The following is a 144179-nucleotide window of genomic DNA, read 5'->3' on the forward strand; positions in this document are numbered from 1 at the left end:
TCTAATCTAAGCTCTCCCTCCTTCCCGCTCTCCCTCAACTTGTTTCCTCTGTAGCTTGGAGCCTAAATGGGCCCAGGGCTGGCCGGCCGGCTGGCTGGCTGGATGTACTGACAGCAGGGTCGTCCGCTTGCTACTGCCACCACAGATTCCCATTAAATCAACATCATCCCCTTTAGAAAGGCTAGGTGATTGGATTTAGGACGGGTTTTTACAGAGGGGTAAAAAAGAGAACTGATGACTAAAGCGTGTTCAAAAGGTCTGTGCTGTGAAAAGGCGCACGGACAAGTGGCAACCATATGGAGTGGATCACCGTGCTAGTCATAGTGAACATCTGCCCTAAATCAGAACCAGGACACCACCAGTCCATGTCACGCGCTGCCATTAGTTAAAGTCTAATTGACCTTCATATTGTTGGAGACTGAGAGGGCCACAGCTCTCAGAACATCTGGCCCCTCAAGGCCCCAAGGCAGACTTTGGGCCCCTAAAGGTTTAAGCAGACAGGTGCCCAATAATCCGGTCATGGGTCACCCTGTGTTGTTCATGGTGGAATCTTTGTTGTTACACATCTCAATCACATCCAGGAGGTTAGACCAAGAAAGTTAGACGAAGGAAGTTAGACCAAGAGCAGTTGTTTTCAAAAGTAACATCTTGGAAATGTTATTATTTGCTGTGTTTTCTATAAAATAGTTGTATTCAAATTGTTTCCCCATGGACATATGTCAACTTCACGCCTGTACAGACACATCCTACCTGCTTTATATATTAGGATTTGTGTCTTCATTACTGTGATAGATGTACTTTCAAAATCATTTTCCAAATTGCTCCATACTGTATTGTGAGCAAATTTATTACATGATTGATACATATTATTTACCCTCCACTTTGTGTCTTTTCAGTAATGGAAAAGTGATTATTGAATATGTTCTCAGCTTCTGTCTGGAATTTTACAACACACAGACATGGCATATGTCAGCGGATCATCATTCTTTATCCTCATAGTAAAAGTTAGGGTGTTTTTAAAAAATGGCAACGCATAAGGTCTCATTTTGTTGTATGAACTGCAAGATTACTAGGGCCTACTCCACACTGTAATTGTATCAGCTCATAAGAAGCTTATTGTCATCTCAACATTGTATTTTTTAGGATGATAAAACATATGAAATTTAAATCACAAGCATATTTCTTAATTAAATGGAAACTCATCTAAAGAGTATCTAGCTACAAGTGGAAAACGAGAGAGAGCAAGTGAGATTACCGAGGTAAATCGAACACATTTAATTTTCAGAACGCATTGACACAATTAATCTGACATTGTGGTGTAGGATAATACCTTAACTGACACTAGGCATCAACTATAATGGGGCTCAGTCTGAGCACCATGGTCCCTCTTGCTGTGGCATATGGTTACACACCGGATAGCTGCTTTCACCTATGTGAACCCAACTAGTCCTACTGCATGAGTTGTATGATTCTAATGGTGACTTTTGTCATGAAATTCTAAGGAAAATGTTTTAATCTAAACCTAATAAAAAAGTTTGAAAAAATCATAAATATTTGAAGGGAAATGTTTTATTCTAAATCAAGTCATATCATAGATGAAGCATCTCTCTAAAAGGCAGTAGAATTACATAGGCCCCTAGGTCCTAAACTTTGTGGAAGATGCTGACTCAAAGGCTATAAAATAACTATACGATAGACTAGGCTAATAATGCATTGAGAAAGGATGGGTTGCTCAGTGCTATGCCAAAGACTTTGACATTGTAAGAGAAGCTCAGGCCTTGTTTGAACAAATCTATATGCCACTGTAATAAAGTTGCAACATGCTGTCAAAAACCCTTGCTGTCTCCCTCTCAGCTTTGTTTCAGTCCTGAAAGAGTTAACCGGAGGAGGCGCAGTGAGTGGTTGGGTTTGGGTGGAGTAAAGTTGGATGTACTATACCATTTTTTTTCTCTCAAATTAGCCAGGATACGCTACAATGTCATAGCAGCAAGATCATAAGAATTCTAAAAGAAACCTGATTTTATCATAGAACACGAGCATTGATATATCGATAATGGGCGATGTAAGTGAAGAATCGTTGTTGGATTATTTCTACTCAGCCGGAGGGAAAGTAAAAAATTCAGATTTAATGAAAACATACAAGCCTTTTATTGGTCACAAGGACATGGAGCTGCGTGGTAAGTAGCGGTACATTGTATCTGAAATGTAGAATTGAGAAAGGATTTAACCTCAACAGCAACAGTTTCATGTGTTCAGTGATGGATGGCTTTTAGCGATGTCACTGACCGTACCATGTCTCGCCTCGCCTCATGCGACATCTGTCATGTAGCTTTCATGATATGATCATATTCAACGGTTTCCAATTTCATATATAGTTTTCCCGTAAACCCATTTGTTTCTCATTGTTCCCAATCCCCAGTCGGTTAGCTTAAACGTAACATCTGCTTTAAATTAAAGGTCCTTTAAAAATATACAATTGCACCAGGAATTCTGTCATTTCCTTTGAGACCAGTTATAGCTGCATGAATTCTCCAGTGCCCGCTACCCAAGCCTCAGATCCAGACTACTCCAACGAATCATTTTCACCATTGGACTGTGGTATTCTGTTGTGACATTACAACAAAGCTTCACCCCGATAAACAGTGTGATTATGGTGCTGCCTTTCTGTAATTGATACCAGCCCCTGAATCATGAACCCAAGTTAGCATTATCCTTAAACCTGAGACTGTGATAGAAAAAAATATGTTCTTATGCTTTACCAATCATTTCCCATGCACTACACCACAGCATCATCACTGCTTGGTACTGGATAAAATAACTAGGCCTTAACATGTTTGACCGGCTCTAGATAAATGATTATCCAATGTGACCTTGTATTACAGTTGTACCGCTTGTACTGTCCAGATGCTATCTCAGTGGTACAGTTGTTGACAGAGGTTTCCAACGAAAGCTGCTTTACTGTGCCATCTGACATGGCTGGAGTGTCCAATTATGGAAATGAGTTTCAGTACATACAGTACTTAAAGTCTGTTATGACAACATGTGTTCCCTTCTTTAATGGCCACTATTGCACCATAATAGTGTTTTAATCATAATGCAATAAATTAGGCAACATGTACCAGCACAGCTAGATCTCTAATGGAGTGCTCTTTTATTATGATGGAACAAAATGGGGACATTGTGGGAAAGTGATAGCTAACTTGGCTGTGTCTGTCCAGTTGCTATGGTTATCTGTCTACCTCAAGATAATGAATAACTGCACGTGTAAACTGTGTCACCCCTATATTACTAAGTCAGGAATTATTTTGTTGATGTGATGTAAGTGGCCACTTCCTCTGGATTTCCTGTTTTTGTGGATGTGAAGTTGTGAACTACTGTCTCATTCTGAAATGTTATTTCCTTACCCTGTTGTCAGGAAAAAGGAAAGAGGTCAATTGTCCAGCTCGATATATTCTTTCATAACTAAGCATTCTTTCAAACACAGGGCTTCTGCCATTAGTATTTTGTATGTTGAACTAGGATGGTCTATGTTAATTAGGTGGTCTGGCCGCTGGAGTAATGGATCAATTCTCAGAAACAGTACCCTATATAAACCAACGTCTGTCAGCATCAAGTCTGAATATAATTTCACAAACTCAGTTGTATTTGTGAGAGGAGTTAAATAGTTAACTATTGTAATAGCCATCCATCTGCAGTTGGTTTGGGTTCCCATAGGAAAGATTTAATACTGCGGAAATAGACATAGGTTGGGGTTGGGATTTTTGGAGATGATGCGTGAGTAGAGTTTTTTAAAATTATTTTTATCTGCCCGCCTCTCATGTTGGCAGCGAGAGGTCTGGTTTCCTCTCTGTCCCTTTACCCAGTCCGTGACTTTGTTCTGAGATGATTGTTTTGCAACTGGAGCAGTGCTTGGCCTGCAGAGGAATGAAGAATGAAAGCCGCTCACTCCTGGAACCCCTGGGGTTCACCCCAAATTGCACTATTCCTTATATAGTGCAATATTTTTGCCCAGAGCTCTATGGGCCCTGGTCATAAGTAGTGCACTAAATTGGCAATAGGGTGTCATTTGGAACAGAAGCCTGGTCTCTGCAGGCAGGGGGAATATGGTGAAATAACAGGGAGGGGAGATCAACCACCAGCCTTCACAGGCCACACAATAATCTCAAATAGCCATCACGCATTCTTCTGGTTCAAAAGGTCTACATCTTGGAATGCCAGAGTGATGCAACAGCCTTATTTAGAGTAAATAGAACATTCCGTTTCAGATAAATCTAATCAATCATAAGATAACACTTGATCCGATTAGTGGTTATTATTCCATAAGAAATCTATTACTACACTTGTTATAAAGTATTTGTTAGACCAAATTATATTTGTTTTCCTCGTCATCCTTTGACATGTTTTTTCCAAATCCCTCAGAGAATGAAAGTCTGAGGTTTTGGGAGAGAACTAAAAGCGATATCATGTTTTTGAAAGTGGATATGCCAACATTGTTTATTTTCCCCAGCCAAATACAGAGAGGAGTTCAAACAGATCATCGACAGGATTGCTGTTGTGAAATCAGAGAATGTAAGTGAAGTAGAGCTTTTGACCATTTGTGGATTGTGTGCCGTGAAAAGCTGTGATAAAATCAGTGTGCATAATTCTTTAATGCTCCACACTCAAATCAAGTTCCCTTTCCACAATATTGAGTCAGCCATGGTAGTTAAATTGTATGAAACTAAAAAAGGATATGGTATTTCTTTGCTGGGTCTGTTTACTATGTAGTTTGTTGTGTTATTGGTTATATACAGTGTTGTTATTACCATTCAGTTACATAGTAATTAGAAAGGGCAACTTACAATAATTAATTTTAGGTCAAAGTTGACCTCTAATATACAGTAGGCCTTTACCCTCCTCATCTCCTGCCGGCCTGCCGTCTGTCCCTATCAGGATGAGAAGTACCTAGTTCTGAAGAAGAGATACCGGCAGCAGAAGCAGGACAGCGAGACAGAGCCTGGGACAGACAGACAGGCCAGCCCTGCCAGGCCATCGGCCTCAGCCCAGTGGGATGGGTCAGGGGTCTCGTCTCTCTCCAGTGCCCAGATGGAACCAGACCTCCAGCCTGAACTGGCCAAGCGGGCAGAGGAGAGGAAGCCTTCCCGGTTGACGTGGTGTGGAAGAGGCCCCAGCATTACTGTCACAGAGGCACCCGAGCAGGAGCACATGCAAGAGGTCAGTCTCTATGTTGGCTCACTTAGACTCTGTCCTTGATGCTTGTGTGTGCCCTTTAGTCTGCACATTTGATAAAATATAAATGCCATGACAGCATTAGAGAGGAATAAATCTGTATGAAAAGAAGACTTGCCACTACTATCATTCTCATCCATTTCCTATGGAATTGAGTTAAGTATGACTGCTCTCTCATTCTGGCATCAGACCTCATTCTGGGCATAAGAGTTGAAGCACAGACGAGTTTAATGATGAGAAAGTCAAACAACTTGTTCCAGTGGCTGTATCTTTTACTCAAAGGGCATAGCTGTTCAGAAACAAATTTTCATTGTCATTCCCATTATGTTTGAGCTGCAAAATTGTAATTATATTTCCTGATAAATCAGGGTTGGACTGGGACCAGAAATGGCAACTGGCATTTCTAACACACCAGCCCATTCTTTCCCTTGAGGCCCCCACACATTTTCTTCCCTCATGCCCCCCCCCCCCCCCCTTATTAGTCAGATAATTATCATTTAATGCTAAAAACCCAGGTTAGATAATCCCACTGGGCTAAAAATGGACCAGCCCAGTCCGCCCCTATGATAAATGTAAGGGTAATTTGTACATTGATATTTGACCTCAATAAAACCCATATTCAGCTCTTCAATTTACACGATAATGTGGCTGAAGTGATTTTACATATTGTTCATGGAAAACAATCTTAGTAGTAGTGCGTCTACAATCCTAGCATTTAAAGAGATTATTCAGTACCAGTAAAAAGGTTTGGACACACAGGGTTTTTCTTTATTTTGACTGTTTTCTATGTTGTATAATAATAGTGAAGACATCAAAACTATGAAATAACACATGTGGAATCATGTAGTAACCAAAAAAGTGTTAAACATATCAAAATATATTTCATATTTTAAATTCTTCAAAGTAGCCACCATTTGCCTTGATGACAGCTTTGCACACTCATGGCATTCTCTCATCCAGCTTCATGAGGTAGTCACTTGGAATGCATTTCAATTAACAGGTGTACCTTATTAAAAGTTCATTTGTGGAATTTCTTTCCTCTTTACTGTGTTTGAGCCAATCAGTTGTGTTGTGACAAGGTAGGGTTGGTATACAGAAGATAGCCATATTTGGTAAAAGACCAAGTCCATATTTTGGCAAGAACAGCTCAAATAAGCAAAGAGAAATGACAGTCCATCATTACTTTAAGGCATGAAAGTGCAGTCGCAAAAACCATAAATCGCTATGATGAAATTGGCGCTCATGAGGACCGCCACAAGAAAGGAAGACCCAGAGTTACCTCTGCTGCAGAGGATAAGTTCAGTGAAGTTACAGTGGCTTGCGGAAGTCTTCACCCCACTTAGCATTTTTCCTATTTTGTTGCCTTACAACCTGGAATTAAAACATAAAATTATTCCATGTGTTATTTCATAGTTTTGATGTATTCACTATTATTCTACAATATAGAAAATAGTAAAAATAAGAAAAACCCTTGAATGAGTAGGTGTGTCCCAACTTGGTTGGTACTGTATGTTAAGCCGATAGTGTCAATGTCCACAGTAGTATGTCTAAAGCGTTCAAGCTCAAGCGGTATCTACTCACACTGTTGTTGAAGGCAGGAAAAGGTCAACAGCACAACACAAGTAGTTTCCGCATAAAGTGTGAATTGTAGCTGATCACCTCAACAAGCCGTTAACAGAACACATTTTACACCCTGTGCACTGCACATGCAGTCTAATGTGGCTAGAATTTTGGCAGAGCTACAGTAACCAGGGGTAAATTGAGAATGTTCGTATTAAATGGAGAAGGGAGAAATGGCATCATTCTGTATGTTATGTCGCTGTGCCTCCAGGATCTGCACACTGAGAGAAAACCCTCACCGTCTGTTTCGGAGGAACCCCTTGTGCACAGCAAAGGGGAGAATGAGCTAGACAGAGACTCAGGGTCAAAGGTGAGAGGCTAGTGACACCAGGAGTCAATCTCAAAAGTATTTTCCTCAATTCCTTGCATCCCATCTTGCCTCGTCTCCTCATAAGGTTGGAGAGAAGCGGAGAGAGCGTTAGAGAAGTTCTGAGGAGAAGATGTCTTCCAATGCTCTCCTCACATCCCTCTCAAAATGTCAGTGGGAGGTGAGGAGAGCAGCTCCAGGAATTAGGAAAATACTTTTGAGATTTAATTTTCCCCTGATGTTACTTCATCATATTTCACTGTGTTGGATTTTAACACGTCTGTGGAAAGAACCAGTTGTCAGCAAATATTCCCCTGTGTAAAAATACTGTTAAACTGTGGCAGGTTAAACTTCCTCTTTGCACTCTGCTTATACTACTCTCCTTTGCTCTTGAAGAGCTTGGTGTTCTAATCTCTGGCTCTGAACGTTGTTCTAATCCTTGGTTCTAAACGGTGTTCCAATCCCTGGTTCTAAACTGTGTTCTAATCCCTTGTTCTTAACTTTATTCTAATCCCTGGTTCTGAACAGTGTTCTAATCCCTTGTTCTGAACCTAGACAAAGAGAATGGAATTACATGACAGAGAGAAGAAAAATGCTCAGAGCTCTTATTATTGTAATTATTCAGAACTCAACAATAAAAAAAACTGTCCAACAAATAGACTACATGACCAAATGTATGTGGACACCTGTCCGTCGAACATCTTATTCCAAAATCGTGGGCATTAATATGGAGTTGGTCCCCCCTTTTGCTGCTATAACAGTCTCCACTCTTCCTAGAAGGCTTTCCAATAGATGTTGAAACATTGCTGCGGGGACTTGCTCCATTCAGCCACAAGCGCTTTAGTGAGGTTGGGCACTGATGTTGGGCTATTAGGCCTGGCTCGCAGTAGGAATTCCAATTCACCCCAAAGGTGTTTGTTGGGGTTGAGGTCAGGGCTCTCTGCAGGCAAGTCAAGTTCTTCCACACCGATCTCGTCTAACAATTTCTGTATGCACCTCGCTTTGTACACGGGGGTATTGTCATGCTGAAACAGGAAAGGGCCTTCCCCAAACTGTTGCCACAAAGTTGGAAGCCTATCCGAACCATAAAAAAGAGCCCCAGACCATTATTTCTCCTCCACCAAACTTTACAGTTGGCACTATGCATCGGGGCAGGTAGCGTCGGAATGACAAATGGTGAAGCGTGATTCATCACTCCAGAAAACGCGTTTCCAATGAGTCCAATGGCGGTGAGCTTTTTATTTTTTAATTTTAATTTTCATTTTATTTAACTAGGCAAGTCAGTTAAGAAGTTAAGAACAAATTCTTATTTTCAATGACGGCCTAGGAACAGTGGTTTAACTGCCTTGTTCAGGGGCAGAACGACCAATTTTTACCTTGTCAGCTCAGGGATTTGATCTTGCAACCTTTCAGTTGCAATTTGGAAAGGTGGCGTCCTATGACTGTGCCACATTGAAAGTCACTGAGCTTTTCAGTAAGGCCATTCTACTGCCAATGTATGTCTATGGAGATTGCATGGCTGTGTGCTCAATTTTATACACCTGCCACCAACGGGTGTTGCTGAAATAGCCAAATCCACTAATTTGAAGAGGTGTCCACATACTTTGGTATATATAGTGTATTTCTTTCCCTCATAATGTTTCTTTCCAGCAGAGAAAAAAGTGGACATGTGCCATTGTGGAATTGGTTGAATAAATAGGCCTCCACTTTTCTTGTTACACAAGGCATGTATGACAGCGACATGAAAGAGTTGTGTGTTTTACACCATCACTCTGTATGATCTGAGAACAATTAGCAATCAAGAGCTTGACAAAACAAAACATAAAGAACATTTTCTCCCCACATTAATCATCCAGAATGACTCTTTTGTGCATTCCTAGAATTCTGTGCTTTATTTTCTGAGCATTTTTGACCCTCTGTAAAACGGTGGGTGTTCACAGTTATTATTACATTGTACCCTTGGTGTGAAAAACTGTGTTTGCTCTGTGGCTCCATTTGCCATCCTGTCTGTTTGTATGTCTGTCTCACTCTTTTTGCATCACTTCATCCCTTTTGATCTCTGAAGTTTAAGGTGATAAATACAAACAGTGTGATTGTAATAATTATGTGTGTGTGTGTGTGTGTGTGTGCGCACGCATGAGTGTGAGTTAGCCTCTTAGCACATACTCATCATATTCCATGATAATTTACTTGAAGTAAGCGCTACCAAAATAGCGCAGTACCCTTCATAATAAGTCTGCTCAACCATTGATCTATGGACTGCCACTTTTGTCTAAATGTGACCTAAATGTATGACCCTTAACCAGGCACTGATGTTTTTTCAGAAAATATGTATTTTAAAGTCGTGGATTTTATTGTATTGATTGTTTTATTGTGTATTTATGACTATTGTGAATTGTGTCCTAAAAAAAATCAGCATTAGCTGCCATTGATACTTTCTTTATTAAATTGAAATAAACCATTCTCTGATTCGTGTATGTCTCTCAGTCAGAGTCCGAAGAGCAGGAAGAGGAGTGTACGGGCAGTATGGGCTCCACCCCAGTGGCTGTGAGTTTCCTCATTCATTTACAGGTAGCATTAATATACAGAGGCGGCAGGTAGCCCAGCGGTTAAGAGCATCACTGCTTCGAATTCCCAAGCCGACTAGTTGAAAAATCTGCCGATGTGTCCTTAAGCAAGGCATTAACCCTAATTGCTCCTGTAAATCGCTTTGGATATGTCCGTCTGCTAAATTACTCAAATGTAAATGTATACAATCATATATTCATACTACACGTTAATGTATACAGTACTGTGATGTCTGTGCTGGCCATTTACTTAGCTCATCCACTCCCTGTCCTACAGCTGGACCCTGTGGAGAAGGAATGGATCTACTCTGCTGCATGTGGTTGTCTCTCTGACCTCGCCCAGCTGCTACAACAGGAGCCCTCCCTGGCCAACAAGAAGGTAACCCCCCCACATGGCTCACCCCAACGTTGGCTTTAAAAATGTGTTATAAGTCACCCTCATTATTCTGTATACCATTGCAATATAAATGTTCTGGATGAATAAGTAGCCATGTTTTAATGGGAGTCAGGTAAAAGTATTCTGAGATGTTTAACTCAGAGCACCACACTGATATTGAGTTTTTTCTTCTTTCCTTCATTTGGCTTTTAAAGGACTTCACCTCGGTGAGTATACTTTCTCCAAACTTTTGAATATAATAAATATGTATACTTCATGTGCATGAGCGGTCTACATAGAAGAGTGTATGTTATGACCTGCATGAACTATGTAGTTAGTTTGACTAATATTGTTTCTTTTCTGGTTGGAATCTGCTATGTTGTGCCTGCCTGTGACCATGACTGTCTCTCTCAGGGGGTAAGTAGTCTGACTGTTGATATCCCACTGTATGGGCAGTCTTTATATGTTCTGTCTCTAAATTCTTGACCACTTAAACTTCTTATGGCTGCAGGGGCAGTATTGAGTAGCTTGGATGAAAGGTGCTCAGAGTAAAGTCCCAGTCCCAGTTGCTAATACAGTGGGGCAAAAAAGTATTTAGTCTGCCACCAATTGTGCAAATTCTCCCACTTAAAAACGATACATGGCCCCACTCATTCTTTCCTTTACACGGATCAGTCGTCCTGATCCCTTTGCAGAAAAACAGCCCCAAAGCATGATGTTTCCACCCCCATGCTTCACAGTAGGTATGGTGTTCTTTGGATGCAACTCAGCATTCTTTGTCCTCCAAACACGACGAGTTGAGTTTTTACCAAAAAGTTATATTTTGGTTTCATCTGACCATATGACATTCTCCCAATCTTCTTCTGGATCATCCAAATGCTCTCTAGCAAACTTCAGACGGGCCTGGACATGCACCTGCTTAAGCAGGGGGACACGTCTGGCACTGCAGGATTTGAGTCCCTGGCGGCGTAGTGTGTTACTGATGGTATACTTTGTTAATTTGGTCCCAGCTCTCTGCAGGTCATTCACTAGGTCCCCCCGTGTGGTTCTGGGATTTTTGCTCACCGTTCTTGTGATCATTTTGACCCCACGGGGTGAGATCTTGCGTGGAGCCCCAGATCGAGGGAGATTATCAGTGGTCTTGTATGTCTTCCATTTCCTAATAATTGCTCCCACAGTTGATTTCTTCAAATCCATCTGCTTACCAATTGCAGATTCAGTCTTCCCAGCCTGGTGCAGGTCTACAATTTTGTTTCTGGTGTCCTTTGACAGCTCTTTGGTCTTGGCCATAGTGGAGTTTGGAGTGTGACTGTTTGAGGTTGTGGACCGGTGTCTTTTATACTGATAACAATTTCAAACAGGTGCCATTAATACAGGTAACATGTGGAGGACAGAGGAGCCTCTTAAAGAAGAAGTTACAGGTCTGTGAGAGCCGGAAATCTTGCTTGTTTGTAGGTGACCAAATACTTATTTTCCACCATAGTTTGCAAATAAATTCATTAAAAATCCTACAATGTGATTTTCTGGGTATTTTTTTCTTCTCATGTTGTCTGTCATAGTTGAAGTGTACCTATGATAAAAATTACAGGCCTCTCTCATCTTTTTAAGTGGGAGAACTTGCACAATTGGTGGCTGACTAAATACTTTTTTTGCCCCACTGTATATGCATTTTATTAGTATTAGATAGAAAACACTCCGAAGTTTCTAAAACTGTTTGAATGATGTCTGTGAGTATAACAGAACTAATTTGGCAGGCAAAAACCTGAGAAGAAATCCAAACAGGAAGTGAGAAATCTGAGGTTGGTCGATTTTCAACCCAGCCCCTATTGAATACACAGTTGGATATGGATAAAGTTGCACTTCCTAGGGCTTCCACTAGATGCCAACCATCTTTAGAAACTTGAAAGAGGCTTCTACTGTGTTGTGGAGCCGGATGGGAGCTCTTTGAGTCAGTGGTCTGGCAGAGAGCCAGGTCCTGGTCACGCGCATTTCACATGATAGCGACCTGCGTTCCATGGCTTCTCTACAGACATAGGAATTCTCCAGTTGGAACTTTATTGAAGATTTATGATAACAACATCCTAAAGATTGATTCTATACTTAGTTTGACAAGTTTCTTCGACCTGTAATAACTTTTTGAAGTTTTCGTCCGACTTTCGAATGGACCTGGATGAGCGTTTGGATTTGTGTACTGAACGCGCTAACAAAAGTAGCTACTTGGACATAAATAATGGACATTATCGAACAAATAAAGCATTTATTGTGGAACTAGGATTCCTGGGAGTGCATTCTGATGAAGATCGTCAAAGGTAAGGGAATATTTCTGTTGACTCCAACATGGCGGATAATTGTATTTATTTTCTGAGTTTTGTCTCAGATTATTGCATGGTTTGCTTTTTCCGTAAAGTTTTTTTTTTAAATCTGACACAGCGGTTGCATTAAGGAGAGGTATATCTATATTTCCATGTCTAGCAATTGTATTTATCGGCATTTATAATTAGTATTTCTGATGATGTGGCTCTCTGAGGGGGCAGGGTAGCCTAGTGGTTAGAGAGTTGGAGTTAGTTCTTAACTGACTTGCCTAGTTAAATAAAGGTAAAAAAATAAATACAAAATATCACCGGATGTTTTTGGAACTAGTGAACATAACGCGCCAATGTATACTGAGATTTTTTGATATAAATATGAACTTTATCAAACAAAACATACATGTATTATGTAACATGAAGTGCTATGAGTGTCATCTGATGAAGATCATAATTTTCTCTATTTGTGCTTTTTGTGACTCCTCTCTTTGGCTGGAAAAATGGCTGTATTTTTCTGTGATTTGGTGGTCACCTAACATAATCGTTTGTGGAGCTTTTGTTGTAAAGCATTTTGGAAATCAGACACTATGGTGGGATTAACAACAAGATTACCTTTAAAACGGTATAAAATACATGTATGTTTGAGGAATTTTAATTATGAGATTTCTGTTGTTTTGAATTTGGAGCCCTGCATTTTGTCATATCGATCCCGTTAAAACCTCTTGTGACTAGGGGGCAGTATTTTCATTTTTGGAAAAATAACGTTCCCAAAGTAAACAGGATATTTTGTCAGGACAAAATGCGAGAATATGCATATAATTGACAGCTTAGGATAGAAAACACTCTAAAGTTTCCAAAACTGTAAAATTATTGTCTGTGAGTATAACAGAACTGATATTGCAGGCGAAAGCCTGAGAAAAATCCAATCCGGAAGTGCATCATGTTTTGAAAGCTCTGCGTTCCAATGCGTCCCTATTGAGCAGTGAATGGGCTATCAACCAGATTACTTTTTCTACGTATTCCCCAAGGTGTCTACAGCATTGTGACGTAGTTTTACGCCTTTATGTTGAAGAATACCCGTAAGCGGCTACATTGTGTAAGTGGTCACCTGATGGCTCTCAGAGTGATTCTCGCGTAAAATACAGAAGTAGCCATTTTTCCAATCGGTCCTACTGAAAAACCAATTGTCCCGGTGGATATATTATTGAATAGATATTTGAAAAACACCTTGAGGATTGATTATAAACAACGTTTGCCATGTTTCTGTCGATATTATGGAGCTAATTTGGAATATTTTTCGGCGTTGTCGTGACCGAAATTTCCGGTCGATTTCTCAGCCAAACGTGAAGAACAAACGGAGCTATTATATTGGAGCTATTAAAGGAACATTGGCTATCTAACTGGGAGTCTCGTGAGTGAAAACATCCGAAGCTCATCAAAGGTAAACAATTTAATTTGATTGCTTTTCTGATTTTTGTGACCAAGTTACCTGCTGCTAGCTGGACATAATGCTATGTTAGGCAATCGATAAATTTACACAAATGCTTGTCTTGCTTTGGCTGTAAAGCATATTTTGAAAATCTGAGATGACAGGGTGATTAACAAAAGGCTAAGCTGTGTCTCAATATATTTCACTTGTGATTTTCATGAATAGGAATATTTTCTAGTAGTATTTATGTCTGTTGCGTTATGCTAATTAGTGTCAGTCGATGATTGCGCTCCTGGATCTGGGATGGGTTGTCACTAGAGGTTAACAGGATTGCAGCCCTAAGAAGTTTTAAAAGTGCCTAACAACAATAGCCTATATTACGTGTATTTTCGTTGCTCATCATTATCAACAGGTAAAAAGCAGTGTCAAACCTGCTCCTAACTCCCAATTGCATATGTACTAATTGCAAATAGTCAACATTCCATAGTTTTTGTTTTACTTAATTGTATTTTAAAAACCCTGTGATGTAAAAACATCAGATCATGCATTTCCTGCGGTGCCACTATCAAAAGGATTATGAAAGATAGCTTTTTAACTCCTGAACCCCCCGCCCGACAACCCAAATCCCTTTATTGGTGTCCCTGTGCGCTCAAGAGATTTGGGTTTATGTTTGTTGTCCCTCCCCTCTGTTGGGGTTCTCACACTGTCCTGTTTCAGACCACCTTCTAAGACCTAACCTTAAGCCCCTGCCATCACCACACCCACCCGGAAAATATTCAAGGGTCGCCATTGAAGTGCAGGGAGATGGGAGGGGGGGATTAGAGAGAGACTCTTAATGCTCCACAAAGGCTTCAACCACTTAAAGATAATCTAAAAGTTATAGAGCAGGCTGGGATTAATTGAAGAACAATTTTGGTTGTGTCCTCGGGAAGATGCCTAATCTCCCTCGGACGGCTTTGATGCCCACCGAACCACCACCCTTTGGCGGTGAAGTCACCCGTACCTAGGGCCTGAGTTTGAGGAGGTCTGGGTGCCATTTGTTCCTTGGTCTGAGGTTGTAACTGACTCTGTGACCTACAAAGATAAGACCATTCATAAACTTTGACTTTCACAATAGCAGATTCATTGTGTAGCCTTACTCTCCCCCTCAACCGTCATTAACTAAGACTTGCTTATTCAAAGACCAACAAATTTTAACCACATTTAACATATAGATGTAGGATCTTCATTTGATCACTCTTTTGTTGGTGAGAATTTTCTAGCACCACAGGAAATGCAGATGAGATTTGTGATTTCCATAAATTCACTGAAAACCCACACTAACACATGGTAATATTAACAGAAACATAAGCGTTTTGCTGCAGCTGCAATAACATCAGAAAAATATGTGTACAAATATGGACCAATAAAATTAGATTTTGATTTGACCATATTGCACTTTTCATGTTACCTACTTTTAGCTAGCTAATAGCCTCCGAAGTATTGGGACACTGGCAATGACAAAATACATTATTTACCATTCATTTCTATTGGGCACAACATCATCTGAAACACAACCAAGACAAACAGCAAATGCATCCAACATTCAACTTGATGTAATCATTGTGTGTTCTGAATATAGGACCAAATATTTTACTTTTTAAGTGCATTTTGTCCAATACCTTTGGTACCCTAAAATGGGGGGACTATGTACAAAAAGTAATTTCTAAACGGTTAACCCACAAATGATGAAAATACCATCAAATTAAATCTGACAGTCTGCACTTTAACCTAATAATCATTGTATCATTTCAAACCAATGTGCTGGAGTACAGAGCCAAAACAAAAATTGTCACTGTCCCAATTATTTTGGGGCTCACTGTATGTCAAATTAAGATCCTACACCTGTATCATATTCCTTCGTCATCTCCATCTCTCTCTTTTTCTTCATCAACATGTGACATGGGCTCCCCCCTCCTGCCATGTTGGACTGGGATGTACTTCCTTTTACCCTGTCCTGTAGTTTGTAAGTATATCATTCTCCAATCCCTCCTCAGTGGTCTTACTATGAACAGCAAGGTGTCACACAGGCCATAGGTCATTTTGTCAGATGTGTCTCCAGTTGACCAACCCTCTTTGGCCACTACTTACTTACCTCCACAATGGGTGTATGACACACACACACACACACACACACACACACACACACACACACACACACACACACACACACACACACAAAAAGTTGGTCATCAGTCAAGCAGGCAGGCATGCGGGGGTTGGCCCCACCGAGCTAGGACAGGAACGAGAGGCACGTGGAGGGGTTGAGGCCACATCCTGTCTGACCTCATCCGTCACTCCTGCCCACTAGGGGACCCGCCGAGCAGCCACTCAAACGACCCATCCGACCAATCCGTCTTCAGCGTGTGACAGGACAGACAACAGAGATAGAGATACTCAGAGCCAGACTTCATCTATCACAATCTGTCTCCCAGACTGGTTTTTGACATCTAGAGGTATATCTTCCCCCATGCTTCTATGATATCTGATATTGAGGTTTTGGTATAGTTCACTGAGGTTGTGGTATATAGTGCACAATGCAGGAGACAAAGAATAACCATCGTGGGCATAAACAAGCATGAATAATAATCACAGATTGTAAGCTCATACTTTCTAACAAACTAAAGGAGATGATTGATTGACATATTTTGATTGACATAGGAACCCTGTTCCATGTCTGGAGTCAGACTCAGACACACAGGTTGTAGTTAACAGGCTGACATCTGTAGCAGCCCATGTTTTCACCTGCCGAATAGCTTGTTATTACACAGCCTGAAGTGCTCAGTGCTCAGAGACCCATTGACAAGAGTAACACAGTTGATCACAACAGCAGCACTGTCAGACAGGTGGATGTGGTGTGCATGGGAGTTTTCATGTGTGTGCATGTGTTGTTTTGTGTGTGTGTGCATGTCTGTCTGTGTATGTTGTATGTGAGAGTTTGTGTGTGTGTCTTTGAGTATGTATGTGTGTGCGTGTTGTCTCTGAGCGTGTGTGGTAGGCCCACAGCACGGAGGGGCCCCAGTGCTGTTCTTCTGACTGCGTGCTGACAGTGGTGCGTTGCTTGGGTGGGTCTCCCCTCTCTCCCCTCTGTGGGTCACACCAACACCATCAATCTCCCCCCCCCCCGTGACAGGCGGCTGGGCACCCCTGTTGTGCGCACAGTGCAGTGTTGTTTTGTAATTAGGCTCAGTCAGATGGCAGGAAACCATCCCACCACCTCCCTCCATCTCTCTACTCCTCCTGTGCACAGCTGGGCCAATGCCTCAGCCAGCCTATCAGAGCTCTCAACCTGATCTGATTCACTCTGTTTAAACTCCTTGTTAGAGGAGTAATGACACTATGCTAATTATTATCTACTAAATAACCACCACTGGGAATGTACATGTATCTACAAGTATTTGTGTATATACCAATACAAGTATCTTTGTGTACTTAGACATAAAATGGCAACTCCTGTGTTGTAGTAAAGTGCTTTTGTTATGTACAGTATAGGGAATTCGTCTGTATTTTGTAAATGGCTTACATTTCCCTCCTTGTTTTGGCCACAGACAGCTCTACACTGGGCAGCCAAACATGGCAAAGAGGACATGGCTGCCATGATGGCCAATGCAGGGGCTGACGTCAACACTAAATCTGTGAGTATTAGCCTAGTGTTTAGAGCATTGGACTAGTAACCGAAAGGTTACAAGATCGAATCCTGAGCTGACAAGGTAAAAATCTGTCGTTCTGCCCCTGAACAAGGCAGTTAACCCGTTGTTCCTAGGCCGTCATTGCAAATAAGAATTTGTTCTTAACTGACTTGCCTAGTTAAATAAAGATTTTAAAAAAGGTACACCGTGGGTCGTTCCACGAAGTGAGTTCCTTTTGCGTCCCTTTGATATTTTAAGTAGACATTTTGCACAAATATTTATTTTTAAAAGCCTGTTATATTAAATGAAGTGCCCATTAATACAGACCACATGGAGAATTCAATAAATCTGATTTTCTATATGAATAAAGGCTTGCTAAAGTGCCAAAATGTGCATTTTGAAATGTCCTTCTGTGCCCCTCTGTGACTTCTAGGAAGATTTTAACCCACTTGATCCCAACATTTCTGAAAGTTTTCAATATAATTGTAAATTTTGTTGCTGTGACAGTCATTTCTGAAGATTGTTATTTAGTTCATGTTAATATTAATAAAAAATAAATAAATGGCCCTCATTTTAAGGTCAATCCTGTTATGTGAACCGAACTCTATTTTTAAGAGAGATTTTATTTTCAAAAGAAACATTGAACATCTAATAGTCAAATAACAGTGTAAAATCAGGTGAGCTGATTCTATTCTTTTGTGTTTTGTGGTGGAAAACTGAGTGGGTCGAGCATAACATGTCAACCATGTTACCCATATATAGACAGGCTAGAAATCAACAATTTCAATATTTTTTGTGAAGCATGCATTTAATTCCTGTTGTGTTGCACACAACAAGCTTCCATTCCGCCTGTCACAAGACATGGCTGATTTAAGATGAACTTGTCAACCCTGTTATTTTATTCAGTAATTAATAGGTATGGGAAAATATGTTTTTTATTAAGTTGAACATGTGTTCTTCATGACAAAATCTTAAAACTAAGTTAAATAAAAAGTTGTTGCACTACTCAAAAGGGACTTTGAGTTTGAGTTTAAGTGCTAATTAAGCACATTAATCAACATTTCAGTAAAATAGCAAGCCGGCTCATTTTCAATTGCAGCCCCGGGACAGGTTATTGTTTTGTGGATTGACTCCTGTTTGGCACACCTGCATTTGGGGAGTTTCTCCCATTCTTCTGTATAAGAAATTAGAATGGTCTGTTACAAAATATTGTCTTACTGTACAGGTAATAACATTACTCCTGCTTTTATTTTCTTTCAGCATGTGAGTATCTCCTCTTTCATCTAAGTGTATCATGCACAGGAAGTGATCTGGTAAAATAGGTACTGTATGTTGTTGTCTGTATACACTATTTGGAGGCTGGCCAGGCAGCCTCTGGGTTGCAGCCGGGTTAGATGTAATTTTGCATCATAATGGTTCCTGTGAAGATACCGCTTTGCGAATGCATTACAGTAGTCACACACACACACACACACACACACACACACACACACACACACACACACACACACACAGTGTCTACTAGTAAATCAAGCCACATAATGTTCTTTCCCCTAAACACTGTCGGAATGTATTACCGTGCCAAACTCACAACTATGGCAATTTTCAGGGAATTACTAGCTAATTATGTATTTGGTCATTAGGTTTTGTTGCCATAACCTCTGGTAATTTGTATATTCTCTCCTTTCATGTATTCATTGGCTGTGTTGGGGCCATGGGAAACTGTAGGGGGTAGGTATTAAAACGCCTTGTACATTTTGCCATGGTTGAACCTTGAACCCTGCACACAGTAGACATCAGAGGTTATGTTCAAATAGCTATGTTATCCCATTTGCATTTTCCCCCAATGTTTTTGGTGGGGGACATACAGTATAGACACATTTGCATGATTTTGCCCTTTTTGTTTTGCAGGGCTATACACCCCTGCATATTGCAGCATTGCATGGCCATCGAAACATTTTGGAGCTGCTCATTGGAACATATGGTAAATGACAGGGAAAGTTAACTCACTTGCTTTTTGTCTTTGGGGTGTGTAATGAAAGGTATCAGTCATTGTCTCGCGTCAGATACCGCGATAGCTGTCTGCACTGTTCTGTCTGATAACTCGCAAACATTCATGGAATAGCTAAAAAGAAATTTGGCTACAATATGTTGTCCTCACATTCAAAAAATTTACCAAGGTGACTTCGTCCACTGAGCCCCCTTTCATCCTCAAAAGAGTCAGTTAATCTGACCCAAAATTATACACCTGTAGCTAATATTGATGGGGCCGACAGAGATGGCCGGCTTGCTTCGCGTTCCTAGGAAACTATGCATTTTTTTGTTTTTTTACGCGTTATTTCTTACATTGGTACCCCAGGTAATCTTAGGTTTCATTACATACAGTCGGGAGGAACTACTGAATATAAGAGCAACATCAACTCACCATCAGTACGACCAGGAATATGACTTTCCCGAAGCAGATCCTGTGTTCTGCCTTTCACCCAGGACAACGGAATGGGTCCCAGCCTGCGACCCAAAACAAAGACGCCGTAAAAGAGGGAAACGAAGCGGTCTTCTGGTCAGACTCCGGAGACGGGCACAAAGCACACCACTCCCTAGCATACTTCTCGCCAATGTCCAGTCTCTTGACAACAAGGTTGATGAAATCCGAGCAAGGGTAGCATTCCAGAGGGACATCGGAGACTGTAACGTTCTTTGCTTCACAGAAACATGGCTCACTCGAGAGACGCTAACGGAATAGGTGCAGCCGGCTGGTTTCTTCAAGCATCGCGCCGACAGAAACAAACATCTTTCTGGTAAGAAGAGGGGCGGGGGCGTATGCCTTATGGTTAACGAGACGTGGTGTGGTCACAACAACATACAGGAACTCCCCTGATTTAGAATTCCTCACAATAAAATGTCGACCGCATTATCTACCAAGGGAATTCTCTTTGATTATAATCACAGCCGTATATATTCACCCCCAAGCAGACACATCCATGGCTCTGAACAAACTTTATTTGACTCTTTGCAAACTGGAAACCACATATCCTGAGGCTGCATTCATTGTAGCTGGGGATTTTAACTAGGCTAATCTGAAAACAAGACTCCCTAAATTTTATCAGCATATCAATTGCGCAACCAGGGCTGGAAAAACCTTGGATCACTGCTATTCTAACTTCCGCAACGCATATAAGGCCCTGCCCCGCCCTCCTTTCGGAAAAGCTGACCACGACTCCATTTTGTTGATCCCTGCCTACAGACAGAAGCTAAAACAAGAAGCTCATGCACTCAGGTCTGTTCAACGCTGGTCCGACCAATCTGATTCCACGCTCCAAGACTTCCATCACGTGGACTGGGATATGTTCCGCACTGCGTCCAACAACAACATTGACGAAAACCAGCCCCGTCACTGACCAGGGTGTCTTGCTCCCAGGCAGACTAAATAACTTTTTTGCCCGCTTTGAGGACAATACAGTGCCACTGACACGGCCCGCAACCAAAACTTTTGGACTCTCCTTCACTGCAGGCGATGTGAGTAAAACATTTAAACGTGTTAACCCTCGCAAGGCTGCAGGCCCAGACGGCATCCCCAGCCGCACCCTCAGAGCATGCGCAGACCAGCTGGCTGGTGTGTTTACGGACATTTTCAATCAATCCTTATCCCAGTCTGCTGTTCCCACATGCTTCAAGAGGGCCACAATTGTTCCTGTTCCCAAGAAAGCTAAGGTAACTGAGCTAAACGACTACCACCCCCCGTAGCACTCACTTCCGTCATCATGAAGTGCTTTGAGAGACTAGTCAAGGACCATATCACCTCCACCCTACCTGACACCCTAGACCCACTCCAATTTGTTTACCGCCCAAATAGGTCCACAGACGATGCAATCTCAACCACACTGCACACTGCCCTAACCCATATGGACAAGAGGAATACCTATGTGAGAATGCTGTTCATCGACTACAGCTCAGCATTTAACACCAAAGTACCCTCCAAACTCGTCATCAAGCTCGAGACCCTGGGTCTCGACGCCGCCCTGTGCAACTGGGTACTGGACTTCCTGACGGGCCGCCCCCAGGTGGTGAGGGTAGGTAACAACATCTCCACCCCGCTGATCCTCAACACTGGGGCCCCACAAGGGTGCGTTCTGAGCCCTCTCCTGTACTCCCTGTTCACCCACGACTGCATGGCCATGTACGCCTCCAACTCAATCATTAAGTTTGCTGACAACACTACAGTGGTAGGCTTGATTACCAACAACGACGAGACGGCCTGTCGGCTTGTCACCAAAAGCACTCACAATCTTCTACAGATGCACAATCGAGAGCATCCTGTCGGGCTGTATCACCGCCTGGTACGGCAACTGCTCCACCCACAACCGTAAGGCTCTCCAGAGGGTAGTGAGGTCTGCACAACGCATCACCGGGGGCAAACTTCCTGCCCTCCAGGACACCTACACCACCCAATGTCACAGGAAGGCCATAAAGATCATCAAGGACAACAACCACCCGAGCCACTGCCTGTTCACCCCGCTATAATCCAGAAGGCGAGGTCAGTACAGGTGCATCAAATCAGGGACCGTGTCACGTAGAGTAGGCCAGAAGGCTAAACTGGATAACCTAACCTCTATCAAAATAAAAAGATGGCGGAGCCGCAAAAGTTATTCTGTGCAAAGGTGTTTATTTACAAGTGATTCCGGAACAAAAAACAACAGTACTGCCATCAATGTCTACCTTATGGGACAGCTTAAAAACAATGCTGCCCCATCCACAGCTCAATCCAAAAAATGCCTCCTTAGAGTCTGGAGAGAGGCTCCTTTTGTAGGGCTAGCCCCTCCCCTCAGAACAATTAACCCTAATTAATTAATCAATTAACAATACAAACCTACATTTTCCATGAACTAAACATACTAAAGGATATACATTGCAACACGGTTTTAAACAATATCACAACATAACATTTACAACATTACATCACTACTGACAATATCTTTCAATATGCCCATATGCATTAATGAGCCATTTGGGACAGGCACTATAAAGCCAACCCAATTCCCTTAGCTCGGGTCCTTTTCCAGCATACCCGGAAGCTACAGAGATGGAGAGAGAGGAACAGAACAAACAAACAATGCGCTCATCCACAACATTGATAAGTATAATAATTATTGTATCTCTCAAATATGAACATTGACAAGTGTGAAATGCCTGCACCAAGACAGAAGTTAATTTGTGTGTCGACCCACATTGTTAACTTATGGTATAATGGCGCAGGGAGGAGTGATGAATATGTGTGTGCGTTAAAGAACCAAATGCTGCCTGCGGCCAGTGACGGACTTCTACGTCACAGACCGAGAGACTGAAAAACAGCTTCTATCTCAAGGCCATCAGACTGTTAAACAGCCACCACTAACATTGAGTGGCTGATGCCAACACACTGACTCAACTCCAGCCACTTTAATAATGGGAATTGATGGAAATGTATGTAAAATATATCACTAGCCACTTTAAACAATGCTACTTAATATAATGTTTACATACCCTACATTATTCATCTCATATGTATATGTATATACTGTACTCTATATCATCTACTGCATCTTTATGTAATACATGTATCATTAGCCACTAACTATGCCACTTTGTTTATATACCCTACATTACTCATCTCATATGTATATACTGTACTCGATATCATCTACTGCATCTTGACTATGCCGTTCTGTACCAAATCAAATTTATTTATATAGCCCTTTGTACATCAGCTGATATCTCAAAGTGCTGTACAGAAACCCAGCCTAAAACCCCAAACAGCAAGCAATGTAGGTGTAGAAGCACGGTGGCTAGGAAAAACTCCCTAGAAAGGCCAAAACCTAAGAAGAAACCTAGAGAGGAACCAGGCTATGTGGGGTGGCCAGTCCTCTTCTGGCTGTGCCGGGTGGAGATTGTGACAGAACATGGCCAAGATGTTCAAATGTTCATAAATGACCAGCATGGTCAAATAATAATAATAATCACAGGCAGAACAGTTGAAACTGGAGCAGCAGCACGGCCAGGTGGACTGGGGACAGCAAGGAGTCATCATGTCAGGTAGTCCTGAGGCATGGTCCTAGGGCTCAGGTCCTCCGAGAGAGAGAAAGAAAGAGAGAATTAGAGAGAGCATACTTCAATTCACACAGGACACCGGATAGGACATGAGAAGTACTCCAGATATAACAAACTGACCCTAGCCCCCCGACACATAAACTACTGCAGCATAAATACTGGAGGCTGAGACAGGAGGGGTCAGGAGACACTGTGGCTCCATCCGAGAACACCCCCGGACAGGGCCAAACAGGAAGGATATAACCCCACCCACTTTGCCAAAGCACAGCCCCCACACCACTAGAGGGATATCTTCAACCACGATCCTGAGACAAGGTCGAGTATAGCCCACAAAGTTCTCCGCCACAGCACAACCCGAGGTATTCTTTATCCTTTTACACGTGTGTGTGTATAAGGTAGTAGTTTTGGAATTGTTAGGTTAGATTACTACTGCATTGTCAGAACTAGAAGCACAAGCATTTCGCTACACTCGCAATAACATCTGCTAACCATGTGTATGTGACAAATACATTTTATTTGATTTGATTTTTTCATGAGCAAGTCTTCACTACCTAATTCTACATCTAGTTAAGATGTTTTGTGGTTGTAGAGTCCGTTTTTATGAAATTTGAAATGTGCATTAAAATGTTACTAGTTAGCTCGCAAGTATCAATTCAAATTGTATTTGTCACATGCACCGAATAAAACAGCTGTAGACTTTACAGTGAAATGCTTACTTACAAGCCCCTAAACAACAATGCAGTTTAAAAAAATATGAATAAGAATAAGAAATAAAAGGAACAAGTAATTAAGGAGCAGCAGTAAAATAACAATAACGAGACTATATACAGGGGGTACCAGTACAGAGTCAATGTGCGGGGGCACCAGTTAGTCGAGGTAATTTAGGTAATATATACATGTAGGTAGAGTTATTAAAGTGACTATGCATAGATAATAACAGAGTAGCAGCGGCATAAGATGGGGGGGCGGGGGTGGGCAATGCAAATTGTCTGGGTAGCCATTTGATTAGATGTTCAGGAGACTTATGGCTTGGGGGTAGAAACTAGAACCCTTAAAAGCTTCGATACCGCTTGCTGTGCAGTAGCAGAGAGAACGGTCTATGACTAGGGTGGCTGGAGTCTTTGACAATATTTAGGACCTTACCCTGACACCGCCTGTCAGAGGACGGCCCTAACAATTGTCAAAGACTCCAGCCATCCTAGTCATAGATGGTTCTCTCTGCTGCCACACGGCGAGCGGTACCGGAGCGCCAAGTTTAAGTCCAAGAGGCTTCTGAGCAGCTTCTGCCCCCAGGCCATAAGACTCCTGAACGGCTAGTCAAATGGCTACCCAAATTATTTGCATTGCTGCTGCTACTCCCTGTTGTTGTCTGTGCATGGCCACTTTAGTTACTCTTTCTACATGTACATAATTGCCTTGGTTGCCTCGATGCCGGTGCCCCCCGCACATTGACACAGTGCCGGTGCCCCTTGTGGTTAGCCCCGCTATTGTTATTTACTACTGCTCTTTAATTATTTGTTATTCTTTTCTCTTACTTTTTGGGGGGATTTTCTTCAAACTGCATTGTTGGTTAAGGGCTTGTAAGTAAGCATTTCACTGTAAGGTTTACACCTGTTGTATTCGGCGCATGTGACAAATAAAAATGTGATTTGATTTTAAAGGTGGTATTTTTTCCCTCTGGTTACACGTTTAACATGCTGATATAAATTTGGTAAAACCGATTTAAGTTTCCCTGCGTTAAAGTCCCCGGCCACTAGGAGCGCTGCCTCTGGATGAGCGTTTTCCTGTTTGCTTATGGCAGAATACAGCTCATTGAGTGCAATCTTAGTGCCAGCATCGGTCTGTGGTGGTATGTAGACAGCTACGAAAAATACGAGATGAAAACTCTCTAGGTAGATAGTGTGGTCTACAGCTTATCATGAGATACTCTGCCTCAGGTGAGAAAAACCTTGATGCTTCCTTCGATGTCGTGCACCAGCTATTGTTTACAAATATACAGTTTAAGTCAGAAGTTTACATACACTTAGGTTGGAGTCATTAAAACTCGTTTTTCAACCACTCCACACATTTCTTGTTAACAAACTATAGTTTTGGCAAGTCGGATAGGACATCTACTTTGTGCATGACACAAGTAATTTTTCTAACAACTGTTTATTTCACTGTATCACAATTCCAGTGGGTCAGAAGTTTACATACACTAAGTTGACTGTGCCTTTAAACAGCTTGGAAAATTCCAGAAAATGGTGTCATGGCTTTAGAAGCTTCTGATAGGCTAATTGACATACAGTAATTTGAGTCAATTGGAGGTGTACCTGTGGATGTATTTCAAGGCCTACCTTCAAACTCAGTGCCTCTTTGCTTGACATCATGGGAAAATCAAAAGAAATCAGCCAAGACCTCAGAAAAAAATTGTAGACCACCACAAGTCTTGTTCATCCTTGGGAGCAATTTCCAAATGCCTCAAGGTACCACGTTCATCTGTACAAACAATAGTACGCAAGTATAAACAACATGGGACCACGTAGCCTTCATATCGTTCAGGAAGGAGATGTGTTCTGTCTCCTAGAGATGAACGTACTTTGGTGCGAAAAGTGCAAATCAATCCCAGAACAACAGCAAAGGACCTTGTGAAGATGCGGGAGGAAACAGGTACAAAAGTATCTATATCCACAGTAAAACGAGTCCTATATCGACATAACCTGAAAGGCCACTCAATAAGGAAGAAGGCACTGCTCCAAAACCGCCATAAAAAAGCCAGACTACGGTTTGCAACTGCACATGGGGACAAAGATGGTACTTTTTGGAGAAATGTACTCTGGTCTGATGAAACAAAAATAGAACTGTTTGGCCATAATGACCATCGTAATGTTTGGAGGGAAAAGGGGGAGGCTTGCAAGCCAAAGAACACCATCCCAACTGTGAAGCACGGGGTGGCAATATCATGTTGTGGGGGTGCATTCCTGCAGGAGGGACTGGTGCACTTCACAAAATAGATCGCATCATGGGGAAATAAATTTATGTGGATATATTGAAGCAACATCTCAAGACATCAGTCAGGAAGTTAAAGCTTGGTCGCCATTGGGTCTTCCAAATGGACAAATTCACCGAACTTATTGTGGGAAGCTTGTGGAAGGCTACCCGAAACATTTGACCCAAGTTAAATAATTTAAAGGCAATGCTACCATTTAACATTCTTAAAATAAAGTGGTGATCCTATCTGACCAGAGACAGGGATTTTTTACTAGTATTAAATGTCTGGAATTGTGAAAAACTGAGTATAAATGTATTTGGCTAAGGTGTATGTAAACTTCCGACTTCAACTGTACATAGCCTGTCCCACCTTGTCTTACGAGACGCCGCTGTTCTATCCTGCCGATACAGCGTATAACCAGTATGTTGATAATGTCGTCGTTCAGCCACAACTCTGTGAAGCATAAGATAATACAGTTTTTAATGTCCCGTTGGAAGTTTAATATTCCTCGTAGGTCATCGATTTATTTTCCAATTATTGCATGTTAGCTAGTAGAACGGAAGGCAGCGGGGGTTTATGCAATCGCCAACAAATTCTCAGAAGGCAGCCCGACCTCCGTCCTCTTTTTCTTCGTCTTCTCTTCGCGCAAATGATGGGTATTTGGGCCTGTTCCCGGGAAAGCAGTATATCCTTCATGTCGGGCTCATCGGACTCGTTAAAGGAAGAAAAATCTTCTGCCAGTTAGTGGTGAGTAATCGCTGTTCTGATGACCAGAAGTTATTTTTGGTCATAAGAGATGGTTGCAGCAACATTATGTACAGAATACGTTTTTAAAAAACTTGTTACAAACAACGCAAAAAATGAACAAAAGAACACAGTTGGTTAGGAGCACGTAAAACATCAGCCATCTTCTCCTGCTCCATGATACCAATTATTCCATATAAAATGGATGGCAGGGATGCTAACAACGCCCGTTAACACACTAAACATGGAGTACTTCTGCTAGCTAGCTAGTTTATTTAAGTTCTAGCTAATGGATAAATTTGTTTTCATGATAACCCAGTTTTCCCTTGATTAGTGTGCCGAGTTTTACAGGACAGCTGACTGCTCTCTGCGATTTATTGTGTTGGACAAATGTTATAAAGTTTGCGAGACACAGTCCTAGCTGTCAGAGTGAGATACATGGTGATTTCTGAGAACAGCTCCATAACTTTGGTGCCATACAACTTCATCAACAAGCTGACAAACAAGCTGACAAACTAGCTACCATATGGCCATTCAAACAAGCTTGTACTAGGCTGCTAGCTGGAGCAAGTTTGCTCAGCTGATCGAGCATGGTTTGCCATAGTAGCCAGAGCATCATAGCTACTGAGAGGGGAGTGATTTTCAGAATTAGTAACTAGTGTTAGGCGGATGAGGATAATCGTGATTTTTAGAGATGAGTTCCACGTCCTACAATATAGATTGGTTGAGGGACGAGCGTTGTATAAGAGTGACACCATCTGACGTGAGACATTGGGGTGTCAATGCAACAGGTCAGCTATTATCGATTGCCCCCCCCCACCCCAAGAAATTTCTGAGTCAATGTTTGACATGTCTTTCCTCTTCTCTCAGATGCGAAGGAGAACCTCCGGGACTACAGTGGCCATCTTGCATGCCAGTACCTGAACATCAGGGAGCCTACAGAGGATGACAGAGCAGCTCCAGAGGAGATACGTGAGTGTCTCTTACTCTCTTCTTTTTGACTCCAATGTCTCTGAAATGTTGTCTAAATGTGTATGTGGCTTTGTTAATAAGATCTGAACAGAGCATGAAAAGGTCACTCTTAGTTAGGTTTCAGCCTTTACATTCACTCTTAGAAAAAAAAGTTGCTTTCTAGAACCTAAAAGGGTTATTCGTCTGTCCCCATAGGAGAACCCTTTAGAGAACCCGTTTGGGTTCCATGTAAAACCCTTTTCACTAAGGGTTCTACATGGAACTGAAAAGAGTTCTACCTGGAAGCAAAATGATTCTCCAAAGGTTCTCCTATGGGGACAGCTGAAAAACCCATTTAGGTTATAGATAGCACTTTTTGTATTATACAGCTATGGTGGTCCGTATTTTGTTACATCAGAATTCCCTGAGTTCCATATGGCCCAGGCCAGAGACCGCAGCAGGAACAGGAAGTTGACCTCATTGTTCCAGTCCAAGAAGAAGTGGGGCTCAGCGGAGGAGCTAGCCCCTGTAGAGGAGGAAAAGGTGGCACTTGCACCGCATCAACTCATCGTCCCCGCATTCAGACCCAGGAAATTCTCACGCTGAGAAAGTAGGTAACCAAATGCCCCAACATGCATTGATGACATAAGTACATGTTCAGTCAGTGTATGTTTATTGGAATTTGAATGTATGCTTTTATGGTATGTATGCTTGTGTGTCTCGTGCCTTCAGAAAGTATTCAGACCCCTTGACTTTTTCCACATTTTGTTACATTACAGCCTTATTCTAAAAATTATTAAATACATTTTTCCCCTAATCATCTGCACACAATACACCATAATGACAAAGCAAAAACAGGTTTTTAGAAATGTTGCTAATTTAAAAAAAAATGTAAACGGAAACATCACATTTACATAAGTATTGAGACCCTTTACTCAGTACTTTGTTGAAGCACCTCTAGCATCGATTATTCTTGGGGATGACGCTACAAGTTTGGCACACCTGTATTTGGGGTGTTTCTCCCATTCTTCTCTGCAGATCCTCTCATGCTTTGTCAGGTTGGACGGGGAGCGTTGCTGCACAGCAATTTTCAGGTCTCTCCAGAGATGTGTGATCGGGTTCAAGTCTGAGCTCTGGCTGGGCCACTCAAGGACATTCAGAGGCTTGTCCTGAAGCCACTCCTGCATTGACTTAGCTGTGTGCTTGGGGTCATTGTCCTGTTGGAAGGTGAACCTTCGCCCCAGTCTGAGGTCCTGAGCGCTTTGTAGCAGGTTTTCATCAAGGATCTCTCTGTACTTTGCTCCGTTCATCTTTACCTTGATCCTGACTTGTCTCCTAGTCCCTACTGCTGAAAAATATCCCCACAGCAGAATGCTGCCACCACCATGCTTCACCGTAGGGATGGTGCCAGGTTTCCTCCAGATGTGACGCTTGGCATTCAGGTTAAAGAGTTCAATCTTGGTTTCATCAAACCAGGGAATCTTGTTTCTCATGGTCTGAGAGTATTTAGATGCCTTTTGGCAAACTCAGAGTGGGCTGTCATGTGCTTTTTACTGAGGAGTGTCTTCCATCTGGCAACTCTACTCTCTGGAGCTCTGTCAGATTGACCATCAGGTTCTTGGTCACCTCCCTGACCAAGGCCCTTCTTCCCCGATCGCTCAGTTTGGCTGGGCGGCCAGCTCTAGGAAGAGTCTTGTGGTTCCAAACATCTTCCATTTAAGAATGTTCGAAGCCACTGTTCTTGGGGACCTTCAATGCTGCAGACTTTTTTTGGTTCTCTTCCCCAGATCTGTGCCTCGACACAATCCTGTCTCTGAGCTCTACAGACAATTCCTTTGACCTCATGGCTTGGTTCTTGCGCCGACATGCACTGTCAACTGTGGGACCTTATATAGACAAGTGTGTGCCTTTCCAAATCATGTCCAATCAATTGAATTTACCACAGGTGGACTACAATCAAGTTGTAGAAACATCTCAAGGATGATCAATGGAACAGGATGCACCTGAACTAAATTTCGAGTCTCATAGCAAAGGGGCTGAATACTTATGTACAGATGAAGTTGGAAGTTTACATACACCTTAGCCAAATACATTTAATCTCAGTTTTTCACCATTCCTGACATTTAATCCTAGTAAATATTCACTGTTTTAGGTCAGTTAGGATCACCACTTTATTTTAAGAATGTGAAATGTCAGAATAATTGTAGAGAGAAGGATTTATTTCAGCTTTTATTTCTTTCATCGAATTCCCAGTGGGTCAGAAGTTTACATACACTCAATTAGTATTTGGTAGCATTACCTTTAAATTGTTTAACTTGTGTCAAATGTTTCGGGTAGCCTTCCACAAGCTTCCCACAATAAGCTGGGTGAATTTTGTCCCATTCCTCCTGACAGAGCTGGTGTAACTGAGTCAGGTTTGTAGGCCTCCTTGCTCGCACACGCTTTTTCAGTTCTGCCCACAAATTGTCTATAGTATTGAGGTCAGGGCTTTGTGATGGCCACTCCAATACCTTGACTTTGTTTTCCTTAAGCCATTTTGCCACCACAACTTTGGAAGTATGCTTGGGGTCATTGTCCATTGGAAGACCCATTTGCGATCAAGCTCTAACTTCATGACTGATGTCTTGAGATTTTGCTACAATATATCCACATAATTTTCCTGCATCATGCTGCCATCTATTTTGTGAAGTGCACCAGTCCCTCCTGCAGCAAAGCACCCCCACAACATGATGCTGCCACCCTCGTGTTTCACGGTTGGGATGGTGTTCTTCGGCTTGCAAGCCTCCCCCTTTTTCCACCAAACATAACAATAGTCATTATGGTCAAACATTTCTATTTTTGTTTCATCAGACCAGAGGACATTTCTCAAAAAATGATGATCTTTGTCCCAATGTGCAGTTGCAAACCGTAGTCTGGCTTTTTTATGGCGGTTTTGGAGCAGTGCCTTCTTCCTTACTGAGCGGCCTCTCAGGTTATGTCGATATAGGACTCGGTTTACTGTGGATAAATGTACTTTTATACCCGTTTCCTCCAGCATCTTCACAAGGTCCTTTGCTGTTGTTCTGGGATTGATTTGCACTTCTTCCACCAAAGTACGTTAATCTCTAGGAGACAGAACACATCTCCTTCCTGAACGGTATGAAGGCTACGTGGTCCCATGGTGTTTATACTTGCGTACTATTGTTTGTACAGATGAACGTGGTACCTTGAGGCATTTGGAAATTGCTCCCAAGGATGAGCCAGACTTGTGGAGGTCTACAATTTTTTTCTGAGGTCTTGGCTGATTTCTTTTGATTTCCCCATGATGTCAAGCAAAGAGGCACTGAGTTTGAAGGTAGGCCTTGACATACATCCACATGTACACCTTCAATTGACTCAAATTATGTCAGTTAGCCTATCAGAAGCTTCTAACGCTATGACATAATTTTCTGGAATTTTCCAAGCTGTTTGAAGGCACAGTCAACTTAGTGTATGTAAACTTCTGACCCCATGGAATTGTGATACAGTGAATTATAAGTGAAATAATCTGTCTAAACAAATTGTTGGAAAAATTACTTGTCATGCACAAAGTAGATGTCCTAACCGACTTGCCAAAACCATTGTTTGTTAACATGAAATTTGTGGAGTGGTTGAACATTTGTTTTAATGACTCCAACCTAAGTGTATGTAAACTTCCGACTTCAACTGTAAATACCTATTTACGTAATTATTATTTTTTTCATTTTTCAAACATTCTAAAAACCTGTTTTCCGCTTTGTCATTTTGGGATATTGTGTGTAGATTGCTGAGGATTTTTATTTATTTAATCCATTTTAGAATAAGGCTGTAATGTAACAAAATGTGAAAAAGTTAAGTGGTCTGAATACTTTCTGAAGGCACTGTATATATGCTTTTATGGCGTAGAGAGCTCTAACTATTGACCTGTTTTTTTGTTTGTTTATCGCTTTGATTGTATTGTAGCAATCTTCAAACATTATTTAATTGTCATTTTATTCAATTTAAAAAGTCTCATTTTATTCTAGAGAGAAAAATGTTACAAAAACTTTACATATGGAGACATTTTGCATTCTGCATTGATTTTTGTCTTGTTCTTTCAATTTAGTCTGTATTTGAATTTACTTGCCTTTTTCTCACACCGTGTTTAATTATGAAAGCGAACAAGCAGGTAGAATGCAAACATTATTTCTCGTTGCGAGGGCTGATGTGACATTCCAGATTTGAAGTGCCATGTTTATATGTTGAGTGCATTCTGTTGTCAGTTGGTTAATAAGGGATGTTGTTTTGTATAAGTTCACCCTCAGTATTTACATTGTATATCTATTGAAGGTCAAAACAATAACAGATTATTGGCACAGAATAGTCAGTTCACAATGAAGTGGCTGTCTTATAAGATTTTGAAACAAGAGTTAATTGATGTGCCATGACTTTCCATCGTGTGTTTTTTCTCAAGTTGTCAGTATTGCCTCAGTCTGAACATGCTTCTGATCAAGCTTGTTTTGTTTTGCACATTATTTATATTTTAGTAAATATTTTGATATTAAACTGCCATTTTGTGCTACAAATGTTGTATCTTCACTTTTTAATCTTTTTGACAGCAACAGTAGGGTGAATTTTACCAAGTAAACTTAGTTCTTAAATGGGTACTTATATCAGCTGTGGTTTTAAGATTACTCAATGCATAATAAAATAATTTCCTTATACATAGGGGTAATATAACAAGATTACACTTAATTAAATATTCAGCTTTAACCCCATAGTTCCTCTCACATTATGACTCCTCCTCCCCAACAACAAGAAATGAAACTTGTGAGAACGCATTTTAAAAAAAAATGGTAATACACTCACTTGTTTTCTAAGCCTCCTTTGATCTACATCAACCTCCTCACTCCTCACTTTGCACTTTAAATATCGGTCCTGGTTACTCTCCATAAGGCTTTAGTCCTTAATTCCAGATTAGTCGAAAAGGGCAGCACCACTTGCTTTTGGGGTTTGGGGTATCAGAAGACATGGAGGCACAGAGGCAAGTGTTTTGTGCTTCAATTCTGAAGAGGGGGAGGTTGTTGGGGGATGGGATAAGAGGGGAGTTTCTGTAATAGATACTTATCTTACTGCCCTCAAGCCCTCAAACAAAGTCCCCCTATGAAGAGATTATAACCCAGGGAGGGCACATTAACCCTAATTCCATGCTTTGAGGCCTAGGCACCCCATACAAACCCCCTACTCACATACCCCACCCCCCCGATATCACCCCCTGCCCCACTGCCTAGCCCCCCATACCATCACCTAGCCTGGCTATAACTACCCCTTACCCTACTTACATCTACCCTTCTGTTGTAGGGGCTACCTTGTATCTGGCCCATGTATGAGGAGACCTTGTGGCTACACACTAGGGGTATGTGTGTGTGCGTGCATCCGTGTGTGCTCGTAAGCGTGTGTGTGTGGGGGGGGGGGGGGGGGGGGGGGGGTAGCGGGGAGGGGCTTAGGGTTAGTGTTTCAATAGCACGCTGTTTCTAATGAAAAGCTTTCAGGGGTGCATACTGCTGTGTAACCGATTCCCCTCTCTGAAGAGATTAGGAGCTACATTGTTGGTTTGGTTGCTCATTTCCATGAGAGCACTGCCTCCCACCAGCGCCTGCTTGCTATTGTTATCAAGGGGTTGAAACACAGAGAACCAGTGCCCCTGGCTTCCTTGTAGCCTTTGTTTTACAAATCGGCCAAAATGTAGATGTCACGTCACAGATGCTTTACAAGCTCATTATGCTGGCTGTGGAGGTATAGTAAAAAAAAATCTGTAGCTGCATGAACTTCAGTTTGTTACATTTTGAAGAGTTGCTTTCTTCTGCTTCCTCCATTTCCTAGCGCTTTAACAAAACAATCTTACATTATTTTGAGCAACATTATAGATATTACAATGAATGAAACATATTCTACTATGGTTTAAATGTAGCGTTTCATGCCCATGCACATCGAGTAGCAGTGAAATGATTTGCCACAAATATTAGTGTATGTTAGCAATGAAATATTTCTCATATTGTGGATGGTTATTTGCTAATGATGATAATAAGTGGAATCTTGTAGCATGTAGAAGAAGTACTCCCATGTCACGTTATATGTTCTGCTGTAGCTACTGTCATATAGTATATGTGCTCCCAGGTGGCGCAGCGGTCTAAGGCACTGCATCTCAGTGCAAGAGGTGTTACTACAGTCCCTGGTTTGAATCCAGGGTGTATCACATCTGACTGTGATTGGCAGTCCCAAAAGGCGGCTCACAATTGGCCCAGCGTCGTCCTTAACTGACTTACCTAATTAAATAAAGGTTCAATAAAAAAATACAAATAAATGTGTGTCTGTGGGTGTTCACTATAACATTTTCTATAATATGTCATTCTGTGTCTACATTGCTATTCCTGACTTTAATGAATAAACCATGTACACTCCTGGGCAGCAGGGCATGTTGACTTGCATATGCGTGATGGGGGCCACCTTACCAAATCAAAGTTTATTGGTTGCGTACACAATTTTGCAGGTGTAGCAAAATGCTTATGTATCTAGCTTCAGCAACGCAGCAATATCTAAAAATATATTAACAATGTACACATAAATCCCAAATTAATAAATAAATAGCAAGAAATTATTATATCAAATCAAAAATCTAATTTTATTTGTCACATACACCTGTTTAGCAGATGTTATTGCAGGTGTTACGAGCAATGTCAGAGTCCGGAATACAAATCAAATTCTATTTGTCACATCCTTAGTAAACAACAGGTGTAGACTAACAGTCAAATGCTTACTTACGGGCCCTTCCCAACAATGCAGAGAGAAAAATGAAAAACAACCTAAAATGACACGAGCAATGAATATACAATGAGTAACGATAACTTGGCTATAGACATTGCCTTCAGCATGTATTCATACCCCTTAACTTATTCCACATTTTGTTGTTACAGCCTGAACTCAAAATGGATTAAATAAATGTTTTTCATACCCATCTACACACAATACGCCATAATGACAAAGTGAAAAAACATGTTTTTAGAAATGTTAGCAAATGTATTGAAAATTAAATCCAGACATATTTAATTTACATAATTCACACCCGAGTCAGCACTTTGTAGGAGCACCTTTGTTGATGATTACAGCTTTGAATCGTCTTGGGTATGTCTGTATCAGCTTTGCTCATCTGGATTTGGGGATTTTCTCCCATTCTTCTTTGCAGATTTTCTCAAGTTCTGTTAAGTTAGATGGGGTGCGGCTGTGAACAGCAATCTTCAAGTCTTTCCACAGATTTTCAATGGGATACAAAGTCCTTGACTGGATCACTCAAGGACTTTCACATTCTTGTTCTGAAGCCATTCCAGCATTGCTTTGGATGTATGCCCCCAGTCTAAGGTTGTTTGCACTCTATAGGAGGTTCTCATCAAAAATGTGCCTGTATTTGACTCCATTCATTGTACCCTCTATCCTCACCAGTCCCCTAGTCTCTGCCACTGAAAAGCATCCACATAGCATGATGATCCACATAGCATGATGATACCATGATACGTAGGGATGGTGTTTTCTCCAGACATAGCGCTTTGCATTCAGGCCAAAGAGTAACATTTTTGTCTCATCAGACCACGGAATCTCATAGTCTTTCACATGCCTTTTTGCAAACTCCAGGCGTGCTGTCATGAGATTTTTTCTCGATTGGCTTCCATCTGGCCACTCTCCCATAAAGCCCAGATTGGTGAAGTGCTGTAGAGACTTGTCCTTCTGACAGGTTCTCCCAAATCAGCCAAGGAACTCTGTAGTTCTGTCAGAGTGGTCACTAGGTTCTTGGTCACCTTCCCATCCAAGGTCCTTCTTGCCCGGTGGCTCAGTTTGGTTGGACAGCCAGCTCAAGGCAGTGTCTGGGTAGTTCCATATTTTTTCAATTTCCCAACGATTGAGACCACTTTGCTCTTGGAAAAAGTTTATTGGACTTCATGGTATAGTTTCTGCTCTGACATGCACTGTCAACTGTGTGGGACCTTATATAGACAGGTGTGTTTCTTTCTGAGTCATGTCCAAACAATTGAATTGGCCACAGAATGACTGCAAGTTGTAGTGACGTCTCAAGGATTATCAAAGGAAATTGGATGAACCTGAGCTCAATTTGGAGTGCCATAGCAAAGGGGTGTGAATACCTATGTAAATGAGATTTCTATATTTCATTTTCATTCACTTTGTTAAAATTTCTAAAACTTGTTTTCACTTTGTCATTATGGGGTATTGTGTGTAGATGGGTCAAATAAAAAAATCAATATTGAATTCAGGCTGTAACACAACAAAATGTGGAACTATTTAGCAGTCTTATGGCTTGGGGGTAGAAGCTATTCAGGGTCCTCAGTGTCCTGTTGGTTCCAGACTTGGTTAGCGTGGCAGATGTGTGAACACTGAGCTGTAGTCGATGAACAGCATTCTCACATAGGTGTTCCTCTTGTCCAGGTGGGACAGGGTAGTGTGGAGTGCTTTAGAGATTGTATCATCTTTTGATGCGTTGGGGCGGTATGCAAATTAGAGTGGGTCCAGGGTGTCTGGACTGATGGAGCTGATATGAGCCATGACCAGCCTTTCAAAGCATTTCATGGCTACAGATGTGAGTGCTACAGGGAGATAGTTATTTAGACAGGTTACCTAGGCACAGGGCCAATGTGGTTTGCTTGAAACATGTAGGTATTACAGACTGGGTCAGGGAGCGGTTGAAAATGTCAGTTAAGACACTTGCCAGCTGGTCAGCGCATTCTCTGTGTACGCATCCTGGTACTCCATCTGGCCCTGTGGCCTTGTGAACTTGTTTAATGGTCTTACTCACATCGGCTATGGAGAGCAAGATCACACAGATCCAGAATAGCTGGTGCTCTCATGCATGGTTCAATGTTGCTTGCCTCGAAGCGAGCATAGAATAATTTTAGCTTGTCTGATAGGCTTGCGTCACTGGGCAGTTCGTGGCAGGGTTTCCCTTTGTAATCCGTGATCGTTTGCAAGCCCTGCCACATCTGAAGAGCATCAGAGCCGGCGTAGCAGGATTCAATCTTAGTCCTGTATTGACTCTTTGGTTGTTTGATGGCTCGTTGGAAGTCGTAGTGGGATTTCTTATAAGCATCCTGATTCGACACCCACTCCTTGGAAGTGGAAGCTCTAGCCTTTAGCTCAGTGTGGCTGTTTCCTGTAATCCATGGCTTCTGGCTGGGATATGTACATATGGTCACTGTGGGGACGACGTCATTGATGCACTTATTAATGAAGCTGGTGTCTGATGTGGTAAACGCCTCAATGTTATCGGATGAATCCCGGAACATATTTCAGTCTGTGCTAGCAAAATAGTCCTGTAGCTTAATAACATCCACTTCACTTCTGTATTGAGTACTTCCTGTTTTAGTTTTTGCTTGTCAGCAGGAATCAGGAGGATAGAGTTATGGTAAGATTTGCCAAAGGGGGGGTGAGGGAGAGCCATATATGCATTTCTGTGTATGGAGTGAAGGTGATCTATAATTTTGTCGCCTCTAGTTGCTCAGGTGACATGCTGGTAAAACTGATTTCAGTTTCCTTGCATTAAAACCACCGTCCACGGAAGCGCTGCCTCTGGCTGTGCATTTTCTTGTTTGCTTATGGCCCTATACAGCTTATTAAGTGCCAGCATTGGTTTGGAGTGGTAAATAGACTTCTTCAAAAATATAGATGAAAACTCTCTTGGTAAATAGTATGGTCTGCAGTTTATAATGAGGTTTTCTAGCTCAGGCGAGATACAACTCCAGACTTCCTTAACATTAGAGATCACACACCATCTGTTGATAACAAAGAGCCCCCAATGTTTACACCAGGCTGCCGACCGGTCTTGACAATGTATGGCAACGTTTTCTGTCACTGGAAATGATGGCAGAGACATTATGTATTTGTGTTTTATCATCGTAAAAAAACACAAATTTGCAGAATTGTTCAGCATCCCGTAAAATGGCTGCTATCCAATGCAGTGCCATCATTCAGTATGGACAGTATATGAATAGAAAAGGTGTGCACAGCAGTAGTGATATATGGTGAGCCATGATTAGAAAACAGTACACAGTGGGGAGAACAAGTATTTGATACACTGCCGATTTTTGCAGGTTTTCCTACTTACAAAGCATGTAGAGGTCTGTCATTTTTATCATAGGTACACTTCAACTGTGAGAGACGGAATCTAAAACAGAAATCCAGAAAATCACATTGTATGATTTTTAAGTAATTCATTTGCATTTCATTGCATGACATAAGTATTTGATCACCTACCAACCAGTAAGAATTCCGGCTCTCACAGACCTGTTAGTTTTTCTTTAGGAAGCCCTCCTGTTCTCCACTCATTACCTGTATTAACTGCACCTGTTTGAACTCGTTACCTGTATAAAAGACACCTGTCCACACACTCAATCAAACAGACTCCAACCTCTGCACAATGGCCAAGACCAGAGAGCTGTGTAAGGACATCATGGATAAAATTGTAGACCTGCACAAGGCTGGGATGGGCTACAGGACAATAGGCAAGCAGCTTGGTGAGAAGGCAACAACTGTTGGCGCGATTATTAGAAAATGGAAGAAGTTCAAGATGACGGTCAAGCACCCTCGGTCTGGGGCTCCATGCAAGATCTCACCTCGTGGGGCATCAATGATCATGAGGAAGGTGAGGGATCAGCCCAGAACTACACGGCAGGACCTGGTCAATGACCTGAAGAGAGCTAGGACCACAGTCTCAAAGAAAACCATTAGTAACACACTACGCCGTCATGGATTAAAATCCTGCAGCGCACGCAATGTCCCCCTGCTCAAGCCAGCACATGTCCAGGCCCGTCTGAAGTTTGGCAATGACCATCTGGATTAAACCAGAGGAGGAATGGGAGAAGGTCATGTGGTCTGATGAGACAAAAATAGAGCTTTTTGGTCTAAACTCCACTCGCCGTGTTTGGAGGAAGAAGAAGGATGAGTACAACCCCATGAACACCATCCCAACCATGAAGCATGGAGGTGGAAACATCATTCTTTGGGGATGCTTTTCTGCAAAGGGGACAGGACGACTGCACCGTATTGAGGGGAGGATGGATGGGGCCATGTATTGCGAGATCTTGGCCAACAACCTCCTTCCGGGCCTCCCGGGTGGCGCAGTGGTTAAGGGCGCTGTACTGCAGCGCCAGTTGTGCCATCAGAGACTCTGGGTTCGCGCCCATGGGGCGATGCACAATTGGCCTAGCGTCGTCCGGGTCTCATCGCGCACCAGCGACTCCTGTGGGGGACCGGGCGCAGTGCGCGCTAGCCAAGGTTGCCAGGTGCACGGTGTTTCCTCCGTGCGGCTGGCTTCCGGGTTGGATGCGCGCTGTGTTAAGAAGAAGTGCGGCTAGGTTGGGTTGTGTATCGGAGGACGCATGACTTTCAACCTTCGTCTCTCCCGAGCCCGTACGGGAGTTGTAGCGATGAGACAAGGTACTACAACAATTGGACACCACGAAATTGGGGAGAAAAAGGGGTAAAAAAGAAAAAAAACAAAAAACATCCTCCTTCCCTCAGTAAGAGATGGAGATGGGTTGTGGCTGGGTCTTCCAGCATGACAACGACCCGAAACCCACAGCCAGGGCAGCTCCGTAAGAAGCATCTCGAGGTCCTGGAGTGGCCTAGCCAGTCTCCAGACCTGAACCCAATAGAAAATATTTGGAGGGGTTCTCCCCACTGTATATATACACCTGTAAAGTTGGTAAAACAGTCTGAACACTGGTCATTTTAATATGTTTACAATGACTCTATGAACGTAGGGCAGCAGTCTCTAGCACTGGAGTAAAATGATCAATTGTTTTGATTCTAGTCAAGATTCTGTCTCTGAGGAGAGGCTTACAGCTAACGAGCTGCTCTGGTACAGCAAGCCTGCTGGAGAACTACCCTTGCTGGACAGACAGGCTGGGCAAGCTGGGGGTCCTGGGGGCCAACTAAGGCCCCCAAGGGGTGGTGGTGGTGGAGCAGGCCAGAGGGCCCCAACATCCAATGCAGCAGAGGGCCCAACAAGCACCACCAGCAGTCATTCAGTCCCCCAGCTGTCGGCCTGTCCGTCACAGCCTAACGAATGTGGCCTGTCACTCACCCAGCAGAGGGCCGTCAATCAGTGCACACCCAGGAGGGAACAGAGGGGCGGGACACCGGCCAACCACCAAGATACTAACAAAGACATACTTAGAGTTGCAAGCGGTTTCAGCGCCACTTCTCTATTAAAATAATCATGGAGTGGAGCTGATAAGAGTAATGACAAAGGACAAAGAGTTAGGAGGGATGAGGATCAGGGGGGGTTGATAGCTGGGAGTGGGTGGGAGAGCATGATAACTTTCACGCTTGGCTTAGAATAGAATCTCATGGGGGGGGGGGGTATGTGTTTGTTGTCAATTTGTACTGGTGCTCTTTGATTTTTCACACCAAAATAACAACTAGTTTCAACATTTCGATTTAACATTTCTGGTAACAATTGTTGTGATTCTTTATCAACTTGAAGAGAATGTATTATATTAGTTTTTTTCATGTCATGGGTTGACATTCACATAATTTCCTGGAAATGGAATGGACCTGGAATGAGTCATTGAGTCAGATTTGAAGAGGAAGTGTCTCTTGCCTCCTATGATTAGATTATATCAGTAGTGATTAATTCTGTATTTGGGTGAATTATTTTCAAATAGCAAGCATTTTATAATTGTATTCCATTCCCTCTTAATGCCAAATATCCAGATTTACCTTCTACTTAGCACTTTCCAGTACAGGTATCTGGATGAGGTTTTTAAAAAAGTAACAAGGACTAGGTGTTGAATACTCTGTGGATTCCCTTCAAGCTTTTGTTGTGTTGACATACTTACAGAGATATAGGATCTTAATTTGATCACCCTGTTGTTGCAGGAAATGCTAACTTGCAGTGTATTCAAGGTTTAAACAGGGTTCTACATTTTGTAATTTCCACTTTAATATTTCAGACTTGATTTGCCCTAACTAAAAATGTATCAACCCTTACAAAAATGTCCATTAATTATAATCCACATTTCCAGTTGCCGGAGGATTATTTTCCTGCTGTGAGAAACTGGTCAAATTAAGATCCTACATCTGTAGGCCTTTTGTTGGGTCAACTCAGCAGGTGATAGCTAGAAATTGAACTCACACCTAAGACCATTGTTGTTACCAGCTGATCAGAACTCACACTATTGTCATGGTCCTGGATCTTCTCCTCAATCAGAGGCCCGCCCCAGAGGAGGACATTTACATTTCAGTTATTTAGCTCTTATCCAGAGCAACTGTCAGGTGCAATTAGGGTTAAGTGCCTTGCTCACGGACACATCGACCAATTTTTCACATTGTCGGCTAGGGGATTCGAACCAGCGATCTTTCAGTTACTGGCCCAACGCTCTTAACAGCTAGGATACCTGCCACCCTGAACACAGATATAGGATACTTTACTTTATGTATGAGAATGGGATATTAAAGGCATCATTGAGAGTTCCAATAGAGAAAGGGGACTCGTACTGTTGTCCTGCATGGCTCTTCTACTGGTTTCAATCAGAGGCCCACTGTTTAGACCCACTGTTAACTGTAGTGACATAGTTATATATATGTATGAGAATAAGAAATTAAAGGCATCATTGAGGCTTCCAGTCGACTAGAGGGGAACCCTCAATCCATCTCTGATGGACTAAGGTACTTGTCTTGTCTTAAAGGGGGTTGAAACAAAGGGCAGAGGTTGAAACATTTCCATTCACCTGATCTTGTAACCAACCAAAAGTTGCATGTGCTGGCCATTTAACACTCAAAGTAGACTATCATTAATCTTATCTTGTATACTGTATCTCACAGGGAAATGAGGACAATCCTCCTCCATTTGGACACTTTTCTGCACAATCTAGGGACATCCTGAGAGCAAACAATACCTATCCAACCTGTCAGAAGGAGACCAAAACCTGCATTGTAGCTGCAAAAGGAAAATATTTGAAAGGAGAGTCTACAAGTCAGACAAAAGCCACTGCCCTGAGCTGTTTGTCTCCTGAGATATACGGATGACATTAGCTAAGCCTCCGAATCTTTGCTCTCCAGTCAACCCATTGTACCAGTTATACATATCCCCCCCACCACACACATACAAATAAAAAAAAACATTTTTATAACAAAATCTGTGAAATATTGGATTTCCAAAACGTTCAGCATAATGTGAAAATGTAAATCAACATGATGAGTGAAGTGCATTCTGCTAATAGCAGATTCCGGTCAACAGTCTTGTTTCAAATTGATCTTACCGTTAATTAAATGATTTCCATAAATAAAGAAATCATAGGATATGTAGTTAGTCTATGGATTGTTATTTTATTTGAGACTTTTATGCATGGCTACACTTTTCCTCAGATTTTTTTTTAATACTTGAATAATTCACCCTTTTAGAATTTACCTAGAGAGACCTACTTAGCAGTAGTTACGCACAAAAGGTTGAAACCAAACCACCACATAATACGAGCATCATAAAGTAAAAACGTCTTCTTCAACCGATGTCCCTTTGGAGAAGATGAAAGGGCAGTGGAATGAGATTTGTCATATTTGTATCGTATCTTTAACAATCCTTCAAGCTCTCTACATTACCATTTGTTATCTCATAATTATCATATACATTAGTAACACCTGTTTTACTTAACAGCTTTTAATTAGCCCCATTGAAACGATATGCTGAAGCCACAACAAAACCATCCGACATGTAAAGGGAAGTCTGTTATTGTTCAATCACAATAAATTAACAAAATAGTTCTAGGGTATCGCCAGCCGAAGGCAGGTAACCCATTGCCCCAATGACACCCAAAATATAACCACCTCACAGTTGTTAAATAGGAATAGTAAATTGGTATCTTACAAAACATGTTCGATTTTTTTTCGATGTTAAATTAATATTATATCACCATAATGCCTACATGTTTTTGTTTCCGTTGAGGGAAATGTAGGATACAGAAACCAATAGCCTAATTCAATCGAGAAATATTAGATGAAACCTCGGACAAATCTAAATAAAACTATATTGAAGATATCACAGTTTCAGTCAATGGTCATGGAAAGAAGCCTGGAAATGTGTTAATGTCATTAGGCTAATTCAGTTGGCTAATTCAATTCACAGCTACATGTTCAGACTTCAATTTCAAACATAAGTCTGATCGTATGACAAGAGACATAGGGTCTGGTGTTAATCCTATTCAAGTCATTTTATTATCCTACAGTGAGTGTTGCACAAACAATGTCAAATTCGATGGGAAACTATCGATATTAACATGTAATATGCTATTAGGCTATATTTACCATGAATGGTACGTTTACAACAGTTTCTCTTTCCATTATTATTTTTTATTTTGGAAATGCAGTTTATTTTTTGCCTGAAATGCACTTAATTCCGTTAGATTTTTAAAAAATAAAGTAATTTACTTTTTTGGCATATTTGGAACTGACAAAATATGTATGGGAACGGGTGATGGCATTGATACAACTGGTGGCTTACAATAAATTAATAGTTAAGGATCTATAAAGGACCTAACATTATAGATCGTATTGTGAATTATGAGAGATTCTAGTTTCTAGTATCCTCCCCATCAGAACAAAACTGTGAAATTCAAATGAAATTTCATTATTCGTCTCTCACCATAGAAATTATTGGTTTGAGATACGTTTTACACAGTCTATTTAGCGCCTTTAAGAAACCGTTAAAAGGAACAGCGGAGTTCTCCTTTGATTGGATTTGGTGCGAGTGAAAGCGAGGTATTTTGAACGTAACTGTCAATCACCGCGGTTAAGAACCGCCCATTACTGGATAGGGGTATATTTAGAGCTGGTGAGGGTGCACATTACTGTCATTCAAGCTCTGATAGTCAGGGGGTAAGGATGCCTGCGTCACAAACAGGCAACTTCTTTGAGAGAAATATCAACATGCCCCCTGGATATCAGATACCGTATTTGGGAGGTCCAGCTGGGGTACAACAGCAACAAGCCCCTTATCTTGCTGCGATGGCTGGGGTACCTTTGACATATTCCGGACTACAGGGATACAACTTCATCCCCTATCCACACCACAGATACATTGCGAACATGGTAAGTTATTTGACTATATGTTTTCTCTATTGTATACCTAATCAATAACATTTCCAGTTAATAGTCTAAATGTATTCATAATTTATCAATGTCGGAAAAAGAAAGCATTCTACAGACCTTTTTAATACCAATGAAATATAATGCGTAATTACACACTTAACAAATCAATGTGGTCAGTTATGCACGAATTTAAACATATAATCTAATCACGTTCTCTTATGTTTTCAGAACAACTCTTTCGACTTGAAAGCTGTCTCCCCATATCATCAAGCGCTTCTCGGCCGAGGAGGTCCATTCTACCCGCAATACCGACCAGGCGCATCCGATGACCTGATCAGGGTCGCCAAGGTGGCTACCCGGGAAAGCACCAGCGCGCTCAAGGCCTGGTTGAACGAGCATCTTAAGAACCCGTATCCCACGAAGGGTGAGAAGATCATGCTTGCTATTGTAACCAAGATGAGCCTCACGCAGGTTTCCACTTGGTTTGCCAACGCCAGGCGTCGACTGAAGAAGGATAATAGGGTAAACTGGGCGTCCAAGGGGAAATCTGACGAGGAGGGCGAGAGCGACGAAGAGGAGGGCGAGGGCTCTCTGCAGAAAACCCGTTTGGACGAAGAAGATGAGATAGATCATCCAACCGAAGATGACAATGAGGATATTGGACATAGAGTATCCAACTCAACGACAGAGCCGGTGGATGAGCGCCTTGTGAAACAGTCAAACGACGACAATAGAGCTGGTAGGCTCGCGGCGCACGCGGAAAATGTGGTAAAGAATGACACAGAACCCAAATCATTTCCAGCTAATCTGGAAAGTAAAGATAACGTTGAGTGTCAAAAACCCAAAATATGGTCTTTGGCAGAAACCGCGACATCGGAAACGGGGAAAAAGCCCCAGTACAGTGCTTGTCATCCTGGCACACAAGTTGGCAAATTCTGGGCAGAATGGGCATCAAGGAACGGACTGTACATTCCCGTATACCCTGCTCACGATATTCTATAACAGAGCATTTATTATTTAAAACAGTCGAGGACACATTTTTACATCTTATGCACTTTAAACTACCAAATTCCATGGCGTGGGTCTACTTTTTGACGTTTAAACGTGGACTAATTTGCTATGAAAATGCTGGGTATATGTTTGTTAGGCTACTTGTAAGACCAACAACTCTTACAGAACATGTTATGTGTACATATGTGTATATATATTTTCGATGAACAATCTGTAAATTCTTATTTCATTTGTCTTATCACAAAAAAATATTTTGGTAAAATAAAATCGCTCAAAATATAAAATACAATTTTCGTGTGTGTTCCACTATTTTCAAGGATCAGTTCTTACAGCAGGCTATTTGGGTTGGGAAAGGTCTGGTAAAGCCACAGTCTGATTTTGACTGAAATGTTACATTATTTTACATTCTCGTGTAGCTTATTATAGTTTCAGACGCATGTATCCATGCATATTGCCAATATATCTAATGTTAGGAAGTTTAAGCAAGCTGACTGTTGTTGAATAACAACCATCTACAAAAAAATGGGTTATAATTTCATTGATAAAACATTATAGAATTTACATATCAAACCTAGATCTGTTAAAATTCATGTATTAGGTTAACTCATTGTTGGTCCATGCAGGATGATAATGGCCTCCACAAATGGCCTACCTTAGGCAACTGACCACATCTGGCCAAAAAAGAAACTGCATGCCTGTTCAATATAATATAGCAGAACTTTAAATGAGTATAAAATATTCACAATGTAATACAAATCTATATTATCTTTATGGGAAGTATAAATGGAAACGGGTTAAGTGTTCTGCATCTCCAAACCTTCACAGGTAGAGAGAGATTTTGTGTGTGGTGTGTTTATTTGTAGGAGAGGAACTAACATACACATACAACAGGAGAGCATACAGTATCTACAGAGTTGGAGGTGAAAGACTGGATAATCCTGTCCCTTGCTAATCACATAGAATCTCCCAGTTTTCCATGTCAAGTCAAAGGGTTGTATCTCCACTAATCCAGTGATAATGAGAAAACCCCTGAGAGGAAAGAAGCCCCTTCACACCACCCCGAGACACACACATCCAGACACACACAGAGGGTTGCGTCGTGCCCTTTTCACAGGTGGCCACAGGTGGCAAATGAGGTGTAATCCCAGACAGAACAGGACCCAATCTGCCACAAACTAGTGGACATATTTAATTTGATCTCATTACATTAATCCAAGCATACTCTATCCAAGCACACTCTTTAAAATCATTGGACATTTTCATTTCTAGTTTTAATTGTGACATGAATATACTTTTTACAGCATCTAAAAGGTCAAGCTAATGTCTATGAGTAGCCTAGCCTTATGACCTCCCAAGATCATGACAGTCTCACAAAAGTATGACAGAGGCTGAAGTCCACCGCCTAACTGATGCTGAAACCTCAAGGTTCTAGTCAGAGCCATTTATAGGGCTCTGTTCTAGTGAAGTACTACCTCCTCCTTGTGGAAAATCGGAGTATATGCCTCTGACACCAAAACAAAACAGGCAGTTTGCATTTGGGTCCCGAGTGGCGCAAGCGGTCTAAGGCACTGCATCTCAGTGCTAGAGGCATACCTACAGACCCTGGTTCAATCCCGTGCAGTATCACAACCGGCTGTGATCGGGAGTCCCATAGGGCAGTGCACAATTGGCCCAGCATCGTCCGGGTTAGCGGAGGGTTTGGCTGGGGGAGGCCGTCATTGTAAATAAGAGTTTGTTCTTAACTGATTTGCCTAGTTAAATAAATAAAATAAATGTCAATTTCCATTGTCTTTAAAGGGTGACTACACTTTCTGATTTGGCCTCACTTTAGATTTGGTTCATTAAGAAATGCTAGCAGCCATGACTGAATTCAAACCTGAGTTGGTTTTGTGGTGTGGTTTGATGTGAGTGTCTCTTGTGTGTGTGTTTGCAGATGGGAAGAGTTAGCCAAATTATTTAGCCAATTACCTTCAGCTGACTGGTGTTCCGCCTTGACAAAATTGGTTTGACTTTGGATAGCCTATCTCTGGGGCTTGTGAGGGACTGTCAATAAATTACACAATGGAACTGAGACAATATTTTCATGTTGCACACTTTTTAGATCTCAATAAATGCTTTCAATATTTGTACATGAACTTCAAAATATATAGTTGGACTGAGGTTTTTAATTAATTGAAATTTGGAGCTATTAGAATTTGTACATATTGTCCCAATGTACAGTGCCTTGTAAAAGTATTCACCCCCCTTGGCGTTTTTCTTATTTAGTTGCCTCACAACCTGCAATTTAAACAGATTTTTATTTGGATTTCATGTAATGGACATACACAAAATAGTCCAAATTGGTGAAGTGAAATTTTAAAAATAACTTGCTTAAAAAAATTATTCAAAATAAAAAACGGAAAAGTTGTATGCACATGAATATGTATTCACCCCCTTTGCTATGAAGTCCCTAAATAAGATCTAGTGCAACCAATTACCTGCATAAGTCACAATTAGTTAACTAAAGTCTACCTGTGTGCAATTTAAGTGTCACATGATCTGTCACATGATCTCAGTATATATACACCTGTTCTGAAAGGCCCCAGAGTCTGCAACACCACCAAGCAAGCGGCACCATGAAGACGAAGGAGCTCTCGAAACAGGTCAGGGACAAAGTTGTGGAGAAGTACAGATCAAGGTTGGGTTATAAAAAAATATCAGAAATGTTGAACATCCCACTGAGCACCATTAAATCCATTATTAAAACATTGAAAGAATATGGGAGCCATAGGAGACCTGCCAAGAGAGGGCTGCCCACCAAAACTCATGGACCAGGCAAGGGGGGCATTCAACAGAGAGGCAACAAAAATACCAAAGATAACCCTGAAGGAGTTACAAAGTTGCACAGTGGAGATTGGAGTATCTGACCATAGGACCACTTTAAAACCTCTCTAGGGGGTGTGGGACGGTAGTGTCCCACCTGGCCAACATCCAGTGAAATTGTAGAGCACCAAATTCAAAAACAGAAATACTCAATATAAAAATTTATAAAACATACAAGTGTTATACATCGGTTTAAAGATTAACTTCTTGTTACTTCAAGCACGACTGTAGATTTCAAAAAGGCTTTACGGCGAAAGCATACCATGCGATTATCTGAGAACAGCGCCCAGCAGACAAATCATTACAAACAGTTACCAGCGATAAAATTAATTACTTACCTTTGATGATCTTCATATGGTTGCACTCACAAGACTCCCATTTACTCAATAAATGTTCGTTTTGTTCGATAAAGTCCATCGTTATATCCAAAAACCTCAGTTTCCCCCCCGCGTTTTGTTCAGTAATTCACAGGCTCAAGGGCAGTCACAAAAGGCAAACGAAAAATCTGAAAAGTATCATTAAAGTTCGTAGAAACATGTCAAATTATGTTTATAATCAATCCTCAGGTTGTTTTTAGTCATAATAATCAATAATATTTCAACCGGACAAACGCTTCATCAATATAAAACGAAAACAAGAAAGGTGCACTCTCGGTCGCGCACATGAAAAACCTCTGGGACACTGCAGCGTACACTCATTCAGAGTGGTCTTACTCCCTCATTTTTCAGAATGCAAGCCTGAAACAGGCTATGGAAGCCATAGGAAGTGCAATTTGAGTCCTAAGTCAATGGACTCTGTATAGGCAGTCAATGGAAAACTACAAACATTTAAAAAATCTACCTTCCTGGATGGATTTTTCTCAGATTTTCGCCTGCCATTTCAGTTCTGTTATACTCACAGACATTATTGTTAACAGGTTCAGAAACGTTGGAGTGTTTTCTATCCAAATCTACTAATTATATGCATATCCTAGCTTCTGGGCCTGAGTAGCAGGCAGTTTACTTTGGGCACGCTTTTCATCCGGAGGTGAAAATAGTGCCCCCTACCCTAGTGAGGTTTAAGCCGTACACTCCACAGAGCTGGAATTTACGTAAGAGAAAAAAGGCATTGCTTAAGAAAAAATTAAGCAAACACATTTGGTGTTTGCCAAAAGGCATGTTGGAGATTCCCCAAACATATGGAAGAAGGTATCCTGGTCAGATGAGACAAAAATTCAGCTTTTTGGCCATCAAGGAAACGCTATGTCTGGCACAAACCCAACACCTCTCATCACCCCAAGAACACCATCCATCCACGTTTTTCATTGGCAGGGACTGGGAAACTGGTCAGAATGGAAGGAATGATGGATGGCGCAAAATACATGGAAATTATTGAGGGAAACCTGTTTCAGTCTTCCAGAGATCTGAGACTGGGAGAGGTTCACCTTCTAGCAGGACAGTGACCCAAAGCATACTGCTAAAGCATCACTCGAGTGGTATAAGGGGAAATATTTAAATGTCTTGGCGAAGTCAAAGCCCAAACCCCAATCCAATTGAGAATCTGTGGTACAAGAAAGATTGCTGTATTAAAGATTGCTGTACACCTGCGAAACCCATCCAACTGTAATTGCTGTAAAAGTTGGCTCTACAAAGTATTGACTCTTTTTTTTAGGGGGGGCAGGGAATAGTTATGCACACTCAAGTTTTCTATTTTTTTGTCTTATTTCTTGTTTGTTCACAAGAAAAAATATTTTGCATCTTCAAAGTGGTAGGCATATTGTGTAAATCAAATGATACAAACCCCACAAAAATATTCCAGGTTGTAAAGGCAACAAAATAGGAAAAATGCCAAGGGGGGTGAATACTTTCGCAAGCCACTGTACATACCAAATGTAAACAGCGCATTTCCCCAAACCATAGCCCTATCCTTAACCACTCATAATTAATACCTAAGCTTAACCCTTTGAGTTGTTTCTGTTTAAATCCTGTAACCATGTGGAATTAATGGGTCAAAATTAGACATTCATCCACATTACGTTAAATCCCGACTTGAAAGCATGAGATCAGGTTGGATATAGAGTTGAAATGTATTCAATTTTGAGTTGCATCCCAATATTACACTTTATATACTGTTATATCACAGAAGACTGAAATATAACAAAACCATTTAACATAGAAACACCAGATTTTCGTCAGCATTTTTTACATTTTATTAATTATGAAACATATGAATAACATTCCACCCATGAGGCCACTAGAGGGTGATTTGGTCATTTCACCAACACACCCACTGGGCACAGTTCCAATTCCACGTCTATTGTTGGTTCAATGTAACTTCATTGAAATGATGTGGAAACAACGTTGATTTAACCAATAGTTTAGTGCAAAGGAGAGTAATTACAACAGAAAACACAATACAGGTATACTCTAGTATGCTTATGAAAATGTTCTTTAACATAATACAGTAACAACCAATACTTTTTAAAACAGTTTACAATGTACAGCATATTCAGCAATATTTAATGAATATTTCATGGTAATGCACAATCTGACCATTGTATATTGTGTTCGGCACTGGGTAAAGCCGAGTGGTTATGTGATACCATTTGTGGATCAGACAAATAAGTATTGTGTTGTTTACCCTGCTCCTGTGCCACCACATGTCCATTTTCTGTCATCTCTTCAGTTTTGGCAGAAGACTCGGCTTGAGAGTCGTTGACATCATTCTCCACTGGTGTTTGAGTACCTGGTGATGGTGGTGATAGTGGCTTTCCATTTTGGATCATAGGTTTGAGTTGTTCCCTTTCCTCATCAGGTCCTTCTGAGTTTCTCCCTTCATTGTTTCTGTCTTCTGTAGGTCTCCTCTCCCACCCTAGACACTCCACACAGGGTTCCTATGGCGAAAGACACAATGTCAGCCATATGTGCATTAGTTTGTCAAAATACAAAATTATAGCTGTATTACTGTCATGGCTGATCGAAATGTCAGAAAAATAACATACCTTTCCTTTCTTGTAGGCCTCTCCATGTTTACCTAGTACACAATAAAATATGATTATTTAAAAAATCCTATGTGAAGTTTTCACTCAAATAACATCATAAAAGGAGTGTTATATACCTTTATATTTCCACAGGATAATGCCCACAACACTCGTGACCAATGCAACAACCACAAGGGAACATCCTGCTATTCTTCCAGAGAATGTGGGTACTAACACTGTAAAATAAATCAAAAGAACATCACAAACAATAAAACCAACTATTGTCAATCAACAATATGCCTACGGCCTATGTGTTACTGACACTAGTTTTGACAGACGTATATAGGACAGGCTACTACAGTAAGCTGCCCTACTATAGAATACTGTAATACTGAGAAGATTCCTCCACACAGCCCCACCACATGTTTTGGTTTCAGTGATGTGAATTAAACAGTCCCGTACAACCATGTTGCACAGTTCAGGAGAATGAGTTACTGTGAAGAAGTGATGGTCAACTCACAATAATGGAATACATTCTATTGTTCAACAATTTATTATGGTTGATGGAAAATGTTGTAATGTTTGGGTAAATTGTGTTGCGTTCATCGTGTGGACCCTGTACTTACCACAGACAATGTCAGAGGTGGATGTCCCATTGGCTTCAGTTTTGGATCCTTTGTCACAACTGAAATTTTTTAGGGGAATGTTTTTGAGTATACAGTGCAGTTTATGAACAACATTGGTCAAATATGTGGAAAAATAATCAAGCAATAAATCAAGCAATTCCTAAGTTGTTCAACCAACGAATCAAATATAATTACATTGACTGTGACTAACAGTTACAACTGCAGTATGATAAAATATGTTACATAAACTCAGCAAAGAAAGAAACGTCCTCTCATTGCCAACTATGTTTATTATCAGCAAAATTAACATGTTTAAATATTTGTATGAACACAAGATTCAACAACTGAGAAATAAACTGAACAAGTTTCACAGACATGTGATTAACATAAATTGAATAATGTGTCCCTGAACAAAGGGGGGGGGGGGTCAAAATCAAAAGTAACAGTCAGTATCTGGTGTGGCCACCAGGTGCATTAAGTACTGCAGTGCATCTTCTCCTCATGGATTGCACCAGATTTGCCAGTTCTTGCTTTGAGATGTTACCCCACTCTTCCACCAAGGCACCTGAAAGTTCCTGGACATTTTTGGGGGGAATGGCCCTAGCCCTCACCCTCCGATCCAACAGGTCCCAGACGTGCTCAATGGGATTGAGATCCGGGCTCTTCGCTGGCCATGGCAGAACACTGACATTCCTGTCTTGCAGGAAATCACACACAGAACAAGCAGTATGGCTGGTGGCATTGTCATGCTGGAGGGTCTTAGTCAGGATGAGCCTGCAGGAAGGGTACCACATAAGGGAGGAGGATCTTCCCTGTAACGCACAGTGCTGAGATTGTCTGAAATGACATCTAGCTCAGTCCGATGATGCTGTGACACACCGCTCCAGACCATGACGGACCCTCCACCTCAAAATCAATCCCGCTCATTACAGGCCTCGGTGTAGAGCTCATTCCTTCGACGATAAACGGAAATCCAACCATCACCCTTGGTGAGACAAAACAGCAACTCGTCAGTGAAGAGCACTTTTTGCCAGTTCTGTCTGGTCCAGCGAGGGTGGGTTTGTGCCCATAGGCGACGTAGTTGCTGGTAATGTCTGGTGAGGACCTGCCTTACCACAGGCCTACAAGCCCTCAGTTCAGCCTCTCTCAGCCTATTGCGAACAGTCTGAGCACTGATGGAGGGATTGTGCGTTCCTGGTGTAACTTGAGCAGTTGTTCTTGCCATTCTGTACCTGTCCCGCAGGTGTGATGTTCTGATGTACCAAACCTGTTTAGGTGTTGTTACATGTGGTCTGCCACTGCGAGGACAAACAGCTGTCCATCCTGTCTCCCTGTAGCGCTGTCTTAGGTGTCTCACAGTACGGACATTGCAATTCATTTCCCTGGCCACATCTGCAGTCCTCATGCCTCCTTGCAGCATGCCTAAGGCACATTCATGCAGATGAGCAGGGACCCTGGGCATCTTTCTTTTGGTGCTTTTCATAGTCAGTAGAAAGGCCTCTTTAATGTCCTAAGTTTTTATAACTGTGACCTTAATTGCCTGTGAACTGTTATTGTCTTAACGACCGTCCCACATGTGCATGTTCATTCATTGTTTATGGTTCATTGAACAAGCATGGGAAACCGTGTTTAAACCCTTTCACAATGAAGATCTGTGAAGTTATTTAGATTTTTACGAATTATCTTTGAAAGACAGGGTCCTGAAAAAGGGATGTTTCTTTTTTTTTGCTGAGTTTACATGTTATATACAGTACCAGTCAAAAGTTTTGACATAAACCCTTGAATGAGTAGGTTTCTTTATTTGTACTATTTTCTACATTGTAGAATAATAGTGAAGACATCAAAACTTTGAAATAACACATATGGAATCACGTAGCAACCAAAAAAAGTGTTAAACAAATCAAAATATTTTTTATATGGGTGATTCTTCAAAGTTGCCACCCTTTGCCTTGATGACAGCTTTGCACACTAGGCATTCTCTCAACCAGTTTCATGTAGAATGCTTTTCCAACAGTCTTAAAGGAGTTTCCACATATTCTGAGCACTTATTGGCTGCTTTTCCTTCACTCTGCGGTCCAAACATCTAATTTGGGTTGAAGTCGGGTGATTGTGGAGGCCAGGTCATCTGATGGAGCACTCCATCCACTCTACTTCTTGGTCAAATAGCCCTTCCACAGCCTGAAGGTGTGTTTTGGGTCATTGTCCTGTTGAAAAACAAATGATAGTCCCACTAAGCACAAACCAGATGGGATGGCGTATCGCTGCAGAATGCTGTGGTAGCCATGCTGGTTAAGTGTGCCTTGAATTCTAAATATATCACACCAGAAAAGCACCTCCACAGCATCACACCTCCTCCTCCATGCTTCACGGAGGGAACCACACATGCGGAGATCATCCGTTCACCTACTCTGTGTCTCACAATGACACAGCGGTTGGAACCAAAAGTCTAAAATTTGGATTCATCAGACCAAAGGACAGATTTCCACCGGTCTAATGTCCATTGCTCGTGTTTCTTGGCCGAAGCAAGTCTCTTCTTCTTATTGGTGTCCTTTAGTAGTGGTTTCTTTTCAGCAATTCGACCATTCTGTAATATCCTCATGAGAGCCAGTTTCAGCATAGCGCTTGATGGTTTTTGTGACTGCACTTGAAGACAACTTTCAAAGTTCTTGAAATGTTCCGGATTGACTGACTTTCATGTCTTAAAGTAATGATGGACTGTTGTTTCTCTTGGCTTATTTGAGCAGTTTTTGCCATAATTTGGACTTGGTCTTTTACCAAATAGGGCTATCTTCGGTATACCAACCCTACCTTGTCACAACACAACTGATTGGCTCAAATGCATTAAAAAGGAAAGAAATTCCACAAATGAACTTTCAACAAGGCACACCTGTTAATTGAAATGCATTCCAGATGACTGCCTCATGAAGAATGCCAAGAGTGTGCAAAGCTGTCATCAAGGCAAAAGGTTACTTTGAAGAATCTCCATAATAAAATATTTGGATTTGTTTATCACTTTTTTGGTTATTACATGATTCCATATGTGTTATTCCATAGTTTTGATGTCTTTGCTATTATTCTACAATGTAGAAAATAGTAAAAATTAAGAAAAACCCTTGAATGAGTAGGTGTGTTCAAACTTTTGACTGGTACTGTATTACTAACAGATATATTGTTATTATTTAACACATCACAGTTATTAGTAAAAAGATTGAACTCAGTACTTACACTGTCCATTGCTTGCACTTGCTCTCTGCTGAGCTGTCGCTGGAGAAGGTGTTTGCAGGACAGGCCTGACACACCGTGTCCCGGATGTGGTCACCTGAGAAAATATACAGCATACGGCTATAGTGACCACATACTCACAAATGACATCATTCAGGTAGCCTAACTCTAGCAGCTCAAACCACGTAATAAAACAGAATAGAAACAGAAAAGGAACAATAAAGTCCATGTGTGAATACATAGCAGGCTCACTAGTCTAGAATTAAATCGTTGCTGATAGTGTTATAAAGGCGTGTTTTCTACCGGTGTAAAGTGTCTCTTGTCCTGGTCCACATTTAGTGTGTGGTACACATGTCAGGCACTCTTTACTGGAACAGTGGTGTCCTGCCTTACATATGCATTGGCTGAGGCTTGTTTTGCTCCTATTGGTACTGCCCTCAAAGTTTTTATCTGTGGCAGGAAGGAGATACAAGTGTAGTGTTATTACAAGCAGATGAGGCAGATCAACAGTAATGTCCTTGAATATGTAAACATTATAACAATTCTCACTTTGGTCACAGTATGGTTGCACTTTGCAGATGATCTTCTCTGTGAATGCTTCCTGGTATTCATTCTCTTGGCAGGGCATACAATGTGGATCAAAACAACCACTATGGTCGGATGACATCCTTGTGCCTATTAAAATAATGTATTTTTATCATAATAAATACTGTACTCTTATAGCCTAATTAAGTGTACATCCTACAAGGGTTCAGACTCTGTTTGACTCAACAACAAAAAAATTTAAGAGGTAGTGAATGGCAGTATATATAAGCTATAATGAATGTTCTCTTCCTTACCTGGCCCACACTTATTACAACACTCCCCATTATTATCATACTGTGTTGCTGGATCACAGGAGTAAACTGCGGGGAAAACCTGTAAACAAAATGTATATTAAAAAAATCCCTATTATGATGTCTTAGAAACCTCAGGTCAACTGTCGCAAGTCACAACCCGAACAACTGTCTCAACCACAGTAGCGGTGGAAAGTACCTAGATTCACGCTCTAGAGTCTGGACTAGACTAGACCACCATTCACTTTACTTTTCTAGTACTGAGCATAGCAGCATGAACGTTTCAAATGAGATGCGAGCTAGTAAAATAACATGAAATGTAGGTATTACAGCTTTAACTACGACAATGGTGTTCTTAATCGAAAGTAAAAGTGTGTTGAATGAGCTTTCTGTGCATTTAGCAATCTTGTTTCGAAACGCATCAAAATGTACACATTTAGTCAATCACTGTGTTACAAAAGAAACCTAACACTCATCCTCAATATAGGGTCATTGAATACATTTAAAGTGTAGCCTATTGTGTGCGTACAGAAAATGGGTGGGAGCTATTGCTCCCGGGAATGCAGAAGGCATGTCTTCATTTACACATAATAGACTAAAACCTACTTACCGCCAGCATAAATAAAAGCGTAACAATTTCGATCCTTTTCGTCATGAAACAACCCAACATATTTGCAATTTCTCAGATTCTAGGTATTCACTCCGCAGCTACTGTACAAGCAAGTCAGTCGATAACAGCTGAGCGGTGGGCTGGGCTCTGAGCATAAATAACTGAGAGAGGGAAATTCCCAAAACACGTGTGACCATTTCCTAAAAATGACAAAAAATGTTGGAACTCAAGATTATGTGGAATGCACGATTATTCCCAAACCATCAAGTAGGCCTACGAAGATTTTTGTGAACAATGCCATCATTATCTTGGATTACTTATCATAGCGTCTACAGACAATTTATATGTAGGTTTAGTAAGCAGCGGCTTCTTTATTTGAGAGTCGTTTGTGCTTGCATTTAGAACACACCTTTGGAAGTGTAATTCGCTCCGCACATTTGCTACACTTGTGTCAGCAGTGGGATGCAGGTGACGGTGAGGCCAGGCCATCGTAGGTGCTGTTAGGACACCACCGCCCAGTTGAGTTGATTTAACATTTCGTGGAATCTGGATTATTGGTGATTTCCAACATTGAACTCTTCTATAATGGTCAGGAGGTAGCCTACCATTGCTGACTGCCAGAGGTGCGAGATCGTGCGTGTCCCCCCTTGTGCAGGAAATCCCCCGCCACTGAGTCGGAGTGAGGGAGCCGCTTTCCATGGAGGTTTCAGTGAGTAGCAGACAATATTGTAGCTGTACAATCCCCAGGAATCCGGATGAGAAGTTTACTTGAGAGTAGTTGACAAACTGTAAAGCAAAACAACAAACAGGATGATAACTAAGAACGCAAACACAGCTCTCAAAATAATCAGGCCTCAATCAAGTTGAGTTAAACTCAACTCCATCTCAATGGTGATGAGAGTTGTGATGAGTGTGGGCATACTGCGCCTCCCTATCAGTCAATAGTTGTGAACATTTCAGTTCTTAACATGAGGTTGTAAGAAACAAGAACATTTCCCAGGACATAGACATATCAAATATTGGCTGAAAGCTTAAATTCTTGTTAATCTAACTGCACTGTCCAATTTACAGTAGCTATTACAGTGAAAGAATACCATGCTATTGTGTGAGGAGAGTGCACAGTTTGAACATGAAAAGTTATTAATGAACACATTTGGCACATTTGGGCAGTCTTGATACAACATTTTGAACAGAAATGCAATGGTTCATTGGATAATCTAGTGGCCAATATCCAAATTGCACCTGGGCTGGAATAATACATTATTGCCTTTCTCTTGTATTTCAAAGATGGTACAAAAAACAAAAAAAAAAAAAAAAAAAAACGTATTATCCTTTACCAGATCTAATGTGTTATATTCTCAGAAATTCCTTTCACATTTCCACAAACTTCAAAGTGTTTCCTTTCAAATGGTACCAAGAAAAGGCATATACTTGTTTCAGGGCCTGAGCTACAGGCAGTTAGATTTGGGTATGTCATTTTTGGTGAAAATTGAAGAAAAAAGGGGGCCAATCCTTAAGAGGTTTTAAGCAAACAAATAAAGGCAAGCAATTACATAGGACAAACATAGGTACAAGTGAAGAGTTTAATCACTTTAGCTCAACCGTCCCACAGGGGACCCACCAATCCTGAAGAAGTTTTAAATCTGTAGGTTTTGATAAGGGATGGTTCAACATTTACAGAATGGGGATCTGGAGGAAAGTGGGGGAGGCTCATGCTTTTTCAATTTCAGTCAGGGGAAGGTTATTTTTTTTAAACTAGTCCAGGGGAATGCTATGTAATTTGTAGTTGACATTTCAATATTAGTTTGGGGATAGGGTGGGGCTGCCAAGAGTATGTTTGGGATAGGTTGGTGGGGAGGGTGTGTTTGTTAAAAAAAGGGGGGAAAGTATGTTTTTTGATGATTGTATTGCTATTGTAACCCTATAAAAACAACTGTTCACTCTCCCCTCAAAAAGTTGCTTATTAGGCTATATATTGATGTGTGCCAGATGCCGCCACTCATCTCTGATTCTCCGTTGGGCGTGCACTATCAACTGCACCTGTAGGCTATTTAGTGTCGTCTCAATCAAATCAATAGCCTATAGGCTATATATAGGCTATACAAAGTGCATGCTCGGAGAAGCACAGAGCAATGTTATAATTCTAAGAAAATGTACTTCCTTCCCGAATCTTTTGTTCAAAAATATAAACGCAACATACAATAACTTCAAAGATTTTACTTATAGTTTATATACAGTTACAGTTCATATAAGGAAATCAGTCAATTGAAATTGTCACACCCTGATCCGTTTCACCTGTCTTGTGCTTGTCTCCACCCCCCACCAGGTGTCTCCCATTTGTTCCATTAACCCCTGTGTATATATACCAGTGGTTTCTATTTGTCTGTTGCCAGTTCGTCTTGTCTCATCAAGCCTACCGGCGTGTTTTTCTAGTCCCTGTTTTCTAGTCCTAAACAAATCTAAATACATTTTAGATTCTTCAAAGCAGCCAACCTTTTCCTTGATGACAGCTTTGCACACTCTTGGCTTTATCTCAACCAGCTTCATGAAGTAGTCACCTGGAATGCATTTCAATTAACAGGTGTGCCTTGTTAAAAGTACATTTTTGGAATTTCTTTCCTTCTTAATGCATACGAGCCAATCAGTTGTGTTGTGACAATTTAGGTTGTCATGCCCTGATCTGTTTCACCTGTCCTAGTGCTTGTCTCCACCCTCTCCAGGTGTCGCCCATCTTCCCCACTTATCCTCTGGGTATTTATACCTGTGTTTTCTGTCTGTCTTTGCTAGTTTGTCAGGATTACCAGTGTTTGTCCTGTCAGCTACTGTCTTTTCCCAGCCTCGCTTTTTCTCTTCCTCCTGGTTTTTGACCCTTATCTGTCCTGACCCCGTACCCGCCCGCCTGACCACTGCCTGAGCCTGCCTGCCGTCCTGTACTTTTGCTCCTACTCTGGATTATCGACCCCTGCTTGCCGTGACCTGTTGTTTGCCTTCCTCTGTTAGAATAAACCTTGTTACTTCACACAGTCTGCACTTGGGTCTTACCTTGATACCTGACATAGGGCTGGTATACAGAAGATAGTGCTATCTAATATAAACGCAGCATGTAAAGTGTTGGTCCCATATTTCATGAAATTAAAGATCCCAGAAATGTTCCGTATACACAAAAAGCTTATTTTTCTCAAATTTCGTGCACAAATGTTCAACATCCCTGTTAGCGAGCATTTCTTCTTTGCCGAAAATCAATCCACCTGACAGGTGTGGCATATCAAGAAGATGATTAAACAGCATGATCATTACACAGGTGCACCTTGTGCTGGGGACAATAAAATGTGCTGTTTTGTCCCACAACACAATGCCACACATGTCTCAAGTTTTGAGGGAGTGTGCAATTGGCATGCTGACTGCAGGAATGTCCACCAGAGCTGTTGCCAGATAATTTTATCTTAATTTCTCTACCGTAAGCCACCTCCAATGTCGTTTTGGAGAACTTGGCAGTACATCCAACCAGCCTCACAACCGCAAACCACGTGTAACCATGCCAGTCCAGGACCTCCACATCCAGCTTCTTCACCTACAGGATCGTCTGAGACCAGCCACCTGGACATCGGATGAAACTGAGGAGTATTTCTGTCTTTAATAATTCCCTTTTGTGAAAAAAAACTCATTCTGATTGGCTGCGCTCCTGCCCAGTCATGTGAAATCCATAGATTTGGGCCTAATGAATTTATTTAAATTGCCTGATTTCCTTATATAAACTGTAAGTCAGTAAAATCATTATAAATTGTTGCATGTTGCATTTATATTTTTGTTCAGTACATATACTGTATATATATATATATATATATATATATATATTATATACTGAACAAAAATATAAACACAATATGCAACAATTTATACATATTTATCTCCTTAATAGGCCTAGTCTTTTAGACAAAACCACAACATCATGAAATAAAGACTACTGGGCAAAAACTAATTGCAGGAGCAAGTCACAACATGAACTGACTCAAGAACTGACACACCATTTGTTGAGTGTTGTAGAAACTATAGAGACCAGAGAGATGCGAAATCTGATAGGTGGGTGGGGTAATAGAGACCGGTAAATCCCTTTTCTTCTCCTTTCCTCTTAGATGGATTTTAAAGGAAGTGTTACTGTAAATTAGGTGAAAAACTCCATGCATTCTAGACAGGAAAGTTTTGCTGAGATTTTCTTTTGAAACCCGTACATTATGTTGCCACGGGCAGGGCCCAGGAACGAAAACCCCTCGTTGATGGACAGAAAAGGTTCAGTAGCCGTGCCACAGGTAAGATTATGACATTTCAGCCTCCGTAACTGAACAACATCCTCATTCCAAGCAATGACATTATGATTAATGCTGTTCGTTTCAATGAATAGGCACATTTTCTGGTATTCCATTCTCTCTCTTGAACTGTTGATGACATGTTGACTGTCATGATTTGTAGAACTGTATATCTGTTTAATGCCATTTAGCACACCCTTTTATCCCAAGCGACTTAGTCTTGCGTGCATACATTTTATATGTTGGGGTGGTTGGGTCAATCAAACCGACTATCCTGGTGTTACAAGTGCCATGCTCTAACAACTGAGCTACAGAGGACCATAGACATGGACCGTAGAAATAGTTGTTATTCAATAGGCATCTGTATGACTGTAATAGCATAGTCAGTAAGCTTCTATACTAACACTGAAACAAGCTGTGAGGAAGTTGTGTGGGTACTTTCCTTTGGGGATTCTACTTCCTTAATTACAGACATGCAGATCTTCTATTCTGTCACTAAAGAGGAACTAAGATTCTCACAAATCTAAATATAAAATGTTTGATACAAAGACAAATCAAGATGTTTTTTTCCTGTTGTGACACATTTGTTTGACAGGTGCTTGTGTTAGTTGTTAGTTGTTCTCAGTTGCGTAGCTCAGTTTTGCGGTTAACATGTCTTAGGGGTATGATATTTGTGCTTCTGTAACTTTCTCACTAATCATTATTCACATTGAAAGAAATGAGGGCCCCCAAAGCTTGTGGCCCTCCTACCTTGTGGGGGCTGTGAGGTGTGTTTTACGCCAGTGGTTGTTCTATGCAAAGTGAAGCGTTCTGTGCATTCAGAATACTAGATATCATTTATGTGCCTTCGGAACACAAGCTATCATTTATGTGCCTTCGGAACACTAGCTATAATTTATGTGCCTTCGGATCACTAGCTATCATTTATGTGCCTTCGAAACACTAGCTATAATTTATGTGCCTTTCGGATCACTAGCTATCATTTATGTGCCTTCGGAACACTAGCTATCATTTATGTGCCTTCGGATCACTAGCTATCATATATGTGCCTTCGGAACACTAGCTATCATTTATGTGCCTTCGGAACACTAGCTATAATTTATGTGCCTTCGGATCACTAGTTATCATTTATGTGCCTTCGGAACACTAGCTATAATTTATGTGCCTTCGGATCACTAGCTATCATTTATGTGCCTTCGGAACACTAGCTATAATTTATGTGCCTTCGGATCACTAGCTATCATTTATGTGCCTTCGGAACACTAGCTATCATTCATGTGCCTTCGGAACACTAGCTATCATTTATGTGCCTTCGGAACACTAGCTCTCATTTATGTGCCTTCGGAACACTAGCTATCATTTATGTGCCTTCGGAATACTAGCTATCATTTATGTGCCTTCAGATCATTAGCTATCATTTATGTGCCTTCGGAACACTAGCTATCATTTATATGCCTTCGGAACACTAGCTATCATTTATGTGCCTTCGGAACACTAGCTGTCATTTCTGTGCCTTCGGAACACTAGCTATCATTTATGTGCCTTCGGAACACTAGCTATAATTTATGTGCCTTCGGAACACTAGCTATCATTTATGTGCCTTCGGAACACTAGCTATCATTTATGTGCCTTTGGAACACAAGCTATCATTTATGTGCCTTCGGAATACTAGCTATCATTTATGTGCCTTCAGATCATTAGCTATCATTTATGTGCCTTCGGAACACTAGCTATAATTTATATACCTTCGGAACACTAGCTATCTTTTATGTGCCTTCAGATCATTAGCTATCATTTATGTGCCTTCGGAACACTAGCTATAATTTATGTGCCTTCGGAACACTAGCTATCATTTATGTGCCTTCGGAACACTAGCTATCATTTATGTGCCTTTGGAACACAAGCTATCATTTATGTGCCTTCGGAATACTAGCTATCATTTATGTGCCTTCAGATCATTAGCTATCATTTATGTGCCTTCGGAACACTAGCTATAATTTATATACCTTCGGAACACTAGCTATCATTTATGTGCCTTCAGATCATTAGCTATCATTTCGGTGCATTTGGAACACTAGCTATAATTTATATGCATTGCTTATCTGTGATCATTGTCCTCCTGGTCCAGCTGAGCAACGAGATGCAGCTGAGCATCATGATGAAAGTGAAGAGTGGGGAGCTGACCATCGATGACGCCCTGAACCAGGCCAGGAGGAGCAATCAGGAGGAGTTAAAACAAAGCCTGGCCACAGAGGTACTGTTATGTAGCCTGGCCCCAGATCGATTTGTGTTATTTTGCCAAGGCCCAGTATTACAATACCTCCACAACAATGTGTTTTTGTCGTCTTGCCAACTCCTATGGTCATTGTCACGCATTGGCCTCAAGAGTTGGCAAGACAGCACAAAGAGATCTGGGACCAGGCTATAGGTATTTTACTACTGGGCCTTGAATTCAGCACGGGAAACCATGGCAACAACAAGGCCTGACAGTTACCTTGGACGGTCTGTGCACACGCATAATGGACTTTATCTACACATGACACAGTACTTGTCATGCATGTTATTCTGTCATTCACTATAAATTTTTAAGTTATGCGGTTCCACTGTCCTGTCCACCAACGTAGAACTGGATGTTTCTGATCACTCTTTGATGTGTTCATAACATTTTGTCCTGCATCATTCTCATTGGTGTATTGATCTTCATTGCAGGAACAGCAAGCCTCCCAGTACAACTTCAGTGTTTACAAGTACAACCGCTACAGGTGGCAGAAGCGCATTCTTCAGGCGAGTCAGATATGGGTACCCTTTTGACATTGGGTTAGTTGTTATCACAACTCGTATTTACAGTTTTTCCCAAATGATAATACATGTTTGCTGAAACTACATCTCAGGTACTCAAAACTCTAAACACAAAACACAAAACAGTTAGCCAATTTCCCCGAACCCCACTGACATCTTGCAAAATGAAACACAGAAATCAAAATCATGTTCTCCCTGCTCAAAATGAAACTGCATACAAATGAGACAAACACACATCAAATGAATCTAACTTAGTGACAAATGAGATCACTCTAATGTGACATATTCAAAACACTACTTTCAGAACCTATTTCAGTCTAAAGACTAAGATTTTGTTAAATTGTTTGTGTGTACTCAAACAAGAAAGGAACACAAATGCAAGATGCGGGCTATGGTTGATAAGCTCACTCTGATGTTGTAGAAGATGGCAGGGTTTTCAATAATCTGTTGGATTTCCCGCAGTCTTCACCCTCCACCTCCCTCTGCTAAGTTTGAGCTTAGCTTGTTGAACAGTATTGCTTTTCATTTGCACACAAGGGATTTTAGCTGTGAAGGTTGTGCCAAAGGTAGAGAATTGCCAAATGTTTGTTATAGAATTGCAATCTGAGTGTAAAGCAAAACATGTGCTAGTTGTATTGCAGATTTGGTGTTGCTTCTGGTAAATTTACAGGTTTGGGTCATTGTGCCTCATAGGCCAGTTTTAGTGTGTAAACAATTGGGAAAAACTGTAAACAGGTATTACAACTTCCATTACTGTAAGTAAACAGCAACTCCTGAGTTGTGATAACAATACTGTACAATCCAAGCCTGTAGTGTGCTGGTACATACTGTCCATGTCATGCATCATTGAGTAAAAGCAGTGGTAATCTCAGAATAATGTGTATCTCTATACTCTATGTTTAGATTGACTTCAACACTAAAATGGTGTGCAGCATAGAGAAAGGCATCGTAAAGCGGCAGCTGCCGTTCCTGTGTGTTAAGAGCTGTGATGACGGAGTTGGGACCAAGTTCTCTATATCTTTCAGAGGAAGACATGACTATGAGCTGGAGGCCACCTCACTGGAGGACAAACACCAGGTAAGAGAGTCGTCCCTGTCCCTGCCCCTAACCCTATGAGCTGGAGGACACCTCACTGGAGGACAAACGTAAGGTAAGAGAGTCGTCCCTAACCCTAACCCTATGAGCTGGAGGCCACCTCACTGGAGGACAAACACAAGGTAAGAGAGTCATCCCTAACCCTAACCCTATGCGCTGGAATCAGCCTCGCTGGAGGACAAACACAAGGTAATAGAGTTATCCCTAACCTGTAATAGAGGTGGACAGCAGCCTGGTTTGTGTATAGGCATAAGAGATGTGAGAGATTTCAATCACTTCCCCTAATTGGTTAACAGCGGGACATTCATTCTTTAAATAAAGTTTGAAGACATTTTGAGGACTTTATATTTTCAATTGACACGATTTTGATTGAGACTTTTTCACACTGATGTTGTGTTTTGTTGTGTAGATAATGCAACTTGTAAACAAGATAATCTACAGAAACATCTACAGACATCCAGTGGAGGGCAGTGAAGACACGTGTGTGCATCCCCTGCTTCTAGCACCAAAGAGCCTCAGGGAGGGCCTGCTGTTCCTGCAGAGAGGTGGATTGGCATCGTTTAAATGGGTGAAGTATGTTTGTGTTCTATACTAGACTACTACTACTTCTACAACTACTACTATTACAACAACTACTACTACTACTACTACTACTACAACAACAACTACTACTACTACTACTACTATTACAACAACTACTACTACTACTACTACTACAACAACAAGAACATGAATTACTACTACCACTACTACTATTACTACTACTACAACAACAACTACAACTACTACTACTACTATTACAATTACTATTACAATTACTACTACTATTACAATTACTACTACTATTACAACAACTACTACTACTACTACTGCACAGTGTTTTTACAAAGTTTGGAAGAGTCCTGCATTGACTATAAGTTGTTTACTATCTACATCATGATGTGATCTACGCTTTTGTTGTTAGGTACGAGGCTCACCTTCACCCTGGCAAGCTGACCCTGCTCCCCATCAGCCGGCGGGGGGTAGGTGCAGATGGGGACATGGTCACCTCGTCATCCTTGCCAGTTGTCATTCATTTCTCAGACGGGGAAGCGAGTGTAGAGAAACCACGCAGCTGTGACACCTTCACTCTTTTGACTCACAAGAATGAGTACCAGTGAGTGACCATTGAAAAACCCATTCTGAGACTAGGGCGGTAGGTGTTTAGGATGAGAGAAGCGAGTATAAGGAATGTAGGTTATGTGTTCTTGTAGTAATTTGTTTTGTCAATGAAACATTTTAAAATGTTAGTTAAAAATACATATCTAAATACAGCAACAATGTTGTAACTTTTTAACAGAATCATGCTTCAGAATAATGTATATCTGAACAGTTGAGGATTGCTGCTACCAACACACCATTCTCATCACTGTATGTATTATATAAACACACCATAAGCACTTCTATTTGACAGCATCTAATACCATACGTTTAGATTTCAATTGTTTGCCCAGTGATTGCCATTGTTTGTTTACTGCCGATAGAGGAAGTTAAGATGACTTATGTTGATGTATTGCAGGTTCCAGGTACCTGTGATAGAACTTTCCAAAAGCACAGAAGCCATCCAGAAGGAGAGGGATGCTTGGGTCCAGGCCATAGATGAGCTATGCCTGAACTGGAAACGCACGTCTCAGACTGAGCACTTCTATGAGGAAACCAGGGCTTTAAGAATCTATGACAATGTCAAACACATTCTGGAGGAGAACAAGTCCACTGACGGACAAGGCCTCCGAGGAACAGATCTTGTCTCCAGTGCAGATAATCTATCGGCTGGAGAAAAGATTGAGAGTAAACCTCCAACCTCGCCTCTCCCAAAACCCTGCAGCCCTGTGAAGTTACTAGTGAATGTCCCCTTCCCTGGTCCTGTCCTTTCCCCTGCACCTGCCCCTGATTCTGTGCCTGGTCTTGCACTTGTTCCTGGTTTTGTCCTTGATCCTGTCCCTGTCCCCGCCACTGTCCCTGTACCCATTCCCTCAATGGTGCCAGCTCCCCCCTTCATTCCTATGCCTCCTCCATTGCCCTTTAAGCCCAGTAGAAAACCCCTAACAGTGCGGACCAGGGCCTTCCACTGGGATGAGGTTGGTTCTGATAAGGTACTACAATGGTTTTATTTATCCCTCTTTATTACATTTGTAACCATGTAATATAGTTGCGCACATTGTCAATTATGTTATATTATGGTATATCGCCTTATATGACGCTACACTTGAGTCCAATTCGTGAGAAGGTTTTGTCTGATAGTTTGCAATGATAAGGAATTACCTAAATTCCACTTCCTAATTTCCTTGAGGACTGTAGGGAATTATTCTCTACAGTGTCTCTGTAGCTTCCTGGATCATTGCATTTCATAGAGAATCCAGTTTGTCTTTGTGGTGATTGTGATTGGTCTCTCGGCAGATAGAGAAATCATGCTGGACACGGGGAAACGCTGGGAACATTGAAATTGACACTTCACGCTTGTATGAGCAATTTGCAGTTCAAGATTTGGGAACATTTGGCGGGATCACCGAGCCCAGCATTAACCTTCACATCATGCTCAATACGAAGGTTGCTCACAACTTTAGTAAGTAGCTTTACAATGACTTGTATGGAAGTTTGAGGTGATAGGCCTATATGCTTTCACAACTATATGCTCTATTTTCTGGCCATTTTTCCCCTGGTTGTGCACAACTTATTTATCAAGTTTCAAGTTTTATTGTCATGTGCAGTGAAATGCCTTTCTTGCGAGCTCTTTCCCAAAAATGCAGCAATCAATATCAGTAATACTATAAAATAAAGTAAAGTAGAACAAAAACACATGAGAAATGGAAATGAGAAAAACACGAGAACGTAAGTAAGCTATATACAGGGTCAGTTCCAGGGTCAGTTCCAATACCATATTTACAATGTGCAGGGATATTGGAGTGGAGTGGCGGGGGTAAATATGTATAGGGGTAAGGTGACTAGGCATCAGGATATACTGTACGATAAACAGAGTAGCTGCAGCGTATATGATGATTGATTGTGAGTGTGTGTGCGTGTATGTAGAGTCAGTATGAATGTGTGTGTGTTTATTATGTGTGTGTGAACAAATTAAGGGTGTGTGTGTTGGAGTGTCAGTGTGAATGTGTAGAATCCTGTGAGTGTGCATAGAGACAGTGCAAAAATACAAATAAAATATAAGGGTCAATGCTGATAGGCATTTTCTTAGCTTTTTAGCAGTCTTATTTATGGCTTGGGGATTGAAGCTGTTTAGGAGCCAGTTGGTGTCAGACTTGTTGCTCCGGTACCGCTTTCCAAACAGAAGCAGAGAAAACAGTGTGGCTCGGTTGGGCGGGGTCTTTTCACACCGCCTGATATAGAGGTCTTGGATGGCAGGGAGCTCAGCCCCAGCATTGTACTGGGCTGTCCCTCTGTAGGGTTATGCGTTCGAGGGCGGTGCAGTTTCCATACCAAGCAGTGATGCAGCCAGTCAAGATGCTCTCAATGGTGCAGCTGTCAAACTTTTAGAGATCTTTTCAATCTCATGAGGCAGAAGAGGTGCTGTCATGCCTTATTCACGACTGTGTGTGTGGGTGTGGAACATTTGAATTATTTTGTGATTTGGACACCAAGTAACTTGAAGGTTTGGACCCGCTCCCCTACAGCCCTGTCGATGTGGATGGTGCGTACTTGACCCACCGTTTCCTGTAGTTCATGATCAGCTCCTTGGTCTTAATGACGTTGAGGGAGAGGTTGTTTTCCTGGCACCACACTGCCAGGTCACTGACCTCCTCCCTGTAGGCTGTCTCATCGTGCCTGTGATCAAGCCTACCACCGTCATGTCATCAGCACACTGGATGATGGTGTTGGAGTCATGCGTGGTCACGCAGCCGTGGGTGAATAGGGACTACAGGACAGGACTATGCACACACTCCTGTGGGGCCCCCCGTGTTGCGTGTCTGCATGGTTGAGGTGATGTTACCTATCCTCACCACCTGGGGTCGGCCCGTCAGGAAGTCCAGAATCCACTTGCAGAGGCAGGTGTTCAGTCCCAGGGTCCCAAGCTTGATGCTGAGCTTGGAGGGGACTACGGGTTTGAACGCTGAGCTGTAGTCTATGAACAGAATTCTCACATGGGTATTCCTCTTATCAGACCCATCTACATTATTTTCTCGCTGATAACAGATTTGTTTGAAACTACACTCAGTGCTTGATTACTGTAGTTGAGTTGTAATACATCACCTTTTTGCAACCACCAGATGGTAGTATTTAATAAGGAAACTCTATGAGCTTTACATCGGTGTATTGACTCATTCTCCATCTAATCTCCATACCACATGTATTTGCTTGAGAAAATATGCAAAAAATGTTGTACAGTAGCTACATAACAAGACGCAAGAAATAACCAACATTGAAGGATTAGGTTGAACATTGAAGCATTGGAATAGAATTAATGCTTTGAGACATTTTGAGACATGCTTTGAGACATTATTTTTTTTTGCATTTTATTAATTTAGCAGAAGCTCTTATCTAGAGCGATTTACAGTAGTGAGTGCATACATTTTCAGATAACCATCCTTGAAGAATAATGCTGCTAGTTTCAGTGTAGATACAGATATGGGTTGTTCTCCCCTGTGAACTGCACAGCATGTCTACAGGGGGCAGTCTGAGTCTATCAGAACCTTGGTAAAGCCATAGAAATAGAATGAATAGAATGAGCTTGGACCCGCTAATCCTGGCCATTAAATGGGGACGCACATTCTATACATTCTATTTCTATGGGTACAGCTTCCATCTTTTTTCTTCTTCACTTAATGGCTTTGACTGCTGTTCAGTGGAGCATCATTTAAAAAATATATATAACCTTTATTTAACTAGGCAAGTCAATTAAGAACAAATTCTTATTTACGATGACGGCCTACCCCGGCCAAACCCTAACCCGGAAAACTCTGGGCTAATTGTGCGCCACCCTATGGGACTCCCAATCACTGCCAGTTGTGATACAGCCTGGAATCGATCCAGGTTCTGTAATGACACCTCTAGCACTGAGATGCAGTGTCTCGCTGTACCACTCGGGACCAAGTCTATGACTTGGCGTAGCTCAAGGCAACCTAAGACCAATAGATAAAGTGTGTGCATGTGGCGTGTGAGAATGAGGAAAAAATATTTTAGAGAGTTCTCTTCTCGCAGGTCTTCAAAGTGGCACAGAAAGAGTGAAGTGATACACGTGTGGGGCAGCAGAGAGGGTTGTTAAATGGCATCAGTACAAGTGTGCAGGCTGGCAACACAATTAGAGTATGCATGGCCATGAATTATGGATGGAGTCCTGTGCAACAGTTTCTATGAGCGTCTGTCATAGGATAGAACAGGATAGGATACACTCCAAGTGTGCTCCTCTCCTTTCTGTGCCCTGGAAAGTTGTGCTCTGACTAGGCAGCCCCATGTGTTTCAGTTGGTAGAGCATGGTGCGTGCCATGCCAGGGCTGTGGGTTTGATGTCCATTGGAGAGCAGTACGAGAATGTATGCATTAACTACTGTAAGTCGTTCTCTGGATAAGAGTGTCTGCTAAAATGGTGTAAATGTAAGGCACTGTGCTTGGTGACTACCGCCTGTGGGCAACTCCAGGTGATGCATCTCTCTGCCCCCAGCATGAGAGAGGGAAAAGGGTGCTACACACACACACACACACACACACACACACAAAGATTATGCTTGCTTTAGATGAGCTCTGCATGCTCATCAGCAGGATCTCTGCTAACTAGCTGTTATCTATTATTTTCCTGTTGTGCATGGACAGTGACAGTATTTTCTCTATTTATCCAAGGAGCTATAGCTAATATTGTTGCTAGATACATACAGTATGACTTCTATTAGTGTATTGTAAATTACAATACATAATTTAGATAAATAATTAATGGTTATTATACGTAGTTATTACAGTATAACGGTTATGTTCTGCGTTTGCAATCATAACACTCTTATCCCTAATGACAAAGTGCTATGCATATAGCTTACAGTTTTACATTCAAACAGATGGATATGAACTATCTATATCCAGGTGGATGTATTATGATGAGATTAAGAGCATTTTCCCTTCTAGCAGTGAGCTTATATGTGGTCTCTGTGGGCTATAGCCTGTCTCTATGCCACAGGCAGGCTGCATGACAACACGTAGATAAGTGCAGGGGAGCAGGGGAGGCATGCAGGATGGTCATGGACAGGTGGTTATATGGCGTTGTGTTTGTCTTCATTCCTTCAAGAAAATATCTGAACCCTGAAAGGAGATAAACAGAACAGAATGACTTATTGTGGGTCTTATACTATGTAGTCAATAACCACTGTTCAGGTCATGACTCACTCTTTTTCCAGGTATTACCGATGAAACAGATTGTGATGGACTAAATGGATTAGAAAAATATTGAATATCAAAGAGTGAAGCACATTCCATATAGCTAGTTACAAATGTAGGATCTTAATTTGATCACCCTGTTGCAGGAGAACTTTCCTGAAATGCAGGACATTTTAAACTTTAGTATATTTCCGTTTTAAAAAGGCTTCTGGAGTTTGTAATTTCCACTTTGAAATTTCAGACTTGATTTTTCCTTATGAAAATGTTCAATTTATTATAATATACATAATAAATCACATGTCATGTTGCTGCAGGATTATGTTCCTGCTGTAGCAAACTGGCTCAAATTAAGATCCTACATCTGCAGCAGAAGAAGATTACGCCAGTTGGATTTTCTCAATCCTTTTATCTGTTTGATAGCTTAGAAGACTGCAATGATCAGTTTTCTAAGACAAGCAAAAAATACTAGTTAACCTCATAGTATTAATACATTAGTTGTTTCACACAGAGAGGAAAACATCAGCAAGGTCACACATTCAAATACCCCACTCAGTTTTAAGAGGAAATATTTTATTGTGCACTGTGTAGTGCCATCCCAGAGCTTGCCCTTCTTGTACTTTTAAACATGTGCTTAATTAATATGGTGATTGATTCGACACGAGAGCTCCCTAGTATGCTCTTATGTTAGCATGTCTAATCAAGGTTGTGTTGAGAGCATTATCCAGTGTCTCATTGAGGACTGAGGGTGTTCCCCAAATGGCACCTTATTCCCAACAGCCCTATGAACCCTGGTCAAAAGCAATGCACTATGTAGGGAATAGGGTGCCATTTGGGATGCACAGTCAGAAACGAGGCTTAGTGCAGTCAAAAATGTGATTTTATTGTTAAAAATAAATATATATATTTCTACACTATGAAGTTGCAATAATACTGTGAAAATGTGAACATTATGATAATGCCCTTAGTTTAAGAACTGTTTGAAAATACCTTTTTGGCCTGCTTGGTGACATCAAAAATGGCTATTTTCTAAGGAACTATATATTATTTATAATGAGTGATACCTGGAGAACATTGGACCTCTCTGAAATGAAAATAAATGGCCCTCCAGTAAAATACATATTTTTACCTGACCCTCCCTGAACGTTTGAAAAAAACACAAACATAAAGTGCATAGCAGAGATCATGCCTACCGTTTAGCCTCACTCCTAGAACAGACCAGTGCCTTAGATATGCAGTTTTAGAAACTGTTCTTGGTTTTGTAAGCATTACATGGCAAAGTAGCCAGAAGGTTGTAGAGCCGCAGAACACTGCAGACAAGGGTAGGGGTGAAAATATCTCTATTTTAACAAAAGCACTGCATTAATCTATAATCTTATTTGCGGTTCAAGAAGAAAAATGCCTTTTATAAACGCATTTTATGCAATTCTACATAATTTTACCTGACTGGAGACAACTACAATATTTTGTAATACCACAATAGGGCATGACAACAAATGAGCGCATGCAGCAGCACCGAAGTGGTTTTGATTTCTGTACAGGGTATGGGTAAAAAAGAGGATAGTCTAAGTTTAGAACAGTGCCAAAGTTGTTTATCAATTGTAAAAATTAAGTGCAACAGAACCAGTTCCAACCGAAGTATCTGATCATCAATGATCAACTTCTTTTCATTTGGGAAACATTAATTTATCTTTTGTCTCTTCTGTGTTCCATAATTTTCCTTCAATTCACAGGAGGCTGAATGTATCTCACTGGAGAAAGCATCTGAGCAAGTTAAACAGCGCCCTTCTGTCTGTATGTGTAGGCCATCTATCTCATGCTGTCTGGTCCGAAAGAGTATGACATTGTTGCCGCCCATAGTATTGAATGCAAGGAAGCCAGTGAACATTTGGCCTCTCTTGATAAAAAAGTACAAAATAATAGCCAATCAGCATTGAGCTAAACTGAGTGAGCTCAACTGTGACTGGTCCTGGCGCACCAAGAAAAAGTGTCAAGGGAAGCCAGTTTGGATTTGGCGTCACTTCTATGAAAATCGTATTGAGAGCATACGTCATTGACAGAAACAACTTGAATTACTGCATCTTATTGTGTTGTTGTCTTCCGGTGGCTAGCTAGCTAAAATTGGCCTTTTCCTAAATTAGCCATGGATGGAGATAGTTTTTGGTCTTGTGGTTTTACTTAGTTCTTCGTACTGGCCAATGATTGTATCTGCGATACTGATCCAACCATTAATTCATACATTGTGCCCCTGGCCTGAGACGATGGAAGTTCAATATGTGTCCAGATGTAGAAGGCTAACGTTAACTAGCTAAAGTTGCCCATGAAAGGAAGTTGAGCTAGCGAACAACTATTTAGCCAGCGAGGACAACAAAAAATAAAAGTGTGTACTGTCAGACAAAGTGATAGACCGTTTCGTCAACATGAAAGAGAGGAGGATGGCATTGGTGTTTCTCTACAAGTAGGGTGAGTCAACATGTTTTTTTCTACCTGCACAAACACGCACGCAAACACACCATCATATTTAGCTTATGTTGATTGGACTAAATCGTTTTTGGCATCTTTTAGTTGTCACTGTATTAGACTAAGCATCAGTGATTTGATGATGTTTAAATGTTGAAGTTTAAATGGTGCTGGAATAGTGGAGGCAGCTCTTGTTTTCTTTGCGACTTGCGGGAACTTTCCGTGGTTCTATATCAATAGTTGTTTAGTGGTCCGAAGATGTCGGAAACATTACCTTACTTGACCATTATGTAGGTTAACTGTTTGTTACATGCAATATACTTTGTGGACATCACCTGACAGAGGTTGCTCTCTGGTTTAATTTATTCTGCTACTGTGTCTTCTTATTGTCTCTGCCTTTTGGCCTATATATCCTGGTCGCAAGGCATATGGACTAACAGGTTATAGAGCAAACAACGCAATTATCATAACACATAGGTTGTAATGTGGCTTTTTTTAAACCCATGCAACACTACTGTTTGATTCCTTGATATTGTTGTTAAAAAATAGATTTGTGTTGACTGTAATTGTTATGCATTTCATTTTTTATTTAACCTTTATTTAACTAGGCAAGTCAGTTAAGAACAAATTCTTATTTACAATGACGTCCTATCCCGGCCAAATTGTGCGCCGCCCTATGGGACTCCCAATCACGGCCGGATGTGATACAGCCTGGATTAGGGCATGGGAGAACAAGAGCATCTGCTAGGCTAAATTGACAAACTAGGCACTAACTGAAAGTCGCTCTGGATAAGACCGTCTGCTAAATGACTCAAATGTCAAATGTAAAAATGTAGGCATGCATAGCTCACCGCATGATCCTCAAACCAAAGACTGGCCAAACTCGGGTTTCTAAAAGTGAATTCAAAGGCAGTGTAGAATGACAGTATAGCCTAATATGGCATTTTTCATTTAATTATTATATAATTCTAAGTGATTATTTTTGAAAATGTCATTATATACAGCCTAAATGCGAAATTTATAGGCATATTGTTGAAGTGATGTTGTTGATGTGTGTTGAAATCCTGAGCACTCCAGCCAGCCTGTAATGTGTCACAAATGCTTCACAATTTATTTCTTAAATGGCAAGCTATAGCCTTGAAATAATAATAATATAGCCTAAATAATACATTTTTGTTCCTTAGCTAGCTTGCTCCTGACTGATTTAGTGTTAGTATGTGTTTTAATAGTCTGTTGAAATGAACATCAATTGATAGTGACAGAATCACACATTACTTCCCAAGCAAAGTACATTTTTGTCTCCTTGGCTATAGAGGGTTCTGAATGTCATGTAGAGAAACCATGTAGAGAAACCAAAGATATTCCATATGCATCAGAGTCACGTCTTTCCCCTGCATTTAACAGCTTGTTTCTAGTATAAAGCATTGCGGACTAAAGCTTCGTTATAGATCACTTTATATAATCAGTTCCATAATTTTTATGGTAACAAGAGGTAGGCCTATGCTTTTAGCCATTTTCTTTAACAAAAGTCACAATTCCCTCACATATGCTCTCAATTTGAGCCCTGGTTTTAACACACAAAGCCCTTCACTGACAGAGATATTTAAGTAGTGTATGGTGACTGAAGGAATTGACTGACATAGTATATGGATAGTAAACTTTCATTTCATCTGCCAAACAGGTAGGCTTACCTCTTATTTTATGAATAGGAAAAATAGGCTCCAACGCAAAGCCCTCTTGTTGTTAGTAGCCTAAAGTCAAATTAAAATAAAGACTGTTTACATGAATTAGCCTACTTCCAGCACCCATGCCCTGTCTATCTCAGTGTCTGCCGCTTCATAATAATGTAAGTTATGTAAATTACTTGAATATGGAGTATTGTGAGTTTACATACACCTTAGCCAAATACAGTTGAAGTCGGAAGTTTACGTACACTTAGGTTGGAGACATTAAAACTCGTTTTTCAACCACTCCACAAATTTCTTGTTACAGTAACAAACTATAGTTTTGGCAAGTCGATTAGGACATCTACTTTGTGCATGACACAAGTAATTTATCCAAAAATTGTTTACAGACAAATTACTTCACTTATAATTCACTGTATCACAATTCCAGTGGTTCAAAAGTTTACATACACTAGGTTTGACTGTACCTTTAAACAGCTTGGAAAATTCCAGAAAATTATGTCATGGCTTTAGAAGCTTCTGATAGGCTAATTGACACAATTGGAGGTGTACCTGTGGATGTATTTCAAGGCCTACCTTCAAACTCAGTGCCTCTTTGCTTGACATCATGGGAAAATCAAAATAAATCAGCCAAGACCTCAGAAAAAAATTGTAGACCTCCACAAGTCTGGTTCATCCTTGGAAGCAATTTCCAAACAACTAAAGGTACCACGTTCATCTGTACAAACAATAGTACGCAAGTATAAACACCATGGGACCACGCAGCCGTCATACCGCTCAGGAAGGAGATGTGTTATGTCTCCTAGAGATGAACGTACTTTGGTGCGAAAAGTGCAAATCAATCCCAGAACAACAGCAAAGGACCTTGTGAAGATGTATCTATATCCACAGTAAAACTCCTATATTGACATAACCTGAAAGGCAGCTCAGCAAGGAAGAAGCCACTGCTCCAAAACTGCCGTAAAAAAAATAGACTACAGTTTGTACATGCACAAAGGGAACAAAGATCATACTTTTTGGAGAAATGTCCTCTGGTCTGATGAAACAAAAATACAACAATTTGGCCATAATGACCATCGTTATGTTTGGAGGAAAAAGGGGGATGTTTGCAAGCCGAAGTACACCATCCAAACCATGAAGCCCGGGGGTGGCAGCATCATGTTGTGGGGGTGCTTTGCTGCAGGAGAGACTGGTGCACTTCACAAAATAGATGGCATCATGAGGTAGGAAAATTATGTGGATTTTTTGAAGCAACATCTCAAGACATCAGTCAGGAAGTTAAAGCTTTGTCGTAAATGTGTCTTCCAAATAGACAATGACCCCAAGCATACTTCCAAAATTGTGGTGGCAAAATGGCTTAAGGACAACAAAGTCAAGGTATTGAAGTGGCCGTCACAAAACCCTGACCTCAATCCCATAGAAAATTTGTCGGCAGAACTGAAAAAGCATTTTCATACTATTTTTTCGTACTGGTCCCCCATGGGACATTTCCCCTGTTGCCCTGTCATCACTGGATGTCGTATATCAGGATGATTTTGACACATTTTGTCATGTTAATTGTTACACAGACACTGACATTTGAATAGAAAATAACTTTATTCTTGATGTGGCAAGATTAGAAATATCAGTCTTGTCACATTACATCCAAGGTAAATAAAAACATCAAGGGTCGTGACTGACTACCCACTATACCTGTATTTCTCAACACTCACTCAACACAAATGTTATATAATATATCATTTATGCTATTTAGCAGACTCAAGTCATGCGTGCATAACTTTTTAAGGTATAGGTGGTCCTGGGAATTTAACCCACTATCCTGCTTTTGTAAGCACCATGCTCTACCAGCTGAGCTACAGAGGACCACCATTTTCTTATTTAACATAATATAAGAAAATGGTGGTCCAAGGTAACATAATTAACATGGAGGAAAGGAAAGTAAAAAGGACGGAAGGGAATGGAATATATTTGTTGCGTGGTGTTTAAAATGACCTTGTAATGTAGGAAATACTTAAACATTATTTCTCTTTCTAGATGAGACCTCTTGCTTTGGCCCAGAGCAGAGCAGAATGATCAATACATAAAGAAGCAGAGTGCAGTGAGCACCCCGCACACCCCTGTCGGATTGGGGCTTTTTAATTAACTGACGGTCGACCTATTAAATTAAGACGAGGAGAATAGCGTAGAATCTAGCTGCATATTACTTCTAAAACCTTAACCTTGAACTGGGTGTTACTCAATCAGTGCATGAATCCATCCCTGACTGCAGATCACAATAATTCCTTACCATATTTCATTTGAAAGTGTTTTAGTGTGATAGTGTACTACTTTTCCCAGCTCCTGCAGTATACACAGAGGTTGTTAGGTAAAACAAAAATTCCCATCAGTTTGTATTTGATAGAATACAAATGAGTGCACCCCAAAGGCACTCGAGAGAGATAATTAATCCAAGCACCTTTTGTCTTCAGTTATTTCATTTCAAGTTGCAGGTACAGGAAAAAGAGTATCTCCCTGTCAAGAGTAAAACCATTCATGTGTCGTTTTTTGAGTGAGTGTGTTGATCTTGTTTTCCTGATTTTCCCCCCAGATATTTTCCTCAAAAGTTTCCATGTGCAGCCAGGAGAACTAAAGGACAAACTGTTCTTGGTTAATGAGGGTGAGGGAGGCTTCTCTGACGAACAGATCACTTCCCTGAGGAGGTAAGAAGCGATTACATGTTGCATTCATGTTGCAGATGAATCTCGAATTTGGATACAACTGCAGTTGCCTGCATTGAGAAGGAAATAAATGCAGACTTCATGCAGGATTGTATCAAGTCCGATGTAGGGCAGCAGTATAACTTGTAAGATTTCACATGGTACATACACAAGACCAGTAAGGGGGCAGGTTGGTAAAACATTAGGTTGTGTAAGAACAAGTGTTACGAGTGCAGGGTACATACAGGGATCATACATACAGGAATAAACCCAATGAAGCCTATGAGACATGACAAGGCACAAGCAGTAGTCTCTATAGCATTTGCTCTAATACTAAAGAGCAGATGCCAGAACCTTTTACCAGAGCAGACTACTAATAAAACTTTCATTGGTGAGGTATTTGAGGAGATAGACACTATTGAGTTACTCTCAGGGGTATAACACTGAAAGCCGGGTAAAATGCTTACCTCCTTCTCTACAGTTTACTCAGTGCTTTCTTTCGGTGAGGTGCTGACCTGATCAAAGAACTGTGATCTAATGTATCTCATAGAGGATTATATTTATTCTATGAAAACGTAATATATATTTTAATGTGGCATCGCGTGGGCATCAGGAATACAATCTCTGATAGAAACCACTCCCCACAGGGCCTGCAATATTAATGACATGCGGCTATAGCTCTATAGCTCTAATCCAGCGCCACATCCCAGGGCTCATGAAAAAGTGAATGTCTGGTTTGGAGTTGAAATACACTCAGATGACAGAGGATAGGAGAAAAAGAGATTCCATTTGGGTTCAAACTCAGTGCAAGTGAATGACTGGATGGTCGTGGCTGGCATCAACGGTCCTGCTGCTTCATAGGAGCTGACGGAAGCCATCAGAGCTACTTGGCTTTTAATCACTCCCCTTTCTCCGGGTCACTGGAAATCAGCCTAGCATTATGGCTCTCTCAGAGAAAGAGAGAGAAAGGGGGCATGGCATTGCATGATCCTAAATGGGACATTGACCTATTTCCTTTATAGAGCACTACATGGCTACCACTACTTGGTGCCATTTTGGATGAAGCCCAGATTGTGTGTCTTGTGAAAAAGTGTTTGTTGTATTTCACTTCATTTATGCATTGTAACTGAAAATGGTGACTCCTTTTATTCAATTACCAAAGCCTCAGTGCCATTCAGACTATGTAGACAACTGATCTATAGTCAGACTATACTGACTGACTGAGGGAGGCATTATATTTAGCCTGACTTATTATTAGACATTGAGGAGGAATGAAATGTCACACCGTATCGATAAGATGTCAACTACTGTTTGGATCTGCAGCAAAGCAGAGCAGATCCACTCAACCCTAACATTGCTTATTGACTCTTATGACACAATCAAGAGGGAACTCTCTTATGACATGAAAAATGAGAAACTGGGATTTATGTTGTGATTTATGTTTAACAAAGACAAAAAAAGAACATAACAAAGACATAACAAAGACATACATTTAAATATGTTAAATATGTTTCCTTTATAGATTTGTACCTACCTCAGACGATGTGGAAATGTATAACTCTTACAAGGGGTCTGTGTCAGAGCTGCATGTTGTGGACCAGTACATGATGGAGGTAAGTATCTTAGCATGCCATGCTTTCCAAGACTACGGTAATGCCTTACCGTACCTACTTATCACAGATGTCCTAGATAAACCTTAATGTTTGCCAATTTTGATTTTGTTTACATAAATTAGAAGAAGCTCTTACCGTCCATGTGCTGTGCATGCTTCATGAATGGATGACCAATTAAAGTAATTAAAAACACCATGTGAATTTTAATGAGGGGATGTGATGGATCTACAAAATAAACCACATTTTTCAATTCCTGAAAAGGGTTAGTTCACCCAAATTACATAATGACACATTGATTGACTTACCCTGTAAGCAGTCTATGGACAATGTGTTACAGCAATCCATGCTTTGGTCTAGTTACCCTGGCACTGTTTCCACATGCTAATGTTTTAGCATTTGTTGCACAAATCCCATTCATGTCATGGGACTGATATTAGTATTTTTCATGCATCACGTTCAAATCATCCAAAAGTATATTCAATTTATTGTGAAACTAAGTCACTTAGAGATGATTTGAACATGATGTGCGAAAAATGCTAATATCGGTCCCATGACTAGAATGGGAATTGTGCCACAAATGCTAAAACATTAGTAAGGAAAACAATATGTAATTTTGTTGAGCTATATCTTTTTTTTTAATTCCAGGATGCTGATGTTATGTAATTTCTGCATCAATGATTTGCATGGTAATAATATGCATTTCTTCCTCTATGATTCCTCTTCTCCTTATGGAGTACTGCTGTATCCTTAGTCACCTTTATCCCCCTTCACACATACTGGATGATGAGGCTTCCCACCTCCAGATACACTGTAAAAGTACCCCATGTGGTTGATGATGGGCAGAAGGGATGGCAGATGCGCCAAGAAGCAAGATCAGCCGGCCATGTTCTTCACACTATGATCTGACACCATGCATAGGGATATGTTGGGAGACATTGTGGCAGTAACACCTCTCATGGTGGAAGGGCTTAGCATCACAGTTTGTGTCCTCAGTTCACATGCATCCTGTAGTGTTTCCAAGGTTCTCTGGGTAAGAGGGGTTTTAGTGAGTCCCATATTCAACCTTTGAGATAAACTAAAAAGGGATGTCCCTTGTAACAATTTTCAAAGTAATGTTTTTATTTAGGTAGTATATGTATCAGTATGTTAAAAAGCGGGTCTTGAAAAATGTATATTACAAAAGATTCAGCTACACGCTGTCTGTAGTAGCTGATTAATTACTAGGATCAAGAAATAACCCCAAACCTAACATCTTTCACTAATCCTGATCAGACCAAGGCCCTTAGGCTTCTGGGGCCTAATGCACCTGTGCATGAACGACAGTGTCTGGGGCCTGATGCACCTGTGCATGAACGAGACACTGTTGCGTGACAACCCAGAGTGATTCATTAGAGGTTAGCAACCAACCCAAAGGTCGACTAGGCAGCTCAGCCAATCTTTTCAAGATGTCAAGCCTTCAGCTTCTCTGCTAAATCAAACTGAAGACAAGACAGCCCACAACATACCCACCAGGGAATCTTAGCTCTTAGATGTAGCTGCTCCTGTTAGAGAGGAAGGGTTGAGGAGAGTCTTTAGGAAGAAGTAATTAGTAGCCACCCCAAAGTGTCTCTTAAGCGGATCCCAATAGACGGAGTGTTTTTTAAATCAATCTGAAAAATCACATATAAATAGAATGTGTGATATTGTGTGTGTTTGTGTGCGTGCGTGTGTGTTTGTGTGTGGTGTGCATGTGGTATGTGTGTGTGGGTTCTGTGTCTACATTCTGTGACTGTGTATTACTCATGTAACTGCCTCCCCATTACAGATGTGCAACATTCCTTACCTGAACTCCAGACTGGACCTGCTGCTGACTCTAAGAGAGCTGCCCATAAGCATGGAGGATCTGCAGCCGGTAAGTTCACTTTGGCCTGATATGAACATTAGCTTAATATCAACACTAGCATACTACAGCTGGAGGATCTTAATTTGAGCCAGTGTTCTACAGCAGCAAAATCATGTTTGAAATTTCGAAGTGGAAATTACACACTTCATTCTGAATCCTTTTTAAACTTCAAATACACTACAAATGTAAAATGTCCTGCATTGCAGGAAAGTTCCCCTGTAACAGGGTAATCAAATTAAGATCATATGTCTGAACTTAGTATGAAGCAATGCTTTGGACATGCATTCTGAGTGGTAGGACATATGGAATGTTATTGGTTTATTCTGATCCTCATTAGCTTTTTCTGAAGCAGCAGCTACTATTCCTAGAGTCCACAAAAAATACCAAACATGACAAGTAACAAAACACTGATACACTGATAGACAAGGACAGTCACACAAATGTAAAATAAAACAATAATCAAACAATGCAAAAAAAATATACAAACAATACAAAGAAAATGTGTGTTAGAATGTGTCTCCGTGTCCCCTTTTTAAAGGTCATTTAGCTGTTTTCTTGGGAGTTTCATGTGATTATGGCTCTGTATAATATTGTGCGTTGCCGTGAATTCATTTTGGACTTGGAGACTTTGAAGAGACCCCTTGTGGCATGTCTTGTGGGGTATGTATGGGTGTCTGAGCTGAATGTTATTCGATTATGCAGACTACCTGGAATTTTCATTACAGTAATCCTTCTCATAAAAACTAGAAGAGAGGTACTTAATCTCTCCTCAACCCTCAACCAAGAAAGACTGGCAGGCATGTTGTTGATGTTAGTTCTCTATTTTGCAGTTAAGGACTTCATGGTGTGCTGCTCTGTTTTGAGCCAGCTGCAGCTTTGCCAAGTCTTTCTTTGCTGCACTTGGCCATACTACCGGACAGTAATCAAGATGGGACAAGAACAGAGCCTGAACAACTAGTACAGTTGATGTTTGTGTCAAAGTCATTCTAGCCTTGTGTAAATCTGCTCTGAGGGACACCGCACAGTAAATATCTAGTGTTATAGAAGCTTTCATTGAAGAACACTCTGGGTTCTATTGGATAAATAACTATCCAACCATGTGATGTAAAGCCATAGCAAGTGAGTTTCTTCAATAACAACTTCTGATCAATATCATCAAAGGCTACACTGAAATGTAACCATACACCTCCAACTATCATCTTATTATCTATTTAGTTTAACCAATCATCTGTCTTCTGAGTCAGTGCAGTACAAGTTGAGTGCTGCTGAAAGTCAGTTGTTAACTTGTTCTCTAAAAAATAGCATTGTATTTGGTCAAACAATTCTCTCCATCAGTTTACTAAGAACAGGCAGAAAATTGATTGAGTGGTTGTTAGAGCCAGCAAAGGGAGCTTTACTATTTTTAGGTAGTGGAATTGGTTTAGCTTCCTTCCACACACACACTCTTTTAGGCTTTGGTTAAGGATATCGAAAATAGGGGTGGCAATGCAGTCTGCTACCATTCTCAATAGTTTTCCATCAAGATTGTCTATACCTGGTGGCTTATCATTATTGATGGATAATAATCGTTTTTCCACCTCCCCCACATGAATTTGACCAAATTCAAAATAGCAATCCTTCTCTTTCATTATTATTGTCAGAGCAACATAAATATTTTATATCTTCAACAAAAGAGTCATGAGTAATAATTTTGTATGATCTCTTATAACTTTCTTTAGGCCTAACCTTTGGCACTTTGGCTTTCCTTGTTATTGCCACAATGTTACGATCACTACAGCCAATGGGTACTGATATTGCTTTGGAGCAGAGCTCTGCAGCATTAGTGAAGATATGATCAATACAAGTGAATGTCACAGATCCAACACTATTGGTATGACCTGAGTCATATTACAGGCATAAGTCACATTTAGAAGATTCCTCTTAAGAGGACAGCTAGTTGCTAATCAGTTCAGGTCACCCAGAAAATAGACCTCTCTGTTAACATCACAAACACTATCAACTTCTTCACACACATAATCTAAATATTGACTGTTAGCACTTGGTGGCCGATAGCAACACCCTAAACCAATAGGCATGCGATGAGGCAGGTAAAACTTCAAAAACAACACTTCAATAACACTTGACATGAGATCTTCTCTAAGCATTACAGGGATATGGCTCTAAAAATATACAACACCTCCCCCATAGGCATTCCTGTCTCTTCTGTAGATGTTACATCCTTGTATTGCTACTGCTGCATCATCAAAGGAATGATCTAAGTGAGTCTCAAAGATGGCTAATATATGAACATTAACTGATGCTATCAAGTTATTGGTTTCATTAACCTAATTTTTAAGGCTACATATCATACTATGCGCTATTTTAGCCCTTTCCTGTGTAGCTGTTCAGATAGATAAAATATGGAAAAGAACAAACAAGAGAAAAAAACAACAGCATAATTCAGAAGTCCATCAACCAGTTGATATGTGTAAGTGGCTTGGCTCTCTCATCCTGTCCAAGCTTTTGGGAGGGAGGGTAGACAATGAGCCTGCCATAGCGGATGTAAGCAATGTCCCCATGTGCTCTGGCAGCTTTCATGGCTGGGATAAGTCTTTTCCTCTTCTGGCGCATAGCTTAAGGATAGTCCTCGTTGAGGAAGATGTACATTCCTCTAAAGTTCTTGGCTCTTTCCAGAACAGCCACCCTTGTCCTTGAACCTCAGGAACTTGACCACAATCTGCCTGGGTATCACGTTCTGTCCTTAGTTCTGTTGTTATGTATTTGTTTTAGTAGGGTCAGGGCGTGAGTTGGGTAGGTTGTCTATGTTCCTTTTTCTATGATTTGGGATTTCTGTGTTTGGCCTGCTATGGTTCTCAATCAGAGGCAGCTGTCATTCGTTGTTCCTGATTGAGAACCATACTTAGGTAGCCTGGTTTAAATTTTGAGTGGTGGGTGATTATTTTACGTGTCAGTGTTTGTTTCCACACGGGACTGTTTCGTTTGTTTCGGTTATTCACGTTGTTATTTTGTAGTTTAGTGTTCATGTAAATAAAGTATCGTTATGGACACTTACCACGCCGCACATTGGTCCGATCTCTCCTACTCCTCCACAGAGGAGGAAGAAGAAAATCGTTACACTGGGCCTGTCACCTGGGCCGGTGGTGAGTTTTCCAGTACTGTGGGCTCGTTCCATCTCAATCTTCCTGTGGTCCGTCTTCAGTTTCTCAGTGATCATTCCGTTCACATTGTCTTCCCCTTCTGACATTTTCTGATTCTACAAGAAGTTGGGGAAACAACCACATAAAAATAAAAGCCGTACATTTAGAGAATTATTCTGAATTAGGTGTGATCTCGTTAAGATTCTGCAATTCCGTCAACAACGATGTTGTTCCGCCTTGATTGTCCCTTGAGGTAATCTGATTTCTCCATTGTTATCATGAATCCACATACTGAACTGATGTCCTCTCTCAATGACTTACCGATTGCTGTCATCTTTCTGTTGTCCTGTTTTAACTCACATAGACACTTTTAACCTCTGTAGAATTCAGCATCCAGAAACACCTGTTGTGTTCTGCCTAGAATCATATTCTCTCCACTCTGCATTAACAACTCACTGTGACCATTAGCTATCTGCTGTAGATGCAGATAGCTAGTGCATTCAACCGGTAGACAAAAAACGTTGTATTGTCACATACACAGGATAGACTTAGACCTGAGCATAAGCGAAAAACCTAATAACAATTGAATGGGTGCACAAGATATTAACATTACAATGTATTGCATGGAATATATTATGTTTACCTTTCAAAGACGGTATCCTCACCAATCATTTTCTTTGTTAATGGGTTTCATCAAGAAGTTGCAATTTGTTCCTACAATGTAGGCTGATAATGGTTAGCATTTCAATCTAACAAAAATATAAAAAAGAAGAAAATAAGTCAATTCTCTAATGCAAAATGTCATCGTAATTCATCATGGTTTATATATAACATAAATAAAATTGACTTCTGAAAAAGTAAGTAAGAAACACAAAGGCTTTCTCCTCTTTAAAAGTACCTAAGCTCTTAAAGTGCGAAACTGAAGTATTTTTGTTCCATTCATTTGTCGCTGGATAGTTAAATTCCACTCATGAAAGAATGGCATGAGATGCACTTTTACATAACCTTCTACGTTTGTGAAATGCAAATAATTTTCTATCGCCTTAATTCAACAAATAAATGTTCCACCTCACACCTTAATACAGTGCCTTGCGAAAGTATTCGGCCCCCTTGAACTTTGCGACCTTTTGCCACATTTCAGGCTTCAAACATAAAGATATAACTTTTTTTGTGAAGAATCAACAACAAGTGGGACACAATCATGAAGTGGAACGACATTTATTGGATATTTCAAACGTTTTTAACAAATCAAAAACTGAACAATTGGGCGTGCAAAATTATTCAGCCCCTTTACTTTCAGTGCAGCAAACTCTCTCCAGAAGTTCAGTGAGGATCTCTGAATGATCCAATGTTGACCTAAATGACTAATAATGATAAATACAATCCACCTGTGTGTAATCAAGTCTCCGTATAAATGCACCTGCACTGTGATAGTCTCAGAGGTCCGTCAAAAGCGCAGAGAGCATCATGAAGAACAAGGAACACACCAGGCAGGTCCGGAATACTGTTGTGAAGAAGTTTAAAGCTGGATTTGGATACAAAAAGATTTCCCAAGCTTTAAACATCCCAAGGAGCACTGTGCAAGCGATAATATTGAAATGGAAGGAGTATCAGACCACTGCAAATCTACCAAGACCTGGCTGTCCCTCTAAACGTTCAGCTCATACAAGGAGAAGACTGATCAGAGATGCAGCCAAGAGGCCCATGATCACTCTGGATGAACTGCAGAGATCTACAGCTGAGGTGGGAGACTCTGTCCATAGGACAACAATCAGTCGTATATTGCACAGATCTGACCTTTATGGAAGAGTGGCAAGAAGAAAGCCATTTCTTAAAGATATCCAAAAAAAGTGTTGTTTAAAGTTTGCCACAAGCCACCTGGGAGACACACCAAACATGTGGAAGAAGGTGCTCTGGTCAGATGAAACCAAAATTGAACTTTTTGGCAACAATGCAAAACGTTATGTTTGGCGTAAAAGCAACACAGCTCATCACCCTGAACACACCATACCCACTGTCAAACATGGTGGTGGCAGCATCATGGTTTGGGCCTGCTTTTCTTCAGCAGGGACAGGGAAGATGGTTAAAATTGATGGGAAGATGGATGGAGCCAAATACAGGACCATTCTGGAAGAAAACCTGATGGAGTCTGCAAAAGACCTGAGACTGGGACGGAGATTTGTCTTCCAACAAGACAATGATCCAAAACATAAAGCAAAATCTACAATGGAATGGTTCAAAAATAAACATATCCAGGTGTTAGAATGGCCAAGTCAAAGTCCAGACCTGAATCCAATCGAGAATCTGTAGAAAGAACTGAAAACTTCTGTTCACAAATGCTCTCCATCCAACCTCACTGAGCTCGAACTGTTTTGCAAGGAGGAATGGGAAAAAATGTCAGTCTCTCGATGTGCAAAACTGATAGAGACATACCCCAAGCGACTTACAGCTGTAATCGCAGCAAAAGGTGGCGCTACAAAGTATTAACTTAAGGGGGCTGAATAATTTTGCACGCCCAATTTTTCAGTTTTTGATATGTTAAAAAAGTTTTAAATTTCCAATAAATGTCGTTCCACTTCATGATTGTGTCCCACTTGTTGTTGATTCTTCACAAAAAAATACAGTTTTATATCTTTATGTTTGAAGCCTGAAATGTGGCAAAAGGTTGCAAAGTTCAAAGGGGCCGAATACTTTCGCAAGGCACTGTATATTAAATAGCAATTTGTAAAATCCAAATGTTGTTTACACATATTGTATGAAAACCCTTTTCACCCCTCTACCATCTAAAAATACTTTCCAAAATGTAGTTGCAATTCATAGACAGTAGCACAGTGTTGATTATGGATTATTACATGATTATGGAATGGTGTGTGTACTGCATTCTGTGTGTGTACTGTATATTGCAGGATTATCCTAAATATAATTATGTGAGATAGTAACACCTGCCTGTGCCTTGCATTTATTTGTTGTTGGAGTTTTGGTTGGTCACACAGTCGCTTTGACTTCTATTACTATGGTACATGGTCTGTACCTCTAAATCCAAATAGGATATTTGTATCTGATAAGATCTTACTCCGATCTTCTGCTATGCAAGAAACTATTATTCTCAATTTTGCAGCATAGGGTGACAATTAATATTCTTGTTGCTGTCATGAGCCCAGCAGTTTGTATTTGTATGTCAGACCTATTCTTTGCACAATCAATTCAATTGGACAGTGCAGTTAGATTAACAAGAATGTAAGCTTTCTGCCAATATCAGATATGTCTATGCCCTGGGAAATTTTCTTGTTACTTTTCTTGTTAATCGCATTAGCTCAACCGTCCCATTGGGGACCCACCGATCCTGTAGAGGTTTTATGTAACCGTCTGTCGTTTGTAACCATACCATATGTAACATATCATACTAATTAGAGTTCCCAGATTTACATTTACTATGTTATGTCTAGTCTATGAGACCAGACTGCAATGAGAGGTTGCCCCCTTCAAAACCTGATTTGCATTCTTTGTATTTGCATTCTGCTTTGTTAAGGCTTGAGGAGGTCACACTAGTGTGCTATGGGACGTTACTTTGTAAACTTGAGCATATGGTTGGATGTTGTATCAGACACACACCTTTGCTAAGTGGATTTGTTTTTCCAGAGGGCTGCTCTGTCTCCCCACTACATCCCATCCTCACCGTCCTCCTTACTTTACTAGCAGACCTGGAAATTCTGTGTTGTTGAGAGAGATTGCAAACAAAATCTAATACCTGTCCCATTTTTTTATACATTCTATGAATATCGTGCAGTGTGCACCATGTTTCTTAGATATATAAGACACAATTGCTTGTGATAGGATGGTTAAAAACTGTGTAGTATGAATGATAACAAGTAATATAATCTGAAAACCACAATGAAATGCATATGATGAAAATATAATTACTTTTGCAATGTAGAACAAGTCAATCTACTTGTTTACTTCAAAATACAAGCCTGTCATCCAAAATAAATGTGTGCTATTGAAATTTTGTCACGTCTCTAGTCTGACTGCAAATTTACTTGAAAACCAAAAAGGATTTCGCCTGGGTTTACTCAACTCTCATAAACTCATGAATCAGACAAAACAAAATAGTCTGATTCAGACAAAAAGAGTGAGTATGAAGTTGGATTAGTGAAATGACTTCTCCTGAACCACTATCTTTGTCTTTCAGCTGATTAACCAGAAGATCAGGATGTGCACGCAGTTGTACAGCTCCAGGTCGTTTGTCTCCGTGCTGAAGTACCTGCTGGCCATCGGCAATTACCTCAATGAGAACGCAGGGAAGGGAAAGGCCAAGGGATTCCGCCTCTCCTCCTTAACTAAAGTAGGTGCTCCTCTCCTCTGCTGTCACCTGACCTTTGGTGGAGTGTCCAGCACTAGGCTAATAAAACTTCTCATTGATATACACAGACGGATCTCCCTCCTCCTTCTCGCTCCTTTCAGTTTCTTCTCCGATCCATCCTCTGCCTGGTCAGACTCAGGTTGGGTCATTACCCCTAGTGTGTCTAACTCTGACACGCAGGTAATTGTATCACCGCCTGGCTTCACAAATCAAATGGAACCTCTTGTTATGGTGCAGATGCTGGGCTGGTGGACATTGGACAAGTCTACTGTGAGGTACCCTACAATTCACAGTGGGCAATGGCAGCTGCAACTTCTTTCACCTTACTGGTTCTTTTCTATAAATCTCAATATTGGTAGTCTTAGATTAGCCTTGTTTTGGATTAGACTCCTTGTTTATTAGATACGTGCTTTTTTTATACATTTATCTGGGATCATTTTAGATCTCTCTGAACTATTAGAATAGGTCTTTCAGCATAGTAGACGACTCCTTGGCAGTTTCTATAGATTGCCGCCTAAGCTGCTGCTGTGCTGTACTGGTCCCCTGATGGGAAGATTTAATGGCACTTTGCCCCAGATTTAAAATGCTTCCTCTCTATCTAATAAGACTGGAGTCTCTTACTCCCAAAGCCTCACATAGAAGGTTTGATGGTGAAACAGAGAGGGCTAAATTGTTTGCACTGTGAGGGGACTCTGTGTTTTGAAATAAATGGCTGGACCTGGAAGTTGATACAGTAACTGTAAGGTAAGAGAAAGCCATAGAGGTTGTTGTTGTTAATCTTCAAGTTGATGATGCGTGCATCTCTTCTAGACTGGTCCTCGGGGAAGTGCCCTGGACCTCAAATTGGTAAACAACGTAACCTAAAAAAGACTATGGAATAAATCCCATCACAGGATTAGAGAGAGAGAGATATCCCCTTTGCATTTCAATTAAGACAGAAGGCATAAGCCACTGTGATGCAGCAAGGCTTGAATTTTAGAAAGATCATTAACATTTTATATAAATAGGTTGAATATGGCTGCATTTTTATTGATTTATTTTCATTCATTTTCAGGAAACTTAACACTCCTCAAGTATTTTTTTATTCACAGAAAAAGCTCCCCACTGTCTAAGTAAGGACACAACGTATTACGGCTCTAGTAAAGGTGATAATGACTCTGCATGTAATATGGAAGCTTTTATGATGTAATGTTTTTGTTATGATGTGATGATTTTTGTTTTGATTTGTTTTCAAATCAAATTGATAAGAAACACAGCCATATCTGAGTAACAAAAGCATTAGCAATACCTTGAACAATCAGTTGACCTCATCAAGTTAACGCAAAAATGGAAGAGTCAAGGAAAACCTTGGGGATTGTTGATACATGCATCCAATAATACAAAGCAACATGCCTCAATATTAACACAGAGAGAAATTACATTTTTAGTGTTTAGGTTAACAGAAACTGTACATTGAGATCCTATGGTTTGAGTAGCCTTGGGGCAAGGCACTTGCGTTTGTACACGCAGCGCACAAAAATGTGTGCATTCTTTTGCTCTGCTGTGCATCTCAAGGCCTGGTAGGAACAGTAGTTATGTGGCTCAGCCAGGACTGTGACATAGGACTGCTGCAGGTGAACCAGCACGGCTGATCTCTCCTATTTCTTTTTCTGGTGAAGATCTCTGTGTAGACCGAAACAGCACAGTATGACTTGGTAGCAAGATGGTGCCGACAGACAGGGTTGCCTCGCTTCTAGTCCTTAGAAAACTATTCAGTATTTTGTTTTTGTATGTATTATTTCTTACATTGTTGGCCCAGAAAATCTTAAGTGTTATTACATACAGCTGGGAAGAACTATTGGATATCAGAGCGTCGTCAACTTACCAACATTACGACCAGGAATATGACTTTCCTGAAGCAGATCATTTGTTTGATCTGATTCCAGAGGCCGACCCAAAACAACCTCGCCGCAGAAGACCTTCTGACCTTCTGGTCAGACTTCATAGTCGTGCACACCACCCACCGCTTCTGAGTATATTACTCGCCAATGTCCAGTCTCTAGATAACAAGGTTGATGAAATTAGGGAAAAGGTTGCTTTCCAGAGAGACATCAGAGATTGTAATATACTCTGTTTCACAGAAACATGGCTCTCTCGGGATATGTTGTCGGAGTCGGTACAGTCACCGGGATTCCTTATGCGTCACGCCGACAGAAATAAACATCACTCTAGGAAGAAGAAGGGCGGGGGGTGTATGCTTCATGATTAACGACACATGGTGTAATCATAACAACATACAGGAACTCAAGTCCTTTTGTTCACCTGACCTAGAATTCCTCACAATCAAATGCCGACCATATTATCTCCGAAGAGAATTATCGTCGGTTAATGTCACAGCCGTATATATCCCCACTCTTGCCGATACCATGATGGTCCTCAAGGAACTTTACTGGACTCTCTACTCTCCTTGTTCCAAGATGGCGTAGCAGTCAGATGTCCTCGTCTTGTCCCCGTGTATGTATATTTTATATCTTTTTATATTTTTCTTCGCATATCTTTTTACATATTTTTTCTAAAAACTCAACTTCAAACACTCTCCTGCAACCAGGCTCACCAAATGTGGTGCGGATCAGTTTTTTTTCCAAAAGTATTATTCACCTCGTATCCGAAATCCACAAAAGAAGTTAGCCAGCTCACTAGCTAAGGTTAGTATTCAGCTAACCACGGCTAGTGGTCATCAGCTATCCTTTAGCTCGGAAAGCTATCGCAAGTTTTGTACAACGCGACTCAGACCAGAGCATACCGGACCTATTTTCTCTCCATATCCCCGGATTTATACCGCAAGCTTTGGACATTTACACCTGGATCTTGCAGCTAACTAGCTGCTATCCGAGTGACTATTGGCTAACGTCGATTCCGGAGCAAACACCAATTATCCCGGAGCTAGCCAGCTGAAGAGTTTCGTCAGCCACTCCTGGGCTACAATCACCTATCCGGACCCGTTTTACTGCCGATGCGGAGCCCCATCAGGCCTTCACGACTGGAATACCAACGTTATCTGCCCGAGGGAGTTATTCAACTGGCCCCTCCATCGCGACGTAACCCGAACGCCCATCTGCTAACTGCGGCCCGCTAATCGTTAGCTGTCTTGAGCATATCGGCTGCTATCTGAACAGGTCTGTCGAACAATCTTCTTGGGCCACTATAACTATTTTGACAATTGGATTTGGTCCCCTCTACCACACGGAACCCCACTAATCTACAGACGGAAATGCACGGGGTGGCTAAAAATAGACCTCCATCTTCTGCTAGCTTGCTACCCATGGCTCGGCTAGCTGTCTGAATCGCCGTGACCCCAACCAACCTCACTACTCACTGGACACTTATGATCACTCGGCTGAGCATGCCTCTCCTTAATGTCAATATGCCTTGTCCATTGCTGTTCTGATTAGTGTTTTTGGGCTTATTTCACTGTAGAGCCTCTAGCCCTGCTCATTATACCTTATCCAACCCTTCAGTTCCACCACCCACACATGCGATGACATCACCTGGTTTCAATTATGTTTCTAGAGACAATATCTCTTTCATCATCACTCAATGCCTAGGTTTACCTCCACTGTATTCACATCCTATCATACCTTTGTCTGTACACTATACCTTGAATCTATTTTATCGCCCCCAGAAACCTGCTCCTTTTACTCTCTGTTCCAGACGTCCTAGACGTCCAATTCGCATAGCTTTTAGCCATACTCTTATCCTACTCCTCCTCTGTTCCTCTGGCGATGTAGAGGTGAATCCAGGCCCTGCAGTGCCTAGCTCCACTCCTATTCCCCAGGCGCTCTCTTTTGATGACTTCTGTAACCGTAAAAGCCTTGGTTTCATGCATGTTAACATTAGAAGCCTCATCCCTAAGTTTGTTTTATTCACTGCTTTAGCACACTCTGCCAACCCGGATGTCTTAGCCGTGTCTGAATCCTGGCTTAGGAAGACCACCAATAACTCTGAAATCTCCATCTCTAACTACAACATTTTCAGACAAGATAGAATGGCAAAAGGGGGCGGTGTTGCAATCAACTGCAGAGATAGCCTGCAGAGTTCTGTCCTACTATCCAGGTCTGTACCCAAACAATTAGAACTTCTACTTTTAAAAATCCACCTCTCTAAAAACAAGTCTCTCAGCGTTGCCGCCTGCTATAGACCACCCTCTGCCCCTGCTGTGCTCTGGATGCCATATGTGAACTGATTGCCCCCAATCTATCTTCAGAGCTCGTGCTGCTAGGTGACTTAAACTGTGACATGCTTAACACCCCGGCCATCCTACAATCTAATCTTACACAAATTATCAATGAACATACCAGGTACAACCCCAAAGCCGTAAACACGGGCAACCTCATAGATATCATCCTAACCAACTTGCCCTCTAAATACACCTCTGCTGTTTTCGACCAAGATCTCAGCGATCACTGCCTTATTGCCTGCATCCGTAATGGGTCAGCGGTCAAACGACCTCCACTCATCACTGTCAAACGCTCTCTGAAACACTTCAGCGAGCAGGCCTTTTCTAATCAACCTGGCCCGGGTATCCTGGAAGGATATTGACCTCATCCCGTCAGTAGAGGATGCCTGGTTATTCTTTAAAAATGCCTTCCTCACCATCTTAAATAAGCATGCCCCATTCAAGAAATGTAGAACCAGGAACAGATATAGCCCTTGGTTCTCCCCAGACCTGACTGCCCTTAACCAACACAAAAACATCCTGTGGCGTTCTACATTAGCATCGAACAGCCCCCGTGAAATGCAACTTTTCAGGGAAGTTAGAAACCAATATACACAGGCAGTTAGAAAAGCCAAGACTATCTTTTTCCAGCAGAGATTTGTTTCCTGCAACACAAACTCAAAAAAGTTATTTGACATTGTAAAGTCCATGGAAAACAAGAGCAACTCCTCCCAGCTGCCCACTGTCACCACCGATAAATCCACTATAATTGACCATTTCAATAAGCAGTTTTCTACGGCTGACCATGCTTTCCATCTGGCTACCCCTACCCTGGTCAACAGCACTGCACCCCCCACAGCAACTCGCCCAAGCCTTCCCCATTTCCCCTTCTCACAAATCCAGTCGTCTGATGTTCTGAAAGAGATGAAAAATCTGGACCCCCACAAATCAGCCGGGCTAGACAATCTGGACCCTTTCTTTCTAAAATGATCTGCCGAAATGGTTGCAACCCCTATTACTAGCCTGTTCAACCTCTCTTTCGTATCGTCTGAGATTCCCAAAGATTGGAAAGCAGCTACGGTCATCCCTCTCTTCAAAGGGGTGGACACTCTTGACCCAAACTGCTACAGACCGATATCTATCCTACCCTGCCTTTCTAAGGTCTTCGAAAGCCAAGTTAACAAACAGATCACCGACCATTTCGAATCCCACCGTATCTCCTCCGCTATGCAATCTGGTTTCAGAGCTGGTCATGGGTGCACCTCAATTTTTTTTTAAAATAACTATGCAAGTCAGTTAACAACAAATTCTTATTTTCAATGATATCCTAGGGTGGGTTAATTGCCTGTTCAGGGGCAGATTGACAGATTTGTACCTTGTCAGCTCGGGGATGTGAACTTGCAACCTTTTGGTTACTAGTCCAACGCGCTAACCACTAGGCTACCCGGGATATCGTCCTAAACGATATCTTAACCGCCATCAATAAGAAACAATACTGTGCAGCCATATTAATTTACCTGGCCAAGGCTTTTGACTCTGTCAATCACCACATCCTCATTGGCAGACTCAACAGCCTTGGTTTCTCAAATGATTGCCTCGCCTGGTTCACCAACTACTTCTCAGACAAGAGTTCAGTGTGTCAAATGAGAGGGCCTGTTGTCCGGGCCTCTGGCAGTCTCCATGGGGGTGCCACAGGGTTCAATTCTTGGGCCGAGTCTCTTCTCTGTATACATCAATAATGTCGCTCTTGCTGCTGGTGAGTCTCTGATCCACCTCTACGCAGACGACACCATTCTGTATACTTCTGGCCTTTCTTTGGACACTGTGTTAACAACACTCCAGACGAGCTTCAATGCCATACAACTCTCCTTCCGTGGCCTCTAACTGCTCTTAAATACAAGTAAAACTAAATGCATGCTCTTCAACCGATCGCTGCCCGCACCTGCCCGCCCTTCCATCATCACTACTCTGGACAGCTCTGACTTAGAATATGTGGACAACTACAAATACCTAGGTGTCTGGTTAGACTGTAAACTCTCCTTCCAGACTCACATAAAACATCTCCAATCCAAAGTTATATCTAGAATTGGCTTCCTATTTCACAACAAGGCATCCTTCACTCATGCTGCCAAACATAACCTCGTAAAACTGACCATCTTACCGCTCCTCAACTTTGGCAATGTAATTTACAAAATAGCCTCCAACACCCTACTCAACAAATTGGATGCAGTCTATCACAGTGCCATCCGTTTTGTCACCAAAGCCCCATATACTACCCACCACTGCGACCTGTATGCTCTCGTTGGCTGGCCCTCGCTTCATACTCCTCGCCAAACCCACTGGCTCCAGGTCATCTACAAGGCTCTGCTAGGTAAAGTCCCGCCTTATCTCTGCTCGCTGGTCACCAGAGCAGCACCCACCCGTAACACGCATTCCAGCAGGTATATCTCACATGTCACCCCCAAAGCCAATTTCTCCTTTGGCCGCCTCTCCTTCCAGTTCTCTGCTCCCAATGACTGGAACAAACTACAAAAATCTCTGAAACTGGAAACACTTATCTCCCTCACTAGCTTTAAGCACCAGCTGTCAGAGCAGCTCGCACCTGTACATAACCCATCTATAAATAGCCCAAACAACTACCTCTTCCCCTACTGTATTTATTTATTTATTTTTCTCCTTTGCACCCCAGTATTTCTACTTTGCACACTCATCTACTGTCAAATCTACCATTCCAGTTTTTTAATTGCTATATTGTATTTACTTCGCCACCATGGTCTATTTATTACCTCCCTTATCTCACCTCATTTGCTCACATTGTATATAGACTTATTTTTCTACTGTATTATTGAATGTATGTTTGTTTTACTCCATGTGTAATTCTGTGTTGTTATATGTGTCGAACTGTTTTGCTTTATCTTGGCCAGGTCGCAGTGGTAAACGAGATCTTGTTCTCAACTTGCCAACCTGGTTGAATAAAGGTGGAAAAAAATAAATAAGACATTTACAAACTGGAAACCACATGTCCTGAGGCTGCATTTTTTGTAGCTGGGAATTTTAACAAAGCAAATGTAAGAACAAGGCTACCTAAATTCTATCAGCATATTGATTTTAGCACTCGTGCAGGCAATACACTGGATCACTGCTACTCTAACTTCCGCAATGCATATAAGGCCCTCCCCCACCCTCCTTTCAGCAAATCTGACTACGGCTCCATTTTGCTCCTCCCGTCCTATAGGCAGAAACTCAAACAGGATGTACCTGTGACAATAACTATTTAACGCTGGTCTGACCAATCGGAATCCACGCTTCAAGATTGTTTTGATCACACGTACTGGGAAATGTTCCGGGTAGCTTCAAACAATAATATCAATTTATACTCTGAATCGGTGAGTGAGTTTATAAGGAAGTGCATTGGAGATGTTGTACACACTGTGACTATTAAAACATACTCTAACCAGGAACTGTGGATAGAAAGCACGAACAACCGCATTTAACCATGGAAAGATGCCTGGGAATATGGCTGAATACAAACAGTGTAGTTATTCCCTCTGAAAGGCAATCAAACAAGCAAAATGTCGGTAAAGGGACCAAGTGAAGTCTCAATTCAATGGCTCAGACATAAGACGTACGTGGCAGGGTCTACAGGCAATCACAGACTACAAAATGAAAGCCAGCCACGTCATGGACACCGATGTCTTACTTCCAAGACAAACTAAAAACCTTCTTTGCCCGCTTTGAGAATAATACAGTGTCACCGATGAGGCTCGCTACCAAGGACTGTGAGCTCTACTTCTCCATGGCCGACGTGAGTAAGACATTTAAACGTGTCGCAATGCTCGCAATGCTGCCGGCCTAGACATCCCTAGCCGCGTCCTCAGAGCACACGCAGACCAGCTGGCTGGTGTGTTTACGGACATATTCAATCTCTCTCTATCCCAGTCTGCTGTTCCAACATACTTCAAGATGACCACCATTGTACCTGTATAAGAAGGCAAAGGTAACTGAACTAAATGACTATCGCCCCATAGCACACATTCTGTCAGCATGAAGTGTTTTGAGAGACTAGTCAAGGATCATATCACCCCCACCTTACCTGCCACCCTAGAGCCACTTCAATTTGAATACCATCCCAATAGGTCCACAGACAATGCAATCGCCTTCACACTGCATACTCGCCTATCCCATCTGGACTAGAGAAATACCTATGCAGAAATGCTGTTCATTGACTACAGCTCAGCATTCAACACCATAGTACCCTCCAAGCTCACCATTAAGCTTGAGGCGCTGGGTCTCAACCCCGCCCTGTGCAATTGGGTCCTGGACTTCCTGACGGGCCGCCCCCCAGGTGGTGAAGTTAGGAAACAACATCTCCACTTCACTGATCCTCAAAACTGGGGCCCGACAAGGGTGCATGCTCAGCCCCCTCCTGTACTCCCTGTTCACCCATGACTGCATGGACATGCATGCCTCCAACTCAATCACCCAAGTTTCCAGACGACACAACAGTAGTAGGCTTGATCACCAACAATGGCAAGACAGCCTATATGGAGGAGGTGATGGTCTCTTGGAATGTGGTGTCAGGAAAACAACCTCTCACTCAAAGTGAACAAAACAAAGGAGATGATCGTGAACTTCAGGAAATAGCAGAGCGAGTACCCCCTATACACATCGACAAGACAGCAGTGAAGAAGGTGAAACGTTTTAAGTTCCTCGGCATACACATCACGGACAAACTGAAAACGTCCACCCACACAGACAGTGTGGTGAAGAAGGCGCAACAACACCTCTTCAACCTCAAGAGGCTGAAAAAATGTGTCTTGTCACCTAAAACCCTCACAAACTTTTACAGATGCACAATTGAGAGCATCCTATCAGGCTGTATCACCTCCTTGTATGGCAACTGCACCACCCACAACCGCAAGGCTCTCCAGAAGGTGGTGCGGTCTGCACAACGCATCACTGGGGGCAAACTACCTGCCCTCCAGGACACCTACAGCACCTGATGTCACAGGAAGGCCAAAAAGATCATCAAGGACAACAACCACCTGAGCCACTGTCTGATCCCCCCGCTACCATGCAGAAGGCGAGGTCAGTACAGGTGCATCAAAGCTGGGACCGAGAGACTGAAAACAGCTTCTATTTCAAGGCCATCAGACTGTTAAAACTTCTTTGGGATAGGGGGCAGCATTTTCACTTTTGGATGAATAGCGTGCCCAGAGTAAACTGCATCCTACTCAGTCCCAGATGCTAATATATACATATAATTAGTAGTACTTGATAGAAAACACTCTGAAGTTTATAAAACTGTTTGAATAATGTCTGTGAGTATAACAGAACTCATATGGCAGGCAAAAACCTGAGAAAAAAAACAGGAAGTGGGAAATCTGAGTTTTGTAGTTTTTAAACTCAGCCCCTATCGAATACACAGTGGGATATGGGTCATTTTGCACTTCCTAAGGCTTCCACTAGATGTCAACCATCTTTAGAACGTTGTTTCAGGCTTCTACTGTGAAGGGGGAGCGAATGAGAGCTGTTTGACTAAGGGGTCTGGCAGCAGCCTTGTTCTCAGTCACGCGCATTTCACATGAGAGGTAGCTCTCGTTCCATTGCTTTTCCACAGAAAATTGAATTCTCCGGTTGGAACATTATTGAAAATTTATGATAAAAACATCCTTAAGATTAATTCTATACTTAGTTTGACAAGTTTCTACGACCTGTAATATAACTTTTCGTCCGACGTTCGGCTGGACCTGAACACGTGTTTGGATTTGTTTACATAAAGCGCTAACTAAAGAAGCTATTTGGACATAAATGATGGACATTATCTTACAAAACAAATATTTATTGTGGAACTGCGATTCCTGGGAGTGTATTCTGATGAAGATCATCAAAGGTAAGTGAATATTTATAATGCTATTTCTGACTAATATTGACTGCGCAACATGGCGGATATTTATTTTGGCTGGTTTGGGCTCTGAGCGCCATACTCAGATTATTTTCCGTGAAGTTTTTTTGAAAACTGACACAGCGGTTGCATTAATTAAGGAGAAGTGTATCTAAAGTTCCATGCATAACACTTCAATTTTCATCAACATTTTATAATGAATATTTCTGTGAATTAATGTGGCTCACTGCAAAATCACAACATGTTTTTTAACTACTGAACATAACACACCAATGTAAAATTAGATTTTTGGATATAAATATGCACTTTATCGATCAAAACATACATGTATTGTGTAACATGAAGTCCTATGAGTGTCATCTGATGAAGATCATCAAAGGTTAGTGATTAATTATTTGATCTCTATTCGTGCTTTTTTGTGACTCCTCTCTTTGGCTGGAAAAATGGCTGGGTTTTTCTGTGACTTGGTGGTGACCTAACATAATCGTTTGTGGAGCTTTCGCTGTAAAGCACTTTTGAAATCAGACAGTCTGGCTGGATTAACGATAATTTTATCTTTAAAATGGTGCCTAATACTTGTATGTTTGAGAAATTTGATTAATGAGATTTCTATGGATTTGTATTTGGTGCCCTGCAATTTCATTGGCTGTTGGCGAGGGGTTCCGCTAGTGGAAACAACTGTCACTAACACAGAGAGGCTGCTGCCTATACAGGCTTGAATTCATTGGCCACTTTAATAAATGGATCACTAGTCACTTTAATAATGCCTCTTTAATAATGTTTGCATATCTTTCATTACTCATCCCATATGTGTATATACTATATTTTTATACCATCTATTGCATCTTGCCTATTGCCGCTCGGTCATCACTCATCCATATATTTATATGTATATATTCTTATTCAATCCCTTTACTTAGATGTGTGTGTATTAGGAAGTTGTTGTTAGATTACTTGTTAGATATTACTGCACTGTCAGAACCTGAAGCACAAGCATTTCACTACACTCACAAAAACATCTGCATGTGACCAATAAAATTAATATTTGATTTATCATTAACTGTTTTTATAATGGAGAGCGTGTTGCACGCCACCTTCGAATGTCCCTCATGAACCCCACAGATCTCCCAGCTCCGTGGGATAGACAGGAAGTTCACCTTGCTGCATGCCCTTGTGGAGCAGATCATGTTGCACGAACCCGGCTTGGCCACTTTTCCACAAGAGTTGACGGAATTCGAAACTGTCCCTGGGGGTAAGTAATCAAGATTTTGGTCAAAGCCCCGAAAACCTGTACTTTATGTTTGAATTGGAGCAGTTTAGGTAAAACAGTTAGGTATTTCTCTCTGTGTTTCTGATCAGCTTCCATTAAAGGCCTTACTGCTGAAGTGGACGGTGAGTCTACCACGTTTCCAATTCTGTCCAATAATGTCTCTGTAAAAAACAGGTGTTGCTCTTTACAGTGCTGAGATCTAATTATAGTGACTGTATTTTTTATATACTTATGAATAATATTATCTAAGATAGGATGATCTAGCTAGTTCAAAGAGATGACCGGTTTGATGGCGCAATTAAATGTAAAGTGTGAAGACATATAGGCCTAATATCAGCTTCATGTATAGACATTTATGATTACTTTTTGGCTGAAGAATTGTGTTGAATAGTTGACATGAGTGCAGATCAGCCACTTGGCTTGATCCAGCAGCAGAAAGGAGAAAATAGTGATTTCAAGTAGAGAGTATTTGCTTCAGTGATCAGGTATGATGGATGATGGACATGATGTGTCATCCCCTCCAGTTCTCAAGAATGAGTTACAGAAGACCATTCAGTACAAGAAAACGTACAAGAGAAGAAACCAAGGCGATCAACACCCAAAGTTTTTCAAAGACCTGAAGGTAAGTTATTCTGATAGACCTGTTCTTTCTTTTCAGTTCATATTCAGACAAACAGATATAAGATTAAGAGAAACACAAGAAAAACTTTGACACGCTGAATTAGCATCAGTCAGTTGCATTTCACCATCACACTATATCGTTAATTCACAGTGCTTATCTCAAGATGAGCACATCATAGGGAAGTTCATTTCTATTTGCCCGATATACTGAGTGTTGCTTCATATTGCATTATTTTTCTCTTATGGTGTCTGCTGTCAGTTTGCAGTGGTAGTTTTGTGATGCAACAAAAAAACAGAAGGTATTCTGATACTATACATCAAATAATGTTCTACTTTCTCCCTCTCACCCAAGATGGCGATTGAGAAGTACAAAACCGATCTCTCCCTGCTGACAAAGAGGTCTGAGGAGATGAAGAAACTCTACACTGACATATTGGTAATCCCTGAGTTATTATTTTAATGTCTGTTGTGTTGCCCCTCCGGAGATAAATGGTTCCTCTAGTCCTGAAATGTTGAGATGGCCCTTTTCCATTGTTTCAGCTTATCTATCTTTCCTCTATGGAGGGTGGAATGGGGATTAAAGAGGATATACACTACCGTTCAAAAGTTTGCAGTCACTTAGAAATGTCCTTGTTTTTGAAAGAAAAGCAAAGAAAGGTCCCAGTGCACAATTGAGCAAGAGGACAAGTACATTAGTGTCTAGTTTGAGAAACAGACGCCTCACAAGTTGTCAACTGGCAGCTTCATTAAATAGTACCGGCAAAGCACCAGTCTCAAGGTCAACAGTGAAGAGGCGACTCCGGGATGCTGGCCTTCTAGGCAGAGTTGCAAACATAAAGCCATTTCTCAGACTGGCCAATAAAAATTTAATATTAAGATGGGAAAAAGAACACAGACACTGGACAGAGGAACTCTACCTAGAGGGCCAGCATCCCGGAGTCGCCTCTTCACTGTTGACGTCGAGACTGGTGCTTTGCCGGTACTTTTTAATGAAGCTGCATGTTGAGGACTTGTGAGGCATCGGTTTCTCAAACTAGACACTCTAATGTACTTGTTCTCTTGCTTAGTAGACATACGCTGTATTTCTGATCAAGTTGATGTTATTTTAATGGACAAAAACAAGGACATTTCTAACTGACCCCAAACTTTTGAACGGTAGTGTATATCTTCTTATGTCTAGGGGTTCCACTAGCGGACAACATTTTGCTGAAAAGGCAGCACGCAGAATTCTAAATTATTTTTGGGAAATATGTAACTTTTATACATTCACAAGTGCAATACACCAAATTAAAGCTTAACTTCTTGTTAATCTACCCATCCTGTCCGATTTCAAAAAGGCTTTACAGCAAAAGCACAACATATGATTATGTTAGGTCAGAGCCTAGTCACATAAACACATACATCCATTTTCCAGCTAAAGAGAGGAGTCCCAAAAATAAGTAATAGAGATAAAATTAATCACTAACCTTTGATCTTCCTCAGATGGCACTCATAGGACTTGTTACACAATACATGTATGTTTTGTTTGATAAAGTTCATATTTATATAAAAAAAATCTCAATTTACATTGGCGCGTTATTGTTCAGTAATATTTTGCTTCCAAAACATCCGGTGATTTTGCAGAGAGCCACATCAAGTTACAGAAATAGTCATCATAAACTTTAATATAAGATACAAGTGTTATGCACATAATTAGAGATATACTTCTCCTTAATGCAACCGCTGTGTCAGATTTCAAAAAATAATCTGAGTACAGCGCTCAGACAACATAACAAGCCATACAGATATCCGCAATGTTGAGGAGTCAACAGAAGTAACGGTATAAATATTCACTTACCTTTTATGATCTTCATCAGAATGCACTCCCAGGAATCCCAGTTCCACAATAAATGTGTGATTTGTTCGATAAAATCCATAATTTATGTCCAAATACCTCCTTTTGTTAGCGCGTTCAGTCCAAACTCATGACGCGTGGGCAAGTCCAGGCGAAAGTTCAGAAGAAAAGTCATACTACAGTTCGTAGAAACATGTCAAACGAAGTATAGAATCAATCTTTAGGATGTTTTTAACATAAATCTTCAATAATGTTCCAACCCGTAGAATTGCAATGGAACGCAAGCTAACTCTCACATGAGCAAGCTTGATCAGCTCATGCCACTCTGGCAGACCTCTGACTCATTCAGCTCCCATTCCCCACTCCTTCACAGTAGAAGCATCAAACAAGGTTCTAAAGACTGTTGACATCTAGTGGAAGCCATAGGAAGTGCAATTTGACCCCATAGACACTGTATATTGGATAGGCAATGAGTTGAAAAAGTACAAACCTCAGATTTCCCACTTACTGGTTGGATTTTTCTCAGGTTTTCGCCTGCCATATGAGTTCATCATTCAAACAGTTTTAGAAACTTTCTATCCAAATCTACTAATAATATGCATATATTAGCAACTGGGCCTAAGTAGCAGGCAGTTTACTCTGGACACGCTTTTCATCCAAACGTGAAAATGCTGCCCCCTATCCCAAACAGGATATATAAAAAAAAAAAATGTATCTTCAAGGTTACTTCTGCAGCAGATGCTTAAACTTGATATACAATAGTTAGCTTAGACCACAGACTGTCCCTATTAATACTGTAATACACAGGAGGATATTGGAGTCGGTCCCTATTTTACATTTTAGCCATTTAGCAGACAATCTTATCCAGAACGACTTACAGGAGCAATTAGTGTTAAGTGATTTGCTCAAGGGCACATCAATAGGTTTCACCTAGTCAGCTCGGAGATTCAAACCAGCAACCTTTCGGTTACTGGCCCAACCTCTTAACCACTAAGCTACTACGAAGCCCTATTAATACTGTAATACACAGGAGGGTTTTATAGTCTGTCCCTATTAATACTATAATACAAAGGAGGTTATTAGAGTCTGTCCCTATTAATACTATAATACGCAGGAGGAAATTAGAGTCTGTCCCTATTAATACTATAATGAGCAGGAGGATATTAGAGTCTATCCCTAGTAATAGTGTAATACACAGGAGGGTATTAGAGTCTGTCCCTATTAATAATATATACACAGGAGGGTATTAGAAGCTATCCCTATTAATAGTATAATACACTGGATGTTATTAGGTATCTAACGGAAGTGGTTTGTCTCTCAGATTCAGTCATAGACAAGATGACGGAGTGTTACTTTTTGATACACATAAGAAGATGCTTAGGGATATTTACCAACTTAGTACACCTTTATTTTAGTGTAGTTTGGCATCAGCATAGGGGCTGTTTCTGCCCAGTCAGAACAAAGTAAAACTCTTACAGAACAATGTATTTTTAAAGAAAGTAACGGCCATTTTCCAACCTCCCCTATTTCCAGAAGGACAATCCATCATCACAAAGAGTCCATCTGACTCTGCTGTGTTCTGGGTTTGAGTTGTGAGCCTTGACAGAGTGACGGGTGAGCCTTGACAGGGTGAGGGGTGAGCCTTGCCAGGAAATTGTGATATAGTAGGTTCCACAATTAAATTCCTGTGCACTCCAAACTTTATCCTTCCCACCCTCTTGCACACACACGGACGCACGTACGCACACCAATAATGATGTGCTACAGCCTGAGCCAGCAGCAGCATAGAGAGGAGAGAGACAGAGAGAGAGAGAAGACTGACCCTGACACAGCTTATATCTGTGACATTATCAGAACCTTCTCTCTGCTCCCCAGGGGAACAAAATTGCTGCAGTCAGACACGGAACCAATGGTAGTAGACTATACTGCATGCTTAAATTGTTCTCCCAGTGTTACTGTAACTTGTGCATGTTAATTTGGGATGAAATGCATCAAAATACTTTAAAGTTTATAGGTTAAATTCAGAGTTCCATATGTGCTGCAGTGTTGTTGGCGTAGCTTTTCTGATTAGTGGTGTGGTCAAATACTGTAGCAGTTAAGCCGTGTTTGACTGATATTAGATGTTATTCTTGAGCCACTGTTTTAATGACACACCCTTTGTATTAGCTAACCCTGTAGTGAGTTAAGTGTGGCCATGGATTCATGCCATGGCCACCCGTCTGTCTCATTGAAGATATTTAAGTCCAATAATTGCTTCCATGCTCACACAGTTTATCAGCTCATTATTATAAATGGAGTTTGCAATGAACTGGACTTACGTTATGCTTCCCAATCAAACCAGGGACATCGGTTAACCCCAGGAATTAGACAAATGTATTATAACCTCTGAAAGAATGAAAGCAACTGAAGTGCTTTGGACTTGAGATGTCAAAAATAATACCTTGGGTCATTTGTCTTTTTTCTTGAAGGTTAAATTCGGAGAGCCAATGGATCAAGATTCTCAGGAGCTGTTTGGCTTGGTGTGCCAGTTTGTCAACGACTTCAAGGGGACACATGCTGAAATCAGATAACAATTTGCTGTCCTTGTGTGACTATCTATAAATCTTCAGCCAATCCAAACACAATTCAGTGCTGCATACTTTGTAATTATGCACATACAAATACACGTTTATTTACTTCAAATTGTAAAGAGGCCGAGACTTCTTAGAAATTGCACTGATCAGTGACATATAACATTAATGGCAACCTAGAAACCTTTAAGCGTCTTTGGGTCTTTGAAAAGCGCTATATAAATCACATTACTATTAATATTATTATTGTTATTTGTGTGCACTAAGATGCCACACAAGCTGTGGTTTAATACTATGTTCAGGCAGCTAGACTTGGGGATTGCAATTTCAGTGGGAAAATATTAGAGTGTATAATGCTTTGCTGTAATTAATAGGAATCTATATGGGATATATAACAGGTACTGTATATTGTTTGAAGACAGTAGACTGATAGTTGGTCGGAATTCATTGTGACAAATTGTCTGAAATCGATTGAAAAAATGTATTGAATTGAAGTTATGAGACAGGAGGAAAGCCTACTGGTTTGAATGGTGTCAGCAATGTTGAGCGTGTATTATTTTGAACTTAAAAACATGAATTGGGATATTTAGTGTACTATATACTGTAGGCAGAGAACATTTAACAGAACAAGGCTAACTTAACTTAATTTGGACAAAAATTCTGATAGAAACTTATAGTCCCAAGCTCTCTACTTTCTGTCCACAGCTGTCTGTCTGATGACAAGGGAACCGAATCACAAAGAACACACACACAGTGGCCTCGCCAGCTGAAAATGGTCCATCTGATTACCCATTTTTCTCTGAACGTGCAGACATTCTTGCCTTGGTCGGGGACACACAGATTTTCTATTCCAGTACTCCAGTCAGGGATCCAGGACCCTTCTCTGATTCTGGACAGCATCTGGTGCTTTTTGCCATCTGAAATTGATATTTTTTCCCATTGTCCTTCCCTCACTTGCAATTGGTAACGCAGCAGCAAAATGGGTGCTGTTAGCAATTGCTTGAAAATACTTTATATTGATTTGATGAGAGAGAGAGAGTGATTGATTAATTGAAAATGTACAGAAAATATTTGATTAAATGTAGCTTTCATTCAGAAGATGACTTACTTTTATGATATTACATATTTACCAAGTCTGGGATATTTTTTTTCTCATTTCTGAAACAAATTTGATCTGATTTGATTATATTACTTAGCCATGTCAAGTGTGAAACTTCAAAGCAGGTTGTTTTTGTGTAAACCCCCGTTTATACCTGGTGCCTTTGTCCTGATCTTGTCGATATTCTGATTTAAGCCCACATTTCAAGAAATGTGTCTACACATGGTATTAAAATGTGTCTGTTATCTGTCCACTGTGTCCACATTGTGGCCATATTTCCTGGTCCCTTCCTTTATGCAAATTATTTCACAGCTATTCTTTCAAAATAATGTTTATTAATTGTAAGACACTTATATTGATGTAATAAGCCAATGGTGCCACCTGTCAATGATTTTAGAGGGCAAAATATTTATGATTTAGATGATTTCTCGGTCCAGATCTTGTAAGATATACAGACACAATGCGTGCCTGAATACCTCCGGAGGTGGTCAGGAAAATCTGATCACAATCAGATCGCAATGTGTCTTTTAATCATCTACACTTGATCAGGACAATGGATGCAAGTTATAACCAGGTATAAACAGGGGTTCTGATAGAATATGTATATGACACCTTTACTCCCACAACCACTCCATGTTATAAATGGCTATAGTAGGTGTTTAACCTACAGTTGAAGTCAGAAGTTTACATCCACCTTAGCTAAATACATTTAAACTCAGATTTTGACAATTCCTGACATTTTAATCCTAGTAAAAATTCCCCGTCTTAGGTTAGTTAGGATCACCACTTTATTTTAAGAATGTGAAATGACAGAATAATAGTATAGAGATTGATTTATTTTAGCTTTTGTTTCTTTCACCACATTCCCAGTGGGTCAGAAGTTTACATACACTCAATTAGTATTTGGTAGCATTGCCTTTAAATTGTTTAACTTGGGTCAAATGTTTCGGGTAGCCTTCCACAAGCTTCCCACAAGTAGTTGGGTGAATATTGGCCCATTCCTCCTGACAGAGCTGGTGTAACTAAGTCAGGTTTGTATGCCTTCTTGCTCGCACACGCTTTTTCAGTTCTGCCAACAAATTTTCTATGGGATTGAGGTCAGGGTTTTGTGATGGCCACTCCAATACCTTGACTTTGTTGTCCTGAAGCCATTTTGCCACCACAACTTTGGAAGTATGCTTGGTGTCATTGTCTATTTGGAAGACCCATTTGCAATCAAGCTAAAACTTCCTGACTGATGTCTTGAGATGTTGCTTCAATATATCCACATCATTTTCCTACCTCATGCCATCTATTTTGTAAAGTGCACCAGTCCCTCCTGCAGCAAAGCACCCCCACAACATGATGCTGCCACCATGTGCTTCACGGTTGGGATGGTGTTCTTCGGCTTGCAAACATCCCCCTTTTTTCTCCAAACATAACGATGGTCATTATGGCCAAACAGTTGTATTTTTGTTTCATCAGACCAGAGGACAATATTCGTCCCCATGTGCAGCTGCAAACCATTCTCTGGCTTTTTTTTATGCCGGTTTCGGAGCAGTGGCTTCTTCCTTGCTGAGCGGCCTTTCAGGTTCTGTTGATATAGGACTCGTTTTACTGTGAATATAGATACTTTTGTACCTGTTTCCTCCAGCATCTTCACAAGGTCCTTTGCTGTTGTTCTGGGGTTGATTTGCACTTTTCGCACCAAAGTACGCTCATCATTTTCTGAAATTCTCCAAGCTGTTTAAATGCACAGTCAACTTAGTGTATTTAAACTTCTGACCCAATGGAATTGTGATACAGTGAATTATAAGTGAAAAAATCTGTCTGTAAACAATTGTTGGAGAAATAACTTGTCATGCATAAAGTAGATCTCCTTACCGACAAACTATAGTTTGTTAATAAGACATTTGTTGGGTGGTTGAAAAATGAGTTTCAATGACTCCAACCTAAGTGTATGTCATCTTCCGACTTCAACTGTATATGTTAGATTTGAGTGTATCTGGCTAACAACTCTAGTGCTCTGATTTAACTACCAAGTCCACTGTCTGTTAACAATCACTCTACTCAGATAAATATGTGAAAGTAATATAACTTTTATTTAGACAAGGAAATTATACTCTTTAGTATTCCAGACTAGTCTGGTTCCACTCCTGTGGGCAACAGCCAATCAATAGTATTTCCGTTTCCTATGGAAACTATGAATCCTTTTAATTAGGACAATAATAACTTTTGATTATTACAGATACTCCCCTCCATATGTATTTGGACAGTGAAGCTTAACAACATTTTTTGGCTCTATGCTCCAGAACTTTAGATTTGAGCATTAACATGGGCAAAACATAACACGAAATACAACCAAAACAAACTGAAAATTCATCCAATGAGTTTGTAGAGTCACAAGTTTGAGGTAGTCATTGCGTGCAAGGGATATGGAACCAAATATTAAACTACTTGATGCATTTGGAAAGTATTCAGACCCCTTGACCTTTTCCACATTTTGTTACACTACAGCCTTATTCTAAAATTGATTCCAAAAATAAAATTCCCTCATCAATCTACACACAATACCCCATAGTGTCAAAGCAAAAACAGGTATTTAGAATTTTTTGCAAATTTGTAAAACATAAAAAAAGTAATATTACTTTTACATAAGTATTTAGACCCTTTACTTAGTACTTTGTTGAAGCAACTTTGGCAGCGATTACAGCCTCTAGTCTTTTTGGGTATGGCGCTACAAGCTTGGCACACCTGTATTGGGTAGTTTCTCCCATTCCTCTTTGCAGATCCTGTCAAGCTCTGTCAGGTTGGATGGGGAGCGTCGCTGCACAGCTATTTTAAAGTCTGGGCTCTGGCTGGGTCATTCAAAAACTTTTCCCGAAGCCACACCTTTGTTGTCTTGGCTGTGTACTTAGGGTCGTCCTGTTGGAAGGTGAACCTTCGCCCCAGTCTGAGGTCCTGAGTGCTCTGGAGCTGAGAGTCTTTAGGTGTCTTTTGGCAAACTCCAAGCGGGCTGTCATGTCCCTTTTACTGAGCAGTGGCTTCCGCCTAGCCACTCTACCACAAAGGCCTGATTGGTGGAGTGCTGGAGAGATAATTGTCCTTCTGGAAGGTTCTCCCATCTACACAGAGGAACTCAAGAGCTCTGTCAGAGTGACCACCGGTTTCTTGGTCACCTCCCTGACCAAGGCCCTTCTCCCCCGATTGCTCAGTTTGGCCAGACGGCCAGCTCTAGAAGGAGTCTTAGTGGTTTCTAACTTCTTCCATTTAAGAATGATGGAGGCCATTGTGTTCTTCGGGAACCTTCAATGCTGCAGAAATGTTATGGTACCCTTTCCGAGCTCTGTGCCTCGACATAAGCCTGTCTTGGAGCTCTACGGACAATTCCTTCGACCTCATGGCTTGAATTTTGCTCTGACATGCACTGTCAACTGTGGTACCTTAGACAAGCGTGTGCATTTCCAAATCATGTCCAATCAATTGAATTTACCGTAGGTGGACTCCAATCAGGTTGTAGAAACATCTCAAGGATGATGAATGGAAACAGGACGCACCTGAGCTCAATTTCGAGTCTTATCGCAAAGGGTTTGAATACTTTTGTAAATAACTCATTTCTACAAACCTATTTTCGCTTTGTCAGTTTGGGGTATTGTGTGTAGATTGCTGATGAAAAAAACATATTTCATCAATTTTAGAATAAGGCTGTAACACAACAAAATGTGGAAAAAAGTTCAGGGGTCTGAATAATATCCGAAGACACTGTAAGTGAATTTGTCCAAATACTTATGACTTGTTCACATAGTGAGGACTAAAACCATAAAGTGTTTATATTTATAAACGGTAAAACAGATACGTATAAAAACAACCTTAAATTAAAGGTGACATTCAATACCATTCCCTCATATAAAACATTTTATCGTATAGAGACAAATTCAAAATTTTAGCTTCACTGTCCAAATCAAATCAAAGTTGATTTGTCACGTACGCCGAATACAACAGGTATACAACCTTACAGTGAAATGCTTACTTACAGGCTCTAACAAACAATGCAGAAAAAAAGGTGTGTGTGTGTGTATAGGTAAGTAAAGAAATAAAACAACAGTAAAAATACATTTGAAAATAACAGTAGCAAGGCAATATACAGACACTGGTTAGTCAGGCTCATTGAGATAGTATGTACATGTAGATCTGGTTAAAGTGACTACATATATGATGAACAGAGAGTAGCAGTAGCATAAAAAGAGGGGTTGGCGGATGGTGGGACACAATGCAGATAGCCCAGTTAGCCAATGTGCAGGGCGCTGGTTGGTCGGACCAATTGAGGCAGTATGTACATGAATGTATAGTTAAAGAGACTATGCATATATGATAAAACAGAGAGTAGCAGCAGTGTAAAAGAGCGGTTGGGGGCGGGGGGGGGGGGGTGCTTATGTCAAATTTAAGTGATTTTTTAAAATATTTTTACATTGTATAAAAGTATGGACTCAGCTGCGTAATGGAATATCATACACTACAGTTGGATAAATATACAGGAAAGCAAAGCTGCATTAAACGTTGATATTCTTGTATTCCCAATTTTGAGAAAAAGCCTTTCAAAGTTTTAACTTCTTTGTCTACACCCATTCCATATTAAGGATTCACATGGATTCACATGGGGGCACCTGTCTGTCTTTGGCCTTGTGCTAAACTGAGTGAGAGTGAATGTGGTGACAGTAGTAGCCTACATACAATAAGGAATAACTCCAGGTTAAAATAAATCTTATCTAGTCTTTGGCCTATATCTTAACCTGACTTTGGTGCAAGGCATGTTGGTCTTCACATTATTGTCTCTGGTAAACACACACTATATCAAACCAAATCAAAGGGAAGCTTATTTGTCACATGCAAAGGATACAGCAGGTGTAAACGGTACAGTGGAATGCTTACATGCAGCTTATGTAGCCTGTCTGGCTACTTTTCTGCGTTGTGTTCTGGTATATTGCTAACGAACAGGACACTGGGCACTCATTGCTGGTTTCTGGTATTTCATTTATCTGGATTGGAAGAAATAAATGCAATACAATACAATGAATGGTGAATTTCTCAATGATGCACACAATTCACACCTCTTCTCAGTAGAATCAAAACAGACTCAGATATGGTACATTCAAGGGATTCACATATTTCTGTGAAATAATCCAACATTACTCCAAAGTAATTACTTATTTATCTGTTATTTTACCAGGTAAATTGACTGAGAACACATTCTCATTTGCAGCAACGACCTGGGGAATAGTTACAGGGGAGAGGAGGGGGACAAATTAGGCAATTGTAAACCGGGGATTATTATGTGACTGTGATGGTTTGATGGCCAGATTAGGAATTTAGCCAGGACACTGGGGTTAACACCCCTACTCTTACAATAAGTGCCATGGGATCTTTAATGACCGCAAAGAGACAGGACACCCGTTAAACGCAAGCCAGCAGTGGTATGCAGGGTGGTATGCTGCTGGCTATTATCTTCTAGATGCTATAAAAGCTCTGAATTATACAAATTATGTTGAACAATTCACATTACAAAAGACCACCGGGCTATACTATAAACAGTGATAAACTAGCCACATATGTATGCAATAGATATAGCCATACAACTGTAGACCTACATACCTGGATTGGATGAAATAAATGTAATACAATGAATGGTGAGATTCTCAACGCTGCACACAGTGCACACCTAACATGAGGAAAGGTAAAGTGAGCAAGTGCCAGCACGAGGGAAGCTACGTTGCAGACAGCCTGCTAGCATGTACTGTAGCTAGCTAGCCTAACATTGCACCACTCGGTAGAAAACGATTTTAGTCTATAATATTTAATCACAAAAGGTTCGCTAGCAACAAAACAAGTTTCACTTGTTCTAAATGTTTATACTACACGCACAGGGTAAACTCCTGTATAGCAAAGCTACAACAGAACACAAAAAATACATTAATAATAATAATGGCGACAAACGCTGCCCACAAACTGTTAGGGCCTACATAAAGCTGTCCCAACAAAGCTTTCTTTTCAGCACCATAGAGTTAATCCTTACCACCGCTACACCTGCCTATCAGCAGAGTCTTGTCTGGCAGCAAAACATTTCATTCAGCCTCATTTACTGCCTTTTAAAAAACATTGTTGACATGGCTGACTTGCTTACACAAATGTGATTTCTACTGACAATTGAAATGTACAAACTATGGCATAAGGGGACAACGAGCGGATCCATAATTTTGACTAAGACATTAATGAGCGCACTAGGATGGACGTAGTGAATATAACTATTGGGCTGTTCTTACAGTATTCTCCCTGTACACCAAGTCAGAACTGTAGGATAAATAAAGGTGGTATACAGTATAAGCAGACAATGAAAGCTCTTACAATATTCAATCATTACATTTCTCTAAAACAGGCTATAGGCTACATGTGCACCTCCAAGTCAGAACAGTAGGCCAAGGACCAAATGATCAGGGTGAGGCACATGGGCTACTAACAGCTTACTACACAACATACACTTAGGATTACTTTCTTAACTACAGTATACATATCTCCCTGCATATTACATAATTTATTCAGCAGCATACAATGCATTTCTGGACTGTGCTGTGCTCACTTGAACAGGAAGGTGGGGTGGTGGTCCTTCTTGTGGGCAAATTTTGTCATCAAACTTTGTCATCAGCATCTTGCATTCTCAAGATTTATAGAAAAAACAAGGTTGAATCATGACATCAGTGAGCTTCAGGTCGGAGCTTGGAATTACGAGTTGGATGACCATTCAAAAAATATTTTCCCAATCTGAGCAATTTTTTTCTGAGTTCCCAGTTGTCTTGAACTCAATGAAGTCTGAGATTTCCCAGTTCCGAGTTTCTAGTTGTTTTGAACGAGGCTGAAGTCATGCTGGCTTGACAGCATGGCCTATTTATTCAACCTTTTCTGGCCCATGGTGTTGCATGTGAATGTTTATCCTTTCAAGCTTGGAAAATTGATCCTTAAACCCAGACTTGGACCACACACTCACTCCCCTTAATAGCAGGCTAGTGATGGCTTTGCAACGCTTGCAGTTACCCACTGATTCCTTCCAAAACACTAATTGTTGAATTTGCGATTTCCAACTTGTTATGTAATGTTTATGTCCAATGGCTGATGAGCACCGATACGTTTTATGTATAATTTCTCCTCATATGACAAGGATTGAAAAGGATTTGCCAGTAGTTGTCGACTTTGATGATGACTGCTAGCTTGCTAGCTAAGATTTTGAACGTATGATGCTGACATGATCAGTCCAATCAAAGTTACGGTAGATATAATGTGATTTGACGTAATTTTATCCGTGGCCATTTGACCTTATCTGTGGATGGGCACTTCTAACGAAAATCTATGGCAGCACCCAAGGGGCTTGAATATTTGAGATCTCCCCATAGATTTTGCATAGTGTCCCCAAGAGTGACAGAACACAAAGCTAATCATGGTGCAGCTAGAGAACATTACCAACCCCTATTTTCCGCTGGCTGCCCCACTCCCACAGAAAGTAGCTGTATTTTGGAGCTGCCTTACTCAAGGAAACAAGAAAGAGACCATGTTTGTATGCGGCGTTATTCACTAATATATATATATTTTTACATTGTTTGCAAACTGATATGTAACACGTATTAATGCCAAAATAACATGCAAAAAATATATACTTTTTTAATTGTATTTTTTATTTAAACAGGTGGGGCTCGAAACAGATCGGGCTCTGCCCTGAATGACAGGTTACCACTGAGCAGGGGTAAAGTAGCTGAGCAGCAGGATGAATATAATAAATAGTAGCAGCAATACGGTGTGTCTGTGTGTGCATGTGCGTGTGTGAGAGAGAGTGTTAGGAGAGTCATGTGAGTGTGCATTATCAGTGCAGATAATCCGAGGGTGAGGGTAGATAGCCATTGACTTCCGGCGCCGACAGAGATGGCCGCCTCGCTTCGCGTTCCTAGGAAACTATGCAGTTTTCTGTTTTTGTACGTGTTATTTCTTACATTGGTACCCCAGGTCATCTTAGGTTTCATTACATACAGTCGAGAAGAACTACTGAACATAAGAGCAGCGTCAACTCACCATCAGTACGACCAAGAATATGACTTTCGCGAAGCGGATCCTGTGTTCTGCCTTTCACCCAGGACAACGGAATGGATCCCAGCCGGCGACCCAAAAAAACGACTTCGTAAAAGGGGGAAACGGAGCGGTCTTCTGGTCAGACTCCGGAGACGGGCACATCGTGCACCACTCCCTAGCATTCTACTCGCCAATGTCCAGTCTCTTGACAACAAGGTTGATGAAATCCGAGCAAGGGTAGCATTCCAGAGGGACATCAGAGACTGTAACGTTCTTTGCTTCATGGAAATATGGCTCACTGGAGAGACGCTATCGGAGTCGGTGCAGCCAGCTGGTTTCTCCACGCATCGCGCAGACAGAAACAAACATCTTTCTGGTAAGAAGAGGGGCGGGGGCGTATGCTTCATGGTTAACGTGACGTGGTGTGATCATAACAACATACAGGTACTCAAGTCCTTCTGTTCACCTGATTTAGAAATCATCACAATCAAATGTCGACCGCATTATCTACCGAGGGAATTCTCTTCGATTATAATCACAGCCGTATATATTCCCCCCCAAGCAGACACATTGATGGCTCTGAACAAACTTTATTTGACTCTTTGCAAACTGGAATCCATTTATCCGGAGGCTGCATTCATTGTAGCTGGGGATTTTAACAAGGCTAATCTGAAAACAAGTCTCCCTAAATTTTATCAGCATATCAATTGCGCAACCAGGGCTGGAAAAACCTTGGATCACTGCTATTCTAACTTCCGCAACGCATATAAGGCCCTGCCCCGCCCTCCTTTCGGAAAAGCTGACCACGACTCCATTTTGTTGATCCCTGCCTACAGACAGAAACTAAAACAAGATGCTCCCACGCTAAGGTCTGTTCAACGCTGGTCCGACCAATCTGATTCCACACTCCAAGACTGCTTCCATCACGTGGACTGGGATATGTTTCGTATTGCGTCAGACAACAACATTGACGAATACGCTGATTCGGTGAGCGAGTTCATTAGAACGTTCGTTGAAGATGTCGTTCCCATAGCAACGATTAAAACATTCCCAAACCAGAAACCGTGGATTGATGGCAGCATTCGCGTGAAACTGAAAGCCCGAACCACTGCTTTTAATCAGGGCAAGGTGACCGGAAACATGACCGAATACAAACAGTGTAACTATTCCCTCCGCAAGGCAATCAAACAAGCTAAGCGTCAGTATAGAGACAAAGTAGAATCTCAATTCAACAGCTCAGACACAAGAGGTATGTGGCAGGGTCTACAGTCAATCACGGATTACAAAAAGAAAACCAGCCCCGTCACGGACCAGGATGTCTTGCTCCCAGGCAGACTAAATAACTTTTTTGCCCGCTTTGAGGACAATACAGAGCCACTGAAACGGCCCGCAACTAAAACATGCGGACTCTACTTCACTGCAGCCAACGTGAGGAAAATATTTAAACGTGTCAACCCTCGCAAGGATGCAGGCCCAGACGGCATCCCCAGCCGCGCCCTCAGAGCATGCGCAGACCAGCTGGCTGGTGTGTTTAAGGACATATTCAATCAATCCCTATCCCAGTCTGTTGTTCCCACAAGCTTCAAGAGGGCCACCATTGTTCCTGTTCCCAAGAAAGCTAAGGTAACTGAGCTAAACGACTACCGCCCCGTAGCACTCACTTCCATCATCATGAAGTGCTTTGAGAGACTAGTCAAGGACCATATCACCTCCACCCTACCTGAAACCCTAGACCCACTCAAATTTGCTTACCGCCCAAATAGGTCCACAGACGATGCAATCTCAACCACACTGCACACTGCCCTAACCCATCTGGACAAGAGGAATACCTATGTGAGAATGCTGTTCATCGACTACAGCTCGGCATTTAACACCATAGTGCCCTCCAAGCTCGTCATCAAGCTCGAGACCCTGGGTTTCGACCCCGCCCTGTGCAACTGGGTACTGGACTTCCTGACGGGCCGCCCCCAGGTGGTGAGGGTAGGCAACAACATTTCCACCCCGCTGATCCTCAACACTGGGGCCCCACAAGGGTGCGTTCTGAGCCCTCTCCTGTACTCCCTGTTCACCCATGACTGCGTGGCCACACACGCCTCCAACTCAATCATCAAGTTTGCGGACGACACAACAGTGGTAGGCTTGATTACCAACAACGGCGAGACGGCTTACAGGGAGGAGGTGAGGGCCCTCGGAGTGTGGTGTCAGGAAAATAACCTCACACTCAACGTCAACAAAACTAAGGAGATGATTGTGGACTTCAGGAAACAGCAGAGGGAACACCCCCCTATCCACATCGATGGAACAGTAGTGGAGAGGGTAGTAAGTTTTAAGTTCCTCAGCGTACACATCACAGACAAACTGAATTGGTCCACCCAAACAGACAGCATCGTGAAGAAGGTGCAGCAATGCCTCTTCAACCTCAGGAGGCTGAAGAAATTCGTCTTGTCACCAAAAGCACTCACAAACTTCTACAGATGCACAATCGAGATCATCCTGTCGGGCTGTATCACCGCCTGGTACGGCAACTGCTCTGCCCACAACCGTAAGGCTCTCCAGAGGGTAGTGAGGTCTGCACAAGGAAATGATAGGAAATTATGTAAAATATATCACTAGCCACTTTAAACAATGCTACCTAATATAATGTTTACATACCCTACATTATTCATCTCATATGTATATGTACATACTGTACTCTATATCATCTACTGCATATTTATGTAATACATGTATCACTAGCCACTTTAACTATGCCACTTTGTTTACATACTCATCTCATATGTATATACTGCACTCAATGCCATCTACTGTATCTTGCCTATGCAGCTCTGTACCATCACTCATTCTTATATCTTTATGTACATATTCTTTATCCCCTCACACTTGTGTCTATAAGGTAGTCATTTTGGAATTGTTAGCTAGATTACTTGTTGGCTATTACTGCATTGTCGGAACTAGAAGCACAAGCATTTCGCTACACTCGCATTAACATCTGCTAACCATGTGTATGTGACAAATAAAATTTGATTTGATTTGATTTGTATGTGAGCTGTTTTTTGGGAGTGTTTAGTTCCCCTGTGTTTTGAGGCATTTGTTTTGAGTGACGTCTGTTTTCACCTGGTCGGTGTATAATGAAGTAGCTTACTCTGAACTCTCTGTCTCCTCCTTCCTCCACTACACCCCGGGCATTACAGTTGTGTTACAGCCTGAATTCAAAATGGATTAAATAAAAAATGTCTCACCCATTTACACACAATACCGTATAATGTCTAAGTGAAAAGATGTTTTTAGACATTTTAGGAAGTTTATTGAAAATTTAATACAGAAATATCTCATTTACATAAGTATTCACAACTCTCAGTCAATACATGTTAAAATCACCTTTAAGCTCTGTCAAATTGGTGGTTGATCATTGCTAGACAGCCATTTTCAGGTGTTGCCATAGATTTTCAAGCCAATTTATGTCCAAAATGTAACTAGGCCACTCAGGAACATTCAATGTCGTCTTGGTAAGCAACTATTGTCCTGCTGACAGGTTCATTTGTCTCTCAGTGTCTGTTGGAAATCAGACTGAACCAGGTTTTCCTCTAGGATTTTGCCTGTGCGTAGCTCTTTTACATTTATTTTTATGCAAAAAAACTCCCTAGTCCTTGCCAATGACAAGCATACCCATAACCAATGTTCCCTCAATTTTTTTTGTCACTGATCAAATTTCACGTCTGCTGAGTGCAAACTTGAATGTTGTGAAAATCCTTCCAGCATGTGTTTATTGTGAACTGAGACTGTACCCATTTTAAGTTCCATATATGTTTGTTGTTGTTGTACTTTTACCCCTTTTTCTCCCCAATTGGTATTTACAGTCTTGTCCCATTTTCTTTATTTTATAAATGTGTAAACATTTCTGTAATGTAACAAAATGAGAAAAAAATCAAGGGGTCTGAATACTTTCCAAATGCACTGTAGTAATACGCTCTAAACCGCTCTGGTGACAAACTTTGCTGCCATCTTTGCAATCATTCATATGGCTGTGAGAACCTATTCAAGTAAGTAAGTACATTTCGAAAATGTAAAAAAAAACAACGATGTATTATTAGCTAACTAGCTACAGTGCAGGCTAACTCAAATGAGCTGCTAACATAGCTAACTAGCTATCGAGCCAACTTTACATAATGTATAGCTAGCTAGCCAAGTGAATTAAATATCACCAGCTACCCAACTTCATATTAGCTAGCTATCTTGATCTATTTATCATTGTAAAAAAAAAAAAAGTTTATTTGTAGGTAGCTAGCTAACATCCATGGAGGAGGGTGAAAGGATAGCAGCCCCAACTGTCAAAGTGAGAGAGTAGGATATTCTGGATAGGGCAGGTACTTTTGTATTGTTCCAGTACCTAGAAGTGACATATTATTAACATAAACATAATATTCAGTGTTGTCTAATTTGAGTATAATGAATTCTGTTTCTTGTGATGTTTTCTGTCCTCAGATACAGAGAGCTGTGAAAGCCTGTCTGCAGATGAATAGGTCCCAATGAATAGCAGTGGTTCTCAGTCCTGGTCCTGAGGACTCAAATGGGTGCACATTTTTGTTTTTGCCTTGGCACTGCACAGCTGATTCAAATAATCAACTCATCATCAAGCTTCAAGTAGTGTTTATGTATTCATTTGTGATGCTATCCTTGATATGATCCTGCTGTTCTCACATGCTACACATGCACATACTGTATTTTTGCACATTCATCTATCTATCCATCCAATTTTACACGGAACCCAAACCGTCTGTGTGCTTGTGCCATCGTGTGCTATCATGCATACATTTATTTTGTCTTCCTACACCAAACGTGATCACGACACGCAGGTTAAAATATCAAAACAAACTCTGAACCAATTACATTAATTTGGGGACAGGTCGAAAAGCATTAAACATGTATAGCAATTTAGCTAGTTATCTTGCACTTGCTAGCTAATTTGTCCTATTTAGCTAGCTTGCAGCTGCTAGCTAATTTGTCCTGGGATATAAACATTGAGTTGTAATTTTACCTGAAATGCACAAGGTTCTCTACTCCGAAAATTAATCCACACATAAAACGGCCAACCGAATCATTTCTAGTCATCTCTCCTCCTTCCAGGCTTTTTCATCTTTGAACTCATATGGTGATCGGCATCTAAACTTTCATAGTATTACCACGATGACCGGCAAAACAGTTTGTCTTTCAATCACCCACGTGGGTATAACCAATGAGGAGATGGCATGTGGGTACCTGCTTCTGTAAACCAATGAGGAGATGGGAGAGGCAAGACTTGCAGCGCGATCTGCGTCAGAAATAGAAAGGAGTTCTATTTAGCCCTTGGCATCGCAGACGCTCGTTGGCGCGCGCGAGCAGTGTGGGTGCAATAATTGAATAACATGGACTTCTAAATGTATTTTGCGACACTCGCACACGTGACGTGTCTGGTCTGGTCAGCATGTTATCATGATTTGTTATGAGATATTATATTTTAGTAATCCACAATGACCTTTGATGTAAAAGACTAATAATAACATTAACTTCCATATTCCTACAGATACCTTGCAATTGGAGATTCCTTTAAAATGATTGCATACAGTTACCGTGTAGGGCACTGCAAGGTTGGGTTACCAGGGCCATCTGGGACTGCCACCTGGGGGAATTCAGGCATGTGAAGGGTACCTATGTTCTGCATAACTTCATGAGGATGGACACGAGGACCAGGAGGGGTTCTGCAGCTTGCCGCCGTGTGCCAGAGGAGAGGTCTACTGCTCTGCAGGATGTTTCAAGGATGGAGGTCAGGAGGCAATCCTTGTGCGGGAGATCTTCACCTCCTATTTCTTCGAAAGAGAGTGCTGTTCCCTGGCAACATCATAGACTACCCTATGCACAACCAAAGGCTATTTTAAGAGCAATCCATATTACAATAAGATTATTCTTTCATTTATTTAGCTATGTGAACTGCAGTTATTCAATTCCCAGTTTCTCTCCTTTTGATTTTTACTTCTCAGGTGACGGTGCTGTTTAGGTAAGGGTGTCTGTACAAGACATTTTTTAAGAGTCACCCATATTGATTTTTTTTTTAACAATTAGACATCGTATTACCCACACCTACACACTCGTGTATCAATCTGATTGATGGATTGTGTTGTGCAGTAAGCAGGCTCAGGTGTATACTGGCTCCTTCCACCTTCAAAGACTAGGCAAGAGGACCAACCATGGAGAATAGTAAGACACTTCCTTTTTTCTATTTATATAACTACGCTATATTGTTTGTCCTTGTGTGTCTGTGCATGTTTTTCATTATAAAGTAATCTGCAGCCACTTTGGTCACCAGGTGAGGCCACACACAGATTCCTGTTAAACGCTGTCTCTTTAACGACCAAGTTTTCTTAATAACAGTTTCTCTCCTTCACTTCATCCCCCTCCCCCTTCTCCCTAAATCCTCTAGGTTATATCAGCTGTGTTGTTCAACCCCTCTCACATCTGAACTGGCTACATAGAGCGAACATCATGATCAGAGGTGGGAGGTCACTTGGTCGAGTCAATATGAAATATTATCAACGAGATTCTTTACATTGAAATACAGATAGAGATGTAGTAGTCCCAGAGTTTATGATCCAAGGTCAGTTTTGCATTTCACCTGCTGATGATTATGATGACTGACAGTGTTAAAATAAAATAAAACACAAGGCTTAATCATGCTCTCTCTCTCTCTCTGTCTGTCTCTTGTCTGCAGGTATACTTTGATGTAAGAGAGGATGCCAACCCCCAGTCCCATCATCGCCACCTCACCCGCTCTTAAGATAACCTTCGGGCCAACTGGGGGCCCAAGGCTGGTTAGGAGACACCGCTAGAGACACTATTATGTATTCGTGATGAACTGAGAGAATATTAAGTTTAGTAACACTGTAATTCATTAATCATATGCTGTCTTCCCTGCTTCTCTGTTCTTACCCCTTTCCCCTTTGTCTTTTACACTCTCGCACCTCTCTCCCCATCTCCTTTCTTCCTCTGTTTTTATAAAGCACACCAGATGTGCATTGAAGTACAGATTGAACTGTATTTGCAATATAATATTACAATTATAATATGTATAATGCATGTATTAATACTACACCTATCCTGTGTCCTCAGGTCAGTGCAGATGAAGGGAATTAGATATTGAGATGAACCAGTTTTAGAGTATTTACATGATGCATAGGAAGTGTAGTGTACAGTTTTTTTTAAATGCTGTTTCTGTATATATGAATTACAAATCAGTATACAGTGGGGCAAAAAAGTATTTATTCAGCCACCAATTGTGCAAGTTCTCCCACTTAAAAAGATGAGAGAGGCCTGTCATTTTCATCATAGGTACACTTCAACTATGACAGACAAAATGAGGAAAAAAAATCCAGAAAATCACATTGTAGGATTTTTAATGAATTTATTTGCAAATTAAAATAAGTATTTGGTCACCTACAAACAAGCAAGGTTTCTGGCTCTCATAGACCTGTAACTTCTTCTTTAAGAGGCTCCTCTGTCCTCCACTCGTTACCTGTATTAATGGCACCTGTTTGAACTTGTTATCAGTATAAAATACACCTGTCCACAACCTCAAACAGTCACACTCCAAACTCCACTATGGCCAAGACCAAAGAGCTGTCAAAGGACACCAGAAACAAAATTGTAGACCTGCACCAGGCTGGGAAGACTGAATCTGCAATTGGTAAGCAGCTTGGTTTGAAGAAATCAACTGTGGGAGCAATTATTAGGAAATGGAAGACATACAAGACCAATGATAATCTCCCTCGTTCTGGGGATCCACGCAAGATCGCACCCCGTGAGGTCAAAATTATCACAAGAACGGTGAGCAAAAGTCCCAGAACCGCATGGGGGGACCTAGTGAATGACCTGCAGAGAGCTGGGACCAAAGTAACAAAGCCTACCATCAGTAACACACTACGCCGCCAGGGACTCAAATCCTGCAGTGCCAGATGTGCCCCCTGTTTAAGCCTACTGTAAAGCATGGGGGTGGAAACATGATGCTTTGGGGCTGTTTTTCTGCAAAGGGACAAGAACGACTGATCCGTGTAAAGGAAAGAATGAATGGGGCCATGTATCGTGAGATTTTGAGTGAAAACCTCCTTCCATCAGCACGGGCATTGAAGATGAAACGTGGCTGGGTCTTTCAGCATGACAATGATCACAAACACACCGCCCGGGAAACGAAGGAGTGGCTTCGTAAGAAGCATTTCAAGGTCCTGGAGTGGCCTAGCCAGTCTCCAGATCTCAACCCCATAGAAAATCTTTGGAGGGAGATTTGTGAGGGTAGGTAACAACATCTCCACCCCGCTGGTCCTCAACACTGTGGCGCCACAAGGGTGCGTACTGAGCCCTCTCCTGTACTCCCTGTTCACCCACGACTGCGTGGCCACGCACGCCTCCAACTCAATCATCAAGTTTGCGGACGACACAACAGTGGTAGGCTTGATTACCAACAACGACGAGACGGCCTACAGGGAGGAGGTGAGGGCCCTCAGAGTGTGGTGTCAGGAAAATAACCTCACACTCAACGTCAACAAAACTAAGGAGATGATTGTGGACTTCAGGAAACAGCAGAGGGAACACCCCCCTATCCACATCGATGGGACAGTAGTGGAGAGGGTAGTAAGTTTTAAGTTCCTCGGCGTACACATCACAGACAAACTGAATTGGTCCACCCACACAGACAGCATCGTGAAGAAGGAGCAGCAGCGCCTCTTCAACCTCAGGAGGCTGAAGAAATTCGGCTTGTCACCAAAAGCACTCACAAACTTCTACAGATGCACAATCGAAAGCATCCTGTCGGGCTGTATCACTGCCTGGTACGGCAACTGCTCCGCCCACAACCGTAAGGCTCTCCAGAGGGTAGTGAGGTCTGCACAACGCATCACCGGGGGCAAACTACCTGCCCTCCAGGACACCTACACCACCCGATGTCACAGGAAGGCCATAAAGATCATCAAGGACAACAACCACCCGAGCCACTGCCTGTTCACCCCGCTATCATCCAGAAGGCGGGGTCAGTACAGGTGCATCAAAGCTGGGACCGAGAGACTGAAAAACAGCTTCTATCTCAAAGCCATCAGACTGTTAAACAGCCACCACTAACATTGAGTGGCTGCTGCCAACACACTGACTCAACTCCAGCCACTTTAATAATGGGAATTGATGGGAATTGATGTAAAATCTGCAAAATTGTAATTATTCGCCTACCTCCTCATGCCTTTTGCACACAATGTATATAGACTCTCCTTTTTTCTACTGTATTATTGACATGTTAATTGTTTACTCCATGTGTAACTCTGTGTTGTCTGTTCACACTGCTATGCTTTATCTTGGCCAGGTCGCAGTTGCAAATGAGAACTTGTTCTCAACTAGCCTACCTGGTTAAATAAAGGTGAAATAAAAAAAAAATATATATATATATCACTAGCCACTTTAAACAATGTTACTTAATATAATGTTTACATACCCTACATTATTAATCTCATATGTATACGTATATACTGTGCTCTATATCATCTACTACATCTTTATGTAATACATGTATCACTAGCCACTTTAAACTATGCCACTTTGTTTACATACTCATCTCATATGTATATACTGTACTCGATACCATCTACTGCATCTTGCCTATGCCGCTCTGTACCATCACTCATTCATATATCTTTATGTACATATTCTTTATCCCTTTACAATTGTGTGTATAAGGTAGTAGTTTTGGAATTGTTAGTTAGATTAGTCGTTGGTTATTACTGCATTGTCGGAACTAGAAGCACAAGCATTTCGCTACACTCGCATTAACATCTGCTAACCATGTGTATGTGACAAATACATTTGATTTGATTTGAAGTCCGTGTTGCCCAGCAACAGCCCCAAAACATCACTGCTCTAGAGGGGATCTGCATGGAGGAATGGGCCAAAAAAACAGCAACAGTGTGTGAAAACCTTGTGAAGACTTAGAGAAAACGTTTGACCTCTGTCATTGCCAACAAAGGGTATATAACAAAGTATTGAGATAAACTTTTGTTATTGACCAAATACTTATTTTCCACAATAATTTGCAAATAAATTAATTAAAAATCCTACAATGTGATTTTCTGGATTTTTTTTCTCATTTTGTCTGTCATAGTTGAAGTGTACCTATGATGAAAATTACAGGCCTCTCTCATCTTTTTAAGTGGGATAACTTGCATAATTGGTGGCTGACTATATACTCTTTTGCCTCACTGTATATACGACTTCCATCCTTGTCACAATAAAGTTATATTATATTCTACTCAATCCATAGGCTTCATTAATGCCATTCAGACTATTTTGAAGTCGATACAACTGGCTATGATAGCTGAAGTTCATAGCTAGGTTCTGAACTAATATTTATACTAAACGTTGTAGGGTCCATAAAAAGATTGGCTACATAGCTAGCTACACATCCATAGGCATACAGGTATTTTATCCTCCACTACACAATAAGCCAGGAAATAATTAGTTAGCTACATTACTTCAACTGTATTGCATGTCAAATATCAAATCAAATTGTATTTGTCACATTCACAGAATACAACAGGTGAAATGCTTACTTATAAGCCCTTAACCAACAATGCAGCAAGGAAGCTTACTAAATTGTACATTCAATTGGCAGTAAATGCTTTAGTTAGCTAGATTCTTTACATCCACTGTTTCACAGACGACAGCCTGGTTTGCTGGTTTTCTCAGGAGTCCCTAAAACATTAGGCAACACGAATTACAATTTCATACTCATGTCACAACACCCATAAAGCTAGCTATCCAGTGCAGCGAGACCCTCTTTGTCATCCATAAGTGGGACCACCACCGCCACTGGTGCAGCAAGACCCTGTACAACATCTACGTCATCCACAAGCATGACCACGAGATCAATGGCATGTTTTTTTTTATCCACACCACAGGTAGTGTCATAAGTATTGCGGCAGTGAAGGAAAGTGGGTCATTTTTGCAATATACTCATGTGGGCTAATTGGCATTTAGATCAATAGATGAATATGTTTCAATGTATAGTTGTTTTTTCTGGGTTAGAAAAATGGCTGAAACACCAGTTTGCTGTCTAAATATTTGCCTGTCATATTCATCTTATGATCTGAAATACATATGAGCTGAGTACACAGCAAGAATGAACAACTTTGCCACACTATTCCATAATTTATGGCACTAACTACACTATACAAGCAGTATTTAGTTAACGTAAATTTCACCTTCTATGATGTTATATTATGTAATGCTTGTATGAGTTGTTTTTCTTTTCCCTTCCGGAGGCAAATTAACCGACCACAGGAAGGACCGGAAGAGGAGAGGAGTTTTGACCTCCCTCATTGTAACTTTCCTTTCACACGTGTCAATTCTGTTTAAATTCAGTCAATTTATGAAGTAAATTGTTACTCAATTCTAAGGATAGCATTCAGTATTAGTGTTACATAGATTTCTGAATTGACTGAATTGAAACTCACACACCAGAGAATTCACAGATGCTCTTGTTGGTCTCTTACAATACGTAAGGTGATTCAATTTTTTTTTCATTTAAAACCACCTGAAAACCAGTGTGTTGGAACTTTCTGTGAAGTTATGTTCCATGGAATGGTCCATGATGTCCGGGGGCCATTTTCTTGTTTAGCTGGTTATGGCTACACATTTTTTTTCAGAGAGATATACACATACACTCTGCTCTTCTTCTCATATTTCCAGTGCCCTGCCCTTTTATAGGCCATCATTGTAAATAAGAATGTGTTAACTGACTTGCCTAGTTAAATGGTGGTGGCTAACATATGGATTTTTTGATTTAACTAGGCAAGTCAGTTAAGAACAAATTCAAATTTTCATTGACGGCCTAGGAACAGTGGGATAACGACATATTTGTTCCTTGTCAGCTCAGGGATTTGAACTTAGAACCTTCCGGTTACTAGTCTATCGCTCTAACCACTAGGCTACCCTACCGACCCATAAAATGGATGGATGGAGCAGAGGCAGATAGAGGGGAGAAGGTAGGCAAACTGTTGAGGGGGTGGGTTGACTATCTGTATTATTCTCTCATGAGAGAATCTAAACTGTATTTTCTTGACTCCTCACATCCTCTCTCCTCGCCTCCTTCTCAAAGCCCATCGACAACACGGATACAGTAGTTGGCATCTACACCAGGCAAGAGTACAACTGAATATGTACGCTTGTAGTTGTAGAATTGCGAACCCGAGCTCAGTAGAGCCTGAATTACTACATGTTTCCCCTCAATGGAGCCAAGACAGTTGGGGAAATCCCTCCTCTCCAGGAACTCAGCAGCGATGGCCCTCCAGTAATCCTCCTTGGGGACAGGCATGTATTCGCCGATCAGACAGTCCCAAATGGCTTGTGCCACAGAGGGGACAATGCCTGCCACCATGGTCATGGTGGCAGGCATTGATGGTCATGTAGGAGTCCACTATCGCCAAGAATCTGAAATATGATTCAAAATAACTATCAATATTGTGTGTAACTTGAATTACACCCACATATTCTATCTACTGATATAGCTACCTCCCTATTGTTTACTATGCTCTACTAATTATATTGAAATAATCATCAACCATCATTAACAATGCCTTGAAAAAGTACAATTCAGTCTATGACTGTACCAATAAACTGCAGCCCAGGCCAACTCTACACTCCTAGAAAATAAGGTGATATCTAGAACCTAAAAGAGTTCTCCAGCTTACCCCATAGGAGAACCCTTTGAAGAACCATTTTTGATTCTAGGAAGTACCCCATTGGCTTCCATTTAGAACCTATTCCCCAAAGGAATAGGAACCCAACAGAGTTCTACATGAAACCCAACAGAGTTCTACCTGGAACCAAAAAGGGTTATCCTATGGGGATTTGGTTAAAGTTAATCATTTTAAAAGGATTTTAAACTTTGTGAAAAGTAATAGGCCTAATGAACATTCTTTAAAAGGACATCTGCTGTCACATAGGGGCTATTAACTAGAAAGCCCTTTAGCTAGGTCAGTTTGACATAAAATATATTTAATATCAATCAATTATGGTATCAAAGGATTTAAAAACTTACTTGAATTTAGCTTCCCGAAGACAAATCACCAGATGTTCAACTGGGCTGATGGACTCCCGGTAGTTAGGAATCCATCCTGGTGATCCTGGCTCCAACCGTCTGGAGCAGGTGATCGAACTGGCTTCGGTCCAGATGAAAGTAGCTTTGGAATTCTCTCCAAACAGTAAAAGCTCTTGAATGAGACGGTGGAACTCCCCTGCCTGCTTTCGTAACTTCAACCATCCCTGGACCCACACAGACCTGTGATTTCGGTGGAGCTGGTCCCGGTCCAAAAGTGTAATCAAAACCACCTTCCTCAACATTGGTCTCATTGTTGGAAGAGTCTACTCTCTACTATTATGACTATTTATTATTGCAATTCCCTCCAAAACTATTGGAAATTATTTTTATATTTAAACTCAGTTTTTCACAATTCCTGACATTTAATCCTAGTAGAAATATCCTGTTTTAGGTAATTTAGGATCACCACTATTTATTTTAAGAATGTGAAATGTCAGAATAATAGTAGCGAGAATGATTAATTTCAGCTTTTATGTCTTTCATCACATTCCCAGTGGGTCAGAAGTTAACATACACTCAATTAGTATTTGGTAGCTTTGCTTTTAAATTGTTTAACTTGGGTCAAACCTTTCAGGTAGCCTTCCACAAGCATCCCACAAGTAGTTGGATGAATATTGGCCCATTCCTCCTGACAGAGCTGGTGTAACAGAGTCAGCTTTGTAGGCCTCCTTGCTTTTTGAGTTCTGCACACACATTTTCAATAGGATTGAGTTCAGGACTTTGTGATGGCCACTCCAATACCTTGACTTTGTTGTCTTTAAGCCATTTTGCCACCACACTTTGGAAGTATGCTTGGGATCATTGTCTATTTGGAAGACCCATTTGCAGCCAAGCTAAAAATTTCCTGACTTCTTGAGATTTTGCTTCAATATATCCACATAATTTTCCTTCCTCATGATGCACCAGTCCCTCCTGCAGCAATGCACCGCCACGACATGATGCTGCCACCCCGTGCTTCACGGTTGGGATGGTGTTCTTCGGCTAGCAAGCCTCCCCCTTTTTCCTCTGAACATAACGATGGTCATTATGGCCAAAAAGTTATATTTTTGTTTCATCAGACCAGAGGACATTTCTACAAAAAGTACGATCTTTGTCCCCATATGCAGTTGCAAACCGTAGTCTGGCTTTTATATGGCGGTTTTTGAGCAGTGTCTTCTTCCTTGCTGAGCCGCCTTTCAGGTTATGTCGATATTGGACTTGTTTTACTGTGGATATAGATACTTGTGTACCTGTTTCCTCCAGCATCTTCACAAGGTCCTTTGCTGTTGTTCTGGGATTGATTTGCACTTTTCACACCAAAGTACATTCATCTCTAGGAGACAGAATGCGTCTCCTTCCTGAGCGGTATGACGGCTGTGTGGTCCCATGGTGTTAATACTTGCGTACTATTGTTTGTACAGATGAACGTGGTACCTTCAGGCGTTTGGAAATTTCTTCCAAGGTTGAACCAGACTTGTGGAGGTATACCATTTTTTTTCTGAGGTCTTGGCTGATTTCTTTTGATTTCCCCATATTTCCCCATATGTCAAGCAAAAAGGCACTGAGTTTGAAGGTAGGCCTTGAAATACATCCACAGGTACACCTCCAATTGACTCAAATTATGTCAATTAGCCCATCAGAAGCTTCTAAAGCCATGACATAATATTCTGGAATATTCCAAGCTGTTTAAAGGCACAGTCAACTTAGTTGACTGAACCCCTGGAATCGTGATATAGTGAATTATAAGTGAAATAATCTGTCTGTAAACAATTGTGTCATGCACAAGTAGATGTCCTAACCGACTTGCCAAAACTATAGTTTGTTAACAAGAAATTTGTGGAGTGGTTGAAATACAAGTTTTAAATGACTCCAACCTAGTTGTATGTAAACTTCTGACTTCAACTGTACATTTGTCACAGAATAAATAATATTGATTCATGCTACTAAATACAAATAAATGAATTCCAATTAAGAAATTCTGCAATAAAGCATTTTTTATTATGTAATCTCACTATTTATTTAACTGGATATGTGTGCAACAAAAGTTAAACATTTACATTTAGCTACTTTCCGTCAAGTCTACACATACAATTTCATGCATATGTTCGATAAATCCAACATATCCACCACACAGAACGTACTGCAACTGCTTCTGAAACAAAACGCAGCGTTCCATTGGAAATGAATGTACTTCTGTTGTAACATTATGTATTGGTGCTGTCAGTGTGATCGAGGCGTTAGAGGGAACATTGCTCTTAACATGAGGCAGCCACCACTATGCTTGAAAATATGAAGAGTGGACCTCAGTGATGTGTTGGATTTTCCCCAAGCATAACACTTTGTATTCAGGACATAAAGTTCCTTTCTTTGCCACATTTTTTTTTTTACAGTTTTAGTTTAGTGCCTTGCAAACAGGATGCATGTTTTGGAATATTTTTTGGAATATTCTCCTATCACAGCCATTAAACTAACTGTTTTAATGTCACCATAGGCCTCAGTGAAAACCCTGACCAGTTTCCTTACTCTCCGACAACTGAGTTAGAAAGGACGCCTGTATCTTTGTAGTGACTGGGTGTAATGATACACCATCCAAATAACTTCACCACGCTCAAAGTGATATTTAATGCATCCTCCCACCCCCCATCTACCAATAGATGCCCTTCTTTGCGAGGCATTAAAAAACATCCATGGTCTTTGTGATTGGATCTCTGTTTAAAATTCACTTGCAGGTAATTGTATGTGTGGGGTACAGAAATGAGGTAGTCACTGTTGCACACAGAGTTAGTCCATGCAACTTATGTGACTTGTTAAGCACATTTTTACTCCTGAACTTATGACACAAGACATTTCAGCTGATAATGTTTTATTAATTTTAAAAATAGAGCCAGATGAGGCGCGGGAACCTAACGAGCCAGCTGAGGCGCGGGAACCTAACGAGCCAGCTGAGGCGCGGGAACCCGATGAGCCAGCTGAGGCATGGAATCCCTGCGAGCCAGCTGAGGCATGCAATCCCTGCGAGCCAGCTGAGGCATGGAATCCCTGCGAGCCAGCTGAGGCATGGAATCCCTGCGAGCCAGCTGAGGCATGGAATCCCTGCGAGCCAGCTGAGGCATGGAATCCCTGATAGCCAGCTGAGGCATGGAATCCCTACGAGCCAGCTGTGGCATCCTCGGTTGCATCGGCATCCGCCTTTGGACCCAATGACACCAGTAAAAAATAAAAATCCCTGTTGCTTCCTTTTGGTGAGGCGTTATTTTCTAACGTGTATGCTGGGAATCGGGAAGCAAGTACAGGGAGTGAATTGAATAAATAAACGAACATGGAACAAAACAAGAAACACGAGTAGTGTACAGACAGTATCTAAGGTGTAGGGTAGAGTACTGGGTGGTAGCAGGCTAGTACCAGTGACTAAGTTCAGGGCAGGGTACTGGGTCGAGGCCGGCTAGTGGTGACTATTTAACAGTCTGATGGCCTGGAGATAGAATGATAGTTTTGATGCACCTGTACTGTCTGCGCCTTCTAGATGGTAGCTGGGTGAACAGGCCGTGGCTCGGGTCGCAGAGGTCCTTTATCATCTTCTTGATCTTTCTGTGACACAGGGTGCTGTAGATGTTCTGGAGGGCAGACAGTGTGCCACCCTCTGGAGAGCCCTGCGGTTGTGGGCGGTGCAATTGCCATACTAGGTGGTGATACACTCCAACAGGGTGCTCTTAATGGCGCATCTGTAGAAGTTTATGAGAGACTTAGGGGCCAGGGTGAATTTCTTCAGCATCCTGAGGTTGAAAAGGTGCTGTTGCGCCTTCTTCGCCAAACTTTCTGTGTGGATGAACCATTTCAGGTTGCCAGTGATGTGTACACAGAGGAGCTTGAAGCTTTTCACTCTCTCCTCTGCGGCCCCGTCGATGTGGATTGGGGCGTGCTCTCTGCTGTCTCCTGAAGTCCACGATCAGCTCCTTTGTTTTGTTGACTTTGAGCGAGAGGTTATTTTCCTGGCACCACTCCGCCGGCGCCTCACCTCCTCCCTGTGGGCTGTCTCATCATTGTTGGTAATCAGTCCTATGACTATTGTGTCGTTAGTAAACTTGATGATTGAGTTAACTCTTAATGATCTCTACAGATCGGTGTCCCACCCTCGGGACGGTTGAGCTAACATGCGCTAATGTGATTAGTAACAAGAACATTTCCCAAGACATAGACATATCTTATATGGGCAGAAAGATTAAATTATTGTTAATCTAACTGCACCGTCCAATTTACAGTAGCTATTACAGTGAAAACATACCATCCTATTGTTTGAGGAGAGTGTACAGTTATGTACTTGAAAATGTATATATTGACCAATTAGGCACATTTGGGCAGACTTGCTAGAACATTTTGAACAGAAATGCAATGGTTCAGTGGATCAGTCTAAAACGCCTAGAGTCCTAAATCAGATAATGCATTTCAAAGATGATGGAACAAGAAAATACAAACACGTTTTTTTCTTTGTATTATGTTTTACCAGATCTAATGTGTTATATTCTCCTACATTAATTTCACATTTCCACAAACTTCAAAGTGTTTCCTTTCAAATGGTATCAATAATATGCATATCCTTGCTTCAGGTCCTGAGCTACAGGCAGATAGATTTGGGTATGTCATTTTAGGAAAGAATTGAAGAAAGGGGTCTGATCCTTAACCTCTAGCGTCGAGCAATCCCGTATCCGGGAGCATAATCATAGCCTCAAGCTCATTACCATAACGCAATGTTTCCTATTCATGAAAATCGCAAATGAAATGAAATAAATATATTCAAACACAAGCTTAGCCTTTTGTTAACAACACTGTCATCTCAGATTTTCAAAATATGCATTTGTGTAAGAGTATTGATAGCCTAGCATAGCATTAAGCCTAGCATTCAGCAGGCAACATTTTCACAAAAACAAGAAAAGCATTGAAATAAAATAATTTACCTTTGAAGAACTTCGGATGTTTTCAATGAGGAGACTCTTAGTTAGATAGCAAATTTTTCCAAAAATATTATTTGTGTAGACGAAATAGCTCCGTTTTGTTCATCACGTTTGGCTAAGAAAAACACCGGAAAATGCAGTCACTTACAACGCCAAACTTTTTTCCAAATTAGCTCCATAATATCGACAGAAACATGGCAAACGTTGTTTAGAATCAATCCTCAAGGTGTTTTTCACATATCTATTCGATAATCTATCAGTGGTGGCAGTTGCCTTCTCATCAGAAGAAAACGGAAAAATACTGCAGCTGGAGATTACGCAATAATTGCGACAGAGGACTCCAAGCGACCACCTGGTAGATGTAGTCTCTTATTGTCAATCTTCCAATGATATGCCTACAAAAACGTCACAATGCAGACACCTTGGGGAAAACGTGGAAAACGTAAGCTGACTCCTAGCTCCTTCACAGCCATATAAGGAGTCATTGCCATGAGGCGGTTTCAAAAAATCCGGCACTTCCTGATTGGATTTTTATCTGGGTTTTTTCTGTAACATCAGTTCTGTGGCACTCACAGACAATATCTTTGCAGTTTTGGAAACGTCAGAGTGTTTTCTTTCCAAAGCTGTCAATTATATGCATAGTCGAGCATCTTTTCATTACAAAATATCTTGTTTAAAACAGGAACGTTTTTCATCCAAAAATTAAAATAGCGCCCCCTATATCCAAGAAGTTAAGAGATATTAACTAGCCTCTCAAAGCACTTCATGATGACAGAAGTAAGTGCCATGTGGCGATAGTAATTTAGTTCAACCACCTTTGCTTTCTTGGGTGAAGGAATAATGGTGGACATTTTCAAGCAAGTGGGGACAACAGACTGGGATAGGGAGAGACTGAATATGTCCGTATTGTGCCGAGGACGCAGCTTGTGTTGCTGTCTGGACCGGCAACCTAGCGAGAGTTAACATGCTAAATGTCTTACTCATGTCGGCCACGGAGTGTCTCGTGTCTGAGCCGTTAAATTGCGATTCCACTTTGTCCCTGTACTGTTGTATTTGCCTCTTTGATTGCCTTACATAGCTGGTCTGGGGCATAGCTGGTCTGTTTGTACACGTCCATGTTCCCAGTCACTTGTCATGGTTAAATGCGGTGGGCTCGTGCTTTCAGTTTTGTGTGAATGCTGCCATCTATCCAAAGCTTTTGGTTTTAATAAGTTCTAATCGTCACAGTGGGAACAACATACGCATCATTGACCCGTGCAACTGGGTACAGACGGGCCACCCCCAGGTGGTGAAGGTAGGAAACAACACCTCCACTTTGCTGATCATCAAGTACAACAACGACCCGAGACACTGCCTGTTCACCCTGCTATCATCCAGAAGGCAAGGTCACTACAGGTGCATGACAGCTGGGTCCAAGAGACTGAAAAACAGCTTCTATCTCAAGACCATCAGATTGTTAAATAGCCCTCACTAGGCGACTTCCACCCGGTTACGTAACCCTGCACCTTAGAGGCTGCTGCCCCATATGCATACTGTAGACTTGAAATCACTGGCCGCTTTAATAATGTTTGCATATTATTGCTTTAATCATCTCATACCCAGTTGAAGTCGGAAGTTTACATACACTTAGGTTGGAGTCATTAAAACTCGTTTTTTTAACAACTCCAAAAATTACTTGTTAACAAACTATAGTTTTGGCAAGTCGATTAGGACATCTATTTTGTGCATGACACAAGTACATTTTCCAACAATTGTTTACAGACAGATTATTTAACTTATTAATGCACTGTATCACAATTCCAGTGAGTCAGAAGTTTACATTCACTAAGTTGACTGTGCCTTTAAACAGCTTGTAAAATTCCAGAAAATGATGTCATGGCTTTAGAAGCTTCTGATAGGCTATTTGACAGAAATTTGAGTCAATTGGAGGTGTACTTGTGGATGTATTTCAAGGCCTCCCTTCAAACTCAGTGCCTCTTTGCTTGACATCATGGGAAAATCAAAAGAAATCAGCCAAGACCTCAGCAAAAAAAAATGTTTTTTTAGACCACAAGTCTGGTTCATCCTTGGGAGCAATTTCTAAACGCCTGAAGGTACCATGTTCATCTGTACAAACAATAGTACACAAGTATAAACACCATGGGACCACGCAGCCGTCGTATCGCTCAGGAAGGAGACGCGTTCTGTCTCCTAGAGATGAATTTGTACTTTGGTGCGAAAAGTGCAAATCAATCCCAAAACAACAGCAAAGGACCTTGTGTAGATGCTGGAGGAAACAGGTACCAAAGTATCTATATCCACAGTAAAACGAGTCCTATATCGACATTACCTGAAAGGCCGCTCAGCAAGGGAAAAAAACACTGCTCCAAACCCCCCATAAAAAAAGCCAGACTGCAGTTTGCAACTGCACATTGGGACAAAGATCATACTTTTTGTAGAAATGTCCTCTGGTCTGATGAAACAAAAATAGAACTGTTTGACCATAATGACCATCGTTGTGTTTGGAGGAAAAATGGGGAGACTTGCAACCTAAAGAACACCATCTCAACCGTGAAGCACGGGGTGGCAGCATCATGTTGTGGCGATGCTTTTCTGCAGGAGGGATTGGTGCACTTTACAATATAGATGGCATCATCAGGACGGAAAGTCATGTGGATATATTGAAGCAACATCTCAAGACATCAGTCAGGAAGTTAAAGCTTGGTGGCAAATGGGTGTTCCCCATTGGGTGTGGGTGTTCCCTGAGTTTAAATGTATTTGGCTAAGCTGTATGTAAACTTCCGAATTCAACTATATATACTATATTTTATTCTACTGTATTTTAGTCTATGCCTCTCTGACATTGCTCATCTTAATATTTATATATTCCTTAACTCCAATGTTTTACTTTTTGATTGTATGTATTGTGTGTGTTGTTGTGAAATGTTAGATATTACTGCACTGTTGGAGTTAGAAACACAACCATTTCGTTACACCTGCAATAAAATCTGCTAAACATGTGTGTGTCACAAATAAAATTTTATTTTGATTTGATTTATGCACTTCCTGATGAACTCAGTCACCGAGTCAGTCTATACATCAATACTATTCTCAGAGGCAACCAAGAACATTTCCCAGTCCTTGTGCAATTAGATTTTTGCTTTTGATCCAACCCCTCCGAAAGACACACACACACACACACACACACACACACACACACACACACACACACACACACACACACACACACACACTGGTTTTGGGGTGATGCCTCTGACTGCTGGCTCACCTCTCTAACCGCTAGGCTACCTGCCACTAGCCTACCTGCCGCTAGCCTATTTCTTTACCTCAGACAGTTCAGGGTATTGCAATGTCAGGAAGTACCTTGTACAGACAGACAATCACAAGAGAAAACCCCACAACCATTCACAGTGCCTCTATGACCAATAAGTATTTTTATCCCTAGATTGTTAGCCTCTTGAAGTGTCCAATGCTGACCATGTTGTGATGGCCCAAGTTTGAACAATCTCCAATGGCTTACATGTCTCCCTCCCACTGATCATACAACTGTCTGAGGTGAATGCAGTCAATATTATGTCATAACTGATGGTTCTTTGACCCAATAGTTTTACTCTAAATTCAGTGGTTACCATTAACCAGATGTTGTTAGGACCATTGTTACAGTGACTAATGTACAGTATGCACTATGTGGCAAGTCAGTTTACAGTGTGGTATGTCGGCCTATAATGGGTCTAAGCAGCATTGTCATTGTTTAAAATCTCTATATCCTATCATTTATTTTGAATAGGCAATAATTGCCAGCGAGATTTCTATTTTTAATAAAGCCCCAGAGTCTGTAATTCCAATGACAAAACAGTTTTGTTCCCCTCTCTATAGATTGCATTTGTTTTAAAATGAATTAATTGCTGGGGGGCTGCGGTTGGAATATTAATTCAATTTGTGCTCTGTTCCAAAGTAAAAAGCTGAGCAATTTTATAGAGGCCTCTCTTCACACACCAGCCACTGAGCACACACTGGTTGAATCAACGTTGTTTCCATGTCCTTTCAATAAAACAATGTTGAACCAACGTGGAACAGATTTGCTTTGTATAACAGCTTTGTATAATACAACAGAGCATCATACTCTTGACAGTCTTTTTAGCTAACATTCCACTCCTTGCCACTCCTGTCATGACATGTAATAGCTGAACAGAGGGTGCTACCAGTCTACATGCAGAAGTGTGTGTAAAACTTTGTAATTCCATTAAGTGGATTCCATACCATTTAATGGATCCATTCAGGTTAGTTTGGTGTCATTAAGGGACTCTTTTTTTAATAATATTTATTATTGGGTTAATTGTTTAAAGACCGCTTATTATAAGTTTGTGGTTAATAAATACCAAATATCCACTGTTCTAAACAAAAAGCTTTGTTTGACCTCCAAACAATTATGTTTCTGACCAAAGATCGAATTGATTACCAGTCTAGTCCATACCTTGGCTTGCATCCACTATGTATCCAATCTCATTGTTGTAACTTTCTTGAACGAGGTCAGGTATAGGCTACAGAAATACTGATGTGAGGAATATGTCAAGATAAAAACCTGGCGATAAAGATGCATAATAGAAGAAAAACTAACTGTGTGAAAAATATTTGCATACATACGTTGGTAAATGAATGCGTCTTGACCGTGCGTAGGCATATCACCACGGGGACTAGCAGTCACACCGCGTAATTTGGAGTCGCAGAGCATCAACCAGTCATTGCGCTTCTTCTCCTCAGATTGAAGCCCTCATGCAAGCCACCTATTTCGGATGATTATTTTAGTCACAAACATCATGTAAAAGAAAATGAGACAAAGAGAAAATAAACTGGATCTTAATTTCAATCAATTGTCAACATTTGAAGATCTGGATGTTGTTAAAAATATGTCTTTCACCAATATAGCATACGGCTGGATCCAATAAGAATTTTGACTCGTCAGAAACGTGTGCGACTGGGGGACCAGAGAGGAGGACTCGGAACTTCATACGGAGTCTTTTTTTTAAAAATGGGGCTGTTACGGTTGTTGTACAAGGTGATGGTAAACTCTCTTGTTCTTATGTTCAGTTTGGCGTTGATCTCTGAGTTTGTGGGAGCTCAGAATGACACGGAGCCTGTAGTCCTGGAGGGCAAATGTCTTGTGGTTTGCGACTCTAATCCGACTACGGATTGGAAGGGCTCGTCCTCTCCTCTTGGTATTTCGGTACGTGCTGCAAACTCCAAAATCGCTTTTTCTGCGGTCCGGAGCAACAATCACGAACCGTCGGAGATGAGCAATAAAACAAGAATCATATACTTCGACCAAGTAAGACGGTTTTGTATGTTTTTGAGGTAGTAGATAATGTTTAATTTTACTTCAACTTTATAACATCAAAGTTGCCGTGATAAAACTGCGCTGCAATGCTGTGTAGAATCCACGTTTTAGGCGACATAGGTAATTGAGGATTTAGTGGCAGGTTTTTCCCCCAGCAAAACTAAATTGAAATAATAAAACAAAACAAAAATATTTGGAGGGGTCTAACAGTTGGTTTAGAGAGCAACCTACATGTATCAATAATAGTTCATTATTGATTGACTGATTGGTTTATTTTAATTTTAATGATTGATCAACAATAATGGGTATAGCTCACATGTGATCAAACACAATAAAGGGCTATAAATGACCAGCAGGCAGAACCTGTCACAATCACACATGCACCTGAATTTACCCTTCATTCTTTACACACGTGTATGTGACAATGTGTATGTGACAAATTAAATTTGATTTTGATTTAATTTATGCACTTCCTGATGAACTCAGTCACCGAGTCAGTATATACATCAATACTGTTCTCAGAGGCAACCAAGAACATTTCCCAGTCCTTGTGCAATAGATTTTTGCTTTTGATCCAACCCCCTCGAAAGACAGACAGACACACACACACACACACACACACACACACACACACACACACACACACACACACACACACACACACACACACACACACACACACACACACACACACACAGTCTTGTACAGCTAACATTGTGGGGACACACAATTCAGTCCCATTGAAAATACTATTTTCCATAACCCCTAACCCTAAACCTGACCTTAACCCAAAAACCTAACCTTAACCTAACCTAAAACTAACCCTAGCTCCTAACCCTAAACCTAATTCTAAACCTAACACAAATTCTAACCTTACACTAATTCTAACCTTAACCCTAAACCCCCTAGAAATATCCTTTGACCTTGTGGGGACCAACAAAATGTCCCCAGTTGGTAAAATGTTTGTTTGCTTATTATTCTTGTGGGGACTTCTGGTCCCCACAAGAATAGTTAAACACGTCCACACACACATACACACACACACACATGATTGAGATGCTTGGTTTGGCTTCATCAATTTTATTGGGTGGTACCAGGGCCATTTCTAGCATTTTGGGGGCCCTAAGCAAGATTTGGTTGGGGGGCACAACCACCTCACAGGCAAAATATTTTATCCTAAAATCACTGTGATAGTACAACTCCTGGTGGCACCTCAACTAGAAGGACCTTACATACATCACCTCTTCATTGCCAAAGCCTTACATAAATCACCTCAACATAGCCAAGACTTCACATAAATCATTGGCTGAATCTGCCTAATTGGAAGCCTATTGGGCAAGATTACAGCTGGGGTTTTTAGTCATCGCTGTTGTTAAAGAATCATTAACCCTATATCTGGCAGTTGGTCCTAGAGGTTTGTGGCGATGTGCTTGATTGAAGTCACACTCGCAAATCTCTTTGTGTCTTGTAGGTTGAGTCACAGGCTGCATGGAATGTCACATCACAAGATTAAAACTGTCAGTAAATTTTTTCTCTAAGGAGTTGAGGGGTCTACGACTGCTGAAATATCAGATTTAACACTACAGTCTTGTCACCCTAATTTGAGTGTCACCAGATGAACAGCTGGTGGTTGAGCCATAATTATTTGAATAGTTAGTTGAACCATTGAGGATAATATTTATTCACCTTCTAAAATGCCTTATTCTTCTTTCTCTAGGTTCTTGTGAATATAGGCAACTATTTCACATTGGAGTCAGTGTTTTTGTCACCCAGAAAAGGGATCTACAGTTTTAATTTTCACGTTATAAAAGTGTACCAGAGCCAGACTATACAGGTAAGCAATTTGTTTTGGCCTAATTGATTCAGCAATTTAGCTCCAGTTATGATATAATGTGATTCCCCAGAGACATAATTTGATATACATTTGCTATGGCTACATTCTTTGAAAGGGCCTTGTAATGGAGTTATTAACAGTGTATTTGGACATATCGGATTTGCATTGACAGAATGGTGCACTGCAGGTTATGAGAGGAAGCTGAAACAAATCTCTGACAACTTAATATACTCTTTTTTTAACTAGGCAAGTCAGTTTAAGAACACATTCTTATTTTCAATGACGGCCTAGGAACAGTGGGTTAACTGCCTGTTCAGGGGCAGAACGACAGATTTGTACCTCGTCAGCTCGGGGGTTTGAACTTGCAACCTTCCGGTTACTAGTCCAACACTCTAGGCTACCCTGCCGCCCGCTATAAAACATTCATGGGAAATCACAGCCACTGCATGGCTAATCTTCTAATTTGGTTATGTATGTTTGCACAATTGTAGCCTCATTTTCCAGTAGTTTCATTGCGAATTTCCAAATCCTGGTGAATTCTGAGCTCTCTAACGGTGTGAAAAGTGGGAGGAGACTACATTAGTTTATTAAACAAACCATCTTATTATTCTGTCTATTTAAGAGAGTGACAAAACTAAGCTAAAAATGATGTTGTTTTTTCAAAGTACATTGTCAAGGGGAGGGCTTCTGCATACTGTTCATATTTGAACCAAGATCAGAAGTGAATAGCAAATAGCTACAGTAGGTAGCTGTGGATGATTACAATGTTTGACTATGGGCATGCAGTAATATCATGGGGACATTAACTGTAGGAACATTAGCTGTATTTCTCCCCTGTCTCTTTTATTTTTTCTCATTGCTGTCTCTTTGGGTCATCTAGGTGAACTTAATGTTGAATGGGAAACCTGTCATCTCAGCTTTTGCGGGTGACAAAGACGTAACTCGAGAGGCAGCCACCAATGGAGTTCTGCTCTTTTTGGATAAAGAGGACAAGGTCTACCTTAAACTGGAAAAGGGGAATCTAGTTGGCGGATGGCAATACTCTACGTTCTCTGGTTTCCTTGTTTTCTCTCTGTAAAAAGATAGAAAACCTCACAATTCAAATGACTTTATCAACAACGTGTTGTTACTGTATAATTAAAACATTTCTACATCAGTTGGATCTAGCTAAAGGATGAATGATATTATGTTCCGTGGTCAAGGATTGCTACAGAGAGAAGAAAAGCGACATTGGAAAGAGTTAATGGGAATCCCTCTACAAATGCAATACTGCTCCAGAAAATGCCATAGTACAGCTCATTGCTATGCTCATGTTACTTGACAACTTCAACAGAGGATCAACACTTCACAACAATTCTTCCCTCACAAACTTAACAGTCCCAGAATATGTTTAGCAGCTTTTAAAAAGTTTACATGACAGGCCTTTCTAAGTCACCATGCCTCTTTTTATGATGTCTTTCCTATAGGGGAAATGGATTTGTTTTTCTTGGCAAGTGTGGCATGTGTGATATTACAATGCCGAATTCAGAGCAAAGTCTATCTTCCAACTATAAAATGACCCCCTTCTTGCGTGCACAGTCACACACGCTCTCTGTAGAAGTGATAACTACTGTCACACTTGTCTTCATTTGGAGGGTGTCATTCTAACACCAGGATTAACTTGTGATATGAGTCTGACAATGCAGGTGTTGAATTAATAATTGAATGCACCTTTAAATAAGACCAGGTAGATTTTAATCAGATAAATTGAACAGTCAAGGATAAAACGCTCTGGGAAAGTAGACATAACCAGAAAGTTAGAAAATGTTTGAGTACACCAGTCTGATGAAACAAAACGTTTGTGATTGCATAGGACTGCGTCAGAGAAGCAGGTCATTGCAAAGATCCACAGCACAAGTTTATTTTGTCTGGCCATTTTCATAACAAGAAGAGATCTGGCTATTAAACAACTTTATGTCTAAACAGATGTTGTAGATGCAATATTGTCATTGAACTGAGAAGTAGTGGAGGCTCAAGTTCATGCTCAAGATTTGGACACTGCAGTAGGTCTGGCCTTTTGACGTCACCATTGACCTCCCTGTCATGTGTTGGTTAGCCTCAGTGGAGGCATATGTGATACTTTGTTGAAGAGATCACAATTGTATACTGTATGTTAACATTTGATTTTATGCACAATCATTTCTTTATTCATTTAATATTTACGCATTGGTTTATTCATAATAGTTTGTTTGATTTAAATGCTTATTTGAATGAACCGATTTGGCATTTACAGCCAATAATTTCAATTTGCTATGTCGTCAATGGCTGCCACATAGCCTGTAGCATCTGCAACCCATGTGAAATTCCTTCTTACCATTTGTTTACAGTGCATTTTTGCAATATTCATTTTTTTAAACGATTGGGAGATAAATAATTGGGAGATTTGAAAGATAATTATTCGATCCAATCTATCAACAGATGAAATGTAAAGAAAGGGTGTGTGAAATGTGAATAATGTAGATAGTTCCATAAGACTAGACATTTTCCACACAAACTTAATCTCACCCACCTTCTCTAACCTTTCCCCCTGAAATACACGTGGGGAAAGTGTCCTGTTGGCCATCTTGCATTGATAGAGTAGCTGTTGTGTTCACTCTTCAACTTATGTAATTGTATGGTCAACAAAAACCTTTCCTGAGTAAATATAATGGCACTACACTATTTATTGATTTATATTATCTAAACTCTGAATGGTTTGATTTTCTCATAACATATTCCTGAGTTGACAATTGCTTTCTGTGCATATACTGTAACTATCATGGTTGTGAGAATATATGTTTCGTCGTTGAATGTTATGCCTCTGTGGATCTCAAAAGTGTGTCATTAGAGAAATGAATGGTTTGCCTATTTCAGAATTCATCGGCTGGCAACTCAAGCCACTTTAATGTTGGTGCGTATACTGTAGGCCTACTGTGCGATCGTTTTAGGCACAGCTCTCAAATTAACATGCTTTACTACTGGATTCCTTTCTTTCAAGACATGAATGATGTCTCCAACTCCCACCAAGAAACCACCCCTTGGAGGGTAGCTATACAGTAAAAGTGTATTACATTAACCAGATATGCGACATCTCATTTGTGAAATAAAAATGTTATAATGGACTGAATACTTTAACTTGGCCTCATTATGGACGCTGGAGAAGAATACAACTCAGTATTGTATTTCAAATTAATGAATGCACAGAATGATATATATATATATATATATGTTTACAATTGTCTGTTGTGGGTTCTATAATGTGATAAGTATTGAGTGATTCAAATGAAGTATGACTGATTTTAATTGAAAGTATTCTTGATTTGCAATATATGATCTATCCCTTACAATTGAGAATCTAACTCCCCTTCACTTGATTGAGAGACAATTTACCCTAACAATTTATACTTATGTCAACAGATGGGCACGAAACCCAAACTAGCAAAATAAATGATATTCTATAATAACAGCCTGGTTATTAGGCATGCATCAATCCAATATGATGCTTTTTTTTCAACAAAGATCTTCCATTTCCCGATGGTAGATGCACTGTGGTTGTATGAACAACCCCGAATAGATTTTGTTTATGGATACAAGAAGAATTCAACATACCACATGAAGCTATGTAATCAATGTAACAAACCATTGGTACAGATATGTGTTAAAAAACATGGATGGATTATTGTTGAGATTTCCAAGAGCCTTATCATGCAGGCATATTGTATTACTTTCAAATTAAATATGTGTTGAATTGTGGTCTTTATTGGTATACAATAATGTCAGAAGAAAATAATTAGATTTATCAGCAACATAACTTCATAACCATATTTGGGCCACGTTCATGTTCTCTGTGTTTTAGAGTGTGGGTCTGAATCCATTCTGTCTGTCTTACAACTATCTTGATTTGAATTGGTGTAATACTATGACTAAATTATGTACATTCAGAACCAGCTATTCTCTCAGAGAGATGGGTTTATGATCAAATAATTAATCACTGCACAATGCCAACTATTTGGAATTTGGCAAGGTGCTTGTTGATTATGAAGTGAGAAGTTTTATATTCATCTCTATTGTAGAATGGAGAGAGACTTTGCTCTTGAGGTACTGTTTCCTGTCTTGGGCTTTGATTAGCAGGGTCGTTCCACCAATTTGGTGCCTTTTGAGAAGTGTAACTTGGTCAAGAAAACCTTTTGATTTCACCTAATTTTAACATTCTGTCATAAAGAGCACATGTTCAACTTTTAAAAATAAGTTTCCCATCTCAAGAGGTTAAATAAAAGAAGTACTATAGTAAGTCCTATTAAGTGCCAAATAATGTAACAGGGTTGATTTTAACAGGATTGACTGTAACAGGGTTGACGACAGGGTTGATGAAATAAAACTTGTTGTGTACAGCAGGGAGTGGCAATTGAATGCAAGCTTCACAAAAAAAATAATGAAATTGTAAA

The 144179-nt window shown here is 41.0% G+C and overlaps 5 protein-coding genes across 6 annotated transcripts; 4 read left to right on the plus strand and 1 right to left on the minus strand.

Annotated features, from left to right (window-relative positions):
* The first annotated feature begins 1923 nt into the window (after nucleotides 1-1923).
* On the plus strand, nucleotides 1924-29346 carry LOC110532605 (ankyrin repeat domain-containing protein SOWAHB). The gene is made up of 13 exons (XM_036988629.1): nucleotides 1924-2177; nucleotides 4508-4569; nucleotides 4933-5214; nucleotides 7061-7159; nucleotides 9644-9703; nucleotides 10001-10102; nucleotides 14859-14873; nucleotides 17422-17508; nucleotides 18763-18765; nucleotides 19231-19233; nucleotides 19414-19486; nucleotides 28172-28273; nucleotides 28671-29346. Exons 1-13 carry the CDS (start codon nucleotides 2054-2056, stop codon nucleotides 28856-28858), a joined length of 1200 nt encoding a protein of 399 aa, XP_036844524.1. The 5' UTR covers nucleotides 1924-2053; the 3' UTR covers nucleotides 28859-29346.
* Nucleotides 29347-43733: 14387 nt separating this feature from the next.
* On the plus strand, nucleotides 43734-45654 carry LOC110532606 (iroquois-class homeodomain protein IRX-1). Its single transcript, XM_021616652.2, has 2 exons — nucleotides 43734-44374; nucleotides 44603-45654. The coding sequence occupies exons 1-2, from the start codon at nucleotides 44168-44170 to the stop codon at nucleotides 45374-45376; spliced, it is 981 nt and encodes a 326-aa protein (XP_021472327.1). The 5' UTR covers nucleotides 43734-44167; the 3' UTR covers nucleotides 45377-45654.
* Nucleotides 45655-50422: 4768 nt separating this feature from the next.
* LOC101268951 (tumor necrosis factor receptor superfamily member 5) lies at nucleotides 50423-56653 on the minus strand. Its single transcript, XM_021616655.2, has 9 exons — nucleotides 56501-56653; nucleotides 55894-55972; nucleotides 55604-55729; nucleotides 55358-55504; nucleotides 55058-55151; nucleotides 51833-51891; nucleotides 51344-51442; nucleotides 51228-51259; nucleotides 50423-51119 (listed from the first exon to the last, which is right to left on the minus strand). Exons 1-9 carry the CDS (start codon nucleotides 56558-56560, stop codon nucleotides 50757-50759), a joined length of 1059 nt encoding a protein of 352 aa, XP_021472330.2. The 5' UTR covers nucleotides 56561-56653; the 3' UTR covers nucleotides 50423-50756.
* A 59-nt stretch (nucleotides 56654-56712) lies between these two features.
* LOC110532607 (protein diaphanous homolog 1) lies at nucleotides 56713-107096 on the plus strand. Of its 2 annotated transcripts, none has more exons than XM_021616654.2 (17): nucleotides 56713-57209; nucleotides 62933-63058; nucleotides 63514-63588; nucleotides 64507-64680; nucleotides 65108-65271; nucleotides 65663-65854; nucleotides 66257-66830; nucleotides 67135-67300; nucleotides 77778-77889; nucleotides 79409-79499; nucleotides 81304-81390; nucleotides 88708-88860; nucleotides 100101-100230; nucleotides 100338-100370; nucleotides 100773-100870; nucleotides 101222-101305; nucleotides 105172-105315. In XM_021616654.2, the coding sequence occupies exons 1-17, from the start codon at nucleotides 57198-57200 to the stop codon at nucleotides 105271-105273; spliced, it is 2373 nt and encodes a 790-aa protein (XP_021472329.2). In that variant the 5' UTR covers nucleotides 56713-57197; the 3' UTR covers nucleotides 105274-105315. The 2 variants fall into 2 exon arrangements, with proteins under 2 accessions (XP_021472329.2, XP_021472328.2); XM_021616653.2 differs by lacking the exon at nucleotides 56713-57209 and adding an exon at nucleotides 60482-60807 and having other exon boundaries at nucleotides 105172-107096.
* A 30152-nt stretch (nucleotides 107097-137248) lies between these two features.
* On the plus strand, nucleotides 137249-143955 carry LOC110532609 (cerebellin-4-like). The gene is made up of 3 exons (XM_021616656.2): nucleotides 137249-137873; nucleotides 139600-139716; nucleotides 140597-143955. Exons 1-3 carry the CDS (start codon nucleotides 137577-137579, stop codon nucleotides 140792-140794), a joined length of 612 nt encoding a protein of 203 aa, XP_021472331.1. The 5' UTR covers nucleotides 137249-137576; the 3' UTR covers nucleotides 140795-143955.
* Nucleotides 143956-144179: the final 224 nt, after the last annotated feature.

This window comes from Oncorhynchus mykiss, chromosome 9, assembly GCF_013265735.2.
Source record: "Oncorhynchus mykiss isolate Arlee chromosome 9, USDA_OmykA_1.1, whole genome shotgun sequence".
NCBI lineage: Eukaryota > Metazoa > Chordata > Actinopteri > Salmoniformes > Salmonidae > Oncorhynchus > Oncorhynchus mykiss.

What these genes read in the sequence shown, in the direction of transcription:
- LOC110532605 (XM_036988629.1), top strand. Translation starts at nt 2,054, where the DNA reads ATGGGCGATGTAAGTGAAGAATCGTTGTTGGATTATTTCTACTCAGCC. An exon ending in AGCAGGAGCACATGCAAGAG is followed by an intron (nt 5,215 to 7,060) that starts GTCAGTCTCTAT and finishes CTGTGCCTCCAG; the next exon opens with GATCTGCACACTGAGAGAAA. An exon ending in TGGGCTCCACCCCAGTGGCT is followed by an intron (nt 9,704 to 10,000) that starts GTGAGTTTCCTC and finishes CCTGTCCTACAG; the next exon opens with CTGGACCCTGTGGAGAAGGA.
- LOC110532606 (XM_021616652.2), top strand. Translation starts at nt 44,168, where the DNA reads ATGCCTGCGTCACAAACAGGCAACTTCTTTGAGAGAAATATCAACATG. An exon ending in ACAGATACATTGCGAACATG is followed by an intron (nt 44,375 to 44,602) that starts GTAAGTTATTTG and finishes TTATGTTTTCAG; the next exon opens with AACAACTCTTTCGACTTGAA.
- LOC101268951 (XM_021616655.2), bottom strand. Translation starts at nt 56,560, where the DNA reads ATGTTGGGTTGTTTCATGACGAAAAGGATCGAAATTGTTACGCTTTTA. An exon ending in GCAACCATACTGTGACCAAA is followed by an intron (nt 55,505 to 55,603) that starts GTGAGAATTGTT and finishes TTCCTGCCACAG; the next exon opens with ATAAAAACTTTGAGGGCAGT. An exon ending in CACCTCTGACATTGTCTGTG is followed by an intron (nt 51,443 to 51,832) that starts GTAAGTACAGGG and finishes TTTATTTTACAG; the next exon opens with TGTTAGTACCCACATTCTCT.
- LOC110532607 (XM_021616653.2), top strand. Translation starts at nt 60,733, where the DNA reads ATGTTGCCACGGGCAGGGCCCAGGAACGAAAACCCCTCGTTGATGGAC. An exon ending in CAGATCACTTCCCTGAGGAG is followed by an intron (nt 77,890 to 79,408) that starts GTAAGAAGCGAT and finishes TTTCCTTTATAG; the next exon opens with ATTTGTACCTACCTCAGACG. An exon ending in AGTTTTTCAAAGACCTGAAG is followed by an intron (nt 100,871 to 101,221) that starts GTAAGTTATTCT and finishes CTCTCACCCAAG; the next exon opens with ATGGCGATTGAGAAGTACAA.
- LOC110532609 (XM_021616656.2), top strand. Translation starts at nt 137,577, where the DNA reads ATGGGGCTGTTACGGTTGTTGTACAAGGTGATGGTAAACTCTCTTGTT. An exon ending in GAATCATATACTTCGACCAA is followed by an intron (nt 137,874 to 139,599) that starts GTAAGACGGTTT and finishes TTCTTTCTCTAG; the next exon opens with GTTCTTGTGAATATAGGCAA. An exon ending in ACCAGAGCCAGACTATACAG is followed by an intron (nt 139,717 to 140,596) that starts GTAAGCAATTTG and finishes TGGGTCATCTAG; the next exon opens with GTGAACTTAATGTTGAATGG.